The sequence below is a fragment of the Ipomoea nil genome, unplaced genomic scaffold (assembly GCF_001879475.1).
Source record: "Ipomoea nil cultivar Tokyo-kokei standard unplaced genomic scaffold, Asagao_1.1 scaffold0804, whole genome shotgun sequence".
Taxonomy (NCBI): domain Eukaryota; kingdom Viridiplantae; phylum Streptophyta; class Magnoliopsida; order Solanales; family Convolvulaceae; genus Ipomoea; species Ipomoea nil.
Window position 1 is genome coordinate 2,339,477 of NW_017617232.1, and position 120,524 is coordinate 2,460,000.

Here is a 120,524-nt window from a genome sequence, read left to right on the forward strand (position 1 = left end):
ATTCTTTAAAATTGTTAATGACAAATATTATATAGTCGGTGGAAGAGCAGCTAGCAAGCTTAACCATGATTAACTCAGTATATTTACAATTTTAAATATATACATCAGAGAAGAATCCCAGTGCAAATTAAATAATGACTAATTTTAAAATTTGATTATTTGGTCTCCACATCTTTGATAAGTGATAACATATCATACTAGAGGTATAAACGAGTCGAGACGAGCTCGAGCTATTATATATATATATATATATATATATATATATATATATATATATATATATATATATATATATATATATATATATATATATATATATATATATATATATATATATATATGGAAGCATTCACATGCAAACCCCCTTAAAATACAAACTTGAGGACAAAATATAGCCCTAAGATATGTTTAGATGGATGGATAAGATGCAATGAGATTAATTAATTGAAGATTCTGAATTAGTGAATACAAGGGCAATAATGAGAAAGTTTATACAACGTAATTAAGGAAAAGATCGGGATATTAAGCAAGAAATTAGGAGAGTAAGTATAGTACTAATAGAATACAGATTAGTATATAATGAATTGAAGAGTAAGTATTAGTAAGTAAGTAAGTAAGTAATAATAATAATAATAATAATAATAATAATAATAATAATAATAATAATAATAATAATATTATTATTATTATTATTATTATTATTATTATTATTATTATTATTATTATTATTATTATTATTATTATTATTACATAAAAGCATTTCAGTCATTGTATCATTTATTCCCCTTCAATTCCCTGTAATCCTATTATTGCATACCAAACACTGTAATTTGAATTCCTACTTTATTTCACCTTATTCTTTTCCTATCGAATTAGAATTCATTTCCCCCCTCATTCCTTCCTTCCAACCAAACGGCATGTAAACGTTGGTGGAATTCGATCTAAACTTTTATGAAAACTGTAAAAGTCTATCGGTATTCGATTCAAACTTTTAAAAAAGTATTTACAAGTTTGTCGGTATACGATTCATATTTTTATAAAGTCTTTAAACGTCTATAGGTATTCAAAAAATTATTGACTTTTACAAAATTTGTCAAACTACAATTTTGTAAACTTTTTCTTCTATAATATAAATAATTGAAATCAATCATTCAAACCCCAAACTTCGAAATTTTCCCTACGAAATTTTCTCATAACTTCCAAACTTTGGGGAAATGGTCATTCCCTTGCCGTACTTTCTTTGTATTGACCTTACCGACTTTAACTACTTTTATTGACTTTATTTACCCATATTCAAGTATGTTAACCTAACCAACCTTCTAACCAACCTCCTTATCATCGATTTTAGACCATTTTTCTTTAAGATTTATTGAACCCCTTAGTTGTCTTTAAATACCCCTTTCAGGTTTTTTTTTTTAAAGTCTTAATAAGGCTTTATTTATTTAAATGCACGTCGGATTGTAGGGGAGTTAATGAACCTCCCCTACATGAGACTGCACTTATCATGATGAACTTGTCCGTGTTACGAGGGCCGCCTTCCCTTCGGATTCACCTCCCTTGGGGGGTATGGGGGGAACTAAAAATCTAATTGAAATTACTACTAGAAGTCTTTGTCCCCCCCCCCCCCCCCCTCCTCTCGACCCTATTCCTGAGGTATGGAGCCATTGTCGATTTAGTTTGGCATGCCGTAGGAGGTCACCACACCCCCTAGCGGGCGTTAATCCCAGAACAGCCGGTCAGCGAACTTTTTTCCCTAAATACCTAAATTAAAAAAAAAAAACTTTTCATCTATCACTGTCAAAATTTACTATATGTTTCATAATATTTATATAAATACTTGTATATTTTGATTTTATTCTTTATACAAATTTTTTATCTCTAACTTCTAAATTTTAACTACATTTTTTTTTTAAAATACCGTAAACTTTTCATTATCACTATCAAATTTTAATATATGTTTCATAATATTTTTATATTTTGATTTTTATTCTTTCTATACTTATATTTGTAATAACATTTTTTCTGTGGTTTTTTTTAATTGTGGGCTATTGCGATTCTACAAATAGCACTCTACTGCTTGCATCAACAATCTCCAAATTGTTGTTACGAATAATAGCTCGCTTGATGCCGCAACAGTATATCCTACACTGATATAAATTATCATGATCAAATACTTATTATGACTTTGCCAAAAAAATTATACTTAGTAGCGAAATTGAATTTTCAACTTTATTTCCTATATATACCTGTGTATCAGATAAAATCAAATTTTGATGACATAATGTTGGACTCAACTCTGCTACCCAACACCTCAAAAAAAATGATAAATCCTTCATTTATCAAATATTCCCCACATATTTTCTTTTATGTATGAACTTATTTTTAACACTACTTTTATATTGTCTTGACTTGCTAGTTGCCACGTACTCATCACTCATGACATATGCAAACAAAATAAATATCCACATTGATTGGAAATTTGGAATGGCCCCTTATAAATAGAGAACTGAAGCTGATTATCAGATCATATTTCACACAAAAAGTTATAGCTGAAAGAGAGAGAGAGAGATATGGGGAGTTTGCAGCAGCAGCAAGCGGGGGTGGTTGGCGGTGGCAGCCACCGAATTGTGGCGGTGGATGAAAGCCCTCTCCCCTCCTCCAACAATAATCCAGATAGCATCAACAAGCTCCAGCTTGATCTTCAAGAGGAGCACAATAAAGTTAATATAATATATATTAATATTGCCGCCGGCATTAATTCATTTTATTTTATTTTTCTGTTTTTGTTTTGATTGAATTGTGGTTTAATATAATGTTTTTTGTTTGGTAAATATTACATACATGAATTAACACAGAAACCTGGGTGGAGAAAGTTCTTGTCGTATGTTGGACCTGGTTTCATGGTTTCCTTAGCATATCTGGATCCTGGGAACCGTGAGTATTTAATTTTAGTTTATCTTAGCTTAATTCTGTCCACTTCATTAAACTTCTCTTGTTTAGGTATTGCTATAACAAGTCAACTTTTATGACATGATGACAACGCTTTCATGCTTATTATTTTTTAATAAAATTGACAGGGTGGAGTGTTTGGTAAATAGTTGTTAGCTGTTAACTGATTTAGTTAGTGTGTTTGACTAGTTATTAATAACATTAACTGATTGTAGAAAGATGTTTGGTAAATTAGCTGATATATTACATACAAAATTACTTTCTCAAAAAGCTGAATGAAAAACTGCTCAAAGTTGCTTTTTGAATTTTAGTGTGAACAATAAACGTTACAAAGCTAATTAAACACTCATATTGATTGTTTAACCAAGTCAAAAAGCTAATAGTTGTCAAACAAGCCAAAATTCATTGATAAGCTAACTATTTTACCAAATAGTGTCACAATGTCATATTTTATATTTATATAAGTATAATTTATACCTTTTATTTTATTAAAAATATTATGTATATATGTATGTATCCGCCTTATTATCACCACAACCTTTCTTCTTAAATACATACATGTTCATGCAACCTTGCAAACATATCTCTTTAAAGAAAACGTCTTTTTATTTGAAGAAATTAGGGTATAATTATTCATGTAGCTCTCGATTAATTTATATTTAAAAAAAAAACTATTAATTATATTTGAAGTGAAGAGACACTTTTTACTAATTTGGACTATGAGTTAAAAGTATTTATTTATACTCCTTGTTTTTTTTTTTCTAATTTATAATCTTTTGCTTATAATGTTTGTATTTTTTTTTTAAATTATTGTTCTAAAATTTTTCATTTTATAGTGGAGACGGATTTGCAAGCTGGGGCAGACCACCGATATGAGGTAAATAAGTTATCAATTTAATTGGTTAAAAGGGTAACTCTAACCAAGTTTTAAATTTCCAAGTTCGATTTTCATGGAAGTTGCCTATTGACCTTCTTATTTGAGTCGGTCAATTATGAACAATCTAGGTTGATTTATATTCTTATAGTCTTTTACCGGTTAGGGTCACAAGATAAATTTTACTGTGAGTGCACCTTCGAGTAGCAGTGGGGGGACTCTTCCGTAAATCAGAATTCTCAATTTAGTAGTTGTATAAGTAACAAAACAATAATTATTATTATTATAAGATAATGCGTGTTGCCTTTTTATTTATTTGTTTTCTAAAAATTCTTTAATAATCTGATGGACATTTGTAATAATCTGCTTTCTATTCAGCTGCTATGGGTCGTTCTCATCGGATTAGTCTTTGCTCTTATCATCCAATCACTTGCAGCTAACCTTGGAGTCAGCACTGGTAAAATAAATAATTTTATAATAATAATAATAATAATAATAATAATAATAATAATAATAATAATAATCTCTTTAATTTAATGTAGTTGTTGAAGCATAATCTGTTTGTTATGTGTATTATGCCGGCCCACAATATTCTGAATGAAACGTTTAATTAATGAATATAAATAAAAATTATTTGACAAAATAGTCAAATCAACTCTTAAACTTTATGCGAAAATGTAATTAGACCTTTAAAATTGTCAAGTTATTACAATTATAAGTTAATTTTTTGATAAAACAAAAAACATGATGATGTGTCAATTTTAATAAAAAATAAATTTATTTAAAAAATAATATAATGATCGCTAATGGTAAACCTTTTCTAGCACCTATTCATCTTTTCCCACGACCTCTGCCTTCTCCATCCAGATCTAGATGAAGAAGTCGGCATGGCTTCTTCAATTGTTTTTAAAATTTTATTTTATTTATTTATTGCCACGGCCAACATTTTACTAGTTAGCTTTAGGTAACCGGCAATTTGGTTTAATTATATCAAATCGATAAAATACTAATGTGTTTAATTGTAACTTTTTAAATTTTAGAAATCTAATTACTGTTAGTGTATAAGCTTTGATGATCTATTTGACTTTTTTCTGAAGTTAATTTCATTCATTATATAATCACTTTAGTTCCTGTTGATGAGAGCGATTTTTTGATTTTTTATTTTTATTTTGAGTACTATTGACTCTTTGACTATTAAAAAATTGTACGTAATTATTAGTTATTACCCTTCGGCCGTTAACACAATATTTTAGAGCACGTACTATTCGCTTAATTTTTAATTATTGAAAAGTTACCACTATCTACAATAGTAAAATTCTATTTATAGTTTTTTTTTTTTTTGAAACACTATTTATAGTTAATTAACGAGCAAAAATAGAATTATGTGGATAAATCATTTGCATTATATTAATTATTAAGCTACAAATTTGAATGTTAAATTTACAGGGAAGCACTTGTCAGAGCTGTGCAAGGCCGAATACCCAAAATATGTGAAATACTGCCTTTGGTTGCTAGCTGAACTTGCAGTCATAGCTGCAGATATTCCCGAAGGTTAGCCTCTATTATATATATATGGTCAAGTTCATGTGATAACAGGTCTTCTGGTGCGGTCAGTGCGGCATACACCATTAGACATGCATAAATGTACCACACAATGTTCGAAAATACACTATTATGTGTAGTGTATTTTTTTTTTTTTGTGTGGTGCATTTTTTGCCCTTTCATTCTGGTGTATTCTCGAACACTGTATGGTGCATTTATGCATATTTAATGGTGTATGCCGCACTAACCGCACGGGAAAACATGTTCTCACAGGAACCAATATATATATATATATATATATATATATATATATATATATATATATATATATATATATATATACACTCTTGAAAATGCAATTAATATATATATTTTATATTTAATTTTTTAATGGATGAACTGGTACGTTGTGCATGACAGTGATTGGGACGGCCTTTGCACTTAATATATTGTTCCACATCCCACTGTGGGTTGGAGTTTTGTGTACCGGCTTGAGCACCCTCTTACTACTCAGCCTCCAGAGATATGGGGTACGTTATTTATATATGTATTTTATAAAAAAAAATATTTCTCTTTTAAAAAAATTATGATTACAAAGATACAGAATCTTATGACTTAAGAGCATCTTTGTTGGGATTCTATTGTTTTTTTTTTTTTCTTTTAATAAGTAGCTTTGTTTTTTTAGTTTAGTTTATTATATTTTCGTCATCTGATCTCTCTATTACAATGATATTTTACTTTTGTTCAATCATTAACTTTGATTTAATTTGTTTCATTTTAGTCTAAGTAGTAATGGGAAAAATGGAGAAACTTTAATTTCACAATGTTAAGGCATTTTAGGTATTTAGAGCTAAAGAGTGAAGTGTTTTTTTAAAATTGAAGATTTGAATTAAAAATGTTACTATAATTGAGTGACTCATTCTTATTTATACTTATGAATAAATATGGACTAAATTATTTAAGACCACTTCTTATACATAGCTAATTAGTTCAAATCAAGAAAATCATCAATAAACAACTTTCATGGTAAGTTAAATTTAAAAGTTTGTAATTTTCAAATCAACTATGCGATGAACTTGAATGAGACTATCCTCCAAATTTTTAAAATTATAATTAGTTAATATATCACATCACAATAATGTTGTAAATATTCTCCTTCCAATACGATAAGAAGTATTAGTTAAAATGGTCTGCCGCCAACAACTCCCACTACTAATAAACATACCTAAAATATGGCAATATAATTTCTTTCACTCTCTCTTCACATATTTATTTGGGTTCTAATGTAACTAAAAATATATATTTTCCTACTTTTATAACAGCTATTTGGTACAGCTTATCTTAGAACTTATATCTTATTTTAAGCTACACATCATTATCTATAAGCTCTGTTCAATTCCTTAGTATTTTATGTATGTATAAATGTATATAGAGATATAGAGATAGTAATTAAGTACTTTGGTGTGCAATATCTAAAAACTAATAAGATTGCGTTAAAGTTATACTCTTCATTTATGTCCGTTTTATCTGTTTTTTTAATACATTATGTTATAAGATTTGTACTATATAAGTTATTTCCTAAAATATAAACATATCTATCAAAATTTTAAAAATAGTTTAGATTCTTATTATTATTATTATTATTATTATTATTATTATTATTATTATTATTATTATTATAAATAAATCTAAGATTTTGATATAGAGTATTAATATTTGACATCTATTTTTAGGCATAGAAAATACTAGTAAAAATATAATAATAATGGTGATCTGATATGATGCAGGTAAGGAAGCTTGAACTGTTGATAGCAGTGCTAGTGTTTCTAATGGCTGCTTGCTTCTTTGGGGAAATGGCTTATGTGAAGCCTCCTGCAGAAGATGTATTCAAAGGAATGTTCATCCCTAAACTAAGTGGACAAGGCGCCACCGCTGATGCCATTGCCTTATTAGGTGCCCTTGTCATGCCGTACGTATCCCATATATTATATTTATATTTAACGCATGCCATCCACTACTATATATATATACATCCATACATTTCATACTTACCTCACATAACTATCCTAAGATCGAGTGACTATGTTGACTGCTGTGAAATTGTCTCACGAATCCTTATCCGACTGGTCGGATTAATTTAAAAATTAAATGTAACACTAATCAGGAATAAAGTGTTTGTTAGAGAAAGTGTAATAAAAATGTAATACTTTTAAATCAAAATGTAAAAGTATTACATTTTTCTTAAAATATTACACTTAGCTTCCCCTTATAAGTAACAAACATTTTATTTCTGATTAGTATTACATTTTCATCTTGACCCAATGATCCGTCTCACAAACAAGGATACGTGAGACAGTCTCACACAAGTTTTTTCCATATCCTAACTATCTTAATTAATATATGTGCAGACATAATCTCTTTCTCCACTCCGCTCTTGTACTTACAAGGAAGGTACCTAATTCAGTACGCGGTGTGAATGTAAGTAAAAAACAAACCCAAGTTTACTGATATTTCATCTTTATTTTCACATAAACTTAAAAGGACATATATAATTAAGAATTTAATATTCAAAAATCTTCAATTCTTAGCTATTGAATCTTGTTGTTGAAGTATATATAATAAATTAATAATTAGTAATTGAATAATTGTGGGCATTACGTACTGCATGCAGGATGCATGTCGATATTTCTTGATCGAAAGTGGATTTGCATTATTCGTTGCGTTCCTAATAAACGTTGCAGTTGTGTCTGTATCGGGTACGGTTTGTTCAAATGGAAAGCTCTCTAAGGATGATTTGGATCATTGCAGCGACCTCTCTTTGAATTCTGCTTCTTTTCTTCTTAAGGTAACTTAGCTTATATTCACACAATATAATTAAGCTAAGGGGAAACAATCAAAATTTATAGTGATTCTCCTTAGTTAATTAGTAGCTTATTAATTAATTAATATATATTATTATGTTGGCAGAATGTTCTTGGAAAATCAAGCTCCACTGTTTACGCCATTGCTTTGTTGGCCTCAGGCCAAAGCTCCACCATCACCGGTACATATGCTGGACAGTATATCATGCAGGTTGTTATTTTATCTAATTTTTTTATTACACAAATAGTTGGATTGCGCCTCTCACGTGTGCGGTGGGTTGCTATACCAAATTGAAGCATGCGCTCCATCTCAACTAAAAGTTTAAGCTGATAGTTGGATTGCACATTAATGACTATATGCCGGATTGCACATTAATGACTATATGCTCAACACACAATATATTTGATTAAAATTTATCATAGTCTATGATAAAAATTGGCACGAGCACAAGGGTGCCTCGATCATATATATGTACCCAGTACAATTTTTTGAATTGTACCTGGCTTGGTGCAAAAAGTAAATCGAATTGAATATTAATGAACTGCATTCTTATTTCATTCTTCCAAAAGGTTGAATCCAACCTTAATTGCATTCTTATTTCATGTTGCACTGACTGGTGCGCTAAATTTTATAAATTCAAGTGCAAAATATATATGCTGTAGAATTTAATTATATTAATTGTTTTCTTTCCCTCTTCTTAATTTAATTACTTTTCTAGTTTAAAGGGGGTTGTATGTGAATATATGTATGTATGGTATATAGGGATTCTTGGACCTTAAGATGAAGAAATGGAGTAGGAACCTGATGACTCGGTGCATTGCCATCACTCCCAGCCTTATTGTGTCCATCATCGGAGGCTCCTCAGGCGCTGGTCGTCTAATTATCATTGCATCGGTTCGTCTTTTCAACTAATTACATAACTACACTACTTTACTTCTATATATATACAACTTGTGTATTACCATGTATGTATATATAAACATGTACTAATAGGGCAACCCCAACCAAATTGCGTTGATCAAGCTATTGACTTGGTAATTACAATGTTATAAGTTCGATTCCCAACCTGAGCGATTAGTCTTCTTAGATAATTTAGTCGGCTAGCTATAAGCAATTTAGGGCTGTACAGTTTACCTTCTTGTGGCCCTTTACTGACTAGGGTTACAATGCAGGATTTACCAAGTGCACAATCTCGGATAGTGGGTGCGAATTTCTCTAGTCAGCCAATTTTTATTGTTATTTTTAAACATGCATTAATATTATATACATTTTAATTTGTGTAAGCTACATGTTTATATAATAATAATTTTTGCCAAACATTTTGTGCTCAGATGGCACCCGAGTTGGACTCCCATATGAGAAGTTTTGTGAGTTTGAGCCTTAGTGGAGGCGTTATTGGTGCTATGAATAGATCTACTACATTGAAATAGAGCCACTAGCATTCAAAAATATAATAATGACATTTTATTTTTTGGTTTTTGCTAACCAATCAAATTTTAATACTTACTTCCTTTATTATCTGATCCGATGTTATGCAGATGATACTATCGTTTGAACTCCCATTTGCCCTAATTCCTCTACTTAAATTCAGTAGCAGTTCAACAAAGATGGGACCCTACAAGAACTCCATATATGTAAGCTTCCCATTTTTTTTTTAATTGGCTAAAATAACAATTTAGTACCTATATTCCTATATTATCATTATATGGACAATTTTTTCATAATATCAATTTTAATTTATGTTTTTTAATATTTTGGTTAATTATGGAGGTGTTTTGTATATAGTTGTTAGTTGTTAGCTATTAGTTGATTGACTTAGTGGGTTTGAGTAGTTGATAATATTAGCTAATTGTAGAAAGATGTTTGGTAAATTAGCCGTTAGCTAATAGATGATTACATTCAAAATGACTTCTCAAAATTAAAAGCTGATCGAAAAATGCTTTGAACAGTTTTTTGAATTTTAGCATTTTGAAGCAATAAATTGTTACAAAAAGCTAGTTAATCAAATACTTATATTGAATGTTTAATCAAGTCAAACAGCTAATAGTGATCATTTTTTTGTGTAGATCATCGTAGTGTCATGGATATTGGGGCTAGGAATCATCGGCATCAACATCTATTACCTCAGCACAGCCTTCGTGGATTGGCTAATTCATAACAACTTGCCTAAAGCCGGAAACGTGTTGGTGGGAATTGTAGTTTTCCCTTTGATGGCTATCTACGTTGTTGCCGTGATTTACCTAATGTTTCGCAAAGACAAAGTCGTCACCTTCATTCAACCAAACGATGATGACTCCAAAATGGACAATAATGTCAACAACAACGTTTGTATGACGCCCATTGACCACAATGATTTCTCCCACACTCTCCCCTAATTATCTCGCCCCGACCAATACTTCTACTGGCCCGGCCTTTTTGTTTTTTTTTTTGTTTTTTTTTTCAAAAATATTATGTGAACTCTCGTTTTCTATTTTCAACTTCTACTCTTATTCTGTGAACACTTTTGTGGAACTCACGGGATAAAAATAACCTATATCCTTATTTGTCGCATCAGAGAGTAAAAGTGGAAAGGTAGAATTTGAGAGTATACATGGTAAACTCTTGTCTTTTACTGCCTTGTGCTCTCAGTGGAGTGTCTATATATACACACTCACACCTGACAACCAATATATAGACTCTCTATCTATTTTCAATATATTTCAGCAATTCAGCTGTTTTGGTGAATTCCCTTACGGGATATGGAGTATGTACGTACGTTCTTACATGTTGTACACGTGGCGTTGATATAAATGGAATTATCTCAAGAATTTTCATAGTATTAATGTGCAAAATAGTATGAGTTACAGTTGGTGGGTATATTGTTCATTAATATAATGTGACAATGTCAGTGAAATATTATATCATTATTATACATATAATAGTGACAATAATGTACATAAACGATACCAACAAATTGTAAACAGACTTACACTAAATTATCTGACATGAAAATAACAAGTTATTGTTATCTCGGATCATTAACTATTTAGGTGCATTTTGCTACATACACTCTGGTCCACCATATTACTATTGTAATTTTGCAGTTAATTAATTAATTAATTTTTTGAGAAATAATTTAGTAAGTAGAGTTATCAAAATGAATTTAGTTAGGCTTTCTCTCCAAACAACTGCTTTCTCTTCCTTTTTCATCTGTAAAGGCCCTGCAACTCCATCCTCCGGCTGCCGACTGACGCTCTAATGGAGGGTTGAGCCGGCGGTGCCATTAGTATATTCCATCCTCTGGCTGTTTTAGGAATAAGCGTTAGATCTCAAATTATCTCCGATCGTTTTTTCAAAAAAAGCGTCAGAGACTCTCCAGATCTGACAGTTTTTCTATCATCTTTTCCATTTATTTTGTTATCGTTTGGTTCTATGTTATTCCTTTGTTCCTTTGACTAGTTTGTTTTCTCTCGTCTATTTGGCGAGTGTTTCCCTCTCGTTTCTTTAACGAGTTTTCCTCTCGTTTCTTTGTCGAGTTCTTATCATAAGCGCGGAATGATAAAATGGTCACATCAAAGTCAGGCTTGGCTATGTTTGACCAGATCTGTGAAGAAGCACCGAGTTCATTCAACAATTTCGGCTTCAAATTTATAAAACAGTCCGCGATCCAAGTTTTCTATAACATTTTTAGGAAATTTATTTCTATGTCTGACATTTCTATTTATGATTAATGAATTAGCCTTTTTTTTTTAAATGAATGTAGTCAGCTGGGCTAGCCCGTCCTGTATGCCCAACCAAAAGGGTAGAGTGGGTTTGAAATTTTAGGCTTGTTTTATTAGTGGGCTTTTTAGCCAGCCCACCAAAGTACAAATTTAAAAATATATATATTAAAATAAATAACTAAATGTTACAAATGTACAAAACAAAAATTCTAAGATAATCCGATCCCCAGTTTTCTTATCTTTAGACTATCTTTATTTAAATTTTAGAGTTTAGATTATCTAAAATGATTTTAGCATTTACATACCTTTTTTACAAACTATAAATTTACAAAAATTACAGTAAAAAATTTGGCGGACCCAACCTAACCACTGCGTTGAGCTAGTCTCCTTTAGGCCTGTATTATTGGTAGGCTTTGGTGCTCCTCCCATGCGGGTCCACTTTGACAGCTGTAACTACAACTATACAAGGCGCCACACCATGAAAAAAAAAATTGTTCGCACAGTTGGTCACAGTGGTGAAGTTTATGAAGAATTAGCATGGATCGAGTCTCACCAACAGCAATGTAGGAGCAACCTCTCAAAGTTAGGGGGAGTTAGGGGGACTTCTTGTGCACAAGCAAAAGTCTAGCATCGGGAAGAAAGAATTAATATTAATGGACCTTTTTGCAAATATTAAAAATCTTTAAACTATTAAATATAGTTTATTTACTAAATAATTAAGCCTTATTCATTCATTGATTGTTCGATATATTGACGCACATCCATCAAATTAAAAGGTTTGATCTGTAGTGAGGTAAAATTAGAGGCCAAAATAAGGAAAAGCAATCCCGCAGGCGGACCACAAGTGATTGCAGTTCAACCGCCACTCCGTCACAGCCATTGTTGGCTTTGGAAAGAAGAGAATTGAAGACCAAACAATGGGTGGAGAACAACCAAATGCATTATCTGGATATGTTAAAGAGCAGAAGAAAATAAAAAGTCAAAATTTTGTTATGAATCCAATGCATTCTCCAATATAGCTACCAAATTATGATTATTCTCGTGAGCCTAAAGAAATCCAATTACAGATTTGGTCTATCCCAAAGTCTCCATTTTACTGCTGCGATTATATCATAGTCAAGTCCTATTAATTAACTAATTTTAATTAACTCTTCATTTTTTTTTTTTTTTTTTTTTTGCAGTTTCAAAAACATAAAATTAAAAAATAAAAATTGAGATGATGAAAACAATAGTTTTGGGAATAATCTTATTATTGATCAATTCATGATGATGTAAAGTAGATGATCAAAATAATGTATTTATAAGGATACAAAGAGTTATAGTCAGAATAAGAATGGTACATGGTAATATTCCTAATAATATAGGGAGAGGGCGAATAAATTCTGGTGTGCCTAAAATACAGAGTCCTAATACACCCTCTCAAGTTTAAGGTTCTCCAGAGATAACATTGAGCTTGTCTCTTAGATCATTTAGTCTTGTTGTGGTTAGTGACTTAGTGAAGATGCCTGCTAGTTGATGTTTTTGTAGAGATGTAGTTTCCTTGTAGTTCTTTTGAAGCATCTTTGTCACGAACAAAATAAAAGAATCATGACGGATCAAATTTTCGGCCACATGATCGGCTACAACGGAACACTTTTTCAGAGCGTAGCTACAACAGAACACTCATCTGGAGAGTAGCTACAACAAGACACTCATCGGATGGGTTGCAAGTTCCTTAATAACGTCTCACTGGATCATTCTTATGGAGGTTGCGTTCTTAACTATTGCCAGTCACTTAAACGACACTTTGAATCAGTGTCTATTCACCATATCAATCGATCAATGAATAAGTTAGCTCACGCGTTAGCCAGAGCTGTTAGTTCTCATACTGGTCATCTTGATTGGTTTTCTAGTCTAGTATTCATACTTGTATTGAACATTTATTCTCTTGAGTTAAATGAATCTTTTCCTTTCAAAAAGAAAAATAATAATAATAAACAAGCATTGAAGATGAAGACAATTACAATGCTACCCAGATAATTAAAAAGACTTAGAGAAATTCAAACCAAAAATAGTATTTATTTATACTATATTTTTAGACTAAGTATTTAGATTAGTGTTTTTAAAAAAAAAATTACAAATTAATCTCTCATATATTATCTTGCATTCATATATTTTGAATTACCGATTAAATAAACAAATTCAATATTCCATTACATATACATGAACATCTCTTATATAATCTTGCATTGATATATTTTGAAGTACTTATTTAAAAATAAATTGTGGGCATTATCCCAATCGCGCAATGTGCGTGAAAAACTAGTAAAATATATAAATGAGAAGGGGTTTCATAAACCTGAGGTTTTAACCCAACACAAGAAAGAAGAAGAAGGAGAATAAACCCAAGTTGTGTGATACTCAAACTTTCTTTAAAACCGATTCGCTACCTCACAAGGGTGATAGGATTGTTGTAGCGTTAGTCTCCCAGGATAAAACGGATTACGACTTTAGTGTTTGAGCACACAAATCTAAAGTTCGGCGAACTATAACCAAAGTTGAACACTTCGTACAAATTTACGGGAATTATTGGCAAAATTTTTCTCGTAGTCAAAGAATTGAGAGTAGAGAGAAAATTAGAAAATCAAAGATTTTGAGAGTTGAACTAGCATAAAAAATAATATGCCAACAACTAATTTTTTATAGGAGAAAGAGGAGTTAATAGCATTAATCAATGACACATAAATCCAATTTAATAATCAAATTATAATGTTTGAAACGGTTATACTTATTATCAAAATGATACCAACAGTTACAAAATAAATATACAATTAATTCGCACCGATCATTAATAAAATATTTCAAAACACATAAGTGACTGAGAAGTCCATACAAATCAAAAGGTTAACGTTTTGGAACTTGACCGAAAGGTCAAAGCACCATTCGGTGCTTCCTAAATTGAGGCACCATTCGGTGCTTGATTAGGCACTCCACGTAAAAGCTTCCAAAGCTTTAAATGCTAATCATGCCACATTTCAAATTAAGCACTAATAGTGCTTAATTCAAAAAAAAAAAAAAATAGTGCTTTAAAAAAAAAAAATAGTGATTGATTAAGCACCATTTCAAATGCTTAATTTACTTTTCCTACATAAGCTTTAAAGATCCTTAACAACTTTAAACTTAATTTCCACCGGCCTTTCGTAATGTGCTACGAACCGTGCTTTCAAATAGCACTCAAAAATGCTGATCTTAATTTGCACTTTACTTAAGCTTAAGTTTTGACTTCTCTTAAATAGGTTAACTTTGAGAATTAATTCTCATTCACCTATTACCGATTTTGAGCGTATAATGTATTAATTACTGTCTCATTACGAAGAACTCGAATCAACTTTAACCCGGCACAAATTGATAATGGACCCCCCATATACTTGTACCACAAAATAGCCATTTTAATTGTTATTTTATGCTAAAATTCCTAACATATTATTGTTAGTAAACGAATAAATAACAAACAACATCTAAATGACAATGGAAATTTTCTTCACCAAACTAATATAATTAATATTGGTATCATAGTATATTTTAAACTGATTCTTAATGGTTTGTTTTTAAAGAAATTAAAAGTTGAACTATGCATACAAAATAGTTTAATTGATATGATTGAGGCTTGAAATCTCCGCCCAAGTTTTGATCACTTACAATGGCATGTGCATTAGATGTGGCATAAGCAAGAAAGTGCCAAACTACGTACCATTATTTATGCTGCAAAAGTACATACAATAAGTTGCCGTAAGTTATTGAAAAGTTGGCATAAAATTTTAATGGCAACTTACCTGTTTTAGATTGTTGAGTCAATATTACACATAGTCACAAACCCATCATGGACATCTTTTTTTTTTTTTTTTTTAAATACTATTTAACGATATTTATTTATTTGTTACTCCATATAATATTTATACTTAATTTAGTATAAATGTATTATAATTTTCGTGTTTCAAGATCATCCCAAGTTTAACTTCTTGAAATTGCCATTTGGCCTTCTAGATTTGAGCGAGCCAGTTTTAGAAATGTAACCTATACAACTGATTTATCTAGTTGTGATATTTTAATGGTTAAAATCACAATACGGGTACGATTTCATTCTGAAAACACATTCGGATAGAAGCTACAAATTTTTTTTGTAAATCAAATGATAAGTAATGAAAAATGAATTAACAAATGCAAGCTATAAATAGAAATCCTATAGGTTAGAACGAATTGTTCCTTTCCTTTCTCAGGATGAGGAGTTAGCATTTAAAATTGACCATTGAATAAGGATTGCATCAAGCCTTTGATTTGCACCTCTTATGCACAAGAGAAAGCCTCTACACTATACAATTCAATAAGTTAAAAAAGAGCTCTTGTATAAATAGTGGGGCGAATCCTCTTTCCAAACCAATGTGGGACAAAAGCTTCACTTTTTACCTTCACTTTTCCAACTCAAATGTGTCTACTTTGAGAATCAATATCTTATTCACCCATTATCCGTTTTGAGCGTACAATATATCAATCTCTTCGTCTCACTACGAAGAACCCAAATCAACTTTGACCCGACCCAAATCGAAAGTGGACTCCGTTGATATTAGTACCACAAAATAGCTACTTAAAATGTCATTTTATGCCAATTTATGCTATTTTTTTTCCAACATTTTATATTAAAAAAAATTATAGAGTTAATTCCATTTTTTGTCATAGATTTATATGTGACAGTCCATGTTTAGTCATTTTTATCATAACAACCCCTTTGGTCCCAGTATTATCGTGGCATAGCCATTTTTTGTCCTCCATCAACATAATCGTTGAAATGCTGTTAAATACAATGACATTTCGATCTTTTTAATATAAAGTGCATTTACTTGATATATTTTTTATATATGTTTATATTTTTCAAAAAAAAAAAAAAAATCATAATGGAAGACCAAAATGTCCTTGTATTTAATGGTATTTAAACTGTTTTGTTGATAAAGGATCAAAATTAATTTGTCATGACACAATAATAGTAAGACAAAAGGAGAATGTTTTGAGAAAATGACTAAAAGTTGATTGTTATCCATAAACTCAAAACTTATATGTCATCATATTTATAATTGATTTGGATGTGAATATGTGATGAGCTCTATATTATTATTTATTTCATGCATATGAATGGTAAACAAGTAGATAGTTGTTAAAGAGTAAGTTCATCACTAAAAGATGATTAATTAACAACTAGTCACATGGTCATTACTCATTACTTTCGAGTTATCAATTTGTTATTAATTACAATATAATTATTTATTCAATCTTGTAACTTAAGAAAACACAGTTATACATCTAATGTGCAAGACTGCAAGGTGGATTAGGATTGTTCATTTATCACATTTTACCTATTCCCTAAATTCTAATCATGATTGATTAATCATATATATATATAGAATCGCACTCAGGTGCGAATGCTTCGCCCAGACGCGAAATAGGAATGAATTCTGTTCGTCCACGTGTCCAGATCTAATGGATGAGAAACACTGATTTTTTTTTAAAAACGCGGTGGCATTTTCGTAAATAATTGAACATCGAAGTGCAAGTAAAATGTATTACAAGTGCATGTAAAATGTATTAAAGGTGCAAGTAAAAATTTACACTGAGCATCAATACTTAGTTGCACCTATAGTTCTAAGTAGTTGCACCTATAGTTCTAAGTAGTTGCACATATAGTTATAAGTAGTTGCACCTAGGTGTATGAATGTTTGCGAGTGGTTTTCAGGGGTATTACTACCCGCTGAATTCAGATCAATGAATGTTAACAAGCCAAAATTACATGCACTTATAGGTGAAAGAAGGTGCACCTATAGTTATATGTAGTTGCACCTATAGTTATAAGCACACACAGGTGCATGAATGTTTACGGAAAGTGAATGCTAACAAGGCAAAATTACATGCACTTATAGGTGAAAGTAGGTGCACCTATAGTTATAAGTAGTTGCACATATAGTTATAAATAGTTGCACATATAGTTATAAATAGTTGCACATATAGTTATAAGCACACCCAGGTGCATGAATGTTTGCGGAAAGTGAATACTAACAAGGCAAAATTACATGCACTTATAGGTGAAAGTAGGTGCACTTGTAAGTGATTTTACTTGCACTTCGATGTTCGATTATTTACGAAAATGTCACCGCGTTTTTTTTTAAGTTATTAGATCTGGACACGTGTCGCGCGCTGATTCGTTCGCATTTCCCTCCTGAGCACTTATTCGCACCTGAGTGCATCCCTATATATATATATATATATATATATATATATATATATATATATATATATATGATAGTTTTTATCTAGTTTCATAATGAGACGTATGTACATTCAATAAAACATAAACACTTATAAGGTCGGGGTAACATACAACAAATGTTCTTTATTATTCAATAATCTTATGAGAAAAAGAAAGAAGAATATCTTAGTTTTCTAGACAAAGTAAAATAATTTGATTAATTTCATGTTATAACTATTTAATATAGTAATATGATTAGGCCAGTGAGTTTAACTAGCTAGTTCAATTATGCCAATGTGATTAGAATATAGTGTATAATATAAGGAACATATCACATAGTAATTGTGACTAAAGACTAATTATATTGTAATCCATTACATTATTAGGTGCACAGTTAAAGTATACTATTACGTATAACTCAGACTAAGTGTAACTATTATTATCCCCAACAAATAAATCTACTCTCTTTTCTTCCCCTCTTTGTTTGATTTATCACTACTTCTATATTGGATTTTCATGTTTGTTAAATTAGGTTCTAAAACTATTTTTAAAAATACACTTCTAATCAATAAAAGCCACTTGTAATCAATCTCAACAAAATTTATATTATATATACAATATATGATGTTTAAATGACTTTGCATAATTTTAGTGAAAATAATGATATGTCCTCTCGTCTCTTGGATATAACTTGTATATAACGATTCAAAAGGATGTATTTGGTGAAAATAACTTTGCATGAAAAATCAATTAACATGTTTGGTGTTACTCAAGAAACATAAGCAATAAATTACTTAAAAATTAATTGAGATGTTTGGTTAGTTTAAGTTTTTTTAGAATTTTTTTTTTTTAAATTCGTATATCATTATTATATACAAACATTTATTAAAAAAAAAACATTACAAATAATTGAGAGTTTAATAAATCTCTTTTAAATTAATAAATCCTGTGCCAAAAAATTACCGTATGCAACAATAGTATGTCAAAATATAAAAATCTGATACCAAAACAAAATAAATACGGAATACATAATTAAATAAATTTGATAGATTTCTAAGTCATTGAAAAAACAAATTTCACTTTCTTTAGGTGAGATTTACTTTGATTTGAACTTTCTTAAATTAAAGATTGCACTTAAATATAAAAGGCAAAAACTTGTGTGTAACCGTCTCACGAATCGAGTCAATATGAAATGTAATAGTTATACTAGCAAATGTAATACTTTTGAACTAAAATGTAATACTTCTACATTTTGATGTAAAAAATATTACTTTTTAATCAAAAGTATTATAATTTTTCTTATAAGTAATGATACTTTTGATGAAAAAGTAATACTTTTACATCAATATGTAAAAGTATTACGCTTTTCCTTATAAGTAATAAACATTTTATTCATAATTCTTCCAAAAGGCTGAACCCCAACCTTAAGCCTTAAGGCCCCCCACACCCCGACCCGACAGAGCATTTGGGACATTTTATTCATAATTAATATTACATTTGGATGTTGATCCGATCCATCTCACGGATAAAGATTCGAGACTGACTTCCCAATATAAAATGAGTTATACTATATGGACTCTCAAGTTTTACTCCCTGATTCGGCGGTCATTGATAAGCTACTTTTATTTTTCACGTGAGTCCCAATACAAGTGTCTACATATCAATTTTTTGTATGAGAGCAAAACTTGAGAGTAAGAATTAAGAAATTAGATTACATATAGTATTTTTCATTCTCACAAAAAAAAAAAATAGTATTTTCCATATAAAATAGTTTTTCACTTTTTTAAAATTTGAAGTTTCCTAAGTACAAAATGGTCTCAAAATAAAAATCAAAGTTGAATCAAAGGCAGACAGGCAGGCAAAACGAAATAAAGACGGAATCTAGGAAAAGAAAAGTGGGAAAGCGTACAATATACTAGGTTCCGGTCCCTAAAAACGAGGGAAAGCCAACGGGGTTCGTACTTAAACGCAGAAAACATTTTCACTATCAAATGGGTTTGGTTTTGGTTTTGGGGCTTCCCACCACGCTATACCTCCTCCACCATCTCTTCTTCTTCTTTCTCCTCCCTACTCCCTTCATTCAATTGACTGTTTGACCAAGCAGATCCGGCAATGGAGGAGGGCAGGAAGATCTTGTGCGATTGGGCCGTGATTCGATCCCTATTTGCTATTCTTCAGTGGTGGGCTTTCAATGTCACCGTTATTATCACCAACAAATGGATCTTCCAGGTCTGCTCTTCTCTCTTTGATTTCCCCCTTTCATTTTGGATCTTCCTGATTCTAAATTTCTTCCCAGATATGTTATTCAATTCTAAGTTTGCACATTTCTCAACTGGATTGGTGAAGCTCAGCTCCTTTTCCAAGTTTATACTGCTTTGGTGAACCCCATTAATATGATCCAATCCGAGATCCCTTTTTAACTACTAACCTTGCTGCAGTTGTTTCTTATGTTGCCTTTTGTATTCATATATTTGAACTTTGAAGTGTAAGCTTGCACATTATTAGACTGTTGAAGCTCCTTTACACAGTTTAAATTTGTATAGTATCATTTTCTTTCCCCTTTATAGTCCAAGAATTACTTGTAATGAAGCTATTTTATAATGCAACCCTATTAACATTGTGAAATACTTGTTGGTACTAGATTGATTATCTACTAATCTTGCTGCAATTGTTTTGTATGTTGCCTTTTGTAGGCATTATTGTGTTTTTAATTGGTGTTCTCTACTGCAAAACTCATAGTGTTCTTGGTGGACCCTTTGTTCTATTTGTTTTTGAACAGAAATTGGACTTCAAGTTCCCTTTGACGGTGTCTTGCATTCACTTTATATGCTCAGCTATTGGTGCCTACCTGGTGATTAAAGTGTTAAAGATCAAGCCTCTAATTGTGGTTGACCCCGAAGATCGCTGGAAGAGGATTTTCCCCATGTCATTTGTATTTTGTATAAACATAGTTTTGGGAAATGTCAGCCTGCGCTATATTCCTGTTTCTTTTATGCAAACCATAAAGTCATTTACCCCTGCAACTACAGGTGAACTTTTGGCTACATACATGTTTTTTTTTTTTTTTTTAAATCAATAATGTTGGATCATGCAATTATTAGCTATTACCAATATGTGATGTTGTGCAGCTCTAATTAGTTTTAGTTCCATGAAGTTAATGACTTAAAACTGATTCTAATCCTTCCTTTTTGACCTGCATATTGAGTTTGATTATCTTGTATTTCAATAGTCATTTTGCAGTGGCTGGTTTGGGGTAAGCACTTTGATTGGCAAATTTGGGCTTCTTTGGTTCCTATTGTTGGAGGAATTCTTCTTACATCTATCACAGAGCTTAGTTTCAATATGTTTGGATTTTCTGCTGCCTTATTTGGCTGTCTTGCTACTTCTACAAAAACTATCCTTGCAGAATCTCTGCTTCATGGTTACAAATTTGACAGGTAACCCCTTCTCTCTTGTGCACACAATGAGGACTTTTTCCTTTTGTTCTTCTCTTCTTTCTTGGTTTTATTGTTCAAAGGAAAATTAGAGCATATTTCATTGAGGGGAGAATGCACTTCCTCTGTTCCCTTTTCTACCTCTAGAGTAAACTACCGGCAATGGGGTACATTGTTAGCATTTGCATGAGGCTACCCAATTGTAGTTAAAAATATAGAGTTATACGATTGGATTGGCACATGATATTGGCCCTTTAGTAAATAAAAAATGCCCTTAAATCCTTTCCTCAAATAAACTATCGATAAAGTATGTGGCGAATGAAAATTTGGACCTAGTGTGCTAGGCCTCACAACATGTTGATTCTAGGGATGGAAGATGCGCTCAGCTTTATTTTCAAAAAGGGTTTGCCAAGGATGAATGAGTAACCTAATTGTCAATGGGTGAGTGCATTGTTTTAAAAGCATATAACATGCCAAGCACCTTGTGCTCAGATGGCATGTAGTGACCTCTCCCATGTGGGAAGTCATGAGATCGAGCCTCAGTGGAGGCGTTGTTGACTCTTTGTGCTTCATTAGGTTGAGAAAGTATATTTGAACAGATACTACAATGTAATAGAGTCAGTAGCATTCAAAAAAAAAAATCATATAACATATGATTTAAATTAGCATAGATCAAGTGGTCAAAGTTTGCTTGCTCATTGCCAAACTGGAAGAATTTTGATTCCCATTTTGTAGAACCAGATAACCCAGCAAATAGCGGTTTTGGGTGAATAAATTTAGCTTTTATCAGTATGCAATTTACTGTTTATGCTGTGTTCTGGTGAAATCATCTCCATTTTTTTTTGCTGAAGATGGCACATTATATGAAAAAAAGAGAGTTTTAATCTATTTTCTTATTTATATCCCAATATGTACTACCCCACTCCATTTTAGCTACTCAATAATCAATATTCACCCCCTACGCACTGTTATTTCACTTCCTTTAAGTCCAATTTGCATTATGATTTTATTAACTGTTCTCATACTTCAGATTGTACCTATAACCTCTAGATTTTCTTTAATTCATCAAGATTTATAGCAAGATGGGAAAATCAAGATCATAAAGGGGATCTATACTGTATTGCTAGTGTCTTACAATGATTAGGTATACTTTTGGTTCTTTCCTTTTAGATTTGGAAACACAAAATTGTGAAATTTTCATTAATAGTAATTACTAATAGCAGTTTGTTTATTTTCTAAATTAAAATTTATCTTTTTAGTCCTAGTAGGATTAGGATTAGTTAGGGATGTCAACCTTAGCCCGAAACCGATCCGATCGACGGGCCCGATAAGACCAAAAAATTTAAGGGTTAGTGACAAAAAAATTTAACCCGATAAAAAATCAACCTGATAAGCTCGATGACCTGAACGGGCTAGCCCAATAGCTCGAGCCGGTCCCAACTCTAAAGGATAAAGAAACGGAGCCATATGGTTAAGGTTGCTTTCATAGTGTTTTGACCCTTGATGACTGGTTATATTTGTGACCCTTGACCTTGGCTAAAAATCTTTTATTTTTGCTTTATTTTTATTGGTATTCAAGGCTAAGTAGCACAATTTAAAGGTTAAGAGCATACCTCGGATTGCATCTTTCTTTCCTCGGTAATGGTTTCCTAATTTGTTGCCAGAAATATGCTTTCTAGAAACCATAATCAACAGATTTCAGGATGGTATTGTCTTGTTTATCATAATTTGCAGGACAAGTTTATTGAAATTAAATTAAATATTTGAAGTTTTAGACACTTGCATCTCATTTGTCCTCTTATTTCTATTTTCCAACATCTTTTGTAGCATAAACACAGTATATTACATGGCACCTTTTGCAACTATGATCTTGGCTGGACCAGCTTTACTATTGGAGGGACCTGGAGTGGTGGAATGGTTGCATACTTCTCCATCTCTTCTCTCGCCATTTATTATTATATTTGGCTCTGGACTTTTGGCATTTTGCCTTAACTTCTCTATTTTCTACGTCATCCATTCCACTACTGCCGTCACTTTCAATGTTGCTGGAAACCTTAAGGTGAGTGGTAGTCCGTCCCTTCTATCATATTGTAGTCCTTTGAGTTTTGTTCTTTGGCCAACAGAGCTGTTACAAAAACCGCTCGTTTTGATGGTATGGATTTCTTGTTTGTGTTAAATATGTCCAAATATGCAGTGATGATCTTTATCATCTAGTGTTGGTGAATAACAATCCATAATCAAGTTAATACCCAATTTAGTCATTGACTATAATGGTTTTTCTCGATTTAGTCCTGAACGTCATTTGTGCTTAATTGGGTCCAGGACTTTGATGGTTTTACCTAATTGAGTCCTCTGTTAAGATAGCTTGGTAATTTCTCCTCTATTAATATCCAATTTAGTTCTCGACTATAGTGGTTTTACCCATTTAGTCATCAACTGAAGTGGTTTTTGTCGATTTGATTCTTGATTCGAATAGCTGAGGACTCAATTAGGTAAAACCATCGAAGTCCAGGATCTAACTAAGCACAAAAAGACATTTAGGACTAAATTAAGAAAAATCACTATAGTCGATGACTAAATTGGGTATTAACTCATCCATAATCTTAGGGTTGGAGGGGGAGGGGGCAGGCCTTTGATCAAACCAACCATCATTTTTTTTTGTTGCCCAAAGGTATCCCTCTAGCCGATAGCCAGAAGACTAATCCTCCGTCCCAACGGTCAGCACACTAAGTAGTAGGGGACTGGCCAAACGGTCAGCACACTAAGTAGTAGGGGACTGGCCAAATGGTTTGCTCCATTCACATGGGTAGAGATTGAACCCCCAACCTCATGCTTAAGGAACGAGGTGGTGAACCACCACGCCAACCATGTTGGCTATCAAACCAACCATCATGTTTCTGGGTGGAAAAGAAATTATCGTCTGATAAGAACTGGGTGAAGAATAGAAATAATAAGTTTCTGCATGACCTGTTACTTGTTATCTCTTGAGAAGAAGCATAATATTCATTTTATGCAAATGCCTTATCGAAATTCATGCGATATCTAGACTAGCCAAGAAATTTTAACGATATCTAAGTTCTATACATAAAAGTGCCGCCTTTCACGACATCTTTTCTGATATCCGAAACTTTTACAGGTCGCAGTTGCTGTTACTTTTTCATGGCTGATTTTCCAGAACCCGATTTCGGGGCTGAATGCTTTTGGATGCGGGGTGACTCTCATCGGGTGTACGTTCTACGGGTACGTGAGGCACATGCTCTCGCAACAGCTGCCTGGAACACCTCGGACCCCACGCACTCCCCGAACACCACGCACCCCCCGGAGCAAGATGGAGCTTCTTCCCCTTGTAAGTGACAAGTTAGACGATAAAGTGTAATATGTCCAAGCATTCATGGATGAGGAGGCATCTATTCATCTAACCTTGTAGCAAAATAGGTGACTATAAAAATACATAGGAAAGAGGGGAAAAAAAAGGAACCTTTTTTTTACTTGTTTAATTTCCTATAGGTTAACTTATCCCCCTTCACCCCTGCAAAAGATTTTATCATACTTGAGATGTGCGATATTTATTGTCTGCGATTTCTTAATGAGTCATACATCTGTAATCGTAATATGGAGATGATGAGCTTAAATTATATACGGAGTTTGATATTTCATTTGGGATATATTATAAGTAGAGAGAAAAATGTTAAATTTGAAGAATACAGTTGCAAAGCAACAAAGTTGGTCCTAGAGTAACTTGATTAAAATTCTCGCGTCAAAATAGTTCCATAAGCATATAATTCATAAAATAAGTTATTCTGCTAACTCTGCTTTTCTTATTGGCATGCGAGTGAGCAGATGAATAACAAAACTCATGATAAGATTGTGGAATCGATTACATTGTTCTTTTTTGGTACATATGTTCCTGGTAATATAGTTAGTTTATTAGGTAATTTTGGCTTGTTTAATCACTATTAATTATTTGACTGGGTTAAACAGTCAATATGAGTATTTGATTAATTAGATTTTTGTAACCGCTTATTGATCCAAAAAGTTAAAATTTAAAAAGTTGTTCAAAACAATTTTTTGAAAAAGTTATTTTGCATGTAATTAGTTATCAGCTAACAATTAATTTTTTAACTATCTTTCTACAATCAGCTAATGTTTTTTTTTGTGGTGTCAATCAGCTAATGTTATTAATTAGTCAAACTCACTAACCCAATCAACTAACAGTTAATTCAGTTATTTACCAAATGTCCCTTGTTTTGTTAGTTGTTTAACAGCATACTAAATCAAAAGCAAATATAGTAATCCCGGGTGGGGTGTTTGGTTGGCATGAATTGCATTGGCATTGAATTGCAATTCAATGAAATGATAAACTACATTGCTTGGTTGGAGGGAATTGCAATTCCCTCAATTCATTGAATTGCAATTCATAGGCCCCCTTATGAATTGCAATTCAATGAATTTATCTATACATTGAAAAGGGAAAAGGAAGGAAATGACATATTTGCCCTTTGAATGTTATTATTAATATTATTACATAAGGGTATTTTAGTCTTTATATCACTTCTCACATTTTCATTATTTCTTCCTACTAAACAATGTAATTGTAATTCCTACTTTATTCTCACCTTATTCTTTTCCCACTGAATTACAATTTCTTTCTCCCTTAATTCATTCCTTCCAACCAAACGCCCCTGTAAGAGGCAAGTGCTCCTTCCAACCAAATGCTAAAGTACAGTACATAACTCAAACTGTTGGTTTTACGGCTGCGGGACAATACAATCGTAAAATAAATTAAGGAACAAATGAGAGAGCCAATGGACAGAGTAATTGCATGAGAATTGAATTCAAAATCCCATTTCAATGTGCTCCCAATGGGGTATTTATACAAGATTTGCATGCTTTGGAAAGGAAAGCAAAAAAAATAACAAATTTCATCTTAAGAAAGTTGCTTCTTCTTACTAGGATGCGGTATTGACTCGTTAGGCTTTAGTATGTTGAGAAAGTATATATGAACAGATACATATGTAACCGAGTTAATAGTACTCAAAAAAAAAAAAAAAAAAAAAAAAAAAATTCTTTCTCCTCCTCTTCTTCTTCTTCCTCGTCCTCTTCTTCCTCTTCTTCCTCTCCTCCTCCTCCTCCTCTTCTTCCTCTTCCTCGGATCAGTCCATATATGACAACACTAAAACATGCCCTAACCTGAAGTCCAGGAGTTTGCGATCGTTGTAACTGAAGTAGCTAAGGATGTACTTGATCTCGTGTTTTATGAAGCCATATTATCTCATGGTCAAGGATGACCCGCGACCATGCGTGGCCAATGACGATCCTCAGCCATGCATGCCCGAGGATAGTCCTCATCCATGCGCTGGTCGAGGTGATCTCAACCACAACTCACCACATTTTATGTTTTTTTTTAAATTATTATTTATTATTATTGTTGCACATATAAGAGTCGGAACCAGAGTAAACTGAGCTCAGGACTCGGGTAAAGTCCAACCAAAGTCTAAAATGGTTGAGGCAATATGCTGACAGAGTAGGCGGGTGACAAAATAATTGGCTAAGTTCACCTGATTTCACTGGCACTCGAAACTATGCACACATCCGATGAGAGCAATAAATGCAATCAAATTCAACAATAGCCTAGACACTTAAATGTAGGGCCAAAGAGAGGACGCATCTATGAAGGAGCCATGCACAACAATTATTAAAGTTTCATTGCACTTATTGAGGAGAGTGTTACAGTTATTATAAAGTCGTTGTACTTGTATAGAGCACTTGCACTTATTAGACCATATTAATTAGTTAGTATAAAATTGTGCATCTATGACAAGCATAGTGGACAAGCTCAAATATTGTACCAAGAACTATTTCAATATAATCGTTTATTCTTTGCTTACTACTTACTATATTCATAACGATATTCCGGTAAAATTATTTATCATTAAATACTAAATTTAATATTATAAAAAAATTAAATTGTAAATAATTTTAGTCAAACTTTATACATGAACATGCATATTTTAAACCATTTGAGAATATATACTGAGAAAATTTCACACTTTAATTTTAATTAATAAAAATAAATTAATCTAGATTGCTCATAGGATATGATCAAATCAATAGGTAATTAATACCGAAATCAAATTTAAAATGTTGTGATGGAGCCTGGAGGGCACTAATTTTCCCCGTAATCATCACGACCCATGTCTTCTTACCCATTTTAAACTATCACTTTGACCAATAGTCCAATACTTTACCCTTTGAACGGGCAAGGTGATCATCCGCATTTTGCCGTCATAGTTCAGCCACTCCGCCGGAAACGATGGGTAATTACTAATTAGCCACAAAGTCTTCTTTACATTCAGTGATCGCTGCGGTAGTACTGCAAATGAGAAGCTAGAAGCGCGTATATGTATGTATATATGGAAACTCCTAAAGGGCATCATCTTGATTTTCAGAAAAATCCCTCATTTGTCTCTTCTTCCCGGAGAGATGTCACTTATAGGTATGCTCTATTCTTCTTTTTTTTTTTTTTTTTTTTTTTAAATTTATTTTTCATTTTCCATTAATTTCATTCTATCTTATGCTTCTTTCTATCTGAACTCTGAAGGTACTGATTTTTCTTTCATTACGATATATATTGTAGCTTTTATTTCAGCAGAACCTATATTTGACAGTTGGGTATACTTTTCTAACTATTTTTACAAAGTTTTTTTTTTTTTTTTTAGTCTCATAGAATCTATAATTATGCTATTTCTATTCCCTGATTTTATGCTTAATTTACGTGTTCTATGAGACTATAAATCAAAGAGACCTTCCCCTAGGAGAAAGGCATTGAATGATCATTATAAGTTTATAGCTCTTGGAGCTGCGCAGAAAATACTTTGTTCGAGGGTGCTTTTGCAGTAACCCTTGTCTGTTATTCTTTTTCTCCCATATTTGGAATTCTAAATACAACTTCCTTCATTGAACATTTTGTCCAGTATTTTACTCTAACAATACCCCATTTTCCGAGCAATGGTGTTAGAAATTGTCTAGCATGCTTTTTTTTTTTTTTTTTTTTTTTGGCAAGTGCAATAGGGAAGAATAGTGTGGGGTTTGGGAAATTTTTGAGTCAAAACACATTTGGTAAATGCATTTAGCCTTTTAAAAAAAAAAAACTAAATCCTAAATATAAATTACGATGTATTTCTAGGATTTAATATTTTAGCCAAATGAAAAAAGCATGAAGATGTTTTCTGAAATGCGTTTTTGACAAAGTTTGATTGAATGCATTTCCTAAACATGTATAGGCTTCAATCCATAACACTAATCATCATAAAACTTGATTGTCTCCATCCCTTTGATTAAGCTTTCCTATTTTTGTGTGAATCGGGTGTCGTCAGAGTGGCAATTATATTTGTTCTGGCTAGTGCTATAGGAAAGAATAAATACACCTTTGCTGTTGGAGTGGTAGTTTCTAATTTTGTGTTTGTTTCAAATAGACGTAGGATTATGTATTGATTATTTCTTCCTCTTGGTCTTTTGCAATTTGTTTCACTCTTAAATCTGGAGTAGTTCTTTATTTCATTTTTGCCAAAAATCCATTGTTTCTCTACTTGTTTCATTTAATATATTTTGTACTTCTTTACTTTTATGCTGCTGTTAATCCTCATCTATTGGTCATCTATACTATATCCGAGCCTGCTAAAGTATTTTTCTAATTTTCTCTGTAAGAATTGTATAAGCTGTAAGAATTGTATAAGCTAAGCATCTTGAAACCTGACGTGTCACGCTTTACTGATCTTCTTTTTTATTTTATTCCTGTGTTTATGTTCACGCAGCAGAAACATTCAAAACCTCCAAACTATTAATTGCTGAAACCATTCATTTTGGTTTCCTTGTTACTGGTTGCCATCATGAGCTGTTGAAACTTTTAAATGTTGATACCATTAAGGCTCAGTGTTTTCCAATTTCCTTCAGTCCAGTCACTAAAACTATCAACATCTGAATACACAGACACATATAAATAGACTGTTCCCAAAAAGTAGCAATCGAGATGTAAATATTAATGGAAGTGGTCTTCTGCTTCAGATTTTCATTTAGTACAATGGAAGGGACATTTTAAAAATATTGTCAATTCAGGATGTTGCTTTACAGAATGTGTTTTCTTGAATGAGTCGGAAAACCAACAAGCTTTAATGTCAAAATGGATCCTTTCAAATCATTAACTAATCCAACAAATCCTTCAATGGATTGTGTGTTAAATAAATCCTTTCAAATCATTAACTAATCCAACAAATCCTTCAATGGAGTGTGTTAAATAATTTTGATTGAATGGAAAAAATTGTTTAATATTTCATAAATGCACAACTAAATCATTTGTTATTAGGCTGCTGATAAAGTTTGCAATTGTTATACCATGGACCAGGGTCCACCTTGTATTCTGGGCCTAATCCAAAACCAAAACGATATTCATATTATGTGTCTGCAATTAACATATCATGTACCTTCAGTTAATAAATTACGTGCCTACTAGAATTAACATATTATGTATATGCAATTAGTGTATTATGTGTTTGTAGTTAATAAATTATGTACCTGCAGTTAACATATTACGTGCCTTCAATTTATTTATTCATAATTTGTTAACTGTAGGCACATAATATGTTAATTGCAGACACATAATCTGAATCCATGGAATAATTTGCCTAAAGTTTGATGCTTTGTGCAATAATTGTTTCATTTGCCAATACAGTTATGAGTTTTTGTGGATGTTCAAATTCAATCGTACTTTTTGCACAAAAATGTTGCTACCACTGATTCAATGTATTGCAAGCCGCGTCATTGATTTTGCGCTGTTCTTTATGCTTAAAGTCATTTTTGTTCAAACAGTTGCGGGTGTTGTGGATATGAATTAAATCTTTGCTCCTCTAGTCGCAATACCTCTACCATTGGTTCCAAGTACAGCAAATGCATCAAGAAAGGGATCATATCTTTCTTATACATTGACGAAAGCAGATTTACGCAGGTTAAAGAAGTGCGATGTATGCCCTACTTCGTTTCCAAGCACTCCTGGGGCTTCTTCCCAAGGAGGACAAAACTTTTGTGTCGAAAATGTGGCAACCGTGTTGGAACTGCTTACGATGATGATGCTGCTTACCCGCTCGTAGCTGATGAATTAGACTCCACAATTCCAGATGAAACCGCAACGCATAGAAGGTATGATATAAAAATTCGCTCATTGCAACCTTCTTCGGAAGATCCCCGAGCCCCTGCTGTCATATGATGTAACATAGACAGAATGCCATGTATTCTTCAGTGCAGATAATTTGTGGTGTGCTGTGATGTGTAGATAGCATTTGTAGACAGAAACTTTTATTGTAAGCAATTTTGTTAGTGGGTGCTTGTAATGTAAGTTATAACAGTTAATTGTATGATTTGTTCAGTTAATAGGGCCGCCCCGTTGTTATGTTATCTCAATAGAGGACAACAAAGACAATTTAGTTTGATTTGTATCGATGCATAACATGTTTGTTTGTTCCACTTCAACCCCTTATTGTTTTGTTGGAGTTTGATGGCATGTTTTGAAATAGTTAGTAATTGATAGTTTTTAATAGACTGGATCCATCATAAAACTGGTTTGATATCGGGTAGAGGGTACGGAAAATGTATTGGATTGATAGGGCTCAATACCCTTAAAAATATCACGCTACAAAAGTTTGTAACTATACATAAGGAAATAAATTTGGCTCAAGTGGTCCAACTACCAAGCTCAACCACAAGAGGTGGACTACTATTGTTAACTAGGGTGGATTGTTGAAGACAATTGACGTACTACGTTATTGACTAAGGGAGAAGTCCAAGAAAAGAAGAATAGTTGATGATGATGGTTTGGAACGAACACCACCCCTGCCTTTTATACTAATCTCAAGGTCGCATGCCGTGGATAGGTGCACGGACCTCATCGTCATGTCCTCCTCAACCACATGCATGTCCTACACTCCTGCCAGGTGTTGGGTTTTCCTGCTAAACATTTCCCCACGCATCACGTCGCAGTCATCTTGCAGATAATGTACAGGCTCCCAGCCAATCGCTCGAAGATCACGCACGAATCCCCACCCTGCCACATCATCATATGGTGGGCGATTTGTTCGAGCCGTTCGCATGTTACTCGGCGCGATCTTTCTTTGCCATTGACGGACGACCAAGGCGGCCCATCGAGGGGCGGAAAAGCAGGGTTTTGACTGAAATGGGAAGGGACAAATGATTTTGGACAACAATGGGAAGCCTTTTTTTTTTTTTGACAGGAATAGAAAAACGAGTTTAGGAAATGCGGTTGGGGTCAAAACCGCATTTCCCAAACGCGGTTGTCGTATACGCATAGCCGCGTTTGAGAAATGCGACTTTTGTATTGCATACGATAGCCGCATTTCCCAAATGCGGCTATAATATTAGAATCGCTGGCTGGCGTTTATCCGGCGACAACAACGCGTTTGGGAAATGCGAGTTTGGGAAACACATTTCCCAAACGCGATTTTGTCGTCGGCGGGCCGGCCATTTACTCACATGCAAAAACAATATTATTCAAAGTTTTGCCACTGAAATGCGCGTGTAAGTATCTGAAAGTCTATACATACATATTCATACTGTTTTCGAACTTGAGTAGAGTAAACCAAAGTTTAATTGGAATGAATGTATGTGTAATTAAGTAAACATTGCGAAATTTTATCTGTGAAGACGATACATAAGAAAATAGGAATTTGAACGTTGTTAGTTGTAGATTTAATTATTTAATCGTAATGATAACACAATATTTATGTACGAGTTATATTTCTCAATGTACATCGAATTTGGATATGCTCCTTTGTGTATGTTATTATGGTATTTACAACAGTATTGAGTGTGAGTAAATAATTCATATATATTATTTTATATATGATATTGTACATTACATTTCCAAAATTTTCAAAATACAGGGTACATCATATTTGCAGGATAAGCTATCAATGAGAAAAAAATATTTGACATTAATAACTAAGGAATTTAAACGGTGAACCTCTAGACTTCGAGTTCGAGCTCAGGTATCAGGAAAACCCGATATGGAACAAAAACTCAAGATTAAAAAGTGTACACCGCCATATATTTGGGCTGCCAATTTGTCCTTATGCATAGTCTTTCCATTTGCACTTCCCTAGGAAAAACAATGAACATGATGGGTGCAACCCAGCCCATAGGTGCAACCCGGCACAATCCTTCTCGCCCGCTGACGGACAGCCAAGGCGGCACAACGAGGGGCAGAAAAGCCTCACGCCTTTTGATTTAAAGATGTTTCAAACTTTACCACTTAGGGTTTGTTTGGAACCTGAAAAAAAAAATATTTTTCGAAAAATGATTTACAGAAAATAACTCATATTTCTGGAAAATATTTTAATTTTATAGTGTTTGGCTGAATGTCATAAAATTATATTTTTTTGTTTGGCTAAAAAGTTAAGAAATTGCATGTTTTTGTTTGGTTCATTTTCCTAAAATGAACGTATTATTTGTTATTGGTTACGTAGTATTTGTTATAATAATAATGGAAAATGGTCAAATAGGTCATTGAACTTTAGCTGAAAAATCAATTAGCCTCTTTAATTTTTTAAAGGTGCAATTACACCCATAAACAATTCAGTTTGAACCAATGAAGCCCAAAATTCGATAAATGACATGCTATCACAAGTCACTAGCGATCCAGTCACCCTCCGCCGAAATTTCAGGCAAAAAAGTGATTGGCGACCGGCGAACGGTCGCCAGTCACGGAGAAGGAGAAGGCGACCAGATCTGGGTTGCCTTCTCCGGTTGAGAAGGCGACCACTGTGGTCGCCTTCTATGTGACTGGCGACCGACACTTTTTTGCCTAAAATTATTATTATTATTATGTGATGATGGTAGTGGTGTGGTAATATCAGTGGTGGTGGTATTTGTGGCACTGGTGGTGGTGGTGTGGTAGTGGTGTTGGTGTTGGTGGTGGTGGTTTGATAATGGTGGTAGTGGTAGTGGTGGTGGTAATAATAATAGTTCGGAAACAAATTTAAAAAATAGTAGAGGGAAGTGGGATAAAAAATTTAAAAATTCTGAAAATATTTTCTCATTAAAAAATTATGATGACATTTTCTGTCAAATTGAACATTTTTTTGTTGATCATAATAATTTTTTTTTTTTTTAATTTCATTTTCCTTGAATACCAAACACTGAAAAATTCTAAAAATAACTTTCTAAAATCATTTTGTGAGTTTTCAAACGTAATATTTCCATCTGTATCTTTTATTTTCTTTGCAAAAATGAAAATGTTGTCATTTACTAAAAAGCCCTTATTAATTCAACTTAAGGAAATCCAAACAGGCCCTTAAATCACATTTTGAGAGCGCGGGAAAGGTTCCGCACTCGGCATATACTGTTATTAAGCAGGCAAGAACTTGTGTTGTTTCACCAATTCAATTTCTTAGGGTTGGGGTTCCCTGCTCAAATTCTCCACTGTAAACTCAGTTTTTCCACAGAAAAATGGTGGAATCGGAGTCGGAGGTCGCCGGGCGAATCGTTAAAATCAGCCAACGGTTTGCCTCTCACAAAGCTTGCCCCGGCAAAGACACTCTCGTCAAATTACTCAAAGTAACGCTATCTTCCTTCGCTCTTCTTATTCTACACTTTTGTATAGTATAAATACTCCGTTTCCACATTTATTCGCTTTTCCCCATTTTTTCGACGTAAATATGGAAAATTATCTGGTACCCCCATTCCGTTTCTTCCAGAGTGCCATTTGCTTGCATTTCTTTGGAAACTATTTTGATTTCTCAGTTTTTAAACCCGCATAAGCTTGTAATCGACTATAATTTTGTTTTCCACGAATGGCCTCATCCGATGGGGTTATTGAGAAGTTACTTTGGTAGTAATGGCTTATTACGAAGAGGTAGAGATTGAACTATAGTGGAATAAGTAATCTGGTTCTATTCTGACACGTTTTTGGTTTAGATGTTAGTCACTAAGTAGTGTGCTGCCTACAAGATTGGTGGGCTTCATTTGATGGTTCTGTCTGTATTTCACTAGTTTAAGAGGGTTTCTCATCTTTAGAGTGTTTTGTTTCTTTGTTGTCTGTAATAAAATATTTCTTTATAGTTCACTTCAATAAGTTCTCTTATCAGTGTGCTGTTAAGATATATTTTGACTTTGTTATGCTTCATGTTCAATTTCCTGCTGAAGTGATTGTCTCTACAACTGTGTTGAAGTTTAAGGTACTACTAGTACTACTACTACTACTGCAAGGATTGGAAGTGCAGTTTTATATTTAATAAGGAGCTTCTTATTTGTTGAGGACCAAGAGCATGTTTCAGCATCTCTTATCTTACTGGCTTCTTTTTAATATTTTGTTATGCAGTACTATCCAAGTAGAACTAGATAGTAGATAACACAGGGTAGTTTGTTTTTCCTTCACCAAGCATCTGCTTTATGTTTCAGGATATCATAAAACCCTTTAGCTTAATCTGAGTTGTTCTTGCTGCAGGAAGCTGTAGATGCTTTGGAACAGCTAGAACAGTCTGAATCATTGAAATCTATGTTGACTCCTTTAAGCAGATCTCTTGTTAGATTTGCTCTGCTAAAGCACAAGGATAGAGATGTTAGACTTCTTGTTGGTATCTGCTTCTGTGAAATTATCCGGGTCTTGGCACCAAATCCTGATTTCAGTGATGCAACTTTTAGGGTAGAGTTTGACTTTATAAAATGCACTTATACTATCCTTGTGTTATATTTTAATTTTTAACCTTCTCTATCTATTAAATTTATGGAAATTACATAATTATAATTTTGTATCCTCTCTCTGTCTATCCCTCTCTCACTCACTACCTCTCTCTTCCCTCGTGTAACCAGGATATTTTTAGACTTCTATTAAGTATTTTTGCGGAGCTTGATGATACCAAACACGCCTTCTTGGATAAAAGGGTTCAACTGTTGGAAACTGTTGCAAAGCTCCGTTTTTGTGTGATAATGCTTGATATTGGTTGTGAAGATTTAGTTCTCAAAATGTTCAAAATCTTTTTCAGCATTGTGAGGTAAGTTGTTGGTGTTATTATTATTATTATTATTATTATTATTATTATTATTATTATATTTTTTTTATTTTAAAATTTGTATTCGCTGATACTGACTCTGCAGTGTTTTATACTCCTTAAGTTATTGAAATAGTAAAACTCATGGAGAAGGTGGAATAGGTTGATCACCACGTCACTTACATAGAACAGCATATAAAACTTAGTTAGTGATTCCGTTTGAACTTTTTGATAAGGAAATCTTCAATTTATAGTGCTAACTTGTGCAACATTGTAAAATTTGTTCAATTCAGTTACTGAGAAATACATTTAATGCAATGAGTAATTGTTTGATATGAATTCTGAGTAATTTGTGTGCCATTAGAACAGGTTGATATGTTTGTTTAGAGTAAACCATGTAAAGTAGAATGCATTTTGAGATTTCAGGAAGGTTGTTAATAATATTGGGATCCAATTGGAGGGCCGTTGAACTTGGATTAATCTCTAAGGCAAATTGGTGACAAATTTAAATGGTGAGCTTGGATTTAATTGATTGTGCGCATGGATTAAATGATTAATTTAGTAGCAGACTATGGCATTTTGGGAGCTGATTATGGACTGTCCAAGCTTGGTTAAGATGTGGAAATCAAGTTAAAAAAAATCAAGAAAAAGGGCTGCATGAATTTAGAAACTAAATTAGAGTTTGAATATTTGAAATTAATTTCTCTGAAATTTCTATTCTTGTTAGTTTGTTAGCTCAATTATAGTGCATTTTGAATTGGAATTATGTTTGTTTATACTGAATTAAGCTGCTCAAAAGCCTGTAAATTGCTGAGCTTCTCTTGTATTTGATAGACCTTGGATGAATGAAATTAGTCTCAAGTTTTGCATCTTGCAAATCTGTTTTCTTTCCTTGAGTTCATGAGGAATCTTTAGACTTATCAAGTGTAATCCCACTTGTGGTGTCCAAACTCAGCTTTTATCACTTCTATAACCCAAGTGTAGTGAGCTACCTATCCAAAAAAAAAAAAAAAAAAGACTATCCAAAAGACACAAAAAACAGCCCTATTTACCCTTCACCAAATCAAACCTTCATCCACAATCAATTCATCGAAGTCTAAGCTTATCCAGAATTTTTCTTGGGGATTGAGTGAGGTATTCTTGTGCAATCTTTAGCCAGTTTTAATCACAACAATGCAAGCTGAAAGAAGATAGAACTAAGTATGCTCTTAATACATGCCATCTATTCAGATTTGAATTCTTTTGCCTTTTGAGGGCTTGCACAGTGAAAGGCAACAATTTAGGTTTTGGGAGACAGTTAGAGATCTTGTATCCCTTGTTCTTAGGAGGTAGTTATGAATTTCTCTTAAATGAATGAGAATATATGTTTATGGACTGTTTTTTTATATTTATTCTCGACACATGCTTTTAATGTTAATGTGGGGATGTAATACACAAAACTCTGCAGAATCAAAAAGTAAAAAAAATCTGTAGAAGCTCATGCCATAGTGAATTCTATCTGAAAATAAAAAATAAGGAATAGGAAAAGGGAAAGTGCCTCTGATCTTGAATAGGCACCTTGTACCTATTTCCATGTGAATTTTATGCTTTTTCTTATGGGTGTTTCTTATATATATATATAAAGTTGCCAATAAAAAATGATTTTTCTTTATGATTTATTTTTGTTTAACTTCTGTGAAGTTTGATTAGAGCTGTGGTCTAAGTGCCTACTGTTTCTTTTTCATTCCAAATGTTTTTCCCATTTGTGATTAGAATGTCTACATGCCAATCTTAAGCCTGACAAGATAAATATGCAATAATCTTCATTCAACCACAACCAGACAACCAGTAGAAGTAGGATTGCCTTCAGCTGGTCCAAGTGAGTAGAAATATTTGGGAGATGTTCATATAGTACTAGAGGAAGTTGTAGGTTCATAAAGTGAAGTTGATACATTCTACTCTTTTAAATGGTTACTAAATTGACCTTATCTTGAATCTGAGGCATTAATTAAGCTAATTCTCTCTAGGAGGTCAATGTGATATGTGTGCAACCATATACCTTAGTTTTCTTTAAATTGGAGAACTAGTGGGGATTTATTGTGCAGTTCTCTCTGATATTTCTTAAACTATAAATAGTAGCTTATGGCTAGATGGGATTAGTTCCACTGATATAAAATTACTTCCTTTTCTTGTAGGGACCACCACCCATTGAGTATGATTGATGCTATGTCATCTATAATGACAGATGTTTTGGAGGAGAAAGTGGTGGAGAACAGCTCTGAGCTGCTTTCATCTGAAGGAAAGGTATCTGAACCGCTTCTAGACGTGATCTTGCAAAATCTCCTGAAAGAAACAAAGGTCAGTATAGTAATAGAATTCATTTTAAGTTTGAGAAGGCTTAGACTAAGCTCTGATTCTACTTAGTTGCATATGACAAAGCAACACTGAAGTTATTTTCATAGATAAGCAATGTGAAAAATAGTTTCACAGTTGTGGTTCTGGTACTTGTTACATTGCTTAAATGAGCATAGAAGAGAGATTCTACTTAGTGTAGCTTTAGGTTTGGAAGTAGGAGTCAAAGATTGAGTGGGATAGAATAGAGAGTTACAAGTGAAGACACCTGAGTTAGCATTTAGCAACATTGGCTTCTACTCTATCTTAGGCCAATGGTACAGATATAAGGAAATAAATAAATGGCTTATGTTGGCTGGTTAGTATTGCGTATATAGAGTTTTAGATCATCCATATTCATTTAAAGTGAGGAATAGTACTGAAAAAATGCCCCAAGATATTGAGAACAAACAGAATTAAAGCGCCAAGCAAAATGAAGAAAAGATAATGAAATGGAGATGACGCAATAGACTTGAAAGAATAAGTTTGCTGGATTGTGAATTGTAAAAGGAGCTCTACCATCCTACTGTTTTTTAATTTTAAAGCTTTATTCTAGAAATGGACCAGAGAATAGAAACTGAGAATATATACTTTTTGATACTTCCTGGATTAGAAGAAATGAGTACTTTTTGAGAATATATTTTAGTCCTTGGTTAGGTAAATGGAAAGTCCTCTATTCAGCTAAATTATGTTTACTGATTCTTCTCCAGGATATTTCTGCTTCCAAACGGTTGGCTATTTACATCATTCAGAATTATGGTGGCAAGCTTGAGCACATTATTGCTAGGTTTTTAAGATCTTGTATACTGAACAGAGATGCTGTCGGAAGCATGGTGAAAGAATATTACCACGAGATTATATATGAAATATTCCATTGTGCTCCTCAAATGCTTATTTCTGTCATTCCTACCTTGACCAATGAATTACTGGTTAGCCATTCCATTTCTCAATTTGTTTTACCTTTGCCATATCCTTAGTTATTTGGCAAAACTAGAGCATGCTTGGCCAGGCAAATTTTTTTTCCAAATATATCTATTTGGATAAGATATTTTAAAATTGGCTTATTAAATAGGTTTCTAATATGTTTGGTTTAATCCACCTTGAAAGTTCTTTTTAGAACAAAATAGTTGTTTGGGTATATAACTGTTAAAACTGTATTTTTCAAATTAATGATGGTCAAACTGTCAAAGTTACAATAGAGACATGTATCACTGAATTAGAGCTCTTCAAATATAGGGAGACATTGGAATTTCAGAAATATCATTAATGTGACATGCCATTGTCCAAACTTTTAGAAAATAGATTTTCTAAAAAGCTTCTGTTTGAGGGTGGCTTGGAATAGGTTTTTCCTCTTATTTATTCCAACAAGTTTTTCTCAAACATTAACATTTGGCCAACTTTTAACTTATTTGTGTAGATAAGCCCCAAATAAGCTCGACATGCACATAGTGAACTTCAAATTTGAATTCATCCCCATCTGATCTTGTTTCATTCACTCCTTTCCCTTGCCCATTATTGTAAAATCTTTCTTTTTCCAGTAGTTGTTTTGGCCACTTTTGCAATTGATAATGGAATTCAATTTACAGACAGATCAAGTAGATGTTCGTATAAAAGCTTTAAACTTAATTGGGAAACTTCTTTCATTGCCCGGAAACCATGTTGCCAAAGATTATCGCTATCTCTTTATGGAGTTCTTAAACAGATTCTCTGATAAGTCAGCTGAAGTGAGACTCAATGCTCTTTCACATGCAAAAACTTTGTACATAGCCAATGAACTGGAGACTGAAATCACTGAATCCTCTCAAAGCTCCAAAACTGAAGTTCTAAGTAAGCTGCCAAAGGCCCAAAACTGAAGCATCTTGTCACTATTTCCCTTAGCATGTCTTGTTCCATCATCTCTTGATACTAAAGTTAATAATTGATTTTTAACTTTGTGGACTTGGCAGGTGCTCTCGAAGGTCGACTCTTAGACCTTGATGATGGGGTGAGGGCAAAAGCAGTGACTGTGCTGTGTGATTTGGCAAGGAATAATTTTAAATCATTCCCCTCTAAACTAATTTCTCTTATTGCAGATAGGCTGCGTGACAAAAAGGTTATATGCCAAGTCAGAACTAAATACTTTTCTAGTGCTATCTGTACTGTATTTCTTCATCTTACCTTTTCATCTGAAATTAATGTAGGTATCTGTCAGAACGAAAGCATTGAAGAAGTTGCTTGAAGTCTATCAGGAATATTGCACAAAATGCGCTCCTCATGTTTTGGATCTCAGTGACTCCCTGGAACAGATTCCTTGCAAAATTTTGATGCTTTGCTATGGAAAAGACTGTGAAGAGTTCAAGTAGGGCTAAATCACACATTACCGCTGGTCAAAGAAACATAAGGCTTACTTGTTAGATGTACTGATTGTTTTATGATTTTCAGGCCTGAAAGAGTGGAGCATTTGCTAGCTGAGGATCTATTTCCTGCTTCTCTTTCAACTAAGGAGATAACTAAGCACTGGGTCTTCATTTTCTCACTTTTTACACCTCCTCATCTGAAGGTGTTGAACATCATTTTATCTCAAAAACGAAGGTGCTGTTGGTTGGTCAATTCTGCCAATGTAATAATAGAAATCCCCATCCCTTTCTGATGTTATGTTAATTTTCAGGTTGCAAAAGGAGATACAAGACTACTTAGCTCTCCAGAACAAAGATGATGTACCATTTTGAACTTTTCAGCTACTCTTGTTACTGTTTAGTTTTATAAGAAATAAGTATTTTCTGTACTGCTTCATTTTGGCCATGAAAGGATTATTGGATTTGATAGTTCCTAAATGTTATTTTTGTTTGTTTTAAATTTTTTTTAATGGAATTGGTACCTATCAGTATCTATATTATCAGTATGATTGGCTTAGCCATCCTACTACTATGCTTTTCTTCTTAGTATTGACTCCAAAATGTAGGGGAAAAGGTGAATGAAAAAAAAAGAAAAGAAAAATAGAACTAGCAATAACTATTAGACTCCCTGCAAATTAACTAGTCACAAGTACTTGGTTGTCAAGAAGGATTTTTGCTGCATAAATTTGTCTTATCCTAGGGGTGTGTCATTATTTATTTTCAACAGATGGATATTCTTTATTTTTCAGGACCAGTGCCTGGAGGACATTGAAATGAAAATTAAGATATCAATTGTGAAAATGTCAGCATTGTTCACAGATCCTGCTAAAGCAGAAGAGTGCTTTCATAAGCTGGACAAAGTGAAAGATAAGGGAATATTTGATGCACTGGAAAAGGTGTTAACTCAAGTGGCTGGAGGAAATGCCCAGGTGATAAGGATTTTTTAATTTTATTTAATTTTTTTTTTCTTTTACCTTTGGTTCATTTGCTTTAACGAACTGTGACCATTTGCTTTCATTTTTTTTTTTTTTTTCAATTTCAACTAGGCTGTGGAAATTCTTTGCAGAGTATAGAACATTCCTTTATGGTTTCAGTATTTTCATAATCTGTTAGAAATTCTTTGCTTAGTTGTTTGACCTTAGGGTATCCCTGAAGGTGTGTTAATGTGCTAACTACTGATTCATTTTAGTCTTACAAATGTGACTATCACAATTCACAAGTCACAAATGTTATATTGATGGTCCTTGAAGTTTAGTGTTATTATGTTTCATATTTCTTTAGAGGAAAGATGTGATTTGTATGCAACTGGTTGCTATTGGGAATGGAAGTTCCTGAATTTAAGGTTTCCACTACAATAGCTTGTTTGAATGCCATGATTTTGTTTTTAATAAGTTGAACCCTGTGAATCTGTGATACTTTTGTTGCTTATCCATCTTTGTTTGGTAATTATTTATTTATTTTCTCTATGCTTTTGTCAAATGAATTGATTTTCCATAGTATTCTTTTAATTGGGTTATTCGTCAGAGTTTGATAAGAATTTTGTCCATTGGAACTCTCTTGTTTGCAGGATAATCTTTTGACAGTAATTGGAGATAGCAGTCCACATTTTGAGTTTCTGCAATTACTCTTCAAGAAGTGCTCATTTAATATATTTAATTCCCAGCACGTTCACTATATGCTAGAGCGTCTCTCACTTGACAGATTTGAGCATTTGGAGCATTCTTGTGTTCAACTCCTGTTGGTAAGACCATAAAATATATCTAATACCTTCATAGATGCTAAATTCTATTAATCAAGTTTTAAAAGTCATTCTTAACATGAATTTGACAGGACTGTTTTTTTTTTTTAATCATCAAATCATCTGCAGTAGAGTCTTTCTTTACTTAGACAATTCAGAATATTGGAAAAAGTGGTGAACAGATAAAATGATGATGGTGTTAATGTGGGTGGGGAAATGATGGTCTCATACAAACCTTAGTCTACTTCATTTTTAACACAATTATACTTTCTAGACTAGAGTTGATATGTTGGATGTTATCATGTAGATGATGAGCCTCCAAGTCGATCATACTTGTTAGAAGTGGTTGTGATGAAGTGATTGCAATCACTACTCTAATACTCTATGCTTCGATCTGAAAAAGTTTAGGTATGTGATAAAGTTGACCAAAGTGATTGCTTTGGTTAGACGTGATTGAAACAACTACCCACATCTCAAAGCGTGCCCTTTTGATGTGATGCGAGGCAATGTTAAGCTGTCAATGTTCCAAAATTAGGGTTGAAATTTAATACATTCTTCCTTTGTGCTTTGCTTCTTAGTCTTGCTTCATCAAACTCTGGAAATCTGGCCAGCAATGTTTGTCTCAACTACTAGACTTAGCGTTTAATTAAACTCTTAGGCATGCCTCCCTTCTTCTTCTTCTTCTTCCCATATTCTATGTTTTCATAAAATTTGAAGGAACAACAGAATTATATATAAGCCTTTGTTAACACAGAAGGATTGGAAAATGCATTTTCTATATATCACAAGGAAAAAGGTCCTATATATACATGAGAGAATTCCTAAATAAGATAACAAAATAAATACTGATTTCTATAACTATGGACATAATCCCTACGTTACTATATATATTACTCTTTTAGTAATAGCCTTCTTCCCATATTCTATGTTTTCATAAAAATTTGAAGAAACAACAGAAATATATAAAAGCACAAGAAGAACCTTCAACTACTATTCTAGGTTTGAACTATACCATCTAACCAAGGTTCTAAGTGTGAAAATAACACTTTAAATAGAGTCCTAACACTTTGTATTTCTTAACACTCCCCCTCAAGATGCAGCATGCATATCATATGCTCCAAGTTTGTAACAAAAGTGTTCCACCCTAGGCCTCATTGAACCCACAAATGAGGTGTAATCTCTCTAGAGGCTACTTTCTCTTTAACAAAATGACAATAAATCTCAATGTGTTTTGTTCTTTCATGGAAGATTGTTATTGGTGCTACTGGATTGTCAAAAATGTGTTTCATGTACCCCATTGTGCAAAACTTCAACTTAGTAAAAGATGCTTCAGCCAGCCAAGTTCACATGCATTTCATTGAATAAGTCTATCTGTCTATTATGTTTGATGGTTCAAATTTACCTGGTCAACTTGGCCCTGTGGAATGTTTACGTGGATGTGAGGTTGACATGTCAAAGTGATAGACCAAATTAAGGATGGGAAGAGTGTATTAATGGATGTTGTTCACTATTACATGGATACAAAGTATAAAAATTGGTATAGTAACACAGGACACAGGGAGTATTGCCTTGGGGGGGTCGGGGAGCTCCAATCTTAGTATGTAATAGTTGATATAGAATGGCTTGTACAAGGGGGTATTTATATTAGTGTTGTTCTACAAGTAACATAATGAGACCTAGTAGGTAGGTTGACACGGAGTACTCTAGTTGGCCATAGTCAGTAGTCTGTTAGGCTGCAGCCAACAGCTCATGATGACATTTTGTAGGCTTTAGATGCTACGTTGACTTCTCAAGCCCGAGCTATAGGGTTGAGGGCTAGAGGGCGTCAAGATTAGTTTGTTATCCCTAATACATCCTAAGAAGGGGGTAAATTAGGATATAAGTAAGTGTGTGCCTTTTCAAACAGTTCAACCTTTAAAGTTTAATCACAATAAACAAGAATATAAATCGTGTAGTTGGTTTTGTCTAGATGTTTGCTAATATAACAAAGTAAATAGAGTAGAGAAAAATATATAGACACAAGATTTAGAGGTTTTTTTTTTTACAAGGAGCCGAAACAGGGATGTGGAAAAAGTTGCTGGGAAATTCTGTCAGAGGAGGGCTTACGCACTGGTCATGAGGATGGAGTAACGTCGTGGCAGTCTGCATGATGCTTGAGGCGGTGATGGCCGATGGGACTTGCTGGGCAACCTTCTTCAGACACTCTAGGGACAGTTTCCAGATTCAATTTGTATGAAACACTAACTCCAAGAGAGTAATAGGAATTGGGTGAACAGACACTGTTTAGGCAACCAGAAAAATGATCTGAAAGTCAGTAATTTAGGGCCACAATCTGTGACTCCTATACCATGTTGTATAGGAGAAGAGAGAATATTCTATGTTTTCATAAAAATCTAAAGAAAAGAACACAAATATATACAAGCACAAGAAGACCCTTCAACTACTATTCTAGATGTGAACATGACACTTTAAACAAAGTCCTAACTCTTTGTACTTCTCAACAACATGAATAGGCTTTACTTTTTTCCTCTTGTGAAAGACAACTTTTTCCCTTCATCTCTCAGCCTTGCAGTACATGGCAGCCACTGTTGCTTTGACCTTTTTTTTTTTTTTTTTTTTTTTGCTTTGACATATACTCATTATGGGTTTGTCCTCAAAAGTGATATTCTTACATCCATAGGGTCATAATTATTTCATTTATTTGGGTAGTGAGTAGTAAAAGATGTGGTCACAATTATTTCATTTATTTGGGTAGTGAGTAGTAAAAGATGTGGTAAATGGAATGAGGATTCCTATGAAATTGCAATCACCATTGAATTGAACACCCTTCCATTAAGTTGAATGCAACTTCAAGTTTCCTACTTGGCATTTCAATTTTCAAGAATTCCGGTATTCATCCAGGCATCCAGCACTAGCTCTAGTATCCAAACATTATTTTATATGGCTAAACTGCACATATGGTGTTATCTGATAGGCCCTCTTTTCTTCTCTCCTTTATGCTCTTGAAACACCATTTTCAGTCTATATGGCATGCATTTTCATGGGATTATTTCTTGGCATTAGTTTTGACACATCTCATACTTCTGTTGCTTTTTCCTCCATTCTCAGACTATTGTCAATGCATTCCCTTCACTCCTGAGAGGTTTAGAAATACATTTCCGGCGTCTATTACTGGAGGGGGTGATCCCCATCAATGACCTGTTGCTTCAAATGCTGGCAAACGGAACATGCATTGGTATCAAATTAAGGTGATTTTTTTTTCCCCTTATAGCTGTTGCATTATTTTGGTAAATTCTAGCTGTAGTATGTGTAAACATAACCTGGGATGTGCATTGACTGTGTACATAACTTTTCTCTAATACTAACATTCAATTATTTTTTGTACTATATTATGAAGTTTGCATGGATGCTATTTTAGTGTAAAACCTATTTCAAATGCATTATTGATTTGAGGTACAAGAAAGTAGATTTATTTTCTTGTCTGTTAGATGTCTCACTTGTTTGTCATGTTCAGATTTTATTGTTTTCATGTTTAGACAACAAGCCTTGTGTCTGGTATGCCTTTGACAGTCATGTTCCTCTAACTAGCTCTCAATATCTCTCAATATCTCTCAATATCTCGTAGGGCTACTAACTATAATTAATCTTTTCCTTCTAATGCCTAATGCTTAAGTTTGTTTCAACCCCGTGTAATATTTGATTATAAATTTATAATTCAATCCATAATAATGTTTGTGTTGGTCTAAATATGACTTTGGTCTATGAACCTATTGTTTCTCCGTATCTCTTAGAAGTTAGAACTACTAACTCTGAATAATCTTTGCATTTAAGGTTTATGTTTTTCCAACTCTATTTAATATCTGATTGTAATTCAATTGATACTAATGTCTATATTGGTCTAAAAATGACTTCAACTTATGTTCTTAAGGACTTATGCCGATCTTTGATGAGGAACTAGAATAATTGCCTAATTATATTGGCCGCTGAGATATTTAAAGAACTGATGCAGCCTGACTCTTGATCACCACTTTTGGAGATGCATGATTGCAAGGGAGTTATGCTGAATGTTGTTTAATATAGTGACATATGTGGGGGGTTTTGTGGAATAGTGGGTTGTAGGGCTGGCCTGGTGAATGGCAAAGGGCCACCACCCCTTGTGGTATGGAAGCTCTAGGTTTCAACTTGGTAACGAGATTAACTTGATGGGTGTTAGAAGAGTTGGGTTATGGTTGAGAGAATCACTCTCAACCTTAGGATTTGAATTTTGAAATTCATGGCTTTTGCTTTCCCTTAGTTTGTATATATAGGCTATTCATCTCTTGTACAGAGTAAGATATCAATATACAAACACACAGTTACTGCATACACTTTTATCACATGGTATCAGAGCTCCGGCGAGGGTGAGAGGTGGGTTGCGATCGGAGGATGACGGCGACGCCTCGTCGTGAAATCGCGACGCCACCGGAGCTTCCACGCGCCGTCACGCGCCACCGCGAGAGTTGATCGCCGATCCACGCGCCGGCGCGTGAGGAGGTTTCCGGCGACTTTTTCCGACGCCGATGACACCGGCGTGGTCGCAGGGAGGAGCCCAGTCAGGCTGTGCAGCGCGTGAGACAGTTTGGTGAAGGGTGGTTGGAAGTGTTCTTCAAGCTTGTGTCGGCTTTGGCTCATACTGTTTCCCAGGTTCTTTTGTTTAATTTTTTCTTTATGGCGGATGCAAGAAATATTACGTGTAATATTATATCGACCCCGACCAAATTAGTTGATGTGGTGCTTGCACCAGATGGGTCTAATTTCGGAGAGTGGAGATTTTTGGTTGAAATTAATTTGGGGGGTATGGGTAAGGATAAACATTTGATTGGGACGTGTCCAACAGAGCAAACTGAGGCTCAAGAGTGGAACAGGGATGATAAAGCTTTGTTATCCCGCATAATAAATTGTATTGATAGGAAGGTCATTCTGTCTATGCAACACTGTAAAACTGTCAAGGAGGTTTGGGATTTGGTAAATAAATGGTTTAGTGGAACAAACAACTTGAGGAAGTTGTATCAATTGTCTCAGGATGTTCATCGTCCCTCCCAAAATGGACGAGACATCCGAGATTATTTTTATGATTTCAAGAGTGCGAGTGAGGCGTTGTGTACTGCTATGCCAGTCACGGATTTGGACACAGTGAAAAAGCAACGTGATCAGTTGCATGTGTTTAGCTGGATTTCGGGGTTAGATAAAGAATATGATGTGGTGAAGTCTCAGTTGCTAGGGCATAAAGAGTTAGAATCGATAGACCAAGTTTTCACTATGGTCCAGAATGCCTCAAGTACAGGTAGCGGTGTCTCGGAGAAGCAGGTTTTCGTAGCGCAAGGGGATAGTGGAGGTGTAGGTTCTGGTAATCGCGGGGGTCGATTCCCAGGACGTGGTGGTTTCGGTAGAGGACGAGGTCGAGGTCCAAGAGTTTGTTATAATTGTGGAGAGCCCGGTCATTTACGCAACCAATGTCCAAAACCTCTCCGACCACAAAGCTTTGCCAATTCTGTCTCCAAACCAGAGGGTAATGTGGTTGTAATGACAGATGAAGAGTTGGCTATGTTCAAACAGTTAAAAGTGTCCGCCTCACAACCTCTAAACAGTCAGGAAACATTACCGTCTTCTTCAGCCACATTCGTCCAAACAGGTAATCCTACTGCTTGTGTCTCGTCCTCATCCCGACAGTGGGTTATTGATTCTGGAGCCAGTGATCATATGTCAGGTAATCTGAACGTCTTTTCTGAATATTCTTCCTTTCCACCTGGTACTTCAGTTACCCTAGCGGATGGTTCATCCGCTTCAGTTTCGGGTAGAGGTAGTACCAGTGTAACCACGTCGTTGCATCTCTCTCATGTGTTATACCTTCCGAAATTTCCGTTCAATTTACTGTCGATAAGTCAAATCACTCGAAGTTTAAACTGTTGTGTTGTGTTCTTTCCTGGTTATTGTTTGTTTCAGGATCTTTTGACGAAGGCGATTATTGGTAGAGGAAAGGAAGCTGGTGGGCTGTATGTGCTGGAACAGTTCCCTCCTAGTCCTGAAGTGGCTCCTGTTAGTCTATTGGGTAGTACGTCTCTTTCTAAATTACATTGTCGGTATGGTCACCCGCCTTTATCTATTTTAAAGAAGCTGTGTTCAAACTTAGAGTCGTTGTCTGTTTTGCAATGTGAATCTTGTGAGTTTGCAAAGCATTGTCGGGTACCATATCCGCCTAGAGTTAATAAATGGGTAGAGTTTTTATTTCAGTTGGTTCATTCAGATGTATGGGGACTGTGTCGGGTTCCGTCTAAGTCCGGGTTCAAATACTTTGTAATCTTTGTGGACGATTTCTCGAGACACACTTGGTTATATCTCATGAAATCTAGGGAAGAATTGTTTGAAGTTTTTTGTAAATTCTGTTCTATGGTTAAGACTCAGTTCAATAAAATGATTCAAGTTTTGCGTAGTGATAATGGGACTGAATATTTTTCCCGTACCTTTTCCGAGTATATGAGTCAAAATGGAATAATACACCAGTCCTCTTGTGTGGGCACTCCTCAACAGAATGGTGTGGCAGAACGTAAAAACCGCCATCTGTTGGAGGTTGTCCGGGCCTTGTTGTTTCAAATGAAAGTTCCCAAAGGGTTCTGGCCGGATGCTGTCCATACAGCTTCATTCTTGATTAATCGATTACCCTCGACAGTACTCCAAGGCCAGGTTCCGTGTCACCTTGTCTATCCGTCCACTCCGTTATTTTCCCTTCCACCCAGGGTGTTTGGGTGCACTTGTTTCGTTCAGGATATCCGTCCTCACAGGGGGAAACTTGATCCTAAGTCTTTGAAGTGCATATTCTTGGGGTATTCTAGCACTCAGAAAGGGTATCGGTGTTATTCTCCTGACTTACAAAGGTACTTAATGTCTGCTGATGTGTCGTTCTTTGAGGATGTGGTGTTTAAAGAACCTCTCACCTCATCTGATTGTAATTCAGTGTCGGATGATTTCCTTACATACACTGTTACTGTTCCTTCTGTGGGTTGGGGTGAGGCAAGGCCTCCTGTTACACAGGTTTATCACCGGCGGTCAAGAGAAGTTCAAGCATTGTTAGGTCCATCAGCCAATCCTTCCTCGCCACCGTCGTCAACGGATTCCGATCTTCCAATTGCTGTTCGTAAAGGTACGCGTCGTTGTGTTCATCCCATTTCTTCAGTTGTGTCATATGTCCATCTATCCCCCTCTTCACGTGTCTTTATATCTCAGTTAGAGTCAGTTAAAGTGCCAACATCTTTGAAACAAGCTTTGGGTCATGATGGTTGGAGACAGGCTATGGGGGAAGAGATGGCTGCTCTTGAAGAGAACCAAACTTGGGATTTGGTGGATCTTCCATTCGGTAAGGCAGCTATTGGGTGTAAATGGGTTTATGTAGTGAAGATGAACCCTGATGGTTCTGTTGCCAGACTCAAAGCGCGCTTGGTGGCTAAGGGGTATGCACAGACGTATGGTATAGATTATACCGAGACTTTTTCCCCGGTGGCTAAGTTGGCTTCGGTACGTGTTTTCATATCTTTGGCTGCTACTAATCACTGGCCGTTATATCAATTGGATGTCAAAAATGCGTTTTTGCATGGTGATTTACTTGAAGAAGTTTATATGGAGCAACCACCAGGGTTTGTAGCTCAGGGGGGGTCTGGGAAGGTGTGCAAGTTAAAGAAATCTTTGTACGGTCTGAGGCATTCCCCGTGTGCGTGGTTCGGGAGGTTTAGCAGTGCAGTTATGAAATTTGGAATGCAGAGGAGTGCTTATGATCATACTGTCTTTTATAAACATACTAATCGTGGGTGTGTTTTGTTGATAGTGTACGTGGATGACATTGTGATCACAGGTAGTGATGCAGACGGGATTGGTGTTTTCAAGTCCTTCCTTGGAGCTGAGTTTCATACTAAAGATTTGGGAATACTAAAATACTTTCTGGGTATTGAGGTTGCTCGCTCAAAGAAGGGCATATTTCTCTCACAGAGAAAATATGTGATGGACCTTCTTGGTGATACTGGACTGCTTGGGTCGAAACCGTGTGATACGCCGATGGAACAAGGGGTCAAGCTTGTACCGGATGAGGGGGAGGTGTTTGAGGATCCAGAAAGGTATAGGAGACTGGTAGGGAAGTTAAACTACCTCACGATTACTCGTCCGGATATTGCGTTTCCGGTGAGTGTGGTGAGTCAGTTCATGAGTTCACCTACACGGACTCATTGGGAAGCAGCTGTTCGTATTGTGAGATATCTGAAGAGCGCACCTAGGAAGGGGGTCCTTTATGCTGATTATGGACATACAGGTGTTGAGGCATTCTCTGATGCGGATTGGGCTGGCTCGCCTAGTGACAGGAAGTCAATGACAGGATATTGTGTGTTTTTGGGAGGCAATTTAGTTTCGTGGAAGAGTAAGAAGCAAAGTGTTGTGGCGCGGTCAAGTGCAGAGTCCGAGTATAGAGCTATGACTCATGTGACCAGTGAGATAGTTTGGGTGCATAACATTTTAAAAGAGATGGGTGTAGAAGTGAAACTTCCTGTGAAGCTGTGGTGTGACAATCGTGCGGCTATTCACATTACGAGTAATCCGGTTTTTCATGAGCGGACAAAACACATTGAGGTGGATTGTCACTTTATACGAGAGAAAGTGCAACAAGGGCTGATATCTGCTGAGCATGTTCGTAGTGGTGATCAGTTAGCTGACATATTCACGAAAGGGCTAAGCGGGAGTCGAATGTCGTATATATGTAACAAACTGGGCATGTTTGATATTTATGCTCCAGCTTGAGGGGGAGTGTTAGAAGAGTTAGGTTATGGTTGAGAGAATCACTCTCAACCTTAGGATTTGAATTTTGAAATTCATGACTTTTGCTTTCCCTTAGCTTGTATATATAGGCTATTCATCTCCTGTACAGAGTAAGATATCAATATACAAACACACAGTTACTGCATACACTTTTATCACAATGGGATAGGTTATAAGATCCTAGTATTTATAGCTCAGAGAGACAGTCTAGATTTACAACTCTTATTCTACCACTGTACGTCTGTACCACATGAGATAATTAGGTGACGTTGAGTCTAGTATTTATAGCTCAGAGAGACAGTCTAGATTTACAACTCTTATTCTACCACTGTACCACATGAGATAATTAGGTGACTTTGAGTCTAGTTTTCCAACATTGCCCAGCCTGTATATAAATCATTGCAGAACTTCAAAACACTTGCCTTCAATACAGGTAATTGCACAACAGGAATAGAAAATAAAATAGATAGTAGGCTGCAATGGAAAAATGAAACTATAACAGGAGCAAAAGTTCTATAAGAGCCAACTCACAAAAGAAGATGAACCACACAATCTTCACTGTGGAGGTTGGTCCCTAAAAAAAGTGCCAAAGACATAACTGTCTGATGAAGAAAAACCCATAAAAAGAGTTTTCCAACAATAAGGAAAGTGGTTTTATTATGAAAGAAGAGCCATTAAGAAATATTAAGAATATAAATGTAGCCCTAGGTGATTGGACTTAGCCCATATTTATCTCTATATATTGTATATGCTGTACATGTACTTTTGAGAATAAGATTATATTTCAGTTCATTTATTGTAACAAGAAGAAACAACTGTAAAAGACTTCTCCAGCACACAGTTCTTTATGGTTGATAGTGTCATAAAGAAGGAAGAACCGGAAAGGATTTCTAAGAAGAATTGGGAAAGACTTCATCAAACCTAGTTCAAAATCAATAAAGGCAGCCATTGCTCAAAGAGGAAAGAACCTAGATAACACTTTCTAGGTGAAATACAGTGGAAATTTAAAATCCCTGGAGAAATAAGTTATTAGAAATCTGATACATGCTGAGGAGCTCTTATTTTATTATTGTTCAAAACTCTGTATTTCATACTATTGAACAAGAGGATACATATATTTATACTAGGCTATGCACACTAACTATGGTAAGAATCAATAATATCCCTAATATATTATACACAATATCCCTAAGATATTATACACACAATCACTGAGATCATATCAAATATACTTCTACCATATAATGTCTAACACCCCCCTCAAGTTGGAGCATAGATATTGATAATGCCCAACTTGTTACATAAGTAATCTATTCGAGGCCCATTCATAGCTTTTGTAAAAAGATCTCCTAACTGTTCTCCTGTCTTCACAAATCCAGTAGAAATTAAGCCTCGTTGTATCTTTTCACGAATGAAATGACAGTCAACTTCAATGTGCTTGGTTCGTTCATGGAAAACAGGATTGGCTGCAATATGGAGAGCCGCTTGATTGTCACACCATAGCTTCGCAGGAATAGAAGCCTTGAGCCCTATTTCATCGAGAATGTGATATATCCACAAGATTTCACAGGTTGCTTGTGCCATTGCTCTATACTCTGACTCTGCACTCGATCGTGAGACAACATTTTGCTTCTTGCTCTTCCACGAGATCAAGTTTCCACCAAAGAAGACACAAAATCCGGTTGTAGACCTCCGATTCTCCTTAGACCCTGCATAGTCTGCTTCTGCAAAGCACTCAATGTTCATATGTCCATGGTTTTGATATACAATTCCACGTCCTGGAGCACCTTTCAAGTAGTTCAGGATTTGTTCAACAGCTTTCCAATGATCAACAGTAGGAGATGCCATAAATTGACTTACAATACTTACTGAGTAAGCAATATCAGGACGAGTTACAGTCAGATAATTTAGCTTACCAACCAATCTTCTATATCTTTCTGGATCATCAAATAGCTCTCCCTCTGATGTCAACTGTGAATTAGGGATCATTGGAGTATTGCACGGCTTGGCTCCCAGTTTCCCTGTTTCTGTCAATAGATCAAGTACATATTTTCTCTGGGAGAGAAGTATACCTTTCTTACTCCGTATTACCTCAACTCCTAGAAAATATTTTAATGTACCAAGATCTTTAGTCTGAAATTGACTATGAAGAAAAGTCTTAAGAGATACAATACCAGCGGTGTCACTTCCAGTGATGACAATGTCATCCACATAGACAATTAATAAAATAATGCCTTTCTCAGAGCGTTTATAGAAGACAGAATGATTAGACTTTCCTTTTATCATGCCAAACCTCTCAATCGCTTGACTGAATTTCCCAAACCATGCACGAGGGCTTTGCTTAAGGCCATACAAAGATTTGCGAAGTCGACAAACCTTACCATACTCCCCCTGAGCAACAAACCCAGGTGGTTGCTCCATGTAGACTTCTTCTTGAAGCTCACCATGTAGAAAAGCATTTTTAATGTCCAGTTGATGTAAAGGCCAACTAATAGTTTAGATATTAATAAATTACTAAATAGTTATTTAGAAACTAATAAATAGTTATTTAGAAATTACTAAATAGTTATTTAACTTATTACTCTTAGTCTTCGAATTAGTTTAGGTAGATTAATTATTTAGAAACTACCAAATAGTTATTCTTAGTTTAGGAAGCATTGTAATCAACCCTATAAAAGGGGGTATTATTTGGAATAATATGTTAAGCAGAAATTTAATCCCAAAAGGGTTTAAGGGAGTTTTGGGTCTCAAGCAAACCCAATGTCTTCCTCTCTTCTTTTCCTTTTCCAACTATTATTCTTTCTTCCTTTTTCCCTATGTTTTCTTGCCCATGACAGGAGCACATAACAAAATCCCATGAGAAAGTATGCCCCACAGTTCCACAAAGATGCGTCAAAAATCTCATACTCTCCCCCACTCACTCACTCAGAACTTCATAAGACTAGTGTTTTGTGTCAAACATCATTAATGGGTTAATGCCTGAAACTTTTAAAGGACTGGCTGTCTGATTTACAGGGAATTATCAAGTTCTTACAGCTAATATAGTAAATATAGTACTCCGTAATATTTCCTTTCTCTTTATTCTATTACTTCAAACTTTCAAAGGACTCTTTATCTTCACAAATTGTATCTTTTGCTTTGCAATTTGCATAAATGTCTGATATAGCTCTGTGGTAAAATTTCTTGTCTTAGATTTCTCTATCAGCTTCACTTTTACTGGCTTATTTTGTTTGGTTGAATCTCAGCCACAACCTTGATGCACCTTTCCCTCTTCTGTTCCTATAAATTCTGGAGGACAACTTTGTGAAGTTGTACCATGTAGTCTTGCTTCTTTTGCTTAGGAGAATACTTGATGTTTCGTAGTTTTGGTTTGAGAGAAGTCTGTGGCTTCTTGTATTCTATTTTTTTTTTTTTCCTGCTTTTTGGCTTCTTGTATTCTGCTTGTTTTGCTTTATAACTGCTTTGTTTTGCTTCTGAATAATTGTTTTGCTTACATTGTGTATATACAGTGATATTTATTCTTCCCTGGAGAGGATATGCTTGGAGGGTAGTCGCACTCAATCTAAACTTGCTTGTTCTGCAATTGCTGCACTGCTTGGTCCTTCAGATCAATTCCTTTTTCCAGATTTGTGCAAGGTGTAGAAGTCATATTCACTTAATTATTAAATTTGTTTGTATATCTTTTTCCTTGCAAATAATTTTTATGATCTAAGATTATATTCTGTCATAACCTTGTTAAGAGTTGTATCCAAGCAGAAAGCATACTAATGCCAAATTTTCTGTATACAAATGCCTTTGTTTTGCCACTTTTATAAGTTCATATCTTACTTCACATGGTTGTTTCAATATTGATGTAAGACAGACATGACATATTGAAGTAGGAGTGTAGGACTAAACAAAAAGAGAAGTTACATCTGCATTTTACAGAATAGTTGCTTACCCCTTTTATGTCATTCTTTACAAACACTATGCTTGGACATTACCAATTCTTGTCTAGACGTTCAGTATGTAAGGTCACATTTTTTTTTAATATTCTTTTTTTTTTTAATATTAATTTGTTCAGAAACTTGTGGATTCTCTACGTATGGGGCAGCAGATTCAAACTGTTTTGCAGTCTTTGGGCTGTTTGGCACAGCATTCCGTTGTAGCATTTGAAGCACATGAGCAGGAGGTTACTCATTTTATCACCAAGGAGATATTCCAATCAAAGGATGTGAGTTCTAAATTTCTGATAGAACTCAGCCCCCCACCCACCCCCACCCCTCCCCAATAGAAACATTAGTAGGAGAATAGTAGAAACTGTCTTTAAATATCTACTCTGGGATTCTTTTTCTTGTTTTCCCGCATCATGGCAGATAAAACTTCTTTGTAGGCTGGCTCATCAGAAGATCAGGCTTTGCTAGAGAACTCTTCAAATTGCAGCAGTTATTGCAAATTGAAGGTACACCTCACTGAGCTCCATCTTTAGTTTTAAGAGTTTCTATACGCTCTTTTGAAAAAGAGTCTACTATTTAGCCTTCAATTTATTTGTTCATTTATGAAGTGTCACATCTATTTCCAGCATCAAAATGTGAAGTCATATTTGATTGTAGTCTCCGCTCTACAGTTGACATTCTCATATTAACCCACCCCATTTATTCTATTTAACTAAGAGTGTATTTCTTTAACTTGGATTTTTTTTAAAAGAAAATTATCATGGATAGATATTGTTGGTGGAACCTTTCAAGATATGTTAATTGGGAAAAAAAAAATTTACAGACATGTGATTTTAGACATGCTCCAAAATGTGTTAAGTCCATTTACAAAATGAAATATCTCGTCCCATTTTGAAATTGCAACATGACATTACATTTGGGAAATGCAATTGTGGTAATTACTACAAAATGTGAGTGAAATTCAAATTACATGATCCATGAATTCTACAATGGTGGGACGAGTAAGAGGAATAGAAGCATGTAAAAGTGGGGCCCTTAAATAATGCCTATTGTGGAAGTTTCAAGGAAGGTGGTGATGCCTGCCAGTGGTGTGCTTTTAGTTTCATTTTAACTGTAGTTTTCACACCTTTTTATTTATTTATTTATTTATTTACTTTTTACAACATTATCATTTTTTGTCTGGTCCTTCTAGTTGAGTTTAATTTCATTTCTTCTTTTCTTATTTATAGGTTTTCTACCTGAAGGTTATCATTAATAAGTAAACTGGGATTAAATGAATTTAATGAATATATATGATAGAATAATTGTATAAAATGCATGCTTATGCATTCATCCAATCAATATCAACTACCCTCTCTGTACCACTTTGATTGTTGTTTTTGTTTTGTAGGTCAATTTCCAAATTTCAACTTGTTTTTGATATTGATATATTCAAAGAGTCTTACTTCTAATATGAAAGAACATTAATAGGTACGACATGCCTTAAAAATCAAAAGCTCAATTAACCACACAAATATACAATATTGGTCAAACACAGGCAATTACCCATCACAAAGTGAAAGGTGTCAAACAGAATGGAGTAAGGAGAAGAGTTAATTATCTTATCACTTGGGCTGTATTTTTCCCATTACAATCATGGAGATCCAACTTGTACAGTTAGTAGTTAGCTATGAGACTACCAGGCTTTGTAAGTGAGTTTATAGTCATAACTCTGATCCCCAACCACACCACTAATTACAGTTAGGACAGATTTGTAAAATGTGGTGAAGTGTTGGATTTTGTAATAATGATGCAATATCACACTTTGTAAAGTAGAGAAGGTTTCTTAGTTGCAAATGCATTTAATAAATTTACTCAGAATCATCTGCATTTTGGCAATTAGTCTTCCTTGTTATCCTATTTTGGAAATTGTTTTTGAGATTCTTAGCTGCTGCTCTTCATAGATGATGTTTTAGCTTCGTTAGGTCAAATTGGACTAGTACAAGAAAATAATATTATGAGTAAGGGCTTCCTAGAATAGCATAAATTGAATAGTGTCACTCAGGTAATAAGTTACATATGCATTAATGCTATATGGTGAGTCAAGCTTCTGCTTACTGGGCAATGTTTGGATGGGCAACAAGGGGATGCATAACCTGTCTATGCTGTAGAAGTTTCAATTCACCAATAAGCCAGACAACAAAAATTTTACATAACCATTTACCTAGAAGACTCAATTTCTGTTGATATATTATCTCTAGAGCATCCTTCCTGCAAATGCCTTAATTACAGTCATGATCTTTTGTAGAGGACTGGTGATTTGTGGATCTCCTCCTATCTATATGAGCATATTACACATTGACATTTGCAGATTTTTGGGCTTCAAATGCTGGTGAGGAGCTTTTTGCCACACAAACACACACACATTAGTCGTCCTATCAGTTTTTTGCTAGATATTATCCTACATATGCTTCAGAAGGGTGCCTTCCCTCAGAGTATGATCTCAAGGTAAGAGTTTGTTATGAAGCAAACTTTTAAGAATTTAGCATTTTGTTGTGTATACATCCTTTATCTCTATTATTTATGACTATTAGTTAGAACAGGAAATAGAGGGAGGTCCACATGCTGTCCTAAATTTTCTGCTTGGAGAAAAATGTAATTAAGAATTGGATTATTAAAACTGACTTGATCTTTGCATTAATTATGGTCCAAGTAACATCGCATGGATGTAGAGGATGGTTGACACCGGTTGCTGACTTGCTGGAGGGTAGAAGTTATACAAATGTAGCAAACTATAATATTTAACAGACTAATAACTGGAAAAGCTTAACCTTTGACTACTCTCTCTCTCTCTCCCTAATACTGAAACTCTTAAGCCCTCTTATTGTATAGGCGTATAGCACATGTAATATTCATTCCTCATTGTTTTTCAGTTTTTTCTTTTTTATTATATTGCTATATTCATTTTTCTTTTCCTTTTTTTTTTTTTTTTTTTTTTGGTGTGCTGCTAAAATATGTTGGCACCATGCTGCTTAAGATGATTGGCAATTATCTCAATAATTGCGATTTTCCCCATAGAAGTGGCTAAATTTCACCTGCCCTTTTTTTTTTTTTTTTTTTTTTTTTTTTTTTTTTTTTTTTTTTTATCCACCTTAAAGTGAGCTACATCTGTGCCTATATTGTTTACTCACAAAGTCACAAGTTTATCTTGCCCATATTTGACCAAGCCCACCCATGGTTAATAGTGTCTAAACAGGAATTCAGAATTCATGTTGGGCATATTATCTGTGTATACTGTATATAGTTAATAGTTTACCCTTTTATCTTTTATCATTGGTTGGGTTTGCTGGGTAGTGCATTTTTTTTCCAAATCATTTGAGAGATTGGTGGCTTAGCACATATTAAACCTGTTGAGAAAGATGTAGAAGAGTTGTTTTATTACTTGCTTGTCTCAATGAGGAGACAACAGATAAATATATACAGACTAAGAGACACAATCCTAATAGACACAACCCTACACAACTTCAATAGCTATATTTCTACAGACACATCTTTTGTGTTTCAACACTTCCCCTCAAGCTGGAGCATGTATATCATATGCACCAAGCTTGTTACAAATGTATTCAATCCTATGACTATTAAAGCTTTAGTAAATATATCAGCTAATTGATTATTTGAGCCTATAAAAGATGTAGTAATATCTCCAGAAGTAACTTTGTCTCGAACAAAATGGTAATCAATTTCAATGTGTTTCGTCCTTTCATGAAAAACTGGATTTGATGCAATATGCAAAGCTGCTTGGTTATCACAAATGAGCTTCATGGACTCCTTTGTACAAATCTGCAGTTCGGTAAGGAGGTTTTTCAACCACACAGTTCACATGTTTCAACGGCCATAGATCGATATTCGGCTTCTGCACTTGATCGAGCAACAACATTTTGCTTTTTACTTTTCCAAGAGATTAAGTTGCCACCAAGAAAGATACAATATCCAGATGTTGATTTTCTATCCCATGCACCTGCCCAATCTACATCTGTGTACCCAATAATTTCAAGGTTTCCATGGTCTTTGTATAACAAACCAGTGCCTGGAGATTTTTTAATATATCGTAAAATCCGAATGGCAGCTTCCCAATGACTTTCACGTGGAGATGCCAAGAACTGACTAACAACACTTACCGCAAAACAGATATCAGGTCGAGTTACAGTTAAATAAAGTAATCTTCTAACCAATCGTCTATATTTTCCCGGATCTTGGATAAGCTCCCCCTGGTCTGGTAGGAGTTTGATATTTGGATCCATAGGAGTGTCAAGAGGTTTGCAATTCATCATACCTGTGTCTTCTAGTATATCCAATGCATACTTTCTTTGTGATATGCAAATTCCTTGCTTGGATTGTGCTACTTCAATTCCCAAAAAGTATTTTAACTTCCCCAGATCTTTTGTTTCAAAATGTTGGAATAGATGTTGTTTCAACAATTGTATTCCTTCAACATCATCTCCTGTAATGACAATATCATCAACATATACAACAAGATAAATGCTCTTACCATGTTGATGTCTATAAAAGACGGAATAGTCAACTTTGCTTCGATTTAAACCAAAATTTTGCACTACTATGCTGAACCGTCCAAACCAGGCACGAGGAGATTGTTTTAGACCATAGAGAGAACGTTTGAGCTTACAAACCAAGTTACTCTCCCCCTGAGCAACAAACCCAGGAGGTTGCTCCATGTAGACTTCTTCCTCTAAATCTCCATGCAGAAAGACATTTTTAATATCTAACTGATGCAAGGGCCAATGATGAACGACAGCCATAGAAAGAATGATTCTGACCGAAGCAATTTTAGCTACTGGTGAAAAGGTGTCAGTGTAATCAATCCCAAAAACCTGTGTATATCCTTTGGCTACGAGTCGAGCTTTAAGTCTATCAACCTGTTCATTGGGCCCAACTTTCACAGTATAGATCCATCGACAACCAACAGTTGTTTTACCTTCGGGTAATGGAACTAAATCCCAAGTTCCCGATGAATGAAGAGCAGCCATTTCATCAATCATAGCATGACGCCAACCAGGGTGGGAAAGGGCTTCTTTAACAGATTTAGGGGTAGAAACAGAAGATAAACATGTGATAAAAGCATTATATGAAGGTGAGAGACGATCATATGAAATAAAGTTGTATATGGGAAAGGGATTTCGTGATGACCTGTTACCTACACGACTTGCGATAGGAGAGCTTGTTGCTAGAACCAGGTTCGAGGGCATAGATAGCCCGAGAGATGAATCAGTTGGGATTTCATCGATTGGAACTGTCGCGGGTGGTCGAGAGCGGCGATGATAAGTGTAAGGAAAGGGGGTAACACTGTTGTTTTGTAAAGGAGGTTCAGTAGGTGAGGGATTAGGATTTCTAGGTGATGACGGATCTTGAGGTAAATGCACCTCGGTCCCTCCTTGAAAAGTAGGAACAGGAAGAACATCAGGAAAATGAGAGATGGAGGTCGGTAAACTAGACGAAAAGAAAGGTGTTGATTCAAAGAAAGTAACATCAGAAGATACATAAAATCAATGCTTATCAGGGGAATAACATCTGAAACTCTTTTGCAACCTAGAGTACCCAACAAACATGCATTTTAAGGATTTTGGGGAAAATTTATCACGCCCTGGGATAGTGTCCCGGACAAAACAGGTGCACCCAAAAATTTTTAAAGGAAGAGTATGAAGGGGCTTATCGGGAAATAAAATATTATAAGTTATCTTACCATGTAAAACAGATGAAGGCATACGATTTATTAAATAACAGGAATGAATGATAGCATCTGCCCAGAATTCTGGAGGGACTTTATAATGGAGAATCATGATGCGGGCTGTTTCAACGAGATGCCGGTTTTTACGTTCAGATACCCCATTTTGTTGTGGAGTATCAGGACAAGATGACTCATGGAGGATGCCCGCTGAATCAAGAAAGTTAGATAAAGGAGTTGTAAAGTATTCTCCAGCATTATCACTTCGTAAAGTTTTAATAGACACTCCAAACTGATTTTTTATCTCATTAACAAATTTTTGAAGAACATTAAGTACTTCAGAACGGTTTTGCATTAAAAAGACCCATGTATAACGAGAAAAATCATCAGTGAAGGTAACAAAGTATCTAAAACCAAGAATTGAATTATAACGAAAAGGTCCCAAACATCAGTATGAACTAAGGAAAAAGGGAAAGCAGCTCTTTTATTAACACGATTAGGAAATGATGTTCTAGAATGTTTGCCAAGCTGACAGGCTTCACACTCTAGGGTAGATAAGTGAGACAAACTAGGGACAAGTCGCCTTAATTTATTAATGCTAGGATGTCCTAGTCGGTCATGGGCAAGGGAAGGAGGAATGGTAGCAGTGCAAACTGTAGAAGGTTTTCGGGTAGATAATCGATAAAGTCTTTCTGATTCATACCCCGAGCCAATCATCTTCCCCGAACGACGGTCCTGCATAATGACAGAATCAGAAGAAAAAGTGACCGTATAGTCCAAAGATTTTGTAAGTTGATGAACATAAATTAAATTGAAAGGACAATTAGGTATATAAAGAATTGAAGAGAGGCAAAGTAGGAAGGGGGGAAGCCTTTCCAATTGCAGTAGCCGTACTCTTGGACCCATTACCGAAAACAATAGATGGAAGGGACTTAGACTTGGTGAAATGAGAAAATAAGGATGAGTTACCAGAGATATGCTCAGAGGCACCTGAATCGATAACCCATGGTCCGCTCAGGCTAGGTTGTGATACAAGGGCAGTATGAGTTCCTTCAGTGTAGGTGGTAGGAATGACACCAGAAACTTTGGAATTGGCTTTAAATTGAGCAAACTCCTCATACTCAGCAGCGGAAATGGTTCGAGAATGTAATTCTCCGGATTGAGATTGAGCAACACTTGCTTGGGTACGTACCGGTCTCCAATGAAGTTTCCAACACTGATCCCGTGTGTGTCCAGTTCTGTTACAATAAGTACAAACTCTTGTGCTTTTCTGTCCACCACGATCGTTAGTTCGTCCACGACCTCCTTGTGTGACTAGAGCAGACTGTTCGGTAGTGGATGTGTGAGGAACTGGAATGGAGGTTACCTGCAAGAGACGTTTGAACAACTCGGTGGTCCCTGGGACAGTGTTGCTTCCAAGAACTTGATTCCGGATGCCTTCAAACTCAGGACCTAATTTTGTTAAGAGAAGTATTACAAAGAATTTGTCTCGTTGGGTAAGTTGCTCTGCGGGTGTACCACCAATAGGCATGAGTGTACCAAACTTAGTGATCAAACTTTGGGCTTTGCCAAGAAAAGTTTCCATATCAATACCATCTTTCTTCAGGTTAACTAAATTGTCAACAACATTGTAAAACTGAGAGACATCATTAGTGTATAGAGATTGAGCTTGATTCCATACCTCGACACATGTCTTAAAGGGTCGGAATAGAGGCAACAAATGTGGAGAAAGAGACTGCCAAAGGAGACTACAAAGTTGAGCATTTAACCTTTGCCAAACTGTCTTATCTTTTTCCGGTATCTTATCCACTCCCTTTTGTAAGTGGTCAACAACACCTTGGCCCATAAACCATAACTCTACGGCATCCGACCAAGAGTGGTAATTTTGAGAACCACATTATTTTTCCGAAGTGATCACCGAGCTTCCAGACAAATTAGGCACATAAATAGAGCTCGAAAGAGTAGGCAGATTACTGGCAGGAATGGCAGGAAAAACAGTACCCGAATTATCAGAATTTTCGTCGGAAGACATTGCGACCAAAAATAAATCTGATTGCACGGAAGAATGGGCAAGGGTCGCCGGAGGATGGGTAAGAGATTTGTAGTACTAATTTGAGAAAAAAACTCACCAATAGCAAGTAATCTGAAAGACTAGTTTCGGATGAACAGTAACTTTTACTGTTCAACGAAAAAAATATCAAAATTTGATTTTGGCTCTTGATACCATGTTGAGAAAGATGTAGAAGAGTTGTTTTATTACTTGCTTGTCTCAATGAGGAGACAATAGATAAATATATACAGACTAAGAGACACAATCCTAATAGACACAACCCTACACAACTTCAACAGCTATATTTCTACAGACACATCTTTTGTGTTTCAACAAAACCAACCTGCATTTTGGTTTAGACTTTTCTAGAAAAATTTTATTGCTCTGCCGAGATTATAAAAGTAGGTAGCATACAGATACTTCCGGTATGGAACACCAAAGTTATAAATTCTCAATGGCTTATACATTCTTTTAATTTTGCCATTACATGCCAAAGCATGAACATAAAAGTTGTGTGTTTGTTTTAATTCTTTTGTCTATACAGGACACCATTATGTGCTGTAATTGGAACTCTGTTTTATGATTAAATTTTACTTTTGAGATTGTTGGCTAACATGATATTTGTTTACCGTGTAGTGATTTCTGCAACTTTTCTTCTATGCTAAGATAATCTTAGTGTGCTGCTTTACTCAGAAATGTGAATGCCTTATTCCGTTTTGCAATGGTTCTGATATCTCATAAATCTACATCTTGTAGTGATTCTGATAGCGCTCATTATAGATTGGCTGCTGCAAAGTCTGTTCTTCGGCTTTCAAGGAGGTGGGATTTGCATATTTCACCTGAGATTTTCCGCCTTACAGTTTTGATGGCTAAGGTAGATATTCTACTCCTAATAACCTTAAATAGCTCATGACACCTAACTATTTATGTAGTTGGTGAGTTATATTTTTGCTAGCAATCTTATTACTCTTTCTCCAGAACCTGTTTTTAACATAGTGAGGTCATATGGAGTTTCTGGTTTCATGGTTTTGTTAGCCACCAAGTCATTGGTTGTGGCAGCAAAAACAATGTTGTGTCACTGTCTTATAGTGCCCTTACAAGAAAATACATAAAATGAACGACTTTGATCAATGCTTGAAAATTTATTTATTTTTCATTAATATGCTGCAAATATTTCGTCAAAGTATGCGCGCGCGCACACACACACAGCCGATGTGAGAGATTTACTATTTTACTGATGTCTGCTTGTTGGTAAATGGAGTTGGCAAAGCTAATAGCAATGAATCTGGATCAGATCTTATCTTTTGATGAAATGTGACAACCAACTTCTATGTGCTTGGTCTTCTCATGAAATACTTTATTCGAGGTGATATGCAATGCTACTAGATTATCAGAAATCAACTTGTGTTACTATGCCATATTTTAGTTCCTAGAGCAATTGCTTTAGATGAACTCAGCAAATAGATTGGCACTACTGTAACTCATGTCATGAACAAAGCAAGTGCACTGAAAAGCACATAGTGGAAGAGGGTAGGGACGAGTGATGTAGGTTTTGGCTGTGGTGTCCTAGTCACAGGGTTGTGGTGAGGTTTTGGACATGGTGGTGTGGTAGGTTTCCCAAAAAGACATTGAGAAGAGAGTGGATCAGATCTGTAGTGGTGGAAGAGAAAAAGTGTTCTAGTGGGTAAAGCGAGAAAAAGGCTAGTGTTTTCTCCAACATGGCTTTGACTTCATGTTAAGCTAGTGAGGGAAGAGAAAACTCATAGTTTAGGATAATTTGTTGTGGGAGTCCGGATTCTCTATATTGAAATTGGTAGTAGTAATGTACATTATACAGGGCTAAGTCTAGGGCTACAATAATGGCCTAATTTACAGGCTGTTAATACTCAACTAACATATTGCATGCATAATTCTGACAATTACAAATGCTTGGTTTTGATTATTGTTTGTTGATTGTGCTTGTTTGCTTTCTTTCAGTATTTAAGCTTTGTATGGAACCCAATTTGGATAACTGTTTCCTCTTGTTGTGAAAAAGCCTATTTAAGGTGGTCTGAGGTCTAGTTGATCATTTGCTTCACTGTTTACTTTGCTTTTCAGAATTTTTCCCTCATTGATTCCTTTTTATATTAATTCAGCCTAAATTGATGATTCACCGCCATGTATGTATTGCTATTTTTTGAGTTTCTTGGTTTTGCATTCTGCTTGATATTTAATGGTCCAAACTCCAAACTAGTAATTCTAATGTTTTTTACTTATTTTAGGATAATTCTCCTTTTATACGTGAACACTTTGTAAATAAAGTGCAAAAGCTTTTGAGGGTGCATAAAATACCTTGCAGATATGCTTGTGCTTTGTCATTTGCTGCATCAGACTCTCCAGAACATCTGAGTGATATTGTAAGTTATGCTTTCTTGGGTATACCTACATGGCTATATTTTATTTGCTGCTGTCTGCTGATTTGGTCTTTAAATTAGTCGATGAAAAATTTGGAGGAATTTATAAAGGACTATAGCGATACAGCTAGAGTGCACCAAACTTCAGTAATGCCCAGAAAAGTGACAGATTCTCCTGTTTACACTGTCATTTTCTTGATCCATGTTCTTGCCCATGACACAAGTTTTCCCCCATTTGAAAGTCAAGATGAAGAGGTTTACGCTCAGTTTTTTAGGTAAATGTGCTTTCTGTTTGATTATTTGTGGCTTCGAATATGTGTACTGATTAATGTGTCTAATTTGATATTAGACAGCAATTTGCTCCTTCTCCACTCTTTTAAAACTTACACCATTTGGGCCAGGCCACTTATTCTTACACTCAAGGCATTGGTTGATGTTAATTGCTTGGATCGGGATATGGATTCTATCACTCATGATGTTTCATACTTAAGAAATCTTTTTCATGCAATCAAAAAGGCAGAGGATGCTATTGATGACCATATGACTCATGTAAGTGGTGCTTTCTAAAATTATTGTCCTATGTTGCATGTACTTCTTAACAGTAAATATTTTGGCATATTGCAGAAGCTTCATATTTTAGCAGATATTGGAATTTCTTTTTTGAATTCATTGGCTAACAGCAGTTCCTCTTCAACTCATACTCCTGGACTTATTCTACTGCCATCGTCACTGTACAAAATTAGTTCTGGTTACAAATGCCAGGTAAGTTTCAGTTCTTCCTTCAGTGCCTAGTGTGTGCTGTACATAAATCTTTCTCTTTAGTCCTTTCTTCTTTTACAGGGAGGTGGTAATTCTTTGAAGTACTGCCAACTTGATAAATCCTTCACCAATAAATTTCTTCAGCATATCATAAGTTCATCTTGGGTACTGACACTGTTCTCATTGCTGATTCTCAGTAGTTTGTTTTGGGAGTCTAGTATTGATTTTTAATCCAATCTTTTTCAGACAGCTAGAAATATTGGTAAAAGTTACTCAAAAAGTCAAGCAGATTCATTGCGTACACATGCAACTAAAAGATTGAAATCAGAATCAGCATTTTGCAAGAAAGGCTATATCCCACTCACTACAACTAGAGAGCAGTGTCATAATCCACATTCAGATCAAAAGGAGCCAAATGAAACCCTGCCACACCTCACTGGTAGAGGAAAGGAAAATGAACCTATGTTATCAATTTCTGCTCCTGTTGAAAGGGGTGAACAGAGAAACTCTGGAGAAGTGATCAGAAATGAACTTCTTCCATCTACCAATCATGTTATGGTAGGATCCATGTTCAGTCAGAAGGGTGAGCATTTATTTTCCTTAAAAGAAATCGGTACAGTCACAAGATGTAACAGTACTGCTGAACAAATTAAATCATCAAAACGGACTACGTCAAATGATCATGTCTCCCAGGTTGTCTCTATGACCATAATGCTTAGTTTGTACTTGTAATGTTACTTATCCCTTTGCTCTAACTCGTAAAATATGTAGGATATCCAAAATCAAGGTGAAACATTAATTGGGCATCATACAGAACTGTCTTCTGTTGACAGACGGTGAGCACCTACTTCAAGAATGTATTTTATTACCTTTGTGGCTTTGTGTCTTCCCATGTAACACAATTATCTTTGATTCATCAGTTCTTGTTCAGGATTAGTGGAAGGTTTTGATTCCTGCAATAGTGCAGACAAGGTGAGTTAGTTCCATCTGTCATTGGACTCACTTCCATTCTTCCCCAGCCCCTAAGCCTGCATTCTATTGTTCAAAGATTCATTGCGATAGAAAATTCTTATTTTACCTGTATACTGCTCAAATTCTGTAACCTACTGCGATCCATATCCTACTTAATATTTGATGTTTTAGGTGGTTAAATCTGTTGAGAAATACTAATGGTTGGACGGTTATCATCTAATCATCCATTGATATTTATGTGTTGTACTCATTTGTTTTTGTTAGTAGGTTGTTAGAGGAAATCTCCTAACTACTCATTTGAATTTTGAAATAACTGGTTAGGAGTTTCCCTTTAGCTTGTATTTAAGCGTAGGCTGCCTGTTCTCAATATTCATTGAGTATTCATTATCGCAATACATATATACACTTCACTTGAGAGTTCAACATGGTATCAGAGCGGTAGATGTGGGTGGTGGGCTTTGATCGGAACGAGGAGGCGCCGCCGCCGGGAGGAACGGAGCAGTCATCGGAGGGTCCACGCGCCGCCGCACTTTCGGAGCTCCGACGCCACGCGTCGGCGCGTGCGGTGTTTCCCGACCTCGCCTCCGGTCGCCGCCGACGCGGCTAGCTCCGCCTCAGTCTGCCCGACGCGTCTGTGTCAATACCCCCGTCCGGTGTTGAGGGGTTCTGCGTGGGCTGTGTTTCCAGAACTGGTTCTGCGTGTGGTTGTGCTGCCAGGGTGCTGCGTGGACTGGGTTTTGGCATAAAATTGAAGTCTACATCTCCAGGTTGGTTTTGTGTGTTTATTATGGCAGAAAATAGGACTATTACTGTGGTGTCAACTCAATCTAAATTGGTTGATTTGGTGTTGGCACCGGATGGGTCCAATTTTGGGGAATGGAAATTTTTAGTTGAAGTAAATTTGAAGGGTATGGGTAAAGCTGGACATTTAATTGAGACATGTCCGGATGACCCTACCGAAGCCCAAGCGTGGCAGAAAGATGATGACGCATTGTTTTCGCGTATAATAAATTGTATTGATAGGAAGATAATCCTATCTTTACAGCACTGTAAGAGTGCGAAGGAAGTGTGAGAGTTAGTGAATCAGTGGTTTAGCGGGGCAAGTAATTTAAGGAAGTTATATCAGTTCTCCCAGGATGTTCATCGACCGTCTCAAAAAGGGCGGGACATCAGGGATTACTATTATGACTCCAAGAATGTAAGTGAGGCGTTGTGTGCTGCTATGCCAATTACTGATAAAGTGGATAAAATGAAAAAACAACGTGATCAGTTGCATATTTTTAGTTGGATTTCTGGGTTAGATAAAGAGTATGATGTTTTGAAATCACAATTATTGGGGAATAAGGAATTAGACTCGCTCGACCAAGTTTTCTCTATGGTTCAAAATGCGTCAGTGAATCTTGGTACTGATAGTACGTTGGAGAAACAAGTGTTTTTCTCACAAGGAGATAGTGGGACTGATAGTCGAGGAGGTCGGTCCAGGGGACAAGGTAGAGGGCGCGGAGGAGGTCGGGGGCAAAGGGCTTGCTATAATTGTGGTGATCCCGGTCATCTGCGTAACCAATGCCCACAACTCTTCGACCATAGGAGATTTGCTAATTCTGCTTCTAAACCAGAAGGGACGGTTATGATAACTGAAGAAGAGATGGCTTTGTTTAATCAGTTAAAGTTGTCTTCCTCGCAGTCTCCCGCTGGTCCAGGGTCATTGCCGTCTCCGTCAGCTACCTTTGTTCAAACAGGTAATCCTATTGCTTGTGTTTCCTCCTCGTCTCGACAGTGGGTCATTGATTCTGGAGCCAGTGACCACATGTCAGGTAATCTAAGTATGTTTTCCGAATATTGTTTCCTTAAATATGGTCCTACGGTTACCTTGGCAGATGGTTCATCCACCTCTGTTTTAGGTAAAGGTAGTGTGAATGTTAGTTCGTCGTTGCCTCTCACTTCTGTGTTATATCTCCCAAAATTTCCATTCAATTTATTGTCAATTAGTCAAATTACCCGGGACCTAAATTGTTGTGTTATGTTCTTCCCTGGATATTGTATGTTTCAGGATCTGTTGACGAAGACGATTATTGGTAAAGGGAAGGAGGTCGGTGGGCTGTACGTGTTAGAATGGCTGTCCAAAGATTCTGGAGGTGTTCCGGTTGGTTTATTGGGAAATATGTCCCCGTTGCAGTTGCACTCCCGGTATGGTCATCCGCCTTTGTCTGTCTTAAAGAAGTTGTGTTCGGGGTTAGAATCTCTATCTGGCTTGCAATGTGAGTCATGCGAGCTTGCTAAGCATTGTCGGGTGCCATACCTTCCTAGAGTCGATAATAGAGTTGAGTCTTTATTTCAGTTAGTTCACTCAGATATATGGGGGCCATGTCGAGTAGTATCAAAGTCTGGGTTTAAATATTTTGTAATTTTTGTAGATGATTTCTCTAGACACACTTGGCTATACCTCATGAAGTCCAGAGATGAGTTGTTTGGGATCTTTTGTAATTTCTGTGCGATGGTCAAAACTCAGTTCAATAAAATGATACAGGTTTTGCGGAGTGATAATGAGACTGAGTATTTTTCTCGTTCCTTCTCGAGTTATATGAGTCAGAATGGGATGGTACATCAGTCGTCTTGTGTCAGCACTCCCCAACAGAATGGTGTGGAAGAACGCAAGAACTGCCATCTGTTGGAGGTGGCTAGGGCGTTGTTGTTTCAAATGAAAGTCCCTAGGGTTTACTGGGCAGATGCAGTTCATACAGCGTGTTTCTTAATAAACCGCCTACCTACAAGGGTCCTTGGGGGTCAGAGTCCTTGTCATTTCGTCTATTCGTCCAAACCGTTGTTCTGCCTTCCTCCTAAAGTGTTTGGGTGTACGTGTTTTGTGCAGGATGTTCGTCCTCAAAGAGGGAAACTCGATCCTAAGTCATTAAAATGTATTTTCCTGGGATATTCAAGTACTCAAAAAGGGTATCGGTGTTACTCCCCGGATTTGGGGCGATACTTGGTTTCTGCAGATGTCTCGTTCTTCGAGAATACTCTATTCAGTGAAGAGTTCCCTGGTTCGTCTGGTTGTAATTCCGAGACAGATGATTTTCTGACATATATTGTTACTATTCCTGACTCAGTAGGAGTAGAGTCTAGGCCTCCTGTTACGCAGGTTTATCACAGGCGGCCCAGAGAAGGTGATACGCGTGCAGCCCCACCGGTTCCACCAGTAAATCCTCCCTTACCAGAATCTTCGTCGACAGACCAGGATGTTCCTATCGCTGTTCGGAAAGGTACGCGTCGTTGTGTTCGTCCCATTCCGTCTTTTGTGTCATATACCAATTTATCGGCGTCTTCACGTGCTTTTGTGTCCCAGTTAGAGTCTATTCCTGTTCCGAAATCTTTGAGTCAGGCAATGTCCCATGATGGTTGGAGGCGTGCGATGGTAGAGGAGGTAGACGCCCTTGAGGAGAACTAGACCTGGAATCTGGTACAACTTCCCCCTGGTAAGGTTGCTATTGGGTGTAAATGGGTGTATGTGGTGGAAATGAACCCGGATGGGCCTGTGGCTAGACTCAAAGCGCGCTTGGTGGCAAAGGGGTACGCCCAGGCGTATGGTATAGATTATACCGAGACGTTCTCCCCAGTGGCCAAGTTAACTTCTGTGCGGATATTTATTTCTTTGGCAGCTTCGAGACATTGGCCCTTGCATCAGCTTGATGTGAAGAATGCTTTCCTACATGGCTACTTGCGTGAGGAGGTTTATATGGAGCAACCACCGGGGTTTGTTGCTCAGGGGGAGTCTGGGAAAGTGTGTAAGCTGAAGAAGTCTTTATATGGGCTGAAGCAGTCTCCGCGTGCGTGGTTTGGGCGGTTTAGCAATGCGGTTGTTGAGTTTGGAATGCAGAGAAGTGCATATGATCATACTGTCTTTTAGAAGCATACTAACTATGGGTGTGTTTTGTTGATAGTATATGTAGATGATATTGTAATTACAGGCAGTGATACAAGTGGGATTGAGGCACTCAAGTCCTTTCTCGGGTCTGAGTTTCATACTAAGGATCTGGGAGTGTTGAAGTACTTTCTGGGAATTGAAGTTGCACGCTCTAGGAAAGGCATATTCCTCTCACAGAGGAAATATGCGTTGGACTTGCTCGGGGACACGGGGCTGCTTGGGTCAAAACCGTGTGATACGCCCATGGATCAAGGTGTGAAGTTATTGGCAGGAGAAGGGGAGCCGTTTGAAGATCCGGAGAGGTACAGGAGGTTAGTGGGAAAATTAAATTATCTCACAATTACCCGTCCAGATATTGCATTTCCAGTGAGTGTGGTTAGTCAATTCATGAGTGCACCGACCCAAACTCACTGGGAAGCGGCGGTTCGGATTGTGAAATATTTGAAAGGTGCTCCTGGAAAAGGGATTCTTTATGCTGACCACGGGTATATGCGTGTTGAGGCATTCTCCGATGCAGACTGGGCTGGTTCACCAGGTGACAGGAAGTCTATGACAGGTTATTGTGTGTTTGTAGGAGGCAACTTGGTCTCCTGGAAGAGTAAGAAGCAGAATGTGGTGTCACGCTCAAGTGCTGAATTGGAATACTGAGCTATGGCTCATGTGGCAAGCGAAATAGTCTGGGTGCGTAACATTCTAAAAGAAGTGGGTGTTGAAGTGAAGTTACCGATAGATTTGTGGTGTGATAACTGTGCTGCCATACACATCGCGAATAATTCGGTCTTTCACGAGCGGACGAAGCATATTGAAGTTGACTGCCATTTTATACGGGAAAAAGTGGAGCAAGGACTCATATCACTTACACACGTTCGGAGCGGTGATTAACTGGCTGACATATTCACGAAAGGATTGTGTAAAAATCGGGTTTCATATATATGTAACAAGTTGGGCATGTTTGATATCTATGCTCCAACTTGAGGGGGAGTGTTAGTAGGTTGTTAGAGGAAATCTCCTAACTACTCATTTGAATTTTGAAATAACTGGTTAGGAGTTTCCCTTTAGCTTGTATTTAAGCGTAGGCTGCCTGTTCTCAATATTCATTGAGTATTCATTATCGCAATACATATATACACTTCACTTGAGAGTTCAACAGTTTTAGTATGGAATAGAGATACACTTATCCCTTTCCTTTTCAACATTGTATCTTAACCAAGATGCTACATATACATTTTATTTTTTCTCACCAGAAAAGTTACTGTTTAGATCACTAAAGAATAATTCCAATGGTCTCACTTTGTAAATCTTCTTCTGACCTACAAGTCCAAGGGTGTGAAAATAAACCTCAGAAAGTTGTGATACACCTGCACATATTGTATGTCCAAAGAGTAATACCTTCGGCTTATTGCTCATTCTCTTTCTTTGGTGACTTAATTGTTTCATTGTCAGCACTATTAGATTCCTCTCTTCTAGGCAATCCAACGCCTGAAATTTGATAATGATCGACAGTTGTATCTGTTCCATATGCTGTGTGCCCTCGTGTGCTGGTCCATGATGTCACCTTTGACAATCTTCTGTTGCAAAACTTTATAGAGAGCTTATTTGCGCTTTTCCGGCCCTACTAGTTTAGATTGAAGGTTTTTTGACAACTTTGTGGCACTCTATTGTAGTGTTCTCACTAACTTTTAGCAACTACGGTCAATAGTAAAATGTGCAACGGAGATGCGATTACTGCTCAACCACCTATAGCCACTAGAATCTCCATTGTCCCCAACACCTTTCATGCCACCTGTGAACAGAAGAACTCTATACATGTTTTTCATATCTCTTAGACTAAGGAGCATACATATTTATACAAGAAGCTATACACTAAGGTAAGGTTCGGAACTCAATCCCTGAGAATATGCACATTAATCCCTAATATCATGCTAAATATATTCCTACTATTTATAATGTCTAACACTCTCCCTCAAGTTGGAGCATAGATATTGATCATGCCCAACTTGTTACATAAGTAATCTACTCGAGACCCATTCATGGCTTTTGTAAGCAGATATCCTAATTGTTCTTTTGTCTTCACAAACCCTGTAGAAATTAAGCCTCGTTGTATCTTTTCACGAATGAAGTGACAATTAACTTTGATGTGCTTGGTTCGTTTATGGAAGACAGGATTGACTGCAATATGGAGAGCCACTTGATTATCACACCATAACTTTGTAGGAACAGGAGTCTTGAATCCTATTTCATTCAGAATGTGATATATCTACAAGATTTCATACGTTGCTTGTGCCATTGCTCTATACTCTGCCTCTGCACTTAACCATGAGACAACATTCTACTTCGTGCTTTTCCACGGGATCAAATTTCACGCAAAGAAGACACAAAATCAGGTTGTAGATCTTCGATTTTCCTTAGATCTTGCATAATCTGCGTCTACAAAGCACTCAACCTTCATGTCTATGGTTTTGATATACAATTCCACGTCCTGGAGCCCTTTTTAAATGTTTCAAGATTTGTTCAACAGCTCTCCAATAGTCAACAATTGGAGAAGCCATAAACTGATTTACAATACTGACTGAGTATGTAATATCAGGACGGGTTACAATCAAGTAGTTTAGCTTACCAACCAATCGTCTCTATCTTTCTGGATCATCAAATGGCACTGTGAATTAGGGATCTTGGAGTACTACATGGCTTAACTCCCAGTTTCCCTGTTTTTGTCAATAAATCAAGTACATATTTTCATTGGGAGAGAAATATACCTTTCTTCGTATTACCTCGACACCCAAAAAATACTTTAATGTATCAAGATCTTTAGTTTGAAATTGACTATGAAGAAAGGTCTTTATGAGATACAATACCAACAGTGTCATTATCAGTGATGACAATGTCATCCACATAGACCACTAATAAGATAGTTACCTGTTTTAGAATGCTTATAAAAAACAGAGTGATCAGACTTCCCTTTCAACATGCCAAACATTTCAATCGCTTGACTAAATTTCCCAAACCATGCACGAGGGCTCTGCTTTAGGCTATATAGAGATTTGCGGAGGCGACAAACTTTACCATATTTCCCCTAAGCAACAAACCTAGGTGGTTGCTCCATGTAGAGTTCTGAAGGTCACCATGTAGAAAAACATTCTTAATGTCTAGTTGATGTAACTATGTTAGGCCAATCATACGTAGCAGCCAGAGAAATGAGCAACCTGACAGAGGTCAATTTTGCAACAGGGGAAAATTTGTTAGAGTAATCAAATACCATAGGTTTGAGTATACCCTTTTGCAACTAGACCAGCTTTCAATCGAGCTACTAACCCATCAGAGTTAACCTTCACCGCGAACACCCATTTGCACCCAATGGCCTTCTTTCCTGCAGGTAAATTTACCAAGTCCTATGTACCATTGAAATCTAAGGCATTCATTTCCTCAATCATAGCATTACACCAACCAAAGTGGGACAAGGCTTGTTTTACAGTTTTAGGAGTTTGTATGGAGTCAAGAGAAGCAATAGAGTAGGAAATAGGAGGTAAGTGAGTATAAGAGACAAAAGATGAAACAAGATAAGTACAAGATCTTTTACATTTGAGAAGGGCTATGGCAAGTCATCCAGATCATCTGACGGAGAAGCCAACTCAGGATATGAGACGGGCATTGTGTTAGGAGCCAAAGAAGTATTCTGGTTGGGAGTAACTATTTCTGGAGGGACAGAATGTTGTTTACGAGAATAAACTTGAGTGATTGGTGGTCGTAAAGTAGAGATAGAAGCGGAAGTGGTGGTAACCGTATAGATGAGAACATCATCATTGTCCCTGTGGCTTCCAGAAGTTGAGGGAAGTGAAAAGGGAACATCTTCATGAAAGGTTACATCAATCGACACTAGATATCTTCCTGTGGACGGGCAGTTAACACCTATACTCCTTTTAGACAAGAGAATATCCCAGAAAGATGCATTTCAGAGATTTTGGATCTAACTTTGTAATATGAGGCCTAACATCTCTCACAAAACAAGTACATCCAAACGTTTTTTGTGGAATAGGAAACACAAACTTTTGTGGGAAAAAGACACTGATAGGGTGTTGTTTCACGTAATACCGAAGATGGCATACAGTTAATCAAAAAACATGCATTAGAAACTGCATCAGCCAAAAGTGTTTGGGGACCTGCATTTGGAATAGGAGAGCTCGAGCAGTTTCCAACAAGTGTTTGTTTTTCCTTTCAGCAACCCCATTTTGAGATGGAGTGTCAACACAAGATGATTGGTGTAAAAGACCATGTTTATTACTCATATAAGAGGAAAAAAGTTCAGAAAAGTACTCTTTATCATTATCACTTTGCAAAATACGCACAGGAATATGAAATTCCATTTTTACCTCGGCACAAAAAGCATGAAAATGAGAAAACAATTCAGACTGACTCCTCATGAAATATACCCAAGTCATGCGAGAATAATTGTCAACAAAAGTAACAAAGTATTGAAACCCAGATTTAGACATAACACGGCATTGACCCCAAACATCAGAATGAACTAATCAAATGGAGCATTTGCTAGTTTATTGACTCTCGTTTAGCAAACTGACAAGACTCACAATTTAAAGAAGACACCTTATGAAATTGCGGACACATTTTTTAATAGAGGTAAAGAAGGGTGTATTAAGCGACAATGGGCTTCAAAGGGAGTACCCACCTTGAAATAGGCAACAGTTCTTGGAATATTGGAATCAAGAATATAGAGGCCACCAGACTCATGTCCTTTACCAATAATCTGCTTCGTCGTAAGATCCTGAAACATGCAGTGAGTAGGGAAAAAGTTATAGAACAGTTCAAAGCATGAGTGATTTGACTAACAGAAATCAAATTAAAAGACAAGTTGGGAAGGTTCAAGACAGATGATAATAGGAGATCGGGAGTTGGAGTAGCAGTGCCAATCCCAAGCACCCTAGAGGTGGACCCATCAGCTAAAGTGACATGGGAAGTGGATGGAGAAGATTGAAAGGTAGATAGGAGGCTGGAGTTACTTGTCATATGATTTGTGACACTCGAATTGATAACCCACTTGGAAGCTAAAGAGACTAGGCAAGTATTGGGATTACCTGAAGTGGCAGTAGCTACGATTGAGGCAGATGATGAAGATTCTTGGTACCTTAAGAACTTAGCATAGTCATCTGCAAAGATTAAACTTTGTTCTCAACATTAGCAACTGAAGACACCACATTCGCAGACTGATTCCCCTGATTTTTATTCTGAAGCTTCCGGCAATCCTACCATTTATAATGTTTACACCACCCTTGTTTCCTAGTCTAACTCTGTTTGGATCTTTGATTCAGGTATGACTGGTCACATTTTGGGCAATCACTTTCTCTTCACCTGCATTGCCTCATTTGATTCACTACTTATTGAATAAACAGGGTATATTTTATCTAAGTCTAGCTTAAATACCTTAAAGATTATACATGACTACATACACACACACACATATACCCTTAGGCTAACCTAGAGCTAGGTAGCATAGAAACGGGAAACGGGGAAGCATAGGATACAAAATGTGAGAGAAACAGAGAAATATAATAAATATAAATGTGTTTTTTTTTCTTTAAATATGTATAGATATTAATTTTTTACTAGTTTCTACTTTGGAAATGCTTTTTAAAAATTAGGAAAACGATCCTAAAATGTTTTTGGAGTTCCCATAAAATTGTAGAAAGAAACGTTTCCAAAATGTGAAATGCTAATACTTGAGAGTTTTTGTCCATCATAGGTTCCCACACTTAGGAAATATCAAAGGACACAGTGACACACACACACACACAAAACACATGTATTAAACCAAAAGCTACATGCTATAGATTTGGGAGACAATGAGTAACCATTCCTTTCCAGGCAAGGTATTACTCCGTACTAAATTACCCAATGTCCCTGTGCCTTTGGAATACATTGGATCTCTGGTTTTTGTTCCATTAGGACTGAGGCTTACCTGATTAAAGTTTTATAAATGGGTTAGGGTTATTTCTTTTAGCATTTACAGCTAAAGGTGTACTTGTCTTCAATAATGTTGTTATGGGCTTATGGCTAATGTGAGTTGGTATTGAATAGATATATCATTAGGACTTTAGTTATGAAATGTATTCAACAGAGTGGCGTTGGTCTTTTGAATTCAATTCAATTCAATTTGCAAACTTCTTGTATTCTACTTCATATCAGATATGCTCAGTAACATAAAATGTAATATTGTAGGATTTCGATGCACGCCAATCAAGGTTCTGGTACGCTCTTACTATTTTTGATAAATATGCTTACAATTTTTATTTTGGTATAATTCACTAGAAAAAAAAAATATACAAACCCATTTTCATTTTATTTATGTTAAGAGTCCCATTTTCATTGGCTGTGTTTGGTCCACTTTGGGTTTATGGGTATTGGTGGCGGTCAAGTTTTCGTAAGCCCCCTTGTTCGGTCCACCAACGGGGAGGGTGCGGTCCAATTTCAAGTGGTCAACCGGTTAGATTCAAAATGGCCCAGTTGTCCATTTGAGGGAAGTGTTCAAAATGACCCAGTGTTAAAGTTCCACATTGATAAAATAAGAGAGATCATAGTCCTTTATAAGGCCATGAGTTAGACTATCTAATTGGTTGGATTTAATCTTTTAGTGTAGTTTGGCTCATGTGCATTATAGCCCAGTTGAGTGACCGTAGCCCAATATTTGTTTATAGCAGTTTACAAAATTACAATTTGACGTCAATCAACCTGCTACTTAAATATTTACTACTCCGTATAGAAGTCTTAGATATTATTCAATTTTTTGCCATAGTGGTCTTACTAACTAGTACTTTACTATGTAAATAATATAATATAATTATACTAAAATTCAATTTTTTTTTTCACTTTTTAATTTTAGCTTTTAATATTTGAAGTTCAAAAAGAGACATTATTACTCATTGTCAACTTTGGCAAATGTCATCACTTATTTATAACAAATCATTGCCAAATTTGTCAAGGGTATTTATGTAAAATGGCATGTCTTCTGTATTTAAGCTTATATGTAAGAGCAAAGTTGCCATTTTCATTTGGAAAATGATAAGTGGACTCCCAAAGAATAAAACTCCTGACACATGTCCTTGGAGGAAAAAAAAAAGAAAATGAATAAAAATTGTGGTCCATTTTTTTTTTTTGTATCAATAAACGTGCCAAATTAATAGGGAGTAAAAAGTAGGAGTCCATATAGTATTTCCTTACACCAGCTTATTAATGGATGCACACCGGTTACACTCTACTGCAAATGATTGAAAGGTGCTGCAGACCAGATTTCCCTCTAGCAAACACAGAAAATGGAATCTTATATAACTTGCTTGTAGAATACTCCATTTCTGGTTGTGTTATGGAGTCTAATATTTCATCATTAAATGATTCATATCCCAGAGTATAAACTGTTTTAGCAGTGAATTTATCATATTTATAATCATTTTCTGGGAAAAGGACCATCCAGTGGAGTGCCAAGAGAACCAACTAAAGACAAGGTGGTTTCCTTGGTTCCTGTTGCTAGAAAGAAGGGACATCAACGTAATGTGTTTGTTCTATTTTCTGTGTGTGTTCTTCACTGCTACACTTAGACATATATACTACCACAATGGACTGTTTTACAACTCTTCACTTCCTAGTCTATTTAATTCTATGCCTTTCCATCTTCTATAACTGTTTATATCTAACACTCCCCCTCAAGCTAGAGCATAGATATTAATCATGCCCAGCTTGTTACAAATATACTCAACCCTGTCCCTGCTAAGCCCTTTGGTGAACACATCAGCTAGTTGATCGCCGCTACGAACATGAGCCATGGAAATGAGGCCTTGTTGAATCTTTTCACGCACAAAATGACAATCTACCTCAATATGTTTGGTACGCTCATGGAACACTGGATTGTTTGAAATATGTATCGCTGCTTGATTATCACACCATAAATGTATGGGCTTCATCACTTACACACCAACCTCCCTCAACATATTGTGCACCCAAGTTATTTCACACGTCACATGAGCCATCGCCCTATACTCAGATTCTGCACTGGACCGAGCCACAACAGTCTGTTTCTTGCTTTTCCAAGAAACCAAATTACCTCCTACGAACACACAATACCCTGTTGTGGACTTCCTGTCACTTAACGAACCTGCCCAATCAACATTCGAAAATGCCTCAACTCTGGCATGTCCATGATCAGCATATAGAATGCCTTTACCTGGTGCATTCTTGAGATACTTTACAATTCGAATTGCTGCCTCCCAATGAGTTCGCATGGGTGCTTGCATGAACTGACTTACCACACTGACTGGAAAAGCAATATCAGGACGCGTAATGGTGAGATAATTCAACTTTCCCACCAACTTCCTATATCTTTCTGGAGAATCAAAGGCCCCCCCCCCCCCCCCCCCCCCACAAGTCTCACACCCTGCTCCATAGGGGTCTCACATGGTTTTGATCCCAACAACCCAGTATCATCAAGCAGATCTAACACATATTTCCTTTGGGAGAGAAATATTCCTTTCCGAGAGCGAGCAACTTCAATCCCTAAAAAATACTTCAACACTCCCAAATCTTTCGTGTGAAACTTTTCTTTGAGGAAAGATTTAAGAGCTTCAATACCTACTGCATCATTACCTGTGATTACTATATCATCAACATAAACAATCAAGAGAATGCACCCAACATTAGTATGCTTGAAAAAGACAGTATGATCACACTGACTCCTTTGCATACCAAACTCCATAATCACACTACTAAACCTCCCAAACCAAGCTCGTGGAGATTGCTTCAGGCCATATAGAGACTTTTTCAATTTACACACCCTTCCAAACTCACCCTGAGCAACAAACCCAGGAGGTTGCTCCATGTAGACTTCCTCAACCAAATCACCATGTAAAAATGCATTTTTGACATCTAGCTGATACAGAGGCCAGTGGTTAGATGCAGTTAAGGAAATAAAAATACGAACTGAAGCTATCTTAGCTATCGGGGAGAAAGTTTCTGTATAATCAACACCATAAGTCTGTGTATATCCCTTTGCTACTAGACGAGCTTTAAGTCTGGCCACAGACCCATCAGGGTTCATTTTCACAACATAAACCCACTTGCAACCAACTGCAGTCTTACCGGCCGGGAGGGGTACCAAATCCCAAGTATGGTTTTCCTCAAGAGCAGTCATCTCATCCTCCCTTGCATGTCTCCACCCATCATGTGCTAAAGCCTGACTCAAAGTGTTTGGAACTGACACAGAATCTAAACGTGATAGAAAGGTGCGAGATGATAATGGTAAATGATCATAAGACACAAAAGATGAAATAGAATTTTGACAACGTTGTTTACCTTTACGAAGGGCAATGGGAAGATCCAAATCATTTGACGAAGATTCTGGTAAGGAAGAAGTATTCACTTGTGGTTCGGGTGGTGCCACTTCATCTCTCGGCCGCCGAGTATACACCTGTGTAATGGGAGGTCTAGAAACAGACTCGACAGGTATGGTAACAGTATATGTAAGAAAGTCATTGTCTTGAGTAGATCCATACCCAGACGACCCAACACCCCCAGTGAACACCATGTTTTCAAAGAAAGTAACATCAGCTGACACTAAATACCTCCCCAAGTCAGGTGAATAGCATCTATAACCCTTCTGAGTACGCGAGTATCCCAGGAATATACACTTAAGAGATTTTGGATCAAGTTTTCGGCGTTATGGACGAACATCCTGGACAAAACAAGTACATCCAAATATTTTGGGTGGGAAATGAAAAAGAGGTTCAGTCGGATACACTAAAGAATAAGGAATTTGACCTTGAAGGACTGACGAAGACATCCGATCAGGAAACATGCTGTATGAACAGCATCAGACCAAAAGACTTTAGACACTTTCATTTGAAACAAAATTGCCCGAGCTACTTCTAACAAATGACGGTTTTTCCTTTCTGCCACTCCATTCTGCTGAGGTGTATACGCACACGAGGATTGATGAACTATCCCATGTTGGCCCATATAAGTGGAAAAGGGTTTAGAGAAATATTCTTGTGCATTGTCACTTTGCACACACTTAATAGTTTTATTAAACTGGGTTTTGATCTCAGCACAAAAACTACAAAAAATTGTAAGCAACTCATCTCTAGATTTCATAAGATATAACCATGTACACCTAGAGAAGTCGTCCACAAAGGTTACGAAATATCTAAACCCATTCTTCCCTGTGACATAACAAGGACCCCAGACATCAGAATGAACAAGTTCAAATACAGATCGTACTCTTTTATTGACACGAGGAGGGTAGGAAACCCGACAATGCTTAGCAAACTCACACGACTCACATTGCAAAGTATACAGTGATTCTAAGCTAGGGAAGAGTTTCTTTAGGACTGATAGTGATGGGTGACCATATCGACAATGTAGCTGGAAAGGAGAGGTATCACTCAACATGGCCTTGGACGGAGATATAGATTGTTCTAACACATACAGTCCTCCGACTTCCTTCCCCTTACCAATAATCTTCTTCGTCAAAAGATCCTGAAAGAAACAATAACCCGGTAAAAATGAGACAGAACAATTCAAAAACCGTGTGATCTGGCTAACAGAGAGCAAATTAAAGGGAAACTTTGGAAGATATAATATAGATGACAAGGGTAATGATGAGGCTGCATCAGCACTACCTCTTCCCAAATGGATGACCTATCTGCTAGAGTAACCATAACCCCAGGATTAGATGGAGAATATGTGGAAAAACCCTTAGAATTACCTGTCATATGGTCACTAGCTCCAGAGTCAATGACCCACTGTGTAGACGAAGAGGACACACACGCAACAGGATTACCTGTTTGGACAAAGGTTGCAGAAGAAGACGGTTGACTGGATGGAAACTGAGATGGAGACTGCATAGGAGAAGACATTTTCAGTTGATTGAACGCTGCTAACTCCTCATCTGTCATAATTACCATATGTCCTTCAGATCCGGAGGTTGTGTTAGCAAACCTTTGTTGCCTGGGTAATTTAGGACATTGATTTTTGAAATGGCCCGGTTCTCCACAATTGAAACATACCCTTGGTCCTCCACGACCTCCTCCACGGCCTCTTCCACCACGTCCTCGTTGGCGACCACCTCCACTTCGACTATTATACCCTTCATTAGTATAATTTCCTTGAGATACAAACACACTTCCATCACTATTGCTCCCTTGTGATATAAAAACACTCTTCTCAACCGGTTCATTATTGTCAACAGTTACTGCTGCATTTTGTATCTGAGAAAATACTTGGTCCAACGACCCTAATTCCTTGTTTCCCAATAATTGTGACCTAAGAATCTCATATCCTTTGTCAAGCCCAGAAATCCAACTAAAAGCAATTAACTGATCACGTTGTTCTTTCATTGTTTTCACATCAGTTGTAATAGGCATTGCAGTGCATAAAGCTTCACTTAAGCTTTTAAAATCATAATAGTAGTCTCTCAGATCTCGACCTTTTTGATTAGGTCTATAGACATCTTGAGACAACTGATATAATTTTCTCAAATTACTTGTCCCACTGAACCATTCAGATACTAACTCCCACACTGCTTTAACCGTGGTACAATGTTGCATTGATAAAATCACCTTTCTATCAATACAATTAATTACCCGTGATAATAAAGCTTTATCATCTATTTCCCATTCTTTATTATCTGCAGGGCAATCTTTATCTAAATGGTCACCTTTACCCATTCCATCTAAATTAATTTTAACCAAGAATTTCCATTCAGCAAAATTAGACCCATCAGCAGCCAACACTATATCAATTAATTTAGATGGAGTAGATACAACAGTAATATTCTTATTACTTCCTTCTGCCATGACTGCCTATTCACGTTGATGCTGTTACAAATTAATTGATATACCACTATTTGGAGACTTCTGGAAGCAGTGATTCAACAGCCCAAAAACTTAAAGCAACAATGAATTGCTTATTCACGTTCAACCTAGGTTCGGAAACCCTAAGTGCAATCATCCACAAACCAAAACTCCACACAACATACCTGGGCAGAGCCTACTCCTCACGGCGAGTTCCCCGGAGTAATCGCCGTCGTCGATGGTGGCCGGAGAACGCCTCACGCGCCGGCGCGTGGCGCCGGAGCAGCTGGACGACGTCGGCGCGTGGAAGCTCTGATGGCGGCGCGGTTTGAGACCTGTCATCGCCTCCTCCTTCCGATCACGGCCCACTACACTCTCGCCGGCTCTGATACCATGTTGCTAGAAAGAAGGGACATCAACGTAATGTGTTTGTTCTATTTTGTGTGTGTGTTCTTCTTCACTGCTACACTTAGATATATATACTACCACAATGGACTGTTTTACAACTCTTCACTTCCTAGTCTATTTAATTCTATGCCTTTCCATCTTCTATAACTGTTTATATCTAACAGTTCCCTCCACTAATTTGGGTCTAGAAAATGGTACAATCAAGTGTCCCTTAGACCAGGAAAAACTTCCACTATAACCTTAACCTCACCTCTAGCATTTCCTCTTTAGAGAACCATTTTCGATGACATTGCAGCTAGGATCTAACTCCCAAAGCTCCCCCTGTATTAGTATTGACATTGTTTAAAGGGGGTGGTGACGATATTTTTGCCTTTCGTTGAGGAATATTAAGGCATTTAAGGGTTGAATGATAATCATCCATTTACTATGTCATCCTTATGTTCATACTTAGTTTGAGTAGCTCAAAGGTCTCTCTATTTTTTTTTTTCTCCTCTCTCTCTCACTCTATACACACACACACACACACACAAGTGCCTTGCACTCGTTTGATTCGTAGAACATAAATAAACTTTTCTTCCTTCTCCTTTGTTTCCATTTATACATGATAGTGGAGCCTTTTTCTGCACACCATAGTTTCCAGTTTGAATATTACCACGACTTCCTCAAGACTCATAGACTAGAGAGGCTCCTGGAGTAGGTGTAGAGATCTCACCTGGTATGGAAGTGTTACCTAAAGAAGTTGTTTAAACACTAATTCTGTGCTCTACATGGAGTCACTCCCACTAATCTGATCTCAAGTATGCTACAAAAATTGAGCCTTAGACTGGACTAGCACCATAAAAAATGTACTATGCTGGGCAACTTCTTCTGCCGAGGTTCCACCGATAGGCATGAACTTATTGAATTTACTTGTTAAACTCTGGGCTTGCCCAAGGAAAACCTCTATATTTGCCCCTTCCTTTTTCAAATTAACCAAATTTTCAACAAATGTAAAATCAAGAGAGATCATTAGTATATACTGACTTAACTTTGTTCCAGGCTGAAATGCATGTCTTAAATGGTCTGAAGCGAGGCACCAACTCTTAGGAGAGAGAGATTGTCATAACAGACTGCACAATTGGGCATCAATCCTTCCCCATCCTTTTATTTTTTAGTACATTATCAACCATCAGATAAGGCTCACTCACAGGCACATGAGCCTGGAGCAGTGGTTAGGAGTGGCTATTGCAACAGGAAAAAGTGAGCTATCCATGTTAGATACCACTGACGTGTCTAGAAGCTTCAATAAATTGAAGCTAGTGGCACAAGAGGTTAATTTGAAATCTAGGGTTTTTATGAATCATACTAATGGTTTTTTTACAAACACTGTCAAGCATTGTTCACAAGAACGTTGCTTGGTGTGTAGAAATATAAGGGAGAAGGAAAATAAGTTTATTTTTGTTTCATGAATTAAATGATTACAAGACATCTATATGCTACTCAAACAAAGTATGAACATGTCTGTGAATAATTTTGTTGAACTGCGAAGTTGCCTAGCCACCATCTGAAAGTTTTCTTGCCATTGTCTGGTAGCTTCAACATTGTAGTTTGAGGGCTCTCTTTCTTCGTGCTTCCATGCTCTCTGCTCAAAAACCTCACTTTTCACTAATGTCTCTTTTTGCCTTCCCTCCTTGTCAACAAAAGCTTGCTATTCTCTTACTCTGTCACCCTTCATGACAAAAGAAGGTAATGTGGGTAGTTATCTATATGATGTCTAAGGCACATTAATGCAAACCCCAAATGGAGTTTCTTTGTTCCAGGGTTGATTTGGCAACAATTTGAAAAAAATGAGACATGACATTTATAAACACATTTGAAATTATGGGGTCCCACATTGGTTAGTGGCCAATAGTTAAGGGGCCAAATGCGATTTCTCTTTTTATTATACACACTTTTTGATCATTTCATTTCTGGCAAGTCATTTTAATTTAAAAAAAGTAACTCAGATTTTTCTTATTACTGCAACTTGGACTATACTTTTCTAAAAATGATTGATGCATTAACCTCAAATCATGTCACCAGTGTGTTTGCCTTCTAGTGCTTGAATTAGCCAACAGTTAAACTAAAATAAAATTAACTTGATTACTGGCCTATGAACTGTGCTTAATTGTTTGGGCCACTTTGGGCACATATGAGAGTGGTATTGTTGTGCACTGCTAACAGGTAAAGGACATTGTTCCTTAGACCAATCTACTGGGTGAAATGCATGATTTTCTTGTGTTTCAAATTACATTTCATGTTTTTATTCATATATAATCAATTAGCTCTAATAATCTCTTGTATCTATTACAGTGACAACAGAGAAGGTGCCTTCTGCCAAGAAAATGCATCAGTGGATAAGAGCAAATTTCAGGGCAGAAAGATTCCTCTGACTGGTATTGATTTTTCATGTTTGATACATAATATTTTTCCTTAATGCACTTGAAGACTAGTTTATACATTAAAAATTTGTTTGCCCACCTACTCTATTTGATTAGGCTAATTGTCTTATGCATTATTGGGTTAGCGCAAATTAGAAATAGCTTAAGAGTGACCTGAAAGTTTATCAAACAATTGCAGTAATTTATTCAGCTTAGTTTTTGAAGTTATTGCTGCATAGATTTTTCTCTTTGGTAACATCAAGGAGTTGTGGTTCCAATTGCCTAACTGCCTAGCTGGTATTTTTCTGCAGCAAGCTTAAAGAAGAGAGAACAACTACTTGTTGACTCATCATCTTCTGAAGTCATTGGTGGCAATAAAGATGCTGTAAGATTTTCTTACTTGTATATTCTTTGGTTGGCAAAATGCACTTGTGTTAGGCATTTCTTAACGGCTGTGAAAGGCATAAACTGCAAACATTTTGCATTTTTTGCTGGTAATTATAAAACACGAAATGCAGAAAAATTGCAACTTGGATAATACTAGATATAGAGCAAGTTGAAAATCTGTGGAGAAATGATTTTTATGCTCACTAATCTTGTACTTTGAACAAAGTTCATCCTTCATGACCGACAGACCATGAGATATGTCATGTCTGGTTGTACTGATTCAAGTTTTTTTTGTTATATTTCTCAGTTGAAGCGTAGGACTCGAAGACGAAAAGTTTGAGGTGTTTTGTCAAACAGATAAACAAATGGGCATCTGGCTATGTTTTTGTACTATATCCAATTGCCACATCAATCTTCCAGTGAATATGTTTTTGTTTTACTGTTAGCAACAGTTGGATCAAACTACAGTTGGCTAAATTAAAGTTAGTTATGATAGAATGTTATTGTTTTCTGACAATTGAAATTCATATGATATTGACTAGTGGGATATTATAAAAACTAATGACATTCTAAAACTTACATAATTGCCATTTATTAGCTTTAGTTTGTCGCAGCCAGCTTCAAAAAGATTTTAGTTGCTAGTATAGAAAGATTTGCTTGTAATAGGCTTATAAAATATTGTAACTGATTATTGTAATATGTTTGTAACAACCATTTCTAAAGAAAGAACAACTCATTCTCTCTCCTCGAAGACCATTAGTTTAAACAAAAAGAAGTTGATGCTGCTGCTAACATGATCTCCAAGATGGATGGACCATAACTATTTCAAGCTAAAAACAAGGTGGAACATTGTCAGCAGGTAATATGCATTTAACATATTATGTGTATGTAATTAATATATTATTTATTTTTAATTTATATACAAACATATAATTTATTAATAAAAATATATATTGTAATATGTTAACTGCAGATATATAATTTTTAGATACGTAAGTTAGTCTATGGTATAACAATTGGATAAAGGGTTATATACTTATATATGTACTTTTCCATGTGTTACTAGTCTAAAACTCAGGATCTCTAAGTGACATATATGGGGGTGTTTGGTAAATGGCTGTTAATTAATAACTGTTAACTGATTCAGTTAGTATGTTTGACTAGTTGATAGCATTAGCTGATTGTAGAAAAGTGTTTAGTAAATTAACTGTTAGTTGATAGCATTAGCTGATTGTAGAAAAGTGTTTAGTAAATTAACTGTTAGTTGATTACATACAAGATGATATTCTTAAAAATCTTATTAAAAAAGTTACTTTGACCAGCTTTTTGAATTTTAGTATTTTGAAACAATAAGTTGATTAATCAAACATTCATTGATGATTTAACTAAGTCAAATAATTAATAATATTTAAATAAGTCAAAATTAGTTGATAGGCTAACTATTGTATCAAATAGGGTTATGATCTCCTATGAAGCTCGACTAATAATTATATGATATCAATTTCGATTCAGTATTCAACTTTAATTGAGCTGATTAGAGAGATATTTTATCAGATGTTGAATTTCACCAAAAGTAAAATTGAGTGTGATGGTGCCATATTTGACGGAACGTTATGCTCTGCAACCGTGTGCACCATGCAAGGTGCACACGATTCCAAATTTATAATTTCTATACTATAGATTCATAATTCCTATACTATAAATTCATAATTTCTATATTATAGATTCATAATTTTTATATTGTAGATTCTTAAAATTTATAATGTAGATTCATAATTTCTAAACCGTAGATTCATAATTTCTATACTGCAGATTCATAATATCTGTACTGTAGATTCATAATTTCTGTATTGTAGATTCATAATTTCTAAATGGTATAGTTATCAAATTATGAACATATAGTTATGTAATTTGTGAATACAGCGTTCATCAATTGGGAATATGAACATCGAAAATTATGAACATAAAATTTTGTAATTATGAATATAGAGTTTAATAATTATGAAGATGAAGTTAAAAAATTATGAATATATAGCTTTATAATTATGAAGATATAATTCAGTAAGAGTTAATACCCAAAATTGTCCTCGACTATAGTGGTTTTTCTCAATTTTGTCCTAAACGACTTTGGTGACCTAATATAGTCCCAGACTTTTGTGTTTCGCTCAATTTAGTCCTCCGTTTGTTATTCTGTCAAATTGGTGTTAAATAAAGGGACAATTCAATAATATCAATATTGACCTCTCTTTACTTTCAACCTGCGAAGTGAGAAATCTCTCTTTCTTACACGAATTACACCTAGAGTTACTCTCGAACCTACGAATCAAATTTTATATTCGTAGCTTTAGAAGTGATTCTGGGATTAATTCGTAAAAAAAGAGGGATTTCGTACTTCACATGTCTATGAATAAAGAGATGTCAATATTAAAATTACTGAATTGTCTATTTATTTAACAACAAATGGACGGAATAACAAATGGGGGACTAAATTGAACAAAAACACAAAAGTCTGGGACGAAATTGAGTAAAAACACAAAACTCTGGGACTACGTTAAGTCACCAAAGTCGTTTAGGACAAAATTGAAAAAATCCACTATAGTCGAAGATGATTTTGGGTATTAACTCATTATTCTTCCATAGAACAGTGTGCACCATACATGGTGCACATTGCACAACATAATTTGCCATATTTGACTTGAAGTGGGCCTGAACATATTGCTGGACTAGATTGATAGCCCAATATGCCGTTGAAGAAGAATTGGGCTTAAGGCTAGTATATGTTATGGATTAAGTCAATTGTTATGGCAAATTATTGTGTGGACCATGAATATTAAGTACATTTTTAATATATTAAAAGTACATTATTTTTGTATTGAAGGTACATTTTTGTACTGAAGGTTCATTATATAAAATAATGTACCCTTAGTATATTAAAAATGTTTTTTCAAAAAATGTACCTTACGTACATAAATAATGTACCCTTAGTATATTAAAAATGTGTTTTTATATATGGTCCACACAATTGTGTGGATCATGGTCCATGCAATAATGATTGAATTGTTATACCATGGATCATAATTCATATTGTATTGTAAACTCTGATTCTAAAATTATATATCTGTAATTAACACATTTTGTACCTACAACTAATTATTTCTATACTTATAAACAAGTTAAAGGCATTAATTGTACATAATATGTTAATTACATACACATGATAACTACAACCACATAAATTGTTAACTGCAGGTACAATATGTTAATGCAGACACATAAAATGTTGGTTAACACTTAACATGTTATGTGTGTCTGCAGTTAATATATTATATACCTGTAGTTAACAATTGATGTGTATGTAGTTATAATGTTATGTCTGTAATTATTATGTGATGTGCTTTCAATTTATTTACATGTACAAAAATAGTTAATTGTAAGTACAAAATGTGTCAACTCCAAGTATATAATTTGAAGATTATTTTTAAATCAGGATAACAAAATCTATAATATAAGGTAGACCTTGGTCCATTGTATAATTTGCCAGGTTAAATACCTGAGGAAGTGGAGTACTTAGAGTAGCAATTATTATTGCATGGACCATGGTTTATACAATTGTGTGGAGCATAAATAAAAAATGCATTTTTAATATACTAAACTAAGGGTACATTATTTATGTACGTAAGGTACATTTTTTGAAAATACATTTTTTAATATACTAAAGGTACATTATTTTATATAATGTACCTTCAATACAAAAATAATGTACTTTTAACATATTAAAAATGTACCTAATATTTATGGTACACACAATTGTGTGGACCAATAATTTGCCCTGGAGTAGAGCTCGGCGTCCTTGTTTTAAGGCAATCGTTATGCTATGGACCCGTGTCCAGCATGCGTGCTGGACACGGGTAACAATGCCGTTAGGCACTGTTATCTTTTTTTTTTTTTTTTTTTTTTTTTTTTTTTTTTTTTTTTAATTTCAGACCGCTTCGTTATAGGAGTATATGTTCATAATTTTATTATTACATGTTCATAATTGTAAGTTCATAATGTCAGAGCTCTATGTTCATAATTCCATAACTGTACATTCATAATTCCGTAATTGTACATTCATAATTCAATAACTGTAACTTCATAATTTTCGAAGCTCTATGTCCACAATTTTAGAGCTCTATGTTCATAATTTTATCACTATATGTTCATATTGTAAGTTCATAATGTCAGAGCTCTGTGTTCATAATTTCATAATTGTACATTCATAATTGCATAACTATACATTCATAATTGCATAACTGTACATTCATAATTCGGTAATTGTACATTCATAATGCAATAACTGTAAAATCATAATTTTCAAAGCTCGATGTTCACAATTTTAGAGCTCTATGTTCATAATTTTATCACTATATGTTCATAATTGTAAGTTCATAATGTCAGAGCTCTGTGTTCATAATTTTATAACTTACATTCATAATTCCATAACTGTACATTCATAATGCCATAACTGTACATTCATAATCCCATAACTGTACATTCATAATGACACAAACGAATAACGCCGTTAACAGCGTTAACGACGAGACAAAATTAATTTTTTTTTAACTGAAATGACGCGTTTTCTCTGAAAACGACATCGTTTTGGACTCGTGTCCACAATGCATTGTAGACACGAGTCCACTGCATAATTTGCGGTTTTAAGGGTAGTGAGACCTAAATTATTCGGTCTCAATTCGATAACGGATGAAATTATTGTAGGTTTAAAAGGTGCCTATCATTTAAAAAAAAAAGAAAAAACTATAAATAGGGATTTTGTTCTATAATTTTGTATCATTAATCCCTCATAACAATAAAACTTTCTTTATTTGTTATTTACTAGGTGATCCTAGCTTCACCGGATTAATTCTAAGCTCACATGGTCCTTCTCTAAGAGTCACTATAAAAGTAAATTACAAGTCGCGTAATCAATCCATCGATTAAATTCTAGTCTTCATATGTCATGATTAAGTCAGGCGATAAACTAACTATACTAGTCTATTGTGTGATTTTTATAGTCAGAGCTAATTAATTGTTTATACTTGTAATTGAAAAATGTAGTATCATTAGCGTGTAAGTGTATACTTTGTTGGGGTTGCAGACTTTTTCGCAAATCAAAGTATATATATACTCCACATATAACTAATGAATTAAGATATACATGCAAGGCATTCTTTTAAGAAAAAATGCTTAGCACCCTTACATTTATTGCTCACAAACTTACTACTTCTAGTTGTAGTAATTTTTAGTTGGTTTGATTTTTCTTTTTTTCCCTTTTTATTTCATATATTAAGCAATTAAAATTTACCACATCAGGAAGTGACAAGTTTGTGAGTGGTAAATGTAGGGGCACTACACATGATCCTGCTTTTAATATGAAGTTAAAGAAAATATTACACAACGTGTTTTAAAAATGAGTAATGCTAGATACCACTCATATTTTTAAAGAAGCTAATTCATTAATCATAAGCTGAAACGTTTACAATAAAGAATAATGGAATGGTTAAACATTCCTCATAATCAGACAAGAAACAACTTCCGTAGCAATGCTAAAGAAAATTTGATTCGCAGACTATTTCACAAATTTGAAGCTCATATTTTTACTTCAATCCATCCCCGCGACGTGATGTTATCTAATTATTGGTAATTAAATTCTTTTTATAATTAGTGATGAGGTTAGTCAATTTATGAACACCCCATAAATGAATATCATTAAAAAAATATACTAGAGGAAGAAAAACATTTTCCTTTAAAAATTCAATAATATGAACCTATAAGTAGTGAGAAAAAAGTATAATCTAATAAAAACATACGGAGATTTCTATAAGTTTCCAACTTTCCATTTTATTTAATATATATTTTATATTAGTGTAAATATATATATATATATATATATATATATATATATATATATATATATATATATGTGTGTGTGTGTGTGTGTGTGTGTGTGAAACATCATAATTAAGTCTATGGGATTGAAATATATGTTACAACTGACAAGCTAACATGTGCAAATGTTTTTTTGTTGGGTGGTGGAGAAATTTGAATCAATTCAAGACCTTTGAAGTGAAACTGTAAATTTATTATGTTATATATTTTATACTTAATAATACTCTTCACGTTTGTACACGATATATACTTAAAAGTATTATTTTTGTCAAGCAACATGGAGATTTAAATTGAAGACCTTACAGATCTTTTTTGAAAACCAACAAATCAATGATTTAATTAATAAATCAAAGCTGTAATAGAGTCAGAAGGGATTGAATCCCAATACATAAACTGGTCCTAAGCAAAAGCTAAAGAAGCTAAGATATGAACATGTGAATTTAAAAGCCTAAAAAAGTGCAATAATTAAACGAAGTCATGGCCTATAACAAATGCTTATCTAATACTAAAGTGAAGTATGTATTACATCATTACTATAACTTAGGAAAAATGATAATTTTATTTTATTAGTTATAACTAAATTGTAGATTCGATCCATGAATTATTATTCTATATATGAATTTTTTCTTTAATTATGTTGAAATTTGAAATTTCAATTTATTACTTATAGATTTTGTTAACATCTTAACATTAATAATTTATTTTGATTTTTTAAATTATTATAGAAAATATTGATTATTTTGTAAATTTTTTTCAAATTCCTTCCCTAAATCTTCATATATACGCTACTCGATCTTATCGCGAAATTCTTTTTAAATACTTATTTGTCTTGATTGTTGAGGAATCTGAGTGACAAAGTAAAAATAACAAACAAGAGATTACTTAAGATTGAATATACACTGAATTGTAAGTTTAATATGTTAGTTTATTACAATTTTTTCCTTTTGTTGTATGTAATTACTCTTTTTGATATCTCATTGAGTTCATACCTTAATAGGTAATATGTTGAGGAATCTGAGTGACAAAGTAAAAATAACAAACAAGAGATTACTTAAGATTGAATATACACCGAATTGTAAGTTTAATATGTTAGTTTATTACAATTTTTTCCTTTTGTTGTATGTAATTACTCTTTTTGATATCTCATTGAGTTCATACCTTAATAGGTAATATATATATATATATATATATATATATATATATATATATATATATATATATATATATATATAATATGTGCAATTTAGTTATTTTAATATGTTGATTGATTGTGTGTAGAGGTTTATACAAAAGGTTAATGCTGTTAATTATTATTTTAATTTAAACAATATTTTTGTGTATTATTCTATTTCGTTAGAGATGTAATCCTTTTTCACCATATCATCATGATGTTGGTTTTAGATTTAGTGAAAGTTGGGTGGATGAGATAATTATTTTTATTGGTCTTAGATGAAACAAGTAAATGAAAAAAAAAACATATAACTATCTAGCTTCCACCCAATATACTCGAGAAGATTGAGTGCAGCCTCTACATTTGTTGTTGTTGTTATTATTATTATTATTATTATTATTATTATTATTATTATTATTTGGATATACCTAGAATTTCCACCGTCGGACATAGAGACTAATCCCCTCGCTGAATTATAGGCACATCTTTTGAGTGGAGCCTCCACATTTGTTATTACTTATTAGTCAACCACCTTAAAAAATGAGACTATATAAAAAAAAAAATCATCATCATTCTAAATTTAAGAAGCAAAATAATTGAAAGTATTTGTTATGTATTTAGATAAAACTTGTTTTTCATATTAAACAATGTAACTCATGTTATCATTTTGCCATTTTGGTGCCTACCATTTGGATATTAGGTTGTATTATATTAAACAATGTAACTCATGTTATCATTTTGCCATTTTGGTGCCTACCATTTGGATATTAGGTTGTATTTTATGCAACTTATGGATGTTTTTGGTTGTTTTGGTGGCTGTTAAACAAGTGTAATTTAGACTTTGTGTAACTTAAGAGTAGAGTATATATGAAGATTCATGAAGGGAATTTGAGAAAATTTTGCGAAATGATCAATATATCTTTCTTTTTTTTTTTTTGGGTTTTTTTTTTAAGCAAACCGATATATCCTTTAATAATTTGGAAATTTAAAATAAATGGTTAATAGGGAAAATATCAGTTGTAGTCCATCAATTATACTCATATTGTAGACTTGGTCCATGAATTATTACCATAAAAAAATTAGCAAGGCCGCGAGCCGACCGTGTTAACTCAGCTAACTCGATCGAAATGGACGAGTTAACTCGGTCGAGTTAGGGCGCTAGGCTGCTGCCTAGGCGGCCGAGTCGGCCGAGTTAGGCGCTAGGCGGGCACCTAGGCAAAACGCCTAGGGGGAATCGCCACGATCTAGGGGCGCCTAGCGCCTAGACCGATTTTTGCAACGGTGCCTTTCTCTAATCTTTCAACCTCATCCAGGTTCTCCTCAATTGTGATTGGCTGATTTGGTGCCCTCAACCAATCTTGTGTACACAACAGGGCTTCCACTATTCTAGGAGTCAAAGAACTCCTAAATGCATCAAGCACCCTTCCACTTACAAAATGCACTCTCAGAGACAACTGTGGAGATAGGAACTGCAAGCACATATCTAGCCATTTTGGAGAGAATAGGAAATCTCTCACTATGGCTCTTCCACCACTTTAAAGCATCAAAACCAACAGATTCATCATCCTGCATAACATTTTCACTCAATTACACTTGCAGCTTAGTCAGCTTACTACTTCCACCACCACTCTCCAATCTCTTTTTTTTTTTTTTTCTTTTTCAGTTGACTCTTCAACTTTGACTAAGGCCTACCAACTGTACAACTAGTAACCTCAGGCTGGACTGATTGAGTAGAGATTCACTATAGGTAGAACTGACAGAGTATGTAGCTGCATAGTCATTATACAAAGCAGTCATTGCAGATTAGACCTTGGAAAAACAATCTTTGCCTTTCATTTCTCCATACAGCTGGACAAACTAATGAGGCATGTACTCCTCCTTATCTCTTGGGTCCAGAATATTGGACAAAAAAATGACAAAGTTCATTTTTTCTAGATCCCCCTAATATTTCTCAAACTTGTTCCTCATTTGTGTCCCCATTGCCTAAAACAAAAATAAAAAAAATACAAGTTAGTGAAGTTACAAAGAATGATATATTCAAGCACACAAGCTAAACAGAATAACAGATTTAAACAGAATACAAGTGTTTACCTTTTCAGTCCCAGCAGCACCTTTAACCATATCTTCAAGCATGCAACTGAGATCAGAGATCTCAGAGAAGAATGTGTTGGATGTGACATAAAGAGAACCAGAGGTTCTTACTGTCATCTCATAAAAATTTTTCAAAAGCTTCACTAAGCTTTCCACGGAACACCAATCCACGAAGGAAGGAACAGTCTCTAAGTCAGCAGAATAAGAGGGGTCATTAAGGACATATGCATCAAACACTCTCTGATATTGAATTGCAGTGCTGAGCATAATGTAGGTGTTGTTCCACCTTGTAGGGACATCAAGCTGTAAAGCTTATTTAGCTTCCACACCAATGAGATCAGCAAGCTCTCTAGTAGGTGAGTTCCTAACCCATCTCACTGCATCCCTCACCCTTTAACTGACTCATATGCAAACTTCAACCCATTTGGACCACTAAATTCAAGATATGGGCTATGCACCTCACGTGCATTACTGAACCTTAACATAAGAAGAACCCCAAGATAACACTTTACTCTTTAAAAAAAATCCCCAAAGTTGTATCATTAGAAGAAGCATTGTCCACAGTTACAGTGAACACATTTTTAATTCCCCACTCTAATAAATAACTCTCTAGGGCTTTTGCAATGTACTTTCCCCTATGAGAAGAAATTGGGATAAAGGAAATAATTTTTTTCTTAATCTTCTACTGGTCATCTATAAAATGTGCAGTAATGCACATATAATTGATTCTATGGACAAAAGTCCATGTATCAGTGGTTAGACTGACTCTTTGAGTGCCCACCCTAAACAACTTCTTAAGGTTTAGCATCTCATCTAGGAAAATTTGGTAGATGTGTCTAGAAATGGTCCACCTAGAAGGGATATGAAACCTATGACAAGCAACAAGAATAAACCTCTTGAACTCATGGCCATCTACAAACCTAAAAGGGAGCTCATCAATGATTATCATCTCACACAGGGCCCTCCTAATGGCATCTTGATTAAAGACCCATGTCCCCAAAATCCCCTTAGGAACCTCTGTTCCAGTCCCAGAAGTGGAAACAATGTTGAATGTGAGTAGGGACAACCTTGTATCCTTTGAATGAGGATTTTTAAGACAACCCAACATATGATTTCTCAAAGATGATGTGCCATGTTTTATAGATTAACAGGCAAACTATTTTAAGCAGTAAATGCATTTGACTTTTATCACTTTCCCTTCAGAATCTAGGATCTTTTCAAAGTGATCCCAGACTTTGGATCTAGATTCAATTTCCTTCCTCTTCTTAGCAGCAGGAACAGTAGGAGTGACTATATGCTGTTGAGCATTTGTCTCAATGCCTGAGTTTGTACTCCTTGTTCATCTACTGTTGAGGATGGAAGAGGTCCAGTTCCACTGATGTTTTGATTGCTCTCCCTCTATAAAGAATTAAGAATGAGCAACTGGCATAAACATAATAGTAAAAAGCCTTCCACACATAATGACATACACATTGCATAATCAGGATTCATGATTCATCAATTATCATTTTATGAAAATGCCCACAAATTAGGGCTTAATAGTTAACACTTCAACAGTCAATCTTCAACAGACAACAACTAACATAAACATACTCAGTACTGATATACATATAACACATTTCATTCCATAATCAGGATTCATGAATCATGACTCATGAATTCATCATATTATGGAAATAGGCTCACAAATTAGGTCTCAATACTTCAACAGTCAACCATCAGCAAGGACAACAAGCAACAACAAGCATAAACATACTCAGTATTGACAACAATTCAACACCATAAATCAATAAATCATCATTCATTAATCATTAGGGCTCAACAGTCAACATACATAAACTTACAAGTTACAAACATATATTAGTACTCAATAGGCTTCCACCACCACCATACATTTAGAAATTACAAATTTAAGGTTCCTTGAACCATAAACTTACAAACATATATCAGAATTTCCACAAATTCAACACGCATATTGAAAGCCCCAAAAATTATGGCTCACTTACAAATTAGGGTTCATGCAACATCATAGAACTGGAACAAGCTGAACAGACAAACAGGTAACACGAAAATAAGAAAAAAAAAAGATTCAGATATACATTTTACTTGTTTTCTCAAAGTTTCACTATGAGATCTAGGGCTTCAAGGCGTCAAACTTCTACCGGCGACTAGTGTCTTTGGCTCTTTGCGAGGCTTCCACCAAAGTCCAGACGGACCAGAGTACCAGACCAGTCGACGAGAGACAACAACATGTTAATAGCGTCGATGATTTTCCATCGAAGGGGATTTCGAGATGGACAGGTTTTGCATAGAGATGATGAGAGAAATTGAGAACTCACACGTCTCAGTCTCTCAGACTTCAGAGAATCAGAGGAATGAGAGATTGAGAGGAATCAGAGGAATGGAGAAGTGAGAACTGAAAGTATCAAGTATGAGAGAAGGTGAGAAGCAAAGAACTTCTTAGGTCTTAGGGAGTGGAGACTGGAGAACGGAAGGAGAGACTGAGAGTGAGATGTAGGAGCCTGCGCAAATGGAAAACCCTAGGGCTAAGGATATACTTATAGCAGGCCTAAACTTTGAATTTCGGAAGGGTTTGGGTAGGAATTATCCTAACCCTCCCTAAATGATTAAATAGCCAAATAAGCTCGGGGCGGTTCAGACCATATCCGACGGGTTCGGATACCCTTACCGACTTACCGTTTGGTGCACCGAATTTCTGGTCGGACGGGTTCATCGGGTGGGACGGATTTTGCACAGCGCTAATTAATGATTAGCCCCAAATTACCTAGGCTGGTCCTGAGCTAAGCTCGTAAATTTTTTTTTTTTTTAATATAAAACAATTATAATTTGATTTTAGTTTGAAATGAAATTTAATCCACTAACCTTATAATTAACCATCAAAGTTATATTCAATTGAAAAACTTCAACTTTTTAATACAATAGTGCTAATTATTATACACACATGACACATATAGGCGCGCATATACTTTTTCAAAGTTAATATTTTTATTTAAAATAAGATTTGAACCATTAATTAGTCTCAAAATTAAAATGTAATAATATTTTCTACTAAATTAAAAATTATAAAATACTTATAATGTTTATAATATCATTTGAACTTATTTTTTTATATCACTAAATTATGTTAGTTTAATAAATGTAGCAATACATTAAAAAAATTGATAACTTATAAATAATATAAATTTATTATAAAGTTTATTTGATTTTGAGTCACTAAATTATGCTAGATTGATAAATGAAAAAAATTTATAAACGACTTGTAATTTAGGTTTGCTCTTTATTTTTATTGGATTTTCTCTTAATAATATTGAGAAACTTTAAGATGCCTACGGAGGAATTGAAACAAACATAGGTGTAATTATGGCATTACGCTAGCATCACTTGTTTGATTCTATTATACAAAGTAGTTATTACCTCATGACATGGTGCTTGTTTACCGTTTACATAATAATTTATATGTAGAATTCCAGCGAGTAGGTTTATCAAAACTAAAATGTATTTTTTTAAAACATGTTGGCACACAATATTAATTTTTTTCATTATATCTAAGCCATTAACACATTTTCTAATCACTTCAACTAAATCACTCAAATTTGCCAAGAACTTTGTGCATAGATGGTACCCGGGTTGGACGTACTTTTATATGGAAGGTTATGAGTTCAAGCCTCAATGGAGGCGTTATTGGCTCTTTGTGCTTTAGTAGGTTGAGAAAGTAGTCATGAACTTTATTTCTTAATTCAAACTCTTCTGAGCTAAAGTTTGGGACTGGGCTGATTTTGAGTTGGGCCCTAGGTTTTTTTAAATAGGACCTGGACTGGCATTGTACAAGCCAGTCCCTGTGTTGGGCTAGGCCAAGTGAAGCCGGTCCCGGTTCGGGCTAGGATAGGTAATGCCCATGCTCGAATTTTATTTTATTTCTAGGCTAGCTAGTTCAGGGCTGGTTTGAACCTGTCCGTGACCTTTAGGTATAAGAGTCGTGTCTCACCCACTCAGGTTAGAATTGACGCTCACGAAAGAACTAAGAATGCATGAATCATATCCCTCAATTTAGGAAGATCAATATCTTTGAACGAGGAAAAAATACGGTGACATTTTGAAAATATATTATCTCAAACTTATAGAGCATTCCACAAATATTCTTTGATATCTACAAGTACAATCTTTTAAATCAATTTACCTATCATAAAATGTATTTGTAATTTTGATAAGATACACTTTTAGAGTCGTGGATCATAAATGTATTTGTACATATTAAAAAATTCACTTGAGTATGCAAATTGCACGTTTGCATGTTCACAAATATATACACACAAACACGCATATATATATACTCATCATATGAGTAATGAGATTAGTTACCATTGTGACTTGCAACATGCATGCATGTGAAATGGGAGCGGATGCAAATATTAAATTAACCTAGAAAAGAAATCTAAAAAAAGAGCTGAGGGAGCATGGTTTGAAGTTTGAATCATATGGTTGAGTGTGGAAAACAACAAAAGTGAATTAATTAAATAATAAAAAGAAGCAAAAGTTGGTCCCTAGCTTTTATAATAAATAGAAAGAAAAGAGATAGATCAATAGCCATCGAAAGAGTGTATAATTTAGAGTGTAAACCAAGATTGTATGCATGCACCGAAAGCTAAAAGTTATATTTTTTTCACCCTACCACTGCCATATACCATGTGCCTGCATCACCCAAAAACCAAAAATAATAAGGAAAATATATTAACTTATTTGAATTTAAAGAATATATCACTATGCCACCCTTCTAGTTCAAATAGATCTGATTTCTATGTTTGATTTGATCACTGCACATATGAAATTAAAGTACACTACTCCAGAACCGTACCCTGGCATACTTAATATTTATGATTTCAGGTTTTTTTTTTTTTTTTTTTTTTTTTTTAAATTTATGCTCAATCCTAAACCCTAAACCCCACACACACACAGAATAACCAGAGACAGAAATATATATACTAACTAAGATATGAAAATTAAAATTTTTTCTTTTCAAAAATTTCTTTTTAAATAGGGCCGGCAATATGAATTTTAAGGTGTGTAATAAACACAATTCAATAAATTTTCTATTGGTTAGACAGAGGACCAAAAATGATTAATTTGAAAGGTAATGACCAAACGTTCCATAACTGGCCACCATACTCAAAGGATCACTTTTGGTATTAACTCTAACTTAAACACATTGATTCTTTTGGGAAAAATGTATGGTTACAAATCGAAAATATGACACATTTTGCTTATTTTCTATAGAAGATTTGGTCAAAAGGACCAAATGTGGTTTAAAGAAATGAAGGTCTTTCACCAATTTTGATCTAAAAATAAATAAAATAGAGACACTGAAAATAATTTAATAGTTATGGGACAAAAATAGAAATAAGGCATCTAACATCTATTAAATCAAGTGATCCTTATATTGTTAGAGCAATATAATGCGGAGGTAATGCATGTTTAGAAGTTTGAATTAAATATACACTTATAACCACGCTTTTTTAAAAAGTATTTAATTAACCATCAAACAAAAATAACAAGTTACACTGTTACAAAATTAAACTTTTGAAAAAAAAAAAGTTTAATAATATATATTGCAATAAATTGCTGCTCTATGACTTTCTCTAGTGTACTAGGTGGTTGATAGTATGTCTCTAGCCAGTGGCGGATCCAGAAATTTTGTTCAGTGAGGGCAAAACATTAACAAAAGGAATAACTTAAAAAAATGAGCGAAAAAAAAAATTATAACAAAATATGAAACATAATTAATTTGATAAAATAATTCTAATAGAAAAGACATTATAAATTACACATCTGAAGTTAGCCATAAATATTGTTATATATGAGCGAAAAATATAAAAAAAAAATATAGCGAAAAATATAAAAAAATATTTATAACAAAATTTAAAACATAATCAATTTGATAAAATAATTCTAATAGAAAACACATTATAAATTACACATTTTATTATTATTACTCCGTATTATTATTTGAAAGGATACACATTTTATTATATATATTAATATATTAATATAAAAGTAATTACATATATTTTAAAAGCCTAATTGTGTTGAAGCCACTATTATTCAAATAGTCATAAAATATGACTACAAGCCATTAGAGTGATTCGAACCCCAGCCATCCTATAAGAAAGCACGCCTGCTCTACCATCTCTCCTGACTTACCTCTTGTTTACATTAGCTGTTTTTATTTACTTATACTAAACCTTATACTATATATACATACATATATACATACAGGGTTATATATGGGGTGGGGGTGGGGTGAGTGGGGGCAGCTGCCCCCATTGTAGGTCCGCCCCTGTCTCTAGCTAACACTTCTAGTTACAAAAGTGGGATATTTTTTTAAAAAAAAAGTTACAAAAGTGGGAAGAAAATAGCAAGATGTTATTATAACATTATGAGGTCGTTTGTCACCACGCCAAAGAGATTGTTGCTTATTTATAACAATACAAAATATGGAAGTCATGGCAATTCAACATCCAATGGATAAGGAAATTATAGTAGCTATTCAAAGAATTTATTCCAATTTTGTCACTTAACTCTAATAATATGTTCTCTCTCTCTCTCTCTCTCTATATATATATATATATATATATATATATATATATATATATATATATATATATATATATATATCAAATGAGGATGCATTCCCACCCGGGGGTTATATTGTGGATTAATCTTAACCTTTGATCTTTGCTTGATGTGTGGCTGATTTTTTTTGTTATAATTTTTTTCCTTTTTTAATTGATCTTCCTGTAAATAGACGTTGGGGGTGTTTTTGTCTTTGTTTTTTTATTTCCTTTATTTGGCGTAATTCGCATGTTTTTAGGTTGGTTAATAATGTTAATTAAGGATATGTACGTTGTGATGCCATGCATTTGCGATTTTGTATTCAAGTATTATGGGGTCGTCTACTTCATTTCTCTGTTTTTCCATTTCCAGTTTTCTATTTCTCCAGTTTTCCTTCTCCATTCCTCCAATTTTCCATTTCTCTGTTCCTCTAATTTTTCATATTTCTAATTTTTGATTTTATTAAAAACAATAATCCCATATAACATTTGTACATTTCTACAACAAAGATAATAATGATAACAACAACAACAACAACAACAACAACAACAACAATAATAATAATAATAATGATAATAATAATAATTTAATAATAATAATAGTAATAATGATAATAATTTAATAATAACAACAACAAATTTGTGTACATAAGGAGGAGGAAAAGGGAAAAAGGAAAAAAAAAAGATAATAATAATAATAATAATAATAATAATAATAGTAATAATAATAAGAAGAATAAATTTATAATAATAATAATAGTAATTAGCAAGTAGCAATTAATAATAATAATAATAATAATAATTAGTAATAATAATAATAATAAGGGCACGCACAGGGAACGAAAAAAAGAAGCTAGCTGCCTAGCTTTGAGGTTAAAACAACGAACGTGCAAATAATGCTAAGCGCAGGATTCGATACCAAGACCTCATCTTTAGCACTATTCACGCGTGTCCATCCCTCCATTTGGAGAACATCTATTTTCCTTTCTCCAAAATTGTATAGGAAGTGGAAGAATGGAGATAGAGATTAAAATTGGAGACATAAATTTAGTAAACAAGTTTTTCAATTTTCCTTTTTCCACTTCTCCAATTTTCAATTTTTCCAGAAAATCCTCCATTTTTCCAAGTTAGTAAACGACCCCTATATGTTTTCATCTTTTTCATTTTCATCAATTGCATTTCTTTGTGTTTTGACGTGGGGTATTGCCTTCTCATATTGTTCTTGAGTTCGTTTTGTGAAGATTTTGGGTAGGGGTTTTGGTGTTTTTTTGTAGCAGTGTGCACCCTCAACTATTACGTTTGTGCAATGAAGTTTTGTTGTTTGTTTGTTGTTGGTTTTTGTCTCTGAAATAATATGTGTTAAAAATAGCAGTATTCAATAATGTTTTTGTTGCTTTGGAAATTTCCAGTGCTAAACCCATTTTGCGAATGTACTTTTAAAATTTTGTTATAATTTATACTCTATTTTTTTCATTGAAAATTTCTACCGTTACATCCATTCGGTGGGCATAATTTTTTTTTTTCGCATTTTACTTATAATTTGCTGTATTTTGTCTGTTATCATATTTCTATGGTAGTCTTTTTTGAGTCAAAGCATTAGGTTGTATATTTGCCATGTGTTTTTGGGTAGGTTGGAATGATTGTCGTTAAAGCGTTTTCGTCAGCTATTTTTATTTGTCGTTGTGGAGAAGTCCAAACGTCGCCAATGTCAATGTCAGACTTGTGAGGAGTATGGTTATAATAATCGTACCTACACGCTGCGCAAGGAAAATGCTCAAGCCTAATACGCCTACAAATTTAAATTCTTATTTTCTTTTACAAACATTTGATTACTTTCAATTATTCATGCACTTGAATTTTTAATAAAAGAACGTTTTAAATTGATGGTTATAGTATCTCATTTTTTTTTAATTATGTACTTGCACAACGAATTACGACTCGGTTACACAGCCATAGCTGGTGTATTTCGCATACTTGCACACTGAAAAATCACTGAGGTGCAATCCTAACACGTGGAATCCGCAACATAACTACCATGTAACTTAATGCATTTCCCAAACAGAAGTTTAATGTGAAAGAACAATTTTTTACTTGTAGTTTTTATTATTTAACTTCTTCTTTTCATTTAAAAACATTGGATTTGTTTCAATTATTCATGCACTTTAACAGTTCTGTACGTTCTTGTTTTTTAATTGTAGTTCCACAATGAATAACGACGTGGTTGCACACCCCGTAACTGGTGGATTCCGCATACTTACACACTGGAAAACCACACAATTGCACACCTACTTAATGTCAGGGACGGATTTTAGGCTGTGCAAGCTGGGCTACCGCACAGGGCTCCCAATTTTAGAGGGGCCCCAAATTTTAGAGGTCCAATATTTAACTTTTACCTAGCTAGTTTAGAAATAAAAAATAAAAGTTTTCAATTCACTTTATAAGGTTTCGTGAAGAGATGGTAAGAATGTTTATTTATTGTATTTTAAGTTGGAGGTCAAAGGTTCAAAACTTGTATGTTTGATTTTAAAAATTGTGAGTTTGGTAGGGCCACATTTATTTACAAGAATAGGGCTACAAAAACTTAAAATATAGCACGTTGAGTCTGCATATTTCCACAGCCCATACCCACACTACCATTGCATTCACAGGTGTCTTCCTCATCATAACTCCCATTTTTTCTTACTAGTTGCACTAAAAACATCAACAAAAACAAAAGAAATAAAACCAACATTTTTTGTTCTACCCCTATAAATCAATATTGTATTTTTGTAATAGACAATGATTTTTTAATTATCTTTCTTATCCATTTGTATTTAATTGTTGTCTTTTTTTTTTTTTTTTTTAATAAGCAATGGTTTATGTCTATTGTCCATTTGGTTATAATTTTTCACAATAATTTTGTTATTATATGTATGCCTATTTACGATCATAGAAAATCAAAATCCAAATACATAATGTCAAGCATTCATGAATAATAAAGAGTTAATCCAAAGTTAATGTTAGTTTGTACAACTATATATAAGTACTAGGCTAATAATTAATCAAAATTATTATTCTAAGTTATTTTTTAAAGTAAAAAGATGGTTTATTTAGAAAATGAAAATAAGTACAAGATCAACCCCTTTTAATCAAAATGAGTACAAATCATGTTTGAACTATAAAGAGAAAATTCTTAAAATGATCCTCCGACTATGACCTTTTCTCAAATTGGTACTTTGACTTTTAATTGCACCTAAAGTAGTCATTTGACTATAGTGAAAACCCTAAATTATCAATTTTACCTCTCATTTTAACACACACTTAACACAAAAACTAACGGAGGACCATTTTGACTTAAAATTCAATAGTCGAATGACCACTTTAGATGCAATTAAAAGTCAATTAAAGAATCAATTTGAGAAAAAATCATAGTTAGAAGACATTTTGGGAATTAACTCTTTTGGACATTTAAGACTAAAAGTAGAACATTTTTTTAAAAATCAAAGACTAAATGTAAAATAAATCAAAATTAAGATCAAAAGTAAAAACGTCCATTTAGTTGGGGGATTAAAATTGAAATAAACTTTTATTTGAATTTGAATGTAACCATGCTAGAGATCCATATATACAATTATCACTCCAATCAGTCAGTACGTCATCTTTTTATTAGATATGTATATTTGTTATTGAGTTAATACCCAAAATCATCCTCGACTATAGTGGTTTTTCTCAATTTCGTCCTAAACGACTTTGGTGACCTAATATCGTCCCAGACTTTTGTGTTTCGCTCAATTTAGTCCTCCATTTGTTATTCCGTCAAATTGGTGTTAAATTAAGGGACAATTCAGTAATGTCAATATTGATCTCTCTTTACTTTCAACTTGTGAAGTGTGAAATTCCCCTTTCTTGTAAGAATTACACCCAAAATTACTCCCGGACCTACAAATCAAATTTTATATTCGCAGTTTTAGGAGTAATTCTGGGAGTAATTCGTAAAAAAAAAAAAAAGGATTTCGCAGTTCACATGTCTATGAGTAAAGAGATGCCAATATTAAAATTACTGAATTGTCTATTTATTTAACACCAAATGGACAGAATAACAAATGAGGGACTAAATTGAGCAAAAATACAAAAATTTGGGACTAAATTGAGTGAAACACAAAAGTCTGGGACGATATTAGGTCACCAAAGTCGTTTAGGACGAAATTGAGAAAAACTACTATAGTCGAGGACGATTTTGGATATTAACTCATTTGTTATTAACTCAGTGTGGATCAACTTATTCACCGGCCCATCATTCATGAAAATAAATAGTTTGGAAGAATGACCATGGATTGAGTCTCACCAGCGGCATGTGAGTTATTATGATTTACATCCTCCCAGATGCACCGTCGGGTTGGGTTCAATATTTTGGAAGAATGAAAATAAATAGTTTAATTATTTTTTTTCTAATCTAGTACGGAGTAGTAGTAGTTAATAGTGAGTAGTAATTGGATAGGTAGAAAGTATTTCCCTTTGAATTTAGGTTTATTGGTGAAAAAGACTCAAACATTTATACCTTGTGACAATTATATTCAAACTCATAAAATTTAATAATTGGAAGAATAAAATTTAATAATTCAATACCAAAAGTCTATATCATGACAATTATATTATATACATTCCTAAAAAGAATTCAAATCTCCCTATTTAGGTATTAATTAATTAAATTGGTAGTAATAATATTTGAACTTTCTTTTATACCTACAAAATGTTTTTTTTTTTTAATTTTTTAAATTTATTTTGGAAATAAGAAATTAATTCATTAAATCGGCGAGAAGACACTCTAACAAAATAAGGGGAGGATCATCAAACCACTCTCCGCAACCTGACTCAGGCTTCTATAGCTATAGCGTGGGCAGCACGATTCGCAGATCGCTTTGCAAAACAGAAGTCAACCCCGTTCATAGCGGAGGCTACTTTTTTAAAAAAATTTAAATTTTAAATTTGATTTTTTTTTTCATGGATGAGCTTTAAATTTAAGCCATAAATAAATTAATTGGTTGAATCTCTTAACCATAATACCAACCATGAATAACTTATTAAATCCATTATATTTATTAAAGTTGCGTAATTCAAAATTCGAACAAGTCAATATAGAAAATTGTCATACCAAATCAAACGGAACTTGACTTGGGTACATCTCTGGCCAACATTCTATACAACGCAATACTTACCAGAGCCACCTTGTTTGTACTCGCGCACTAAATAATCAAATATAATTTATTTTTTTTAAAAAAAAAAATTACGTGTGAACCTTTTACATTACTTCAAAAATCTGCAATAAAAACTTGGACTAACAATTGAAAATTACACTCACCCTATGTTGCACAAAAACTCATAATATTACCGTTTTTTGAAACGTTTCCTCTCACCCATTTAATTTATGGAAACTTCTTAAAACGTTTTTTCTTAATTTTTAAAAAAATTAAAATATTTTTTCTACAAAGAGACTAAGTAAACAGTTTAGAAAAGTGTGTTTCGCACACCTTATATTAATAGCTCTTTTGTTTGTGGATTTTTTTTTCAAGAATTATAATTTTTAAAATTTTTCTTCTGAAAATTCTCAACATCAGCCACCCCTCGTAGCAAAATGAGTCATTGTTGCCCGTACGAGCTTAGCTTAATGGTTCAGTGGGCAATATTTGGAAGAAGAAATCAAGGTTCGAACTTTGGTGACGGTAGTGTGGGAATTATGTCCAAAGTGGGCAGATTCATTGTGCGCACCGGCATTTGGCTTTGTCTGTTGGATCATTGAGTCATTGTGATTTACATCCTTAGCTTCCAAATATTCTGTCGGGTCGGGGTTGGGGATTCAACCTTTTGGAAGAAGAAAATGAGTCATTGTTGCTTGTACAAGTTTAGTTCAATGGTTCAGTAGACAGTAGGTAGTATTTGAAAGAAGAGACCAATTATCGACATTTGGCCTTGTCGGATCTGCGTGAAAATAAATCGTTAAGGTTGGAGATTCAACATTTAGGAAGAAGAAAAAAATGAGCCATTGGGAACAACAAAGAAAATGAGCCATCGTTGTCATTTGTTGACCTATGAAATTGTCTCGCATACTAGCCAACTAGTTAATTAGTTGATGAAATTGGATGCATTAAAAGTTGAATGATGCTCGATGGAGCCATTTCTTGCTTTCACATTTATTAACAACATTAATTCCCTTTCTTATACTTTTTCTAAATTAATTAAAGCCACTAATTCTTTAAACGTCAACCCACATTTTCCTCATCCAAAAAAAACTTTTCCATTTCCCTTTCCTAGGTCAAGATTTGAACAATTCATGAATTTAATTGTGTAGAAAAAGTACTCTTTGGGGTAGACAAAATAATGATAGGTGAGGAAGAACAATTAAACTGTGGGCATACAATATATTATGCAATTTAATTGCTATTCTATCCTTAAAATATGGGTACACAATAAGTTAAATTGGTGTTCACCTTAACTTTTTAGCAATTTGAATTTGATAAAACTATGAAATGTTCAAATACGTTAGCTTTTTATTAAAACACTTTTACCAAAAAAAAGATCCATCTACATTTGTAATTTTTAAAATTTTTCTTAGCTTGCTAATATTTTCTAAATCTAGCATCATTAATATTTATACAATATTTTTATATTGCTTGAATTTTCTTTAAAATTGTAATGGTATCACCGCTCCTAAATGGTTATGGTTATTATAACAACGACGATATAATTATTAAAATTTTGATAGGTAATAAGTTAAAAAATATTCCGTAAAATTTAGAAGTATTGAATTATGTTTATAACTTTTTTATATAGTTCATTGTTTTTCTAAGTTATTTTAATTTTTTTAGTTCTTATTTTATTTATCTTTTTGGATTTTGATTTGTAGGAATAATAAATATTATTAATTTCTATTATTTCACCATGTTAATTGCTATTTAAAGAATTATCACATTAGCATATTTCATAATATTTGTAAATTTGAAAAGCACTTGCAATGTATTATGTCACACTTTTTGAATGTGGGATCACACATTACTAATTTTATTTGTAAGGGAATATAAAACTCCTTTATGAAATGTGAGTTTCATGCTCCCATAGTGTCAATCATACATTACATATCTCTTCTTGAATTGAAAATAAGTTCAACCTTATTTTGTGAGAACATTGAGTTAATTACTAATTTTAAATTTTAAATTTTAATTTTAATAATTGCTAACATTTGTTTTGGAGTGAAAATGTTAATGAAAAATTGTGTTTATCATAATTTATTTACAGATTTGACTTAATCGTTATAATGATCAACATTTGACAATAATTAATTAATTAAGGCGAGTTTTTAAATATAACAATTTTCTCAAATGGTTATCATGAATATTATATAGAAAGAGATTTTCAAAATCTAACAAATCAAAATGAGTAAAATTTTATTAAATTATAAGTTGACATGTATAATTGGTATAAGCTCATATGAATATATCTATAATATATTCATTATAATATGCATTGTTATAAAATTCATATATTTGAGTTAATTTGACCGGCGAGTAATACAAAACAAATAAAATAAGTTTGTATGGACATCTCAGTTTATCACAGAGACAAAGTTTGAAAACAATAACTCGAATTTCAGTCTTCCAATTAGACCATAATTTGTATGGTTATAAAATAATATACATTTAGTCAGAGAAAATACATTATTTGAGTACTAAAGTATATTATTATTTGTATAATGTACATTAAATACACAAATAATATACGTTTAGTATATTAAAAAATATACTTTTTGATTTTTTGTTATGATCCACAACATCACTGTGTAGACCATTGTATACGTGGGCCAATAATTTACCCCAGTCTCATCAGCGGTAGTGTGAGAACAACCTCTCAAAGTGAGGAGCTCCTTATGCGCAATAATAAAAGAAAAATTTATTGTGTGGTCCATGGCTCACGCAGTGTTATGTGGACCATAACAAAAAGTATATTTTTAATATACTAAATGTACATTATTTTTATACTGAATGTACATTATACAATATAATGTACACTCAGTACAAAAATAATATACATCCCCTGAATACAATGCACATTATTTTTGTACTAAATATACATTATTTTACATTATACAAAATATGATACACACAACTGTATAGACCATGGTCCATACAATAATGATTGATAATAAAGATCTAACCTATTTTGTTAGGCCGGGAGGCTGGAGCCCTTGAAATTAAGAATTCAACCTTTTGGAAACAACAAATAAAATAAAACTGAAAAAATGAAAAAATGGATTGAAAGTACTAGGGAGTATAAATAGGACCTAAAAAATGGACCCCAAAAAAATGCATAAATAGGACTAATAAAATAAAACAGGAAGCACAAACAAACTGGAGTAATAAAATGGTAGTGGTTAGGCATCCTTGCATTTACAGCTGTGGCATTGACTATGCTACTATAACAAGAGGAAATAATCTAATAATTGAAGCTACCTTGTATTTTAATCCTTAATGATTACAAGGAAGGAAAATAGCAGCGACCATTAGATCAAGCAATAATCATTGGGAGAAAATGATACTTTCTTTTTCATTCACACAACTGGATTTATGTACAACTTACAGTTTGGTAAAAAGCCAAAACCTCAATACACTCTCCTCAACCTCCGGTGAGCTTGTGCTTACCAGGGTGGCTTATCGTCACCATACTTGGCGGGGGTTAATTTACATTTACAAGTACTCAGAAACTTAACTGTTAGTATCACAAAATTTCCCGTCGATTCTGTTCTGAACCGCCTTAACAGCAGCAACTCGGGCAGCAGTAGCAGCTCGGTTCGCAGACATGACCACCTTGTTTATGTGATCTTCCACCTGACGAATGTTAATGGCGTTCTGCGCTGCTTTTCTAGAAGACTGCAAATGGAAGAGAAACGGCATAAGTTTCCATGTGTTTCACGCTTACATAACTAGGACTAGGACGAGGAGGAAGTTGAGGTTATTGAATGGAGAATTTAATGGTCTGTTTACCTGAACTGCACCCAGTACTGGGTAATTTACTGAGGGTAATGAAGTTTTGAGATTGCCACTGTGCCATTCACCGCTTCTTGTCTCCCCATTTCGAAATGTGTATGCCCCATACCCTTGTTTGCGCCCCTCGTGCCATGACCCTTCGTAACAGTGCCCGTTAGCAAAGTGATACACACCAAAACCATGGACTTTATCCCCAAAATACTCCCCTGCATATCTATCTCCATTCCTGCAATGCAATCAAGAAACCTTGCTTCTTCAGACGATTCAAACATTTTTAATTTTTCTCCAACCCAGAATTGAAACATGGAAAATCAATCAATATTTCCTATTCCATTAAAGCTTCATGTGTGGAAATTACTGGACAAACTGATGAGTTAATAGGGTTAATATAATAATCTCCCTATCAGAGAGAGTCCACTCATGAAAGCAATGGCAAATCATACTAGCAAATGAAAGACAAGTATATATGGTTTACTAAATATAGCAGCAATAATGTTCAAAAGAGACTGCAGAAAAGCCAACTAGTTACCAAAAAAGGGAAATTTTATAGCAAACACAATAAAGTGAACTAGATCACAAATTCATCAAGAATTCAATATCAGATTCAATCAAATCACCATTCCTGTAGATCCCAGCCCAGAGTTTACCAATCATATCTTTGAGTTAAATTAAATGCACAGTCCTCAGATTTTAGGTCAACACAAAAAGTGGAATCCAGGCTTTAAACCCTAAATCCAAAAAAGGTTGAAGAATTTGTACCTGAAATGGTAGCAGCCAAGGCCGTGTTTGACGCCGCATTTGAATTCGCCGACGTAGCAGCTTCCATCGGAGCAAGTCTGAACCCCAACGCCATGGCTCTGCCCATTACACCACTCCCCGGCATAGGTATCTCCGGTGTAGAATCGATAGATTCCGTAGCCATGTCGAAGACCTAGCCTATACTGCCCCTTGTACTTGCTCCCTTTGGCCCAGCTCTCTATCCCATAACCATCATACCTTCCGTCCACCCAGTCCCCCTCGTACCTTCCATTTCCTATGTAGCTATACACCCCGCTCCCATTGCATCTTCCCTTGTGGAACTCGCCTTCGTACACGTCTCCATTGCTGTAGAACTCCACACCTTCTTTTACTACCGCGCTATTCTTCTCCTTCGCGAAATCCTTCGGTTTCGCCTCCCCGATGAACCACTCCACCGGCTTCGAGGACTTCCTGGGCGTAAACCCCACTCTCTTCGCGTAGTCCTCGCATAGTCGCTTCAGGAAAATGTAGCCCAGCCGGATTGGTTTCGTGTTCCTCCGCACCATGAACAGAACAACCGCCACGAAGGTGAGCGCCAGGAGAAGATTCTCCGATGTGGGAACGTCCTCCCAGTTGAAGAAGACGGAGAGGATGTACAGAGAGAAGAGGGAGGCGACGAGCGCCGGAGCCTCCCGAGCCGAGCCGGACCGGAATGGCCGGAATCCAAAACTCGCCGGAGCCGCGCCGGAAGGCTTCTTGTGCGGCTTCTGTTCTTCCAGGTCTGGTTCTTGTTCGTCGGAAGGCGTAATCTCGTTCACGAAAGACATGCTGTGGATGGACGACCGGACGGTGGGAGATGACCGGAGAAGTGAAGACTGAGTCCTCGTAAGCCTCGCCTGGCTTTTCTGACCTTCCATCTCTACAAAATCTCAGCCCTCTAATTCGGATCTCTCTCTCTATCTCTCTCTCTCTACAACGCTGTCCTGTATCTCGATATCCTCACCGTGCGCCCCAACGCCGTCTTCATCTCTCTCTCAGGCCGGTATAGTGCGCAGGATAAGCAGATGTATAGTTATAATGCGCCGATAACCAGTTTGAAAGAGTAAACTGAGAGAAAGTGAAGAACAACAGAGAGTAGAGAGAGAGAGATAATGAGTGGGTCGAAAGTGGGCCGGGTCTTATGAGAGAAGTGGGGCCACTTGATTTAATAGCCACCGTCAGATCATCAAAGGCGGTGAGATTTTTGGAAATTTTCCTGCCCGTTGGATACGAGGTCTTCTGTTGAAGTTCCCGATAGTTTTGGGAAGATATTAGCCGTCGGATCTAGATCCCGCCTTTCTCCTTTACTTTACCTGGGCTGCCCGGCACGTGACATCCTCGTCACCTTTATCTACTAATCTACTATAATAAGTACTTCATATTTTATCAAGAATCTCATACAATGCATCAAACATACTTGATATGTCACATATATTGAAAATTATTTAAAAAATATCATAAATTTAATTTATCAATTATTTATACTTTTTTATTATAAAATTAATCTTAAATTCTTAGGGGGGTGTATTCAATCATGACTTTCATAGAGTTTTAAAGACTTTTATGAACTTTAAGAGTTTGGGGGTATTCAATTCAAACATTTAGAGAGTCTTTAAAAGTCAAGCGGTATTCAATCAAGATTTTTAAAGAGTCTTTAAAAGTCGTGTGGTATTCGATTAAGACTTTTAGAGAGTCTTTAAAAGTCATGTGGTATTCAAAAAGTTATGAACTTTTGTAGACTTTTTAATTTTAAGACTTTTGTAGACTTTTCCTTCTCAAATATAAATAGTTGAAATCCAACCATCAACCCCAATATTTCAAAATTTTCTTTCTAACAACTTTGAATGTTGTCTCTCTCTATTTAAACTCTATTTTTTCTTCATATTTAAACTTTATAAACCTATCTAAATTTAATAAAATTATTTTTTTCTTCATTATCCTATATTTTCCTCATACCTAAACTTTACCAATTTTTCTCTCTCCTAAACTTTACAATCTTTCTCTAAAAATTTGAAATAATATTATTTTTACTTCATTATTATTTGTTTATATTGATTTTTATTTTTTCGATCTATTAATTTTTTATCCCTAACTTTCTCTAATTCTCCAAAGTCTTATTGCAAATAATAGTTCTTTGCATGATGTCTAGCAATATATCAAGTATAATTATATATATATATATATATATATATATATATATATATATATATATATATATATATGTTAGATTTATTTTTTTATGCAACTTGTAATTATATTTTTAAATATTTTATTTGATCAACTCTTTTATTATAAATTTTATTATTCAATATTGTTATGAATTTCTAATGAAATAATTTTTTTGATGCTTTTTAATAATATATATAAGTAATTAGCATATAAGTCTCAGCATACTATGGATAAAAATAATAATGTTGAGAGTGTTGATGTGGGTGAAGAACTATATAATAAGAAAATTTTATGATATATTAAAATTGTTTTGTAAGAAAATTATATAAATGATAAGAATCAAAACCATTGAAAGTTTGTAAGGATGTATTCAATTTAGAATTTCAAGAACTTTTGTAGACTTTTTAAAATAAAAAGTTGATAAAAGTCTATGAATGTTTTTTATATAGACTTTTATAGAGTGTTATAAAGTTTTAAAAAGTTTTGAATGACTCTAAGAAAGTCAATCAAAGTTTATTAAAATCTATCATTTTAAAAGTCTTTAAAACTCTACAAAAGTCATGATTGAATACACCCCCCTTAGTGATGGGACAAATATGATCATTGGAATCAGTGTTTCGTTGAAATCTTAGAGATCAAATATATCTTTTCAATAACAATTTATAACAAATTTAGATCATTGTAATAAGTCAGGATTGAAATAGTATTTTTAATAATAAACATTTTTTATTGTTTAGTAAATCATCTTATTTTCAAAAATATTATTCACGGGAATGAGTTTTTTCCTTGAAAAAGGAATAGTTATTCCAATAGGTCATGTACCATTGATTTATTGATTGATTTCTTTAATTGTGTTTAGATTCTCTTTGCTTTTCTTGGTGGTTGATTAGTCTTTTATTTTATTTTAGTTACTTAATTGATTGTCATCATATTTTTACGACTTGGTAATGAAAGCATAGTTAATAATAGTACTCATAATTTTTGTGAGATATGACACTTGTTACTCTTCTATACTAAAAACGATAAGTGCACTAAAATCTAATCACAGTTATATAATTGCAAATTAAGTATCACACCACCACTTAGTTGAGACGTTTCAGTCTTTTGCCTTTAATGCTTTTGTATTATGCTCATGTTATGAACACTATTTATATACTTAATTTAGGTGGATTATTATAATAAATTAGCATTATTTTATTTAATATTGTATTTTGTAATGCACTTATTTTATATTTTGTACTATTGTAATAGTTCAATAAATAATTAGTCTTAATGATTAAGTAATTAGTCTCGTTTTGTATTAAAAAAATTAGTCTCATTTAGTAATTTTAATGAAGTTAATAATTTTGGATTCTAGTCCTCTAGGGAATTATTTATACTTTTATTATAAAATTAATCTCAAATTCTTAGTGAAGGAGACAAATATGATCCTTGAAATCAGTGTTTCGTTAAAATCATAGAAATCAAATACTCTGTATTTCTTTTCAATAACAACTTTGTAACAAATTTGATTCATTATATAATTTCAAATTGAAATAATATTTTTAATAATAAATATTTTTTATTGTTTGACAAATTTTCTTATTCTCAAAAATATTATTCACGGAAATGAGCTTTTTCTTTGCAAAAAGAATAGTTATTCCAATAGGGTCTAGTATTAAATCATTCTTGGAGTTCTCAAGAATAGATTTTTTTTTTTAAGAATGTCTAATTTGTTTTTACACATTTTTGTTATGTAATAAATTTATCCAATAATAATAATAATAATAATAATGAAAAGCATTCAAATTAGCCTGTCACCTACACATGAAAATGCAACTAAGTTATCTAACTTAAAAAAAAAAAAAAAAATTGCTTCTCCTACTAGAACGAGTGAAATTCATGCAATCAAACCAAATTGACCGATACTATAGGTAAAAATGATACGGAATTAAATTATTTATAAAAAAAAATGTCTAAGCTGGATAATTTTTTTTTTCAAAAAAAAAATTAAAAAAAATAAATTATTGTCTCATTATCTCTGGCCAGAGATGAAGAGATTTTCATCTCTAGCGCCAAAGACGAAAAGAGCTCTCGTCTCCACCTTGGAGATGAAGATCTTTTTTTTCGTCTTCCATCAAAGACGAAGATCTCTCCGCTTCCAGAGCTAGAGATGAATATCTTTTTGTCTCCCAAGTCAAAGGGAGTTTTCGTCTCTATTGGCAAAGATGAATAAAGCTCTCGTCTCCAACCTAGAGGCAAAGAAAACGAAAAAGATTTAAAATTAATTCTAAAAATAATTAAAATAATTAAAAATTAAAAAGAAAATCCACGTGGCTAGGGTAACTAGTAATTAACTGCAAATTTGGTTATTTTGGTCTAATTGTATAAATTTGACTTGTTTGAAGGGTCAATTGCACTTTTTTAAAGTTGGATGACTCAATTGCATTTTCATGTGTAGTTGACTAATTTGAACGTTTTTCCTAATAAAAATAGTAACAACAATTGTTGATTTTATGACCTAAGCGATCGACAACTAGCCAACACAACCGATCAGAAAATAAAGCGAAAATGCTTGAAAGGAATTTGGAATAAATAGGATATTGTTATGAGTAGTAAATATTTGATGCACCGTCGTTATATAGATGCTATACAACGGCGGTGAACAAGAAGATGTCACCTCATTAAAAAAAATCAATATTAAGTAGATCATTTTTTACAAAATATAATACTTCCTATATTAAACATTACTTAATTTAATTACAACTAATTAATGTAATTATAACTCTTGTTCGCTAATTACTACGGAGTAAAATCTATCAAAACCTCCATTGCCAACCTACTTTTTCTGCAAGAACTCGTTGAGCATATTCTTTGGAAAAACATTTCTAGATCTTAGACAAAACCCATTTCTATAATAGTAGTGTACCCCTGGACTTGTCCGAAAATGAATTATCTGGTGAAGTCCCACTGGTATCTTTGCCTACTCAAACACCTTGATTTTCATGACAACATGATATAACTGGAGAATTCTCAGAGTTCATCACTTAAATTTCTACCCTCTAACGTTTGAGACGTTTAAGAAATAATCATCTCATAGGCTCGCCGCCCCAAAAGATTTCCAATGTAACCTCAGTTGTCTCCATTCACCAAATCCTTGACCTGTCAAGCAACAGCTTAACAAGAAGCATCCCGCAGAACTACGAAATCTTGCCGGCATGAGTAAAGCCGGCGGGCTGACAAAAAGATTTTTATTTTTCACCATCAATTTCAAATTTATTATTGCCCAACTTTTAGTTTTGCCATATTATACGCTACTTGGAGTGGATGGTGAACTGGAACAAAGCAAGCCCTCTTGCCAAAGAGCATCAACTTCTATTCATTCTTGGACTTGTTTTGACAACCAACTCGGGTAGAAATTATTCCAACTTCTTTAGGCAAACTCAGGCATGAAAATGTTAAATGTTGTACTCACAACACTTGTCAAGAGAAATATCCTCAAGTTTTAGGAATCTTGAGTGCATGGAGAGCCTAGACATGTCGCACAACAACTTATCTAGTTTCTTATGCCAATAACAGTGGACTACGCAAATTCCAAATTCAAGTGCCTTGTTCGCAGAAGGATTTGCCATAGCTAACCTCGCAACATGAGGAGTGTGATGATGAAGAGGAAGGAGTGTGGTTCGGCTGGGGGGAATGTGAATTGGATTCAATCCTTTTGTTTGTTTTTAACACTCTATATTCCATCTCAACTTGTGTACATGGTTTTTACCTTATGATATGAAGAGAGTTGGGAGAATAGTCATAGTGGAGATCATGTTCATAGGGGCGACTCAAGGGCTCAAGGGAGTGGTGAAATTGTTTAGCAGTTTTGATAGATTTTAGTAATTAACGAACAAGATTCATAATTACATTAATTAGTTGTAATTAAATTAAGTAATGTTTAATATAGGAAGTATTATATTTTGCAAAAAAAGTCTATTTAATATTGAATTTTTTTCAATGAGGTGACATCTTCTTGTTCACTGCCGTTGTATAGTATCTATACAACGACGGTGCATCAAATATTTTTCCTATTGTTATTGCCTAGAGTGATAAAGATGGTGTGTCCATTACTCCATTACAAACAATTTCCAGGGTATTTATAGAGCTCAAAATACCAATTAAGAACCCGAACTAAATATGGAAAGTAAATATCTCAAATCAAGGGTATTAACTACAAGTTGATCTCCATAGAAATAAAGAAAGTGATATATATAATAATAAGAAAAACGATTTCATAAAATCGGTGTAGGATCTTACAGTTGCACTTTGCATAAATGAGATTTCGTGTACCTCAAATTCCATACTGTATCGGGCTTGGACCGAAGACTGATATTAAATTTCATGTATCCAACTCATCATCTAGTCCCCCATTTTCTTGTGACTCGCGAAGTTGATGGTGCAAGAAAGAAGTAAAATGATTGTTGGGCGACCACTTTAGCAAGAATTCCAACCAACCCTTTAAGGAACCATGAAACATAACTCAATGTCAATCACTTTTGTAGGCTTTCTGACCACCTCTTTAAGGAACTATGAGAAATAACTCACACCGACTACTTTTGCAAGCATTCCAACCACCACTTTAAGGAATTTCGAAATAGAACTCAACACCAACCACTTTTGTAAGGGTCGCGAAAGGAAGTTTCTCACTAACTCCTTTTCCAAGGGGTTATGAAAAGAAGTTTGGCGCCGACTCCTTTTTCAAGGATCAACCAATTTGGCTATTTTCTAGGTCACACCAATGTTCTAAGAGATTGAACACCCTATCCATTAAAGTGTAATATGATCTCCATATTCAGTTTTTCATTGTGTAGTCTAATTGTCGATTGATTGATTTCCTACCACCATTCATTAAAGCATATTCAAGTTCGTATCTCACAAAACTCAGAACATCTCAATGGTTGACTTCTTGAATACGTTTGATGTATCTTTGAAACGTTCAATCACATATTTTTTTCGGTTGACACACCATTCGATTACGTACTGACACGTGTTTTCATCTAGTCACACCCCTTTTCTCTATAAATATCTCTTCCCATTTTCACTTTCACCTTTTATCTTTTCTTGCCATTTTCACTACAACAACCTACTGCTTCACGATTCCAACTTACCCGAATCATCACTCCGCGCTACCTTAGTTTTAAGCTTTAATTCCATATACGCCCTTGACCACTAACTTATCTCGTATTCCTCCTCTAATATGTCTCCCTCTACCTCTTCCTCCCATACTTCTTCTATTTCTCCTTTTACTCCAACCACCCCAATTGGTCGTGTAAGAGAGACCGACCACCCCCACCTTTCATTTTCTGCTCATTTTTCTCCACTTCCTAGTTTCTTCGAAGATCTCAGAGCCCTTTTCTCCTTAGATATATCATTTACAAACATAATGTCAAAATCATGTCTTATCTCTTAGGTTCATCTGCCAAGGTAGTTCCCATGGGGATAGGCTTATCAATGACCTTTCCAACCTGGCCTCCCCCTAAATAAAGGGTTTTATTAGCTTTCAATACCAATTTGTCTACTATAAACTGCATGTACTGCCACCCCCACTATTCAACTATATTTACTAGTACTTTGGACTAGTGTTTGGGCCCTAACTCCCACCGTTTAATCTCATTCTTCCATAACATTTTCCATAAGTATGGCGCCAACCCCTCTCTTAGCCTTTTCATTTAGGTCTTAAAAGTCACCCGATCGAGTTAGCCGAGTATCCCCATGTATGTCTCTATCTCACAAAGGGGTGGCTACAAGTTTGTTGATACGAATATACGATGGCCTAGAGTCTTCTCTTAAGAGATGGTAGAAAAAAATTATCTTTCATCCAACCAGTCCAAGGTCAATTCATCTTCCGCTCTGCTTAGCTTTAGTCCCACATTCGCCTCCAAAATCTTCCCCCCAAGGATCTAACCAACCTGAAGACTTTCTTAAGGAACATTGGGCCTCTCCCAACAACTAATTGGTCGAAGCTCAAGGACCTCAGCAATGCAATCGTTATACCCTGCACCACACTGTGAGCCTCGTGCCTCCCAAAACAACGTCGTTTTGGAAGGCGCAGTAGGACGTTGACATGATTATGTATATTTGTTTATACAATTATGTATATTTTTTATTATGTACATTTTTTATACAATTATGTACATTTTTTTTATACAATTATGTACATCCGAATAAAAAAAAATTGTGTATTATGTTAAGAGTTGATGTGTATTATGTTAAAAGTTTATGTTTATTATATACTAGTATTTGCACCCATGCGATGCACAGAATGAATCTGTTGTAATATATTAAGAAAATATAAATCGATATATATAATTATTTAAATTAGAACATTAAATATTATATAGTGCAGTGAAAGATATAATTTGAATCGTTTATATATTTTGATGTTATCATTGCTTGAATTTGTGTAAATAATTGCTCAAATTAATAGCTAATGTCTAGATGTACGCATGCGGTCCTATAATTTTGAAGATTTTATTTATTATTGTTTAGTATTTTCATACATTAGGCAAATGTGTCTCTAACAACTCAGTTATAGAAATGAATTGATATCCTTATTCATTTGTATGGAAGATATATCTAGCTTAGAGATTTAAGGCTGCTCCATTCCCAAATCCAAGGATGAGCCCTTGACCTTTGGTTAACGATGGATGAGTTCCTTACACTCAACCACACCCTCTAAGTTACTCTCCTACATTGATGGGCAAGCAATTATGTTTGTAAGAGGAACATTGCTCCTCTTTCCAAACATTTTCAATGTGAGATCAAAATGATCCACATCATTTTCAAAGGGAGCCCGTGACTCCCTTTTGTCTTCTTCTTATTTTTTTTTAAATTTTAAATTTATTTTATATATCATTTTGTTTGGATTATTATTATTATTATTATTATTATTATTATTATTATTATTATTATTATTATTTGATTATTGACAAATT

General features: G+C 34.7%; 5 protein-coding genes across 9 annotated transcripts; 4 read left to right on the top strand and 1 right to left on the bottom strand.

The window, feature by feature from the left end:
• Positions 1-2,534: 2,534 nt before the first annotated feature.
• LOC109177341 (metal transporter Nramp5-like) lies at positions 2,535-11,043 on the top strand. Its single transcript, XM_019326668.1, has 13 exons — positions 2,535-2,720; positions 2,856-2,934; positions 3,786-3,826; positions 4,202-4,280; positions 5,270-5,374; positions 5,786-5,895; positions 7,153-7,334; positions 7,774-7,843; positions 8,037-8,210; positions 8,333-8,437; positions 8,990-9,121; positions 9,766-9,861; positions 10,294-11,043. Exons 1-13 carry the CDS (start codon positions 2,571-2,573, stop codon positions 10,600-10,602), a joined length of 1,632 nt encoding a protein of 543 aa, XP_019182213.1. The 5' UTR covers positions 2,535-2,570; the 3' UTR covers positions 10,603-11,043.
• A 9,110-nt stretch (positions 11,044-20,153) lies between these two features.
• Positions 20,154-25,296, top strand: LOC109177342 (UDP-galactose transporter 1). The gene is made up of 5 exons (XM_019326670.1): positions 20,154-20,428; positions 20,979-21,228; positions 21,429-21,636; positions 23,461-23,692; positions 24,770-25,296. Exons 1-5 carry the CDS (start codon positions 20,312-20,314, stop codon positions 25,007-25,009), a joined length of 1,047 nt encoding a protein of 348 aa, XP_019182215.1. The 5' UTR covers positions 20,154-20,311; the 3' UTR covers positions 25,010-25,296.
• A 2,550-nt stretch (positions 25,297-27,846) lies between these two features.
• Positions 27,847-31,155, top strand: LOC109177343 (uncharacterized protein At4g08330, chloroplastic-like). 2 transcript variants are annotated; one of them, XM_019326672.1, is made up of 3 exons: positions 27,847-28,129; positions 30,499-30,931; positions 30,988-31,155. In XM_019326672.1, exons 1-2 carry the CDS (start codon positions 28,035-28,037, stop codon positions 30,890-30,892), a joined length of 489 nt encoding a protein of 162 aa, XP_019182217.1. In that variant the 5' UTR covers positions 27,847-28,034; the 3' UTR covers positions 30,893-30,931; positions 30,988-31,155. The 2 variants fall into 2 exon arrangements, with proteins under 2 accessions (XP_019182217.1, XP_019182216.1); XM_019326671.1 differs by having other exon boundaries at positions 27,848-28,129; positions 30,499-31,155.
• Positions 31,156-34,017: 2,862 nt separating this feature from the next.
• LOC109177339 (sister chromatid cohesion protein pds5) lies at positions 34,018-86,380 on the top strand. Of its 4 annotated transcripts, none has more exons than XM_019326665.1 (30): positions 34,018-34,254; positions 35,144-35,341; positions 35,509-35,690; positions 37,862-38,024; positions 38,768-38,986; positions 39,644-39,884; positions 40,004-40,149; positions 40,238-40,395; positions 40,479-40,628; positions 40,705-40,753; positions 41,182-41,370; positions 42,000-42,173; positions 45,279-45,418; positions 54,512-54,638; positions 55,066-55,215; positions 55,375-55,443; positions 57,288-57,424; positions 63,463-63,580; positions 64,968-65,102; positions 65,181-65,374; positions 65,501-65,648; positions 65,724-65,861; positions 65,940-66,023; positions 66,105-66,551; positions 66,630-66,694; positions 66,779-66,830; positions 76,981-77,003; positions 85,338-85,420; positions 85,717-85,790; positions 86,100-86,380. In XM_019326665.1, exons 1-30 carry the CDS (start codon positions 34,147-34,149, stop codon positions 86,130-86,132), a joined length of 4,194 nt encoding a protein of 1,397 aa, XP_019182210.1. In that variant the 5' UTR covers positions 34,018-34,146; the 3' UTR covers positions 86,133-86,380. The 4 variants fall into 4 exon arrangements, with proteins under 4 accessions (XP_019182210.1, XP_019182209.1, XP_019182211.1 ...); XM_019326664.1 differs by having other exon boundaries at positions 34,019-34,254; positions 76,981-77,009; XM_019326666.1 differs by having other exon boundaries at positions 34,019-34,254; positions 41,182-41,361; positions 76,981-77,009.
• Positions 86,381-110,154: 23,774 nt separating this feature from the next.
• Positions 110,155-112,511, bottom strand: LOC109177218 (phosphatidylinositol 4-phosphate 5-kinase 7-like). Its single transcript, XM_019326532.1, has 3 exons — positions 111,379-112,511; positions 110,617-110,845; positions 110,155-110,502 (listed from the first exon to the last, which is right to left on the bottom strand). The coding sequence occupies exons 1-3, from the start codon at positions 112,272-112,274 to the stop codon at positions 110,338-110,340; spliced, it is 1,290 nt and encodes a 429-aa protein (XP_019182077.1). The 5' UTR covers positions 112,275-112,511; the 3' UTR covers positions 110,155-110,337.
• Between the last annotated feature and the right edge of the window lie 8,013 nt (positions 112,512-120,524).

Bases quoted from the DNA above. Each gene is read 5' to 3' on its own strand.
- LOC109177341 (XM_019326668.1), top strand. From the start codon at position 2,571: ATGGGGAGTTTGCAGCAGCAGCAAGCGGGGGTGGTTGGCGGTGGCAGC. The intron at 5,375-5,785 runs GTTAGCCTCTAT...TGTGCATGACAG, and splicing joins AGCTGCAGATATTCCCGAAG to TGATTGGGACGGCCTTTGCA. The intron at 8,438-8,989 runs GTTGTTATTTTA...TATGGTATATAG, and splicing joins CTGGACAGTATATCATGCAG to GGATTCTTGGACCTTAAGAT.
- LOC109177342 (XM_019326670.1), top strand. From the start codon at position 20,312: ATGGAGGAGGGCAGGAAGATCTTGTGCGATTGGGCCGTGATTCGATCC. The intron at 21,229-21,428 runs GTGAACTTTTGG...GTATTTCAATAG, and splicing joins ATTTACCCCTGCAACTACAG to TCATTTTGCAGTGGCTGGTT. The intron at 21,637-23,460 runs GTAACCCCTTCT...CATCTTTTGTAG, and splicing joins CATGGTTACAAATTTGACAG to CATAAACACAGTATATTACA.
- LOC109177343 (XM_019326672.1), top strand. From the start codon at position 28,035: ATGTATGTATATATGGAAACTCCTAAAGGGCATCATCTTGATTTTCAG. The intron at 28,130-30,498 runs GTATGCTCTATT...TTGTTCAAACAG, and splicing joins CGGAGAGATGTCACTTATAG to TTGCGGGTGTTGTGGATATG.
- LOC109177339 (XM_019326664.1), top strand. From the start codon at position 34,147: ATGGTGGAATCGGAGTCGGAGGTCGCCGGGCGAATCGTTAAAATCAGC. The intron at 66,024-66,104 runs GTACTGACACTG...AATCTTTTTCAG, and splicing joins ATATCATAAGTTCATCTTGG to ACAGCTAGAAATATTGGTAA. The intron at 66,695-66,778 runs GTGAGCACCTAC...TTGATTCATCAG, and splicing joins CTGTCTTCTGTTGACAGACG to TTCTTGTTCAGGATTAGTGG.
- LOC109177218 (XM_019326532.1), bottom strand. From the start codon at position 112,274: ATGGAAGGTCAGAAAAGCCAGGCGAGGCTTACGAGGACTCAGTCTTCA. The intron at 110,846-111,378 runs GTACAAATTCTT...ATTGCATTGCAG, and splicing joins CTTGGCTGCTACCATTTCAG to GAATGGAGATAGATATGCAG. The intron at 110,503-110,616 runs GTAAACAGACCA...TTCCATTTGCAG, and splicing joins CAGTACTGGGTGCAGTTCAG to TCTTCTAGAAAAGCAGCGCA.